The 141,775-nt window shown below is 52.7% G+C and overlaps 2 protein-coding genes and 1 long non-coding RNA gene across 8 annotated transcripts; 2 read left to right on the top strand and 1 right to left on the bottom strand.

Annotated features, from left to right (window-relative positions):
• Window positions 1-30,009: 30,009 nt before the first annotated feature.
• On the bottom strand, window positions 30,010-99,795 carry NCKAP1L (NCK associated protein 1 like). 5 transcript variants are annotated; one of them, XM_073318933.2, is made up of 31 exons: window positions 99,457-99,788; window positions 89,928-90,038; window positions 89,036-89,128; window positions 88,140-88,196; window positions 87,040-87,182; window positions 86,571-86,661; window positions 80,517-80,654; window positions 79,940-79,988; window positions 77,925-78,081; window positions 76,741-76,797; window positions 75,979-76,075; window positions 74,974-75,083; window positions 73,272-73,404; window positions 72,014-72,095; window positions 69,999-70,057; window positions 68,551-68,696; window positions 67,398-67,530; window positions 66,948-67,067; window positions 65,917-66,056; window positions 65,164-65,295; window positions 64,510-64,728; window positions 63,401-63,531; window positions 62,601-62,698; window positions 61,793-61,886; window positions 61,300-61,382; window positions 59,658-59,738; window positions 45,066-45,159; window positions 43,804-43,920; window positions 42,434-42,543; window positions 33,353-33,442; window positions 30,010-30,463 (listed from the first exon to the last, which is right to left on the bottom strand). In XM_073318933.2, the coding sequence occupies exons 1-31, from the start codon at window positions 99,556-99,558 to the stop codon at window positions 30,338-30,340; spliced, it is 3,393 nt and encodes a 1,130-aa protein (XP_073175034.2). In that variant the 5' UTR covers window positions 99,559-99,788; the 3' UTR covers window positions 30,010-30,337. The 5 variants fall into 5 exon arrangements, with proteins under 5 accessions (XP_073175034.2, XP_073175039.1, XP_073175035.2 ...); XM_073318934.2 differs by lacking the exon at window positions 30,010-30,463 and having other exon boundaries at window positions 33,358-33,442; window positions 43,804-43,916; window positions 99,457-99,790; XM_073318936.2 differs by lacking the exons at window positions 30,010-30,463; window positions 33,353-33,442; window positions 42,434-42,543 and adding an exon at window positions 43,196-43,387 and having other exon boundaries at window positions 43,804-43,916; window positions 99,457-99,795.
• LOC140900932 (uncharacterized) lies at window positions 81,598-99,391 on the top strand. The gene is made up of 3 exons (XR_012155749.1): window positions 81,598-81,804; window positions 96,860-96,992; window positions 99,319-99,391. It is a non-coding gene; the product is annotated as an uncharacterized LOC140900932 (long non-coding RNA).
• LOC140900931 (gametocyte-specific factor 1) lies at window positions 99,457-131,963 on the top strand. 2 transcript variants are annotated; one of them, XM_073318941.2, is made up of 7 exons: window positions 99,457-99,566; window positions 107,196-107,293; window positions 109,419-109,542; window positions 111,177-111,266; window positions 116,706-116,781; window positions 124,944-125,035; window positions 130,173-131,963. In XM_073318941.2, exons 1-7 carry the CDS (start codon window positions 99,542-99,544, stop codon window positions 130,175-130,177), a joined length of 510 nt encoding a protein of 169 aa, XP_073175042.1. In that variant the 5' UTR covers window positions 99,457-99,541; the 3' UTR covers window positions 130,178-131,963. The 2 variants fall into 2 exon arrangements, with proteins under 2 accessions (XP_073175042.1, XP_073175041.1); XM_073318940.2 differs by lacking the exon at window positions 130,173-131,963 and adding an exon at window positions 125,638-125,765.
• Window positions 131,964-141,775: the final 9,812 nt, after the last annotated feature.

Below are 141,775 nucleotides of genomic sequence, written 5' to 3'. Positions count from 1 at the left end.
AGATGTCACAAACAAAAACTGCTTTAAAAGACGAAACTCTGACTTCAAAGGGCTGTGTTCCTGCTGCTCCAATTAGAGGGGAACCAGCCAAAGCCATCCCCGGCTAAGGAGGCACGAGGGAGACTTCATGCTACCAGCTCCTTTGCAGCCCAGAGAGGGGCGCACTAGAGACACCTGTCCCTATTGAGCTCTTCGTAGGGCCGGTCCCCTAGAGATCCCAAAGCACCTGCAGTTTAAATGGCAGAGCTCCTTCAGCGCTGTGCTACGTGCTGGCGTACCACCGCTCAGTGACTCAGGAGGAAGTTTAGGGCACAAAGTGAAGCCAAATACTACCATTAGCTGAAAGGACTCTGAGGCTGGCAGAATATCATTAAAGATGTAGGAATCTGGCCAAAATGAATTCAGATTTTCTTTTTTTTTTTTTTTTTACTCAAGGAGAGGATGTTGACATTTTTCTGTTCATAGTCATTTTTGGACAATGTTTTATTGCTTTTCAAAAAAGGACATTGTGCCAAACAAAGTTGATTTTCTGAACATTTTGAAATTTTTCTTTTTAAACTTTTCCCCCTTTTCCCCTAATCTTTCGGCTTTTATTTAACATTTTTCACCCATTGCCAATTTTGTCCAAATGTTGATTTTTTTACAAAATCAAAAATGTTTTATTTCAGAATTTGGAGCTGTAATATTTGGAAAGTGACAGTGCTTGGAAACCTCCCTTAACATTTTTGGATTCAAACAATATTCTAAAGAAAATACAAAAACAAAAACCAAAAAACCTGGCCCATTTTGAGTCAATGAAATTGCTTGCAAAACACCCAGAGACACCTGATGTGATTTTTCAGCCAGCTCTAGTGCTGAGCTGATTCTTCTTGAGGTAGATTCCCCATGTTGTCTGCTGGAGTAGAAATGTGCGACTGATGGCTGGGCTGAGAAAGCTGGGGATGCCGTCTCAGAAATTGTCAGTGATTTTCTGTTAGAAAGAAGGGAAAATGGTCAGTCCATTCAGTTCTGAGCTGCTGCAAAGGGCATTTCATCAGATGAAGTGATCAGAGCGGCGCTCCCAAGCTAAACAGGCTGTTATGGAGATGGGAGACCTGTACGCAAGAGTGAGCGAGGCTGGCTGCGCTCAGTCAATGGCACTTCACAGCATGAATCAGTTCAGAGCCAGCACCCCCTTTGCTGGACTTACCATCTTTAAGGCAGGTTTCAGAGGAGCAGCTGTGTCAGTTGGTATCCACAAAAAGAACAGGAGAACTTGTGGCACCTTAGAGACGAACCAATTTATTTGAGCATAAGCTTTCGTGAGCTGCAGTCGATGAAGTGAGCTGTAGCTCACGAAAGCATATGCTCTAATACATTTGTTAGTCTCTAAGGTGCCACAAGTCCTCCTTTTCTTTTTGCATCTTTAAGATGAGACTTCAAACTAAGAGTGACAATCCAATGGGTCAAATCCCAGTCTGGGTGAGTGTGTTCTGCCTCCCTACATTCCTCTGTGGTTTAACCTGGATCATTCTGAAGATCCTGCCCCGATCTCACTGCCACACTCTCCTATCTCAGCATTTCCTAGAATCATAGAATATCAGGGTTGGAATGGACCTCAGGAGGTCATCTAGTCCAACCCCCTGCTCAAAGCAGGACCAACACCAACTAAATCATCCCAGCCAGGGCTTTGTCAAGCCTGACTTTAAAAACCTCTAAGGATGGAGATTCCACCACCTCCCTAGTTAACCCATTTCAGTGCTTCACCACCCCCCTAGTGAAAAAGTTTTTCCTAATATCCAACCTAAACCTCCCACACCGCAACTTGAGACCATTGCTTCTTGTTCTACCATCTGCCACCACTGAGAACAGTCTAGATCCACCCTCTTTGGAACCCCCTTCAGGTAGTTGAAGGCTGCTATCAAATCCCCCCTATTCTTCTCTTCTGCAGACTAAATAATCCCAGTTCCCTCAGCCTCTCCTCATAAGTCATGTGTTCCAGTCCTCTAATCATTTTTGTTGCCCTCCGCTGGACTCTTTCCAATTTTTCCACATCCTTCTTGTAGTGTGAGGCCCAAACCTGGACACAGTACTCCAGATGAGGCCTCACCAGTGTCGAATAGAGGGGAACGATCACATCCCTCGATCTCCTGGCAATGCCCCTACTTATACATCCCAAAATGCCATTGGCCTTCTTGGCAACAAGGGCACACTGATTTCTGCAGGGCTCATCGCTGCATTGTTTAACTTGTGTGTTAAACAGCTACAGCATTAGATGACCTCTCAAGGTCCCTTCCATTTCTATGATTCCACCCAAGAGGTGACTGCATTTCAGGGCCGGTTCTATGTGCGCAGCATACAACCTGACGGTGCAGCCTGGCTTTGCCACATCTGAGCCAGAAAGCGGCGTAGTCACTAATCAGGCATCTCTTTTAGGCACATAGACTTTAAGGTCAGAAGGGACCATAGTGATCATCTAGTCTGACCTCCTGCACATTGCAGGTCACAGAACCTCACCCACCCACTCCTGGAATAGACCCCAAACCTCTGGCTGAGTTACTGACGTCCTCAAATCAGGATGTAAAGCCATCAAATTACAGAGAATCCACCATGTATTCTAGTTCAAACCAACAAGGGATCCAGGCCCCATGCTGCAGAGAAAGGTGAACCCCCCACAGGGTCTCTGCCAATCAGACGTGGGGGGAAATTCCTTCCCAACCCCAAATCTGGTGATTGGTTAGACAATGGGCAAGACCCACCAGCCAAACACCGGAGAAAGAATTTGGTGTAGTAACTCAGAGCCCTCCCCATCTAGGGTCCCATCACTGGCCATTGGGGATATTTGCTGCTAGCAGTTGCAGATCAGCTACATGCCATCTGTGACAAAGTGGGGAGTTTTCTTGTTTTTTCCTTGTTTTTTCCAATGGTTTCCATGCAGAGGGGGTGGACTCAGTTTCCCTGGGTGTTACTGGTTTAACGAGATGATGGGAGAGGGAATTTGTTGTTACAGAGGACCAGCAAGGGACCATTGTAGACCATTGCAGTCCCATCATTCCATCCCCTCCAGAAACTTCTCAAGCTCATTCTTGAAGCCAGTTCAGTTTTTTGCCCCCACAGCAACCCTTAGGAGACTATTCCAGAACTTCCCTCCTCTGCTGGTTAGAAACCTTCATCTAATTTCAAGCCTAAACTTGCTGATGGGCAGTTTATAGCCACTGGCACTTTAATAACTCCTCTCCCTCCCTGGTATTTATGTCTCTGATGTATTTATAAAGAACAATATCTCCCCTCAGCCATCGTTTGATTAGACTGAACAAGCCAAGCTCTTTGAGTCCCCTCTCACAAGGTAGATTTTCCATTCCTCGAATCACACTAGTACCCCATCTCTGCACTGTTCCAGTTTGAATTCATCTTTCTTAAACAGGGGAGACCAGAACTACATACAGTATTCCAGGTGAGGTCTCACCAGTGCCTTGTATAATGGTACTAACACGTCCCTATCTCTACTGGAAATACCTCGGCTGATGCATCCTAGGACTGCATTAGCCTTTTTTATGGCCTCATCACGTTGGCAGCTCACAGTCATCCTCTGATCAACCAAAAGACCCTGGTCTTTCTCCTTGTCTGTCACGTCCAACTGATACATTCCCAGCTTACAGCAAAAATTCTTGTTCTTAGTCAATAAATGCATGAACTTGCACTTTGCACTATCAAATTTCATCAAAGTAATCATATCTATTACTTCAGTTTTCAAGGTCATCCAGATCTTCTTGTGTGATATTCCGGTCCTCCTCTGTATTGGCAATACCTCCCAGCTTTGTGTAACCCGCAAATTTTATTAGTGCACACCCACTTTTTGTGCCACAGTGATTAATAAAAATGTTAAATAAGATTGGTTCCAAGACCAATCCCTAAGGAACTCCACTAGTAACCTCCCTCCAGCCTGACAGTTCACCTTTCAGTATCACCCACTGTAGTCTCCCCTTTCACCAGTTCCTTATCCACCTTTCAATTCTCATATTAACCCCATCTTAGAATCATAGAAGATTAGGGTTGGAAGAGACCTCAGGAGGTCATCTAGTCCAACCCCCTGCTCAAAGCAGGACCAATCTCCAACTAAATCATCCCAGCCAGGGCTTTGTCAAGCTGAGCCTTAAAAACCTCTAAGGATGGAGATTCCACCACCTCCCTAGATAACTCATTCCAGTGCTTTACTACCCTCCTAGTGAAATAGTGTTTCCTAATATCCAACCTAGACCTCCCCCACTGCAACTTGAGACCATTGCTTCTTGTTCTACCATCTGCCACCACTGAGAACAACCAAACTCCATCCTCATTGGAACCCCCCTTCAGGTAGTTGAAGGCTACTATCAAATCCCCCCTCACTCTTCTCTTCTGCAGACTAAACAAGCCCAGTTCCCTCAGTCTCTCCTCGTAAGTCTTGTGCCCCAGCCCCCTAATCATTTTTGTTGTCCTCTGCTGGACTCTCTCCAATTTGTCCACATCCTTTGTGTAGTAGGGGGACCAAAACTGGACTCAAGACTCCAGGTGTGGCCTCACCAGTGCCGAATAGAGAGGAATAATCACTTCCCTCAATCTGCTAGCAATGCTCCTACTAATGCAGCCCAATATGCCGTTATCCTTCTTGGCAACAAGGGCACACTGCAGATTCATATCCAGCTTCTCGTCCCCTGTAGTCCCCAGGTCCTTTTCTGCAGAACTGCCACTTAGCCAGTAGGTCCCCAGCCTGTAGCAGTGCAGGGGATTCTTCTGTTCTAAGTGCAGGACTCTGCACTTGTCCTTGTTGAACCACATCAGATTTCTTTTGGCCCAATCCTCCAATTTGTCTTGGTCACTCTAGACCCTATCCCTACCTTCCAGAGTATCTACCTCTCTCCCTAGTTTAGTGTCATCTGCAAACTTGCTGAGGCTGCAATCCATCCCATCATCCAGATCATTAACGAAGATGTTGAACAAAACCGGTCCCAGGACCGACCCCTGGGGCACTCTACTTGATACCAGCTGCCAACTAGACATTGAACCATTGATCACTACCCCTTGAGCCTGACAATCTAGCCAGCTTTCTACCCACCTCATAGTCCATTCATCCAATCCACACTTTTTTAACTTGGTGGCAAAAATACTGTGGGAGACCATATCAAAAGCTTTGCTAAAGTCAAGATATATCACGTCCGCTGCTTTCCCCATACACAGATCCAGTTATCTCATCATAGAAGGCTGGTCGGTCAGGCATGACTTGCCCTTGGTGAATCCATGTTGACTGTTCCTGATCACCTTCCCCTCCTCTAAGTGCTTCAAAATGGTTTCCTGGAGGACCTGCTCCATGATTTTCAACAGAACCCCAGACTGGCAGTGGGTGAGCCACTGCCGGTCTGGGGTTCTGTCCGCCACCCAGCTCAGCCAGCTGACAGTCTGGGGTTCCAGCTGCCAGCCCCTTGCCAACCGGGGTCCCAGCTATCTGCCCCGCTCAGCCTGCTACCGGCCTGGGATACCAGCCGCCAGCCCTGCTCATCTTGCTGCTGGTCTGGGGTTCCAGCCACCTGGCCCCCTGCCAGCCGGGGTCCGGGCTTCCGGCCCTGCTCAGCCCTCCTGCCAGCTTGGGGTACCGGCAGCCAGCCCAGCGCTCTGCTCCTGGCCTGGGCCCAGCGCTCTGCAGCCCTTATCAAAAATTACACTACAATTAGCTTAAAAACTTTAAAACTTTGTATATTACAGTAATCGTTAAAAAGTGTATAATGTTAATAAATACATAGGTTTGATTAAACAAAGTAGTTGTACTTAAGTGCCTGGGCTTAATTTGTGTTTTCAATGATTTATCTTCTAAAAAAAATCTTGCATGTCTCACACCCCCAGAAAGGGCATCTCGCACCCCCAGGGGGTGCATGCAGCCCAGATTAAGAACCACTGCACTAAACTGATATCTGCATTTTAATTTCATTTTAAATGAAGCTTCTTAAACATTTTGAAAACCTTGTTTACTTTACATACAACAATAGTTTAGTTATATAATATAGACTTATAGAGAGAAACCTTCTAAAAACATTAAAATGTATTTATTACTGGCACGCAAAACCTTAAATTAGAGTGAATAAATGAGGACTTGGCACACCACTTCTGAAAGAAGAAAAGGAGGACTTGTGGCACCTTAGAGACAAACAAATTTGTTTGAGCATGAGCTTTCGTGAGCTACAGCTCACTTCATCAGATACATTCAGTGGAAAATACAGTGGGGAGATTTTTATGCACAGAGAACATGAAACACGAAACAATGGGTGTTACCATACACACTGTAACAAGAGTGATCAGATAAGGTGAGCTATTACCAGCAGGAGCACGGGGTTGGGGGCGGGGGGTTTCCAGGGGTGTGTCTGTATGGATTTGTTCTTGTGCTTTTTCAGGGAGTTTCCTGAGCAAATGGTGTAGTTTGCAAACTGGATACAATTAATTTAGGCTTGAATAAAGACTGGGAGTGGATGGGTCATTATACAAAGTAAAACTATTTCCCCATGTTTATTCCCCTCCCCCCGGCGCGCGCGCTGTTCCTCAGACGTTCTTGTCAACTGCTGGAAATGGCCCATCTTGATGATCACTACAAAAGGTTTTTTCCCCTCCCCCGCTCTCCTGATGGTAATAGCTCACCTTATCTGATCACTCTTGTTACAGTGTGTATGGTAACACCCATTGTTTCATTTTCTCTGTGTATATAAATCTTCCCACTGTATTTTCCACTGAATGCTTCCGATGAAGTGAGCTGTAGCTCACGAAAGCTCATGTTCAAATAAATTTGTTAGTCTCTAAGGTGCCGCAAGTCCTCCTTTTCTTTTTGCGGATACAGACTAACACAGGCTGCTACTCTGAAACACTTCTGAAAGGTTGCCGACCCCTGGTTTGGGCCTTGGGCGGTGCCTAGATTTTCTTTAATCTCCACCCCATCTGCAGTGCTTAGCGGTCTCACTTCTTCTTTCCATGTTTTCTTTTTATTTATTTGGCTAATTTCCTTTGCAAGGTCCAGCTCTGCTTGGCTTTTGGCAGGTCTCACTTCTCTCCTGCACTTTCTGCCCTCCAAGAGGTCGCTTTCCTTGCTGATCCTTCCCTTGTAGATTTTCTGCTTTCTCTTAATCACCTGTTTGAGATGCTTGTTCATCCTACTTGGTCTGCAGCCCTTCCCTCTTGTGTGACACACCGTGCACCAGCTCCATTCACCAGACTCTGCCCCACTCCTCCTCCAGAGTCTGAGCAGCGTCTCCTGTTGCTCTTTCCCTAGGCCTAGCACCCGCTGCATGGGCTGACAGAGGCTGAGCCTGCCCTGCCCGGACCCCTGCTGTTCCCTGTCTTGGCAGAGGCATGTCAAGTAAAACTGAACCTGTCAGAAAGTCCAGGTGATGCATGTTGTTTTATGCGAATCCATTAACCTTTGCTCCAGCTGGCAGGGGAGCAGCGTCTCCCAGAGCGGAGCTCACGGCGTTACTGATGCGTTGGCTGCAAGTCTCGGGTGCTTCTCTGGAGAGTCCAGTGGCTCGCACTTTGCCTGTGATGCTCCTATAAATCCCTGAGACCATAATGTGTGTGGGGGATGCTGTCAAATGGTGCAGGCTCCACACCTGAGCTCACTCCCCATGTCTGAGGCTGTGCCCTGCCCTGCCTTTGCACAGCTCTGACACCTTCACTCTGTTTAACCTCTGGCTCCCTTTAAAGGCCAAACTTTAACTCCGCTAACTTCAGTCCATCCCCCGGCTTTTCCCCACACAGCATAAGGGCCTGATTCACTATTGCCCTGGGCAGTCAACTGGCAGCCCCCAATATTCAAATATCACGATTGCCCCCCCCCCCCGCCACCCAAACAATCATGAGATTGGCATAAATGTCCTGAGATCATAGGACAACAGGAGCTGGGGCGTTAAGAAAAATATCCCGGGACTTGGCGTTTCAATCAGTGCATTGTGGGTGTGAAACGCTACTGTCACGGCTCCCCCTGCTGGCGGCTCATCAGATTGCTGTGAGGCGATCCAGGCACTAGATCCCCATGTGCTCTAAGCAGACTCCGGCCCTGACTCCTCCCTTGGCCCCTCTGGCACATTTCCTGGGCACTGACTTCAGTCTACCTGCTATAGGCCCCCAGGACGAGCGCTGGCCCCCAACTTGCCCTAGTAGCTTAAAGACCCCCTCTCCCAGAATCCCACCGACGGTGTGATCCTCAAGGGGCTGCAGGGCAGGTGTAGTGCAGAACACGCAGGCGTGTTGCACAGACACCTGACACATTATTGCGCTTTACTTAATCGCATGAAAAATACCCAGCTCTAGAAAAAATAATAAACCCTGCACACATTTCCCTGCCTGTGTTTCCTTCCCCTACAGGGCATTCTTTGGGCTGGGGCCAGTGTCCTTTGGGCCCATCCAGAGTTCTGCTCCAGTGCATGGCTTGTGTTCTGCAACATGGAGCCTTTTCCCTTGTGCAGGATGACCGTGGCCAGTCTGTGCCCTTCTTCCTCCTGTCCAGCCTCCCTGTGTGTCTCCCCTGTCACAGCTCCACAGGGTCTGTGCTATGGCCCAGCTTCAAAACAGTCCCTTGGAGGAGCCCCATTCTCTGTGCCAGTCCCCCAAGGGGCCCCACTCCTCCTTCAGGGTACGCCACACACCCTCAGCACCTCCAAGACTGAGCCTCTGGTCTTCAACCCTCCTGCTTCACCCCGTGAGTCGAACTGAGATGGACTCCTGGCAGAGGTGCCAACTTCTCTTGGTGCTGGTGAGTGCTCATGCCCCCCCTCAGCCCCCGCCCCCATTCCAACCCCTTCCCCAAAGTCCCCGCCCCAACTCCGCCCCCTCCCTGCCCCTACTGGATTCCTTCCCCAAATCCCTGCCCCGGCCCTGCCTCTTCCCCACCTCCTCCCCTGAGCACGCAGTGTTCCCGCTCATCCCCCCTCCCTCCCACAGCTTGTTACACCGTGAAACAGCTGTTTCGTGGCAGCAAGCCTGGGAGGAGAAGCAGGGGTGCGGTGGAGATGAGCTGCGGGGGGGGGAGCTTGGCTGACAGTGGGTGCAGAGCACCCACCAGTTTTTCCCCATGGGTGCTCCAGCCCTGGAGCACCCACGGAATCGGTGCCTATGACTCCTGGTTAGAGACTTAGACACCCCTCAGGGGTTTCAGAGTAGCAGCCGTGTTAGTCTGTATTCGCAAAAAGAACAGGAGGACTTGTGGCACCTTAGAGACTAACCAATTTATTTGAGCATAAGCTTTTGTGAGCTACAGCTCACTTCTTTGGATGTGTAAAGTGGAAAATACAGTGAGGAGATTTATATACACACAGAACATTAAAAAATGGGTGTTTATCATACACATTGTAAGGAGAGTGATCACCTAAGATGAGCTATTACCAGCAGGAGAGTGGGGTGGGGGGAGAGAAAACCTTTTGAAGTGATAATCAAGGTGGGCCATTTCCAGCACATTTCCAGGAGTTAACAAGAACATCTGGGTGGGGTGGGGGGGTGTAAACAAGGGGAAACCTGTGTCTTGGCCCTGTTTTTGTAACTTTCCATCCCCCCCCCCAGCCCCCAGTCCTTTCAGACAGAGGAGGAAGTATCTTTTCCCTGCATAAGCAAACCCCTTGAGCATACTGATTATCATTAAAGTTAAGTACTTCCCATTCTCCTCAGGCCCTGAGTTGGGGGGTGCAGGTCTGGTGGATAAACGTTGAGTCAGAGGCTTTTCATGATCCAGCAATGTCAAACCTTCCTAATAGCAACCAGATCTCTGTGGCACAGCTTTCTGAAATCTGAAATTGGGCATGTGAACAGACAAGTGGAAAAATATATTGGAAACAGGCCATTAAACTTAGAAGTGGTTGTTAGAGAGTCACGGTGGCTGAGGTAATAGCTTTATTGGACCAACTTCTGTTGGTGAGAGAGACCAGCTTTCGAGCTTACACAGAGCTCTTCTTCAGAAGAAGTGAATGGTCAGAGAAGGGTTGGAAAACCCAAAACTAGATGGATGGATGTTATGCAGCTGCAGAGTTTCCGAGGAATTGCTTCAAAACATACAGGAATGGAGAAGAAGGCCTCAAAGAGCCAACCCCATAGTGAGGGGAGCAAAGGTAAAAAAGGAGGAAGACAGCTTTCTGAACTCACCCAAACTCCCAAATCAGAAAACACTTTGCCCTGGGGTAAATGGGAGCAGAAGGTCCAGGGCAAGGGCAGGCCTGCCCCATAAATGCTGCTGTCTTATAATGGTCAGAGCTCGCTGAGTGAGGAATCTGGAGTTCGATGTGAAGCTGAAGAGAGAGGCCTGGTCAGTGTCTGGGCAAGGCTTATGGTGGGGAGCGAATTCCAGTATTTCAGTGCCTCAGGCCAGGTCTGTCAAAGTGATTTGGGGGAGGCGGGGGGGGCTCAGTCTGTGGGAGCCCAACCTGAGACACCTTCAAGGTGCTGAGCATCAGCCAGTGCTGAGCACCTGCGCTGGAAATCCTATCAGGTAGCCCCAAATCACTCATTACCTCGGAAATGTTAGCCTTAGGCATTTTGTTAGGAATCAGAAGGCAGCTGCCAGTGTGAATAACAGCCTGTGCGGCACACAGCCTTTGTAGCGGTACAGCGGTGTCAGCTCACAACAGCCCCTGCTCCTGCCAAGTGCTTGTCATCCGTAACTCGCACGCACGTTACACAGGAGGTGGGATCACCGGCCCTATTTCACAGGTGGGGAAACTGTTGGGAGAGGATTTTTAACCGATCTCATTACACTGGGACAAGCCCGGAGTTGATGAACTTATACTAGGCGAAGGGGGGTGGTGCTGGATAATCAGCTGAACATGAGCTCCCAGTGTGACACTCTGTGGCCAAAAGAACCAATATCATCCTGGGATGCAATAAACAGGGGAATCTCACATAGGAGTAGAGAGGTTATTTTACCTCTGTCTTTGGCATTGGTGCCACCACTGCTGGAATCCTGTGTCCAGTTCTGGTGCCCACAACTCATGGAGGCTGTTGATCATTTGGAAGGTTCAGAGAAGAGCCACGAGAATGATTAAAGGGTTAGAAAACCTGCCTTATAGTGAGAAACTCCAGGAGCTCGATTTATTTAGCTTAACAAAGCAGTGCCTATAGGTGCCTACGTGGGGAACAATATTTAATACTGGGCTCTGCAGTCTAGCCGAGAACAGTCTGAACACGATCCAGTGGCTGGAAGTTGAAGCTAGGCAAATTCAGACTGGAGATAAGGTAAATTTGTAATGATGAGAGTAATTAGCCATTGGAACGATTTATCAGGGTCGTGGTGCGTTCTCCATCACTGACCATTTTTCAATCAAAATTGGCTGTTTTTCTTAAAGCTCTGCTCTGAGGATTCTTTGGGGGCAGGTCCATGGGCTGTATTTTGCAGGAGGTCACAGTTGGCCCTTCTGGCTTTGGAATCTCTGACTCTAGGGCTCGGTGCGCCACAGCAGGTGGTCAAACAAACAGGTTTTACAGTGGGCTGGGATATAATACTGCAGATGTTACTGGACTAAGGTGTTCTGCCCACCCCATCTCCAAAATATAGAGCAGACAGAGAAGGGGTCCAGGGACGGGGATGGGAAATGATTAGAGGTCAGGAGAGCTTGACAAGGTTGGGAGTGTTTAGTTTAGAAAGGAGGCCAGGATGAATGGGGAGCAAGAGAATATGGGGTGCAGAGAAGGTAAGTCAGGTGCCCCCAATCCCTCTTTCTCATGAACACTGGACAAAACCAAAAGGCAACACATTTACAGCTGATCAGAGGGTCACATGATGCATAACTAACCTGCAGAACTCCCTGCCCCGAGACAGCCTGGAGGCCAGGCATTCATCTGGACTGTAAAAAAGGACTGGATGTTTATATGGAGAATGAGAACAGCCACATGACAAGATAGGAGGCTACAAACCCTCCCATTCCAGGGCATGAGACCGACATGAGTTGAGGGGAGTGGGCCACAGGAAGAAACTCTGCCCTCCACCTCAGTTCTCTGCTAGGGGGTTTCTTGCAACTTCTGTGAAGCAGCCAGTAACTGGCCACTGTCAGAGTGGAGACACTGGGCCTCCTGGACCCTGGATCTGCTCTGCTCTGGACTATGGTGCTCAAGGTTATGAATTGCCAAACCCACTCAGACCAGGGACCCATCTAGCCCGGTATCCCATCTCTGATGGGCCAGCTCCAGCTGCTTCAGAGGAAAGTGCAAAAACTCCTGATCTGCCAGCTCTGGGATAAACTGCCTCCAAGGAAAATGCTCTCCTGCTACCCCTCCCCACTGATATACGTTCTGACACAGGAGGATATCTAGCCCTTCCCAAACTCCTGCTACTTCTTAATCCTCGCTGTGATTATAGTCTGGATAATCTCATTATCTATATAAATGTCCAGGCCTTTTGGGAATCCTGATAGATTTTGGGCTCCAATGGAATCCCGTGGCAGGGAGTTCCACAGGCTAATATGGGTTATGTGAAAAAGATTTTTCCTTTTATCAGTTTTTTATGTGCTGCCTTTCGCTGCACCATGATCCCCTGCCATACATAACCTCTCTCATATAGAGCCCTCCCCCAAAGAGCTCACACTCTAAACAGGGAAAGCAAGAATTATCACCCCATTTTACCCCTGGGGAAACAGAGGCACCGAGCAATTAGGTGACTTGACTGAGGCCACACAGGGAGCCTGTAGCAGAGCCAGGAATGGAACCCAACTCTCGTGGGTCCCAGGCCACAGCCTGGATCACAGGACCATCCTCCACCTTTTGCCCTTGCTTCGGGGCTGGACTGGAAGCACCAAAACACCCCTAGAAACGCTGTCGCTGTGATGCCTCTGCATCCTGCTGGGCTGGCACAGGGAGCCCTGGAACCCTCTCAAGAGAGCCTGGAGACCGCCTGCTCCACAGAGCCTGCCTGCACGTTCATCCCCGGAGCAGTGCTGGGGAGAGGTCACAAGGTGGACGTTGCAGGAGGAGAACCTGGGAAAGCAGGGTCTTGTCGGTCAGCACCAGCAGCATGTCTCCTCCGTGCGGTCGTCGGTGGCAGTGGAGCAAGCAGGGAAGAGCTGTCCCGGTGACAAATTCCCTCCCCGGCGGCGCTCTCTGGTTTACATCCTGCTCGGAAACCGACAGAAGAGCTGAACAATTCTTGTGCTGGCTCCTTCCGCCCATTTTAATGACAGACTTGAGGGGGCACTGGAGTCATCTCTCAGCCCCCAGGCCCAGACAGGCTGGAGGTGCCTCTAAGGGAAGCTTGCTCAGTGGCTGCCTCTTTCCGGGCACTGGGTACAGGGTATTGGCCAGTCCAGCCCCTCTCCCCATCACGGAGCGTAGCCTACCTGCATCTCAGCCGATCTCTGGGTGGGAGGAGCGTTCTGCCGCCGCATCCCCACGTGGAGGCTGGAGTCGCTCCAGGCCTCACATCCAGTGACGTTTCCGGCTGCCGCTCGCTGCACGCCTTCATTCACACGCAGAGAAAAGGTACACCTGCAGCAGCATGTCCCCCGAGGGACGCGATTGCCATCCTCCCCTGAGTGCAATTTGTATGGCACATGGGCCAGGACAATGGGGGAGCCTGTCCCTGCAGCTGGTCACCAGCCGTGCTGTGTGGCCTCGGGCAGTTTCTTCAAGAGCTTCTGGCTAAACACGAACAGCAGTTCCAGCATGTGCAGCCGGCCAGGGTAAATCCCAATGGGATTGCAATTCCCAGTGGATGGCCATGCAAAGCTGCAGCATGGCATAGGGTGTGACTGTGTGGGGTGGGTTGGCAGAGAGGATGCTGCCAGCTGGGAGAGTAACACCTGCTGCTTTGTCTCCGTCCCAGAGACTTTGTATTTGTTCTTTATTTGTTGTTTTTTTTCTGAATCTGAACTAAAAGGGAAAGATGGTGCAGTGCTTCTGGCACTAGCCTGGGATTTAGGAGGGCTGGGTTCAGTTCTCTGCTCTGCTACTGACTTTCTGTATGACCTTGGGCAAGTCACCGAGGCCCAGATCATCACACGCTCTGGGCCTTGGTCTCTCTGGCCCCAATACACAAAGGTACATAGGTGTCACTGTGATCTTCCCCTAGCCTTGTAGGCACCTTAACTCACTCAGTGGCTCTATACTTACACTACCAGATCCTGGGTGCCAATGGTCTGACTCCCAACATGCACACTGCTGCCTTACTAGGCACACGGACCCTCTGATTGGCTGGCCATTTTTGCTCTACTGATGATTGGCTGGCTATTTTTTTCTCTGCTCTTATTATCCAGTCATTTTTACTCTGCTGGTGATTGGCTGGGGTTGTTTGTTTTTTCCTGGCTCTGCTGATTGGTTGGTGTGGGGCAGAGAGCGGTGCACTGAAAACTTTTTCTGCCCTGCTGGCCAGCAGGATGGCCAGGGTGTGCACCCCTCTGCCTAGTTGGCATGCAGGCCCTGATCCAGTAGGCACGCTGCGGGGCTGCCTTACTCCACACACTGCAGGGGACACAGAAGCACCCTCCCCTATACCTTCAGGCTGGGAGGCAGGGCTGAGGGATTCAGAATGTGGGAGAGGGCTGCGGGTTGAGGCAGGGGGCTGGGGTACAGGAGAGGGTGAGGCCTCTGGGCTGGGGGTGTGAGCTCTGGGGTGGGGCTGGGGATTGGGGCTCGGGTTAGGGGCACGGGCTTACCTCCTGCGGTTCCTGATTGGTGGTACAGCAGGGCTAAGGCAGGCTGCCTACCTGTCTTGGCACCGCAGCCAGCAGATCCGGCACCTAGGTGGGGGTCCAGGAGGCTCTGCACGCTGCTCTTGCCCACAGGCATCGCTCCCCCAGCTCCCATTGGCCAGTTTCCGTCCAATGGGAGTGCGGAGCCAGTGTTTGGGGCAGGGGCAGCCCGCAGAGCCCCATGGCCTCCCTGCCGAGGAGCCGGACCTGCTGGCCACTTCCGGGGCGCAGCGCGGAGCCAGGACAGGTAGGGACTAGCCTGTCTTAGCCCTGCAGCACCGCCGACCGGACTTTTAATGCCCCAGTTGGTGGCGCTGGGCGGACCCGCCAGGGTCCCTTTTTGACCAGGTGTTCCAGTCAAAAACCAGACACCTGGTCACGCGACCCGAGTGATAGTTGCTATGTCGACAGGACCCATCTCCAGCATGGCTGCGTCTCCACTGGGGCGTTTGTTGGCAGAGCGATGTCAGTCACAAGGGTGGTTCTTTCACACGCCGACCGATGTAACCCTGCCAATATAACTTTCAAGTGTAGACCAGGCCTCAGTTTCTGTGACATACCCAGGTGTAGTCCAGACCCGTGGTTGTGTCATGGGTCTGGACTACCCATGCAGCCATGTGTGCCTTACAACGCCTGGGCTACTCACAGACAGCCTTCCAGGATGCAGGTCACACCCAGAGTGTCTGTGTGATGTGACAAAGTTCCACCTCTGCCTTGGTGGGTCCTGCACTTATTGGCAGATTTGCTCGCCTCAGAAACTCACGCCTGCCCTCAGTTTGCCCACTTTTGCGAGTGTCTCAATCCTGCCATCCACTCAGCTAACCTCATGACTGGCCAGCATGTGGGGAAAAGGAAGGAGAACAATCCCCGCAGTCTCTGCTGGTCCACCTAGTGGGTCAGGGGACAGGCCAGGGACCTTCCCCACTGGTGGGACCCACAGTCCAGGTCAACACCTCCTGTATCCAATAGGGAGTTGGGGGGATGAGGTGAACCCGGGCCCACCCTCTACTCTGGGTTCCGGCCCAGGGCCCTGTGGATCACAGCTGTCTACAGTGTTTCGTGTAATACCTGTGTGACAGCTACAATTGCCTAGGCTACTTCCCCATGGCCTCCTCCCAACACCTTCTGTATCCTCACCAGAGGACCTTTCTCCTGACACCAGATAGCATTTGTACACCTCAGTCCTCCAGCAGCACGCCCTCTCACTCTCAGCTCCTTGCGCGCCCCTCACTGACTGAAGTGAAGTCTTTTTTAAACCAGGTGCCCTGATTAGCCTGCCTGTCTAAACTGATTCAAGCAGCTTCTTAATTGGCTCCAGGTGTCCTAATTAGCCTGTGTGCCTTAATTGGTTCCAGCAAGTTCCTGATTGTTCTGGAACTGCCCCTGTTACCTTACTCAGGGAAAAGGGACCTGCTTAACTTGGGGCTAATATATCTCTTTTCTATCACCCTCCTGTAGCCATCTGACCCGACCCTGTCACAGTGAACCGCAGCCTGCCAGCCACACTTGGGTGACCTGGCTCTCACCAGCCTTGGTTAGACTGCAGGGTGACCCCAACACATCCCCAGGCTCAGATTTTGCCCCAGCAATGTATGTGCGGTACTGCCCAGCCCTCTTCTGGACAATACACGTATTTAAATCTTTTATTCCCTTAAGGGAATAATAAGCCAGTTTATTAGTTCAAATAGTTATTCAGACACTTCAATTTAAACACTCTGGATTAGATAAAACAGTAAAAAAAAGCTGATTAATGACAAAGAGAGAGATTTTAAGTGAGTACAAGTAATGAGCCATAAAAGTCAGAAATGATTTCAAGAAAAGCAGGATAAAACATTTACTAACGCCTAACTTAATGAACTATATTAGATTCAAGCAAAGCTTCTCACCACATGCTCCAGCTGATTACTGACCAAACTCTACGTCCAGGACCCCTCCTCCAGAGTCCAGCGCCTGCTTCCTTTGTCTCGTCAGGTGCAGTGAATGTGATGGGGGGGGGGTGGTGCCTTGGAGTCTTTGTCCCTCATTTTTATAGTTTCAGTCCCCTTCTTGAAAAACATTTCCAGCTGGGCACTAGGAGATAGAGAGTCTATGTGGAAGGATGTTCCCTGCTGCTTTTTCTCACCTGTTTGAGCTTCCTTTGTTTCCCTTCCTGCTTGATGACTCTGATTACTGCTAAATGCAAATTAAGGTAAGCACACATTCCTTTGTGTAGGACAGACCTGTTTGCCAACTTCTGTTTGGACAGCATTGTGGGGTTTGGAGCATGCGTTACTAACACCAGACAGGGGACTCTTATAATTTCAAGTAGAATGTTGCCACACATATTTTACCAGGACAACACTGACCAGAAAATTATGAGTTTTCAAATGATACCTTACAAGGCATAGCATGTGTGACGCTGCATGGAATCTGGGGGACACTTTACGATATTATGAATACCAATATGGTAAAATGGCAATGAGTTGTGCCAGGTGCGCCGGGTGGGGTATCTGCAAAGATGTGTGATTTGCCAAGTAGGATAATCTTGTTTATATGTTTGTATCATCTTCCTATTATGAGTTATAGATATGTAGGGTATAGCTGTATTTCCAACTTGTGCTGTGCATCTGGGTGACACCCCCAGACAGCTTGGCATCAGCACTGCCTAGCTTGCTTGATGGGCCATCAAAGGACATTGACTGTACAATGAACCCATTGGGGTCAGGGATATGCCGTATGACTTAACAAGGCATGCAGGGGCCTGCCTATGGACAGAACTCTAAGGCTGCCAGGCCATGTGCTGAGCAGCTTGTGTTTGGAACAAAGGAAACCAAGCCGCCTGGCAAAAGACTATAAAAGGCAGCTGCATCTTCTCCATTTTGTCTTCAATCCTGCTTCTTGTCTTCATTCCTGCTTCTTACCTCTGGACTAACCTTTCTACAAACAAAGCTCTGAACAAAGGACTGAATGACCCATCCAAGCTGTGGATGTGTTCCAGAGGGACTTTCAAACCAGCAAACTCACTAATATTGCTAGGAACCTGATATATGGACTTTGAAATCTTTGTATGTATGTGTCTGCTTTACCATTTAACATCTTCCATCTTGTTCTTTCTATTTTCTTTATAATAAATCTTTAGTTTTAGACACTAAAGGATTAACTGGCAGTGTGATATTTTGGGTAAGATCCAAACCTATAGTGACCTGGTAACGTGGCTGACCACTTTGTATATGTGAGCAGAGTTTAAACTAACTTCTCACTATATTGGACCTGGGTGCTGATTGGGAGCCAGAGACTGGAATGCAATAAGGGGCTGCATGATTTCTCTTTTGCTTCTTGATCACCAGTGTGGGGGATCAGAAGCACAGTTTGTGGCTGGTTGGGGAGTTTAACTTCAGTGTTACCCACCAGTCTTGGGAGTATTTGCTCTCCCTTTTGCACGCTGCCCTGAGGTTGATGTTTCCAGTGAGGGCTTCCCTAGGCACACCAGGTCACACCTTGTACAAAGATTATTGCAGCAGTATGTAAGGTGTGACTACAGAGGTATATTATTATAGTAAAGTGTAGGGTGTGACTACAAGGGTGTATTATTACAGTAGAGTGTAAGATGTGAATACAGGGGTGTATTTTACAGTAGTGTGTGGGGTGTGAATACATGGGGTGTAATACAGTAGGGTGTGAACACAGGCTCTATTATTACAGTGACATGCAGGGTGTGAATACAGGGGTGTAGTATTACAATAATATGTAGGGTGTAAATAGAGAGGTATATTACAGTAGTGTGCAAGGTGTGAATACAAGGCTGTATTAAGAAAAGGAGGACTTGTGGAACCTTAGAGACTAACCAATTTATTTGAGCATGAGCTTTCGTGAGCTACAGCTCACTTCATCGGATGCATACCGTGGAAACTGCAGCAGACTTTATATACACACAGAGAATATGAAACAATACCTCCTCCCACCCCACTGTCCTGCTGGTAATAGCTTATCTAAAGTGATCATCAAGTTGGGCCATTTCCAGCTTTTTTTTTCCAGCAATCCAGGTTTTCTCACCCTCAACCCCTCCCACACAAATTCACTCTCCTGCTGGTGATAGCCCATCCAAAGTGACAACTCTCTACACAATGTGCATGATAATCAAGTTGGGCCATTTCCTGCACAAATCCAGGTTCTCTCACCCCCTCATCCCCCTCCCAAAAACCACACACACAAACTCACTCTCCTGCTGGTAACAGCTCATCCAAAGTGACCACTCTCCCTATAATGTGCATGATAATCAAGGTGGGCCATTTCCAGCACAAATCCAGGTTTTCTCACCCGCCCCCCCAACCCCCATACACACACAAACTCACTCTCCTGCTGGTAATAGCTCATCCAAACTGACCACTCTCCAAGTTTAAATCCAAGTTAAACCAGAACATCTGGGGGGGGGGTAGGAAAAAACAAGGGGAAATAGGCTACCTTGCATAATGACTTAGCCACTCCCAGTCTCTATTTAAGCCTAAATTAATAGTATCCAATTTGCAAATGAATTCCAATTCAGCAGTTTCTCGCTGGAGTCTGGATTTGAAGTTTTTTTGTTTTAAGATAGCGACCTTCATGTCTGTGATTGCGTGACCAGAGAGATTGAAGCCACACTATCAGAGGCTCGTTCACCTGCACATCCACCAATGTGATATATGCCATCATGTGCCAGCAATGCCCCTCTGCCATGTACATTGGTCAAACTGGACAGTCTCTACGTAAAAGAATAAATGGACACAAATCAGATGTCAAGAATTATAACATTCATAAACCAGTCGGAGAACACTTCAATCTCTCTGGTCTGGTGTGAATACAGTTTTCCCAGCTGTGAAAGGGGGATAGTAGCTTTGCCTCACACAGGTATTGGGAGGGATTGTGACGTGCTGAAGTACTACAGTAACGGGGGTCCGATACATCCCACCGCGATAAAGTGGGGGGTAAATATAGCCCAAACCAAGGGCAAATACCAAGCCCCCTTGAGAGAGAGCATGGTGTGTTGGTCCCTCCACAAGGCCCAGACATGGGGGGGCACCTCCCCAGGACTGGTGCCTGGAAGAAGGGTGGTTTCAGGCTCTGCATTGAAGTGAACAGGGTTCAGTTCCTGCGGCTGCTACCACAGAATCTGTAACTGACATTTTCCAAAGTGTTCAGCACCCCGGCTTTCAGTGGGGGGCAGGGGTGTCTCTATTGCTCCAAGCAGGAGGGGTGAGTTTAACGCGGCCTGAGATAGCTCAAGAGCGTGGTACAAACCTCGGCGCAGGCTGTTAGGAAGCAGGGCACAACCCCAAACTGGCTGTGAGAGCTGTACTGAGATTTCTCCAACCAGCCATTGCGTGTAAACTCCTCGGGCACTATGCCAGCCTTAACCTGGAGTCACACCCAGTCCCCCCGGGTACTCCCATCTATCTCGCCACCCAGGTGAGCATCCCCTTGTGACAGATGGTCCCTTTCACCAGGGATCACAGCAATAGTCAGGTTACTTCCAATCCCAAAGGACCGGTCACTTACCCCAGGTCAGTTGTACCTCAGATCTCACACCCACGACAACGCTTGTAGCCAGTCCTATAATAAACTACACACAGATTTAGTAACTAGGGAAAGGAAACCAGAGAGTTCTTTACAAGGGTGAAGCAGGTAAACACACACACACGGACACACACGCACCTTCCAATGTTAAGTTTCAGAAGGGATTAGAAGCGTCTCTAATCAGCAAGCTCCATGTGCCCGTCGGGCTGAGCCAGGCTAAGCAGCAAGGGAGCACTCACTGACGCTTAGAAACACCTGGCCCCCCCGAGGCCACGCACCATAGAGATGCCAAATTCCTTTTGTTTGGGGTTTTCATCTCCCTTCTGCCATGTGCTCTGAACTGCTGGGAGGACGCCACTTGCAGAATTCATCTTCCCAGGGAGGAGACAGGACACATCTTTTGTCCTCTTGTTGAGGCTCCGTAGGGAAATTCCAGTCCCACAATAGTCCATCTGATATCGATGGCCTTGTCTTTTGGAAAGGGCGTAACCAGAGGTGAAAGTAAGCTGGTATGCCCCGGTATGGCATACTGACAAGAGCCGGTGCACTGTACTGGGGTGGATCGGCTTCCCCAGGCGCGATTTAAAGGGCCTGCGGCTCCCAGCAGCAGCTGGAGCCCCCGGCCCTTTAAATTGCTGCCAGACCCTGCTGCCGGAGCCCTGGGGTAGCGATGGCGGAGCTGGGGTGGTGATTTAAAGGGCCCGAGGCAATAGTGGCGGTTGAGCCCTGGGCCCTTTAAATCATCCCCAGAGCCTCGCTGCTGCTGATTCCCCAGGGCTCCGGCAGGCTCCGGGGACGATTTAAAGGGCTCGGGGCAGTAGAGGCGGACGGAGCCCTGTCCCCGGAGCCCTGCTGCTGGAGCCCTGGGGAAGCGGTGGCGGGGCTCTGGGGATGATTTAAAGGTCCCAGGGCTCCGGCCGCCGCTACCGCCCCGGGCCCTCTAAATTGCTGCCAGAGTCCCTGGCTGCTGCTGTTAGCCCGGGGAGGGGGAAGGAGGCACTTGCCGGTACAGGGTGGGCAGGCGCTGGCTCTGACCTCCCCCAGCCCAGCCCCGTACCGGAAAGTCCTGAGACTTACTTTCAGCCCTGGGCGTAACACCTTCTGTTGAAGCTCAGCCCTTCACACTAGTGAATGTCTCTCTCCTGGCTGGTGATTTACACAGAGACTCACAATGCAAATGCACAAATATGACCTTACGAGATGGGATCCAGAGGCTCTAAGTGAGATTAATGCTGCAGCAGCTCACAAGCATTCAATAAAGTCTAAACACTAAACACATTCTTGTCACCCTAATATCTATTGTAACAACACGAGCACACAGCTAAGCCAGACGAGTTCCTGCTTGGGGTTGGTCAGTGTTCAACTCAGACACGGGGACCTTGGCACGAGCTGGCGCCTGGTCTGCCAGCGTCACGCTGAGCACTTTGGGAAATCTGGCCGCTATGCTCTGGGCCTCAGTTTGCCCATCTGTAAATGGGGCCGAGCATTATCCTGTCCCAGGGGGTGCCTATGTAGAAGACGCTATTGCTGTGTGAAAGGCTCAGGTACTTGGTGGCGCGGCTGGAGTTAATCTGGACGGGGCTGCAGATCAGGAATTGTTTTTACTGAGTGGAAAGAGAAAAGGAGTACTTGTGGCACCTTAGAGACTAACCAATTTATTTGAGCATGAGCTTTCGTGAGCTACCGCTCAAATAAATTGGTTAGTCTCTAAGGTGCCACAAGTCCTCCTTTTCTTTTTGCGAATACAGACTAACACGGCTGTTACTCTGAAACCTTTTACTGAGTGGGTTTGTAAAGCGGCGAATGCGCCAGAGCCGAGTGCTCAGCGGGGCCCAGCAACTGTGGGAGAAACAAACATGTTAATTAATTAAAGCCAATAAATCTTGGAAGCACTCGCCTGCCTCCCCATCACCACGCTTGGCACCACCTGCCAGACAACAAATTCAGCTTTAACGAGCAAAGCAGCACTCCACTCCACATGGGACATCAGCCGGGCACAGCTGTGTGTGGGGGGAACCCAGACCGGGCGGGTGGGGAAAGCGGGGAGAGTGGCTCTGTGGATAGCAGCACCGTGACCCCAGGGTTAAGTCTGATGGTGTCATTGCTTGGCACTGGGTGGTGTGTGTCATAGAGACTGGGGTTCCTTTGTGTCAGCTCTGGCTCCATGACTCAGCACCAGGGGATGGTAGTGGGGTGGGGGGAGGAAATGCCCCTGTTTAAGGGCCCCTTCTCGCACCTGTGCCGGTTCCCTGTGCTCAGTGGCCCAGGAGGAGCTGTGCTCATAAGCTGCACCCATCCTGTGGGGATGGTCATACCCAGGCTGGTCTATCAGCCGGGAAAGGACGCTGGTGTGAGCAGCGGACTGAGCGGTCTGGCCCGGCTTGAGGGGCTGGGGTGTTTATGTCGCTGAGGGCTCGGGCTGCAAGAGTCCAGTGGACGTGGGCCAGGCTGTCCCCCCTTCCCCAGTCACAGCCTTTGGGCAAAATACCGAATCACAGGTGCCCCAGCACTGCACCTGACCTCAGAGTCTGGGCCTTCTGTCCAGCGAGTGGGATGCTCTGAAATGCAAACTATTGACTGGAGAGGCCATGAGTCGAGTGGGGGGCTGGGAGCCAGGACTCCTGGGTTCTCTTCCCAGCTCTGGGTAGGGGAGTGGAGTTTAATGGATTAGAGCAGAGGGGGCCGGGGCACCAGGACTGGGTTCTGTTCCTAGCTTGGGGCAAGTTACTTCACCTCTCTGCCCACATGTAAAATGGGGTAATGATGCCAAATCCCTTCCTGGCTGAAACAGTGACACCAAGACCTGTATAAACCCTCATGGTGAGTGCACGACCCCTCCACACAACTGGCAGGAGTTCTGGCTCCCCCTCCCACCAGCGTCCTGGCCAGATTCCTTCCCTCAAGCCCCCTGCAGTTTCCCCTGGATGCGGGGCTCTTCTTCACTTCCTGCCTAACTGGCTAGCAGTGTTGCTGTGCTCATTTAAACAGCTGCTGCTTGTCAGTGGTGGGAAGGACTTTCCTGTGAATGGCACCGGGCAGTGTTTGGTCAAACAGTGCTGGAGAAATGCCAGCGCAGTGATATTAGTGCATGAATGATGAGCCAGATCCTTTGCCTTTGGGCCCTGATCTGAGCGTGGCTGCCCTGATTTACTCTGGCGCTGGCCCCATCTCTGTCGAACCCTAAAATCAGACACACCTACCTCACCCAGCCACTGCTGCAGGGGAGGCTGCCTGAGCCCAGGGTGCTGTGGGGACCAAGTGGCTCGGTGCAGCCGGCAGCAGGGGCTTTGGGGCAAGGATGAAATGAGCCAGCGCTAACAGTAAACCCCAGCCAGTAGCGGAGCTGAGCGTTTCCCTGAGCCTGCACCGAGGAGGAGGCTGTGGGTGGCTCTGGCTCAGTGGGGAGCCTGGGCCCGGCTGCCTGCAGAAGTGTGTTTGTCAATTCCAGAACCATTGGAGTGGGAAGGGATGATGGAGCCAGGGAGACCATGCAAAACTTCAACTTCTTGAGATATTTGTTGAAGTTTCACAGGTCCAGGTTGGGTCTTAGGGGGACTTCGTCCACAGCTCCCACCTGCAGAAGGCCCTGCATCTCCTGAACGAGCAGGATCTTGTGAGAGGGGACCCTGAAGAGGGATGGGGAGGTCGGGGGAACAGAAATAAATTGAAGGACATAACCCTGAGCCACAGTACTGAGGACCCATTGGTCCGATGTTATAGAGGCTCAGGCCTGAAGGAAAGGGGACAGGCGGTTGAAGAAAATCCGGGAAACAGGATCCAGGACACAGGCTGAAAGGTCGCCCTCGAGCGCACCCTCAAAATGCCTGCTCACCACCTTGCTGGTTGTAGGTGAAGCTCAAATGAGCGGAGACATTGGCCGGTGGCCTTACCAGCACTTATAGGTCTTGCCCTTCTTGCGGAAGGGCTCCAACCGAGGCTGACTTTGCAGCTTAAACCTCTTCCTTGCCAGCCCCAGGGTGTACAGGCCCAGGGTCCACAGGGTTGCCCTCAAGTCTTTTAGACCATGCAACTTGATATCTGTTTGTTCGGAGAACAATGCTAGAACGTCGAACGCGAGGTCCTGGATTGACTGCTGAACCTCTGTGGAAACGCCCGAGGATTGTAACCACTGGTCTCATGGAGATGGCTGCAGCCATGGTTCATGCCACAGTCTGCCATATCTGAGGCCAATTGGAGGGCTGCCCTTGCCACCGCCTTGCCCTCTTCGAGGATTGCCAGGAATTCCTTCCTGGGGTCCTCTGGCAGCAAGTCCGAGGACTTGGCTATGAACGGCCAGATGTTAAAATCATAGCCGCCCAGAAAGGCCTGGTGGTTAGCCACTCGCAGCTGGAGGCTGGAAGATGAATACATTTTTCTTCCAAAGAGATCGAGCCTCTTTGCCGCTTTATTTTTAGGTGTCGTGCCTGGTTGACTCTGCCTGTCTCGCTCATTGACTGCAGACACCACCAGTGAGCTTGGGGGAGGGTGAGTGTACAGGTATTCATAACCCGTAGCAAGCACAGAGTATTTACGTTCTGCCTGCTTGGAAATGGGGGGGCAGCGATGAAGGCATCTGCCACAGGGACTTAGTAATTTTTGCCATCCCCTTGTGCACCTGGCAGGGGCTGCCGAACTTAGCACGTCGAAGAGGGAGTGTGAGGGCTCGGCCAACTCCTTAGCTTCTAGCCCCAGGTTCGAGGCGACCCTCTTCAAAAACTCTTGATGAGCCTTGGCATCATTCTGGGGGACCAGGTGAAAGGGCCTCGTAACAGCTTCATCAGGTGAGGATGAAGAGGGGGCAGGTACCAGCGGGTCTGCCACCACCGATGCCTCCTCCACCCTAATCTCTCCTGTACACACTGCAGAGGCCATCTACTCCAGCTCATGCTAGTACGAGCTGCAGAATCTTCAAAAGACATTAAAAAGCCATAAATTTAATGGCTTTTTATACTCTTTTTTTCAGCAAGAGTCAAAAGGACTGAATCTCTTGGGAACAAATCGAAGATACACAGGAACTCAAGTTCAAATTAGTCCAACCTGGGAAAATCTGCTGGCTTTCTCATGAGCAATACTTGACTCTTGTCTTAAAATTACTGCAGCCGTTATTACTGGCTTTGGAAAGTATCCACCAAGATAGGACAGATCTAAGTAGTGAGGTTTGCGGACTACTTTTGTTATTAAGTTGAGAGAAGACTATCACCATTCATTCTCTTAGCACCAGCAGGAGAGTGAATTTGTGTGGGGGGGTGGAGGGTGAGAAAACCTGGATTTGTGCTGGAAATGGCCCACCTGTTGATCACTTTAGATAAGCTATTACCAGCAGGACAGTGGGGTGGGAGGAGGTATTGTTTCATGATTTCTGTGTGTATATAAAGTCTGCTGCAGTTTCCACGGTAAACATCTGATGAAGTGAGCTGTAGCTCACGAAAGCTCATGCTCAAATAAATTGGTTAGTCTCTAAGGTGCCACAAGTACTCCTTTTCTTTTTGCGAATACAGACTAACACGGCTGTTCCTCTGAAACCATTCTCTCTTTTGTAAGTCTACTGTTGAAACCACTTGGGTCATTAAACAATGTCATCCAGGCATCTGTTACAACAGTAGCAGCTCTTTGTCCAGCAATAGACGCTACCCTTGGATCAATCAGAGATATCCATTGAAAATTTACTGGAAGAAGCAAAGACTTCAGTCCAGAAGTTGACTAATGAAGATACTTATATTAACTCCTTAACTGAAGAGGACAAGAAGAGTTTGTTAAGCCAGCTGAAAAAGTACACAGACTTGATTCTTACAAATCTACAATAGTGATTTCTGGATTCTGCTCAACCTCTACGGAGCTTTTACAGATCCCTGTCTTATAAAACACCGACCGCTGAGTGGAGTGAGGCACTACCAGCAATGGGGCTGCCGTGCGCTCAGGACAGAATAGAGAATTTTGAACACTGAGTGGAATATCATACAATGAATGAATGAAGATTTAACTTAAACTTCTTTATCATCACTAGTGGCTAGACCCGATCTTTGTGCTGTTTCCTGGGATGAAAGAAGTAGGAATTCATCTCTTGCTACTCCCAGTCACAACAGCCACAGCTGAGCGTTCTTCTTCCCCATTGAATAGAATTTTGTGTTCTGAAAGAAGTCGCCTTCTGCCTGATCCTGAGCATATCATGAAGGACTGGAAGTAACAAACACACAAGAAGACACCAAAGAGTTGTGCAGAACTACAACAAGAAACCAAGATGGATGTAGATGGAGTGCTTCATAGGAGGCTTGAGTAGCCAACTTTAATTTTTGTGACGATTTTAAAACATGATTTAAATCTAATAAAATGGTCATGAAACATTTTTCAGTTTTTACTATGATGCCATACAGCCCACATTTGCCCTCACAGTCTCAACCCTCACCCCCCACCCCGAATTTTCCAACACCATCCCCTAATTTCATTTCCTGGGGAAAACACTGGGTCCATCCAACGTGGGGCACAATCAGATCAAAACCTCCAATGTTGTGGTGGGACGGAACTGTCATCCCACCCCAGCGTCATGTGCAAGCCTGTCCTGGGGCCAGGAAGCCAGCTCCTTACTTCCAGCTCTTGTTCAGGGACCTTCAGACTCCCTCTGCCCTGGCCACACTCCCAACCTCAGGGGTCCCAGATGTAGCTCATCCGTGGCCACTAGTTCCACCCCCAGGGGCCTTGGGGGCTTTGCCTTCCGATCCATCATGACTGAGGAGAGGACTGGAGAGGAGCGAACGAGGCGGGGGGGGGTCTTGGAAGGAAGAGGCAGCATGATGGCAGGGGCTGGTGGAGAAGGGGCAGAGTGAGCACGGGGTCTTGGGGAAAGAGGCGGAGCGAGGGTGGGGCCTTGGGAAAGAGGCGGAGCGAGGGCGGGGCCGTGGGAAAAGGGGTGGGGTGAGGGCAGGGCCTGGGAAGCGTCAGCGCAAGGGCAGTGGCTCAGAGAGAAGGAGCAGGGCCCCAGGGGTGCGGCACGGGGGGGCGGGGCCATAGTTCGGGTGCCTTTGCCCTCCCCCCCATCTTTAGGGCGCTTCCGCTGCTTCTGCAAAAGAGCCAGATGATGCTCAATGAAGGTGAAAGCTATGCATTAAACTCTTTGATACATAGGCCATAATTAACCTGTGGAACTCACCACCACAAGGATTTGTGCTTAGTATGGTTGGATCATGTGAATTCCTGTTTGAGCTGGAGATCCCTTTGTTTGGTGGAGGGATCATAAAGGACACCTAGCTGAAGTCAGGCATCAGGGCCAGACTCACAAACAAGTTCAGCTCCATTGAGACACCTAAAGGAAACAAGTGGCTTCTCTAACATGCTCCAGCCCTGGTAGTTCCTCCTCAGTGATGCCACGAGATCTCCCAAGGAGAGGGGCTCCGCTTAGGGTCTGGGGCAGCTGGGCAGGTTATTCAATAACTGCCCCCAGGGGGCTCTCACCCCTGGGTCTGAGACAGGAGACTGGGCTAGCTGGATGCTTGGTCTGATCTGGATCAGCAGGCCCCGTGCTTCTTCGGCAAGGCAGAGAGGTTTGCTTCGGAGGCTGTCATTGCGGGGCTGGGCCAGGGGCACTGGTGCTGATGGATCATGTGCGTGTGGGTCTAAGGATTGGGTCCCACGTCAGCAGGGCTCCCAGGGAGCACGTTAGGAGCTGAGCTCGGGCGACGCCATCCCGGGTGGAGATTCAATGTGCCAGGAACCAACTGTGGTTGGTTTCAGCACCCCCCTGGCGGCCTCAGCCCCGCAGGGCTGAGCACGGCCCGAGGGCAAACAAAGGGATCTCCAGCTCAAACAGGAATTCTAGTGGGGCAGGTCTCTGGCCTGTGCTGTACAGCAGCTGAGACCAGACAGTCACAGTGGTCCCTTCTGGCCTTGAGATCTATGAATGAATGACCCCTCGTGCCCCCCTCTGCTCTCACTGGGGATGGGGAGGAGTTCACCCTGTCTCCCCCAAGGGAGGAAGGGTAAGTCCGGGAGGAAAGGTGTGGTGTGGGACTGCCCTGGGGGAAATCCCGTTCCCCTTCCCCGAGTGCTGGGCTCCCCACTGACCCTCAGTCTGGCGGAGAATTCCAGGGTGGAGACTTTTTAATAAATCAAAATCCTTCCTTTTAAATAACGCCTAAAATGGCTGTGGCCTGGCAGCCCTGACTCTGGGGCCAGCTCCTGGCAAGGAGCAAAGCCATGAAGTGAAGGAGTCTGCGCCTGGGCCGGGGCTGCATGGGGCCAAGAACTGGCCAGCCGGAGCCAGTTCCCATGGGTCCAAGCCACAGCCCATCCCAGAGGAGGTCTAACCATCCCATCTCCCTGCACAGACCTTGGGGCTTCACTTTCATTTCTGGCAAGTTCGGCTGAGGAGCAATTTCCATCTCTCCAGCAAGGGAGATAGAACAGCTGGGAAGGGGCAGGTGGGTGGGTCAGTATCGTCATCTCCATTACAGAGATGGGCAAACAGGCTCAGAGAGGGGCTGGGACTCACTCAAGTCCACAGCAGGGCCACAAATAGAACACAGGAGTCCTGCTTCCAGCTCCTCTGTTCAAGCCCCCTAGACCACACTCCCCTGCCAGAGCTGGGGATAGAGCCCAGGAGTCCTGACTCCCAGCCTCTGGCTCTAACCACTCCACTATGCTACCTCCTTTTGGAAAGGGGATGCATGTTGTCACGCTGCCTGGAGCAGCTCACAACCGTGAGTGCCGAGTCAGGCAGACTCTCAGAAGCAGGGCAGATACCCCAAGTTGGTGGTATGTTCTGTAATTAGATTTCACCAAGCCAGTAACAAATGTGAACTCCTGAATTGCTGTACCAGCCTTACCATGGAATCACAGACCCTCCACTCAGACTCTCCAGCCTATCTTGCTGCCCAGACAAACTGGACTTTGTGATAAGACGGTTACTTACACTAAAAATCCCATCACATTTAGATTGCTCCCAAGAGACTGGCTGTCACTTACCCCAGATCAATTGGTACTTTAGATCTTACAAGAAAGACAACACTGGCAGCCAATTCCATAGTAAACTAAAGATTTATTAGCTAAGAAATGGAAATGAGAGTTCTAGAGATGTTAAAGCAGGTGAACTACACACACAGGTGATTCACAGTTAGTAATGCCAAATGGTGGGAGTGATGTAATAAACTGACAGTTTCCCAAAAGTCTTTTCAGGGTACCCAGGTTGTCTCTAGGGATCTCTGCTTTGCATCTGCTACACTTCCCTGTCAGAGTCCAAACAGTCTAGAGATGAGAGATCTTTCCTTGAATCCAGACTTCCAGCTTCTCACAGAAAACAAGCTGTCAGGGTCACTACCCACGAGGGCTTTTCCTTTGATGACAGTGAGTGCGGAAAGCATTTGCAGGCTTTGACCTCTGGTCATCACACACAATGACCATTTGCTTTGAAATTAGCACTTTTCTGTGAAAGTTTTTTATTAGCATTGCACAAGGCTTCTTTCTCCTTTGATGGTTCATTTGCTGGGTTATTTAGTTACAGAGGAATACACAATATAAATGACAGGTTTCAGAGGAACAGCCGTGTTAGTCTGTATTCGCAAAAAGAAAAGGAGGACTTGTGGCACCTTAGAGACTAACCAATTTATTTGAGCATGAGCTTTCGTGAGCTACAGCTCACTTCATCAGATGTTTACCGTGGAAACTGCAGCAGACTTTATATACACACAGAAATCATGATTTCTGTGTGTATATAAAGTCTGCTGCAGTTTCCACGGTAAACATCTGATGAAGTGAGCTGTAGCTCACGAAAGCTCATGCTCAAATAAATTGGTTAGTCTCTAAGGTGCCACAAGTCCTCCTTTTCTTTTTACAATATAAATGTTTGCTACTCCATTATAATGGGATACAGAGAAGTGAAAACAATACAAGAAACATCCCACTAGTTTTCATGAAGTTTCAACACCAGCTACACTCTTATACATTTAACAATCACTTTGATCTACACTGATACACAAGGGAATTGGCCTGGGGCTCTGGCATGAGCTGGCACCTGCTCTGCCAGCATCACAAATGGGCATGTAAATATGTACAGCCCTTAAGCCCTATGGCAATATGGGAGCCCGCTCTGCGACCTGGAAGGTGCGCTCATTTGCAATGCGTCAGGGAAGGGGTGGGCAAAGGGAGGTGGGGAGCCCAGGCTGCAGCTGTCAGTGGGCAGGGAGTTTGCTCAGCACGAAAGCCCTGTGCACCTCGCGGTAGGCATTGCGGAGCAGCACATAGGGGAAGCAGGTCTCCAGCATGTCGACCGTCAGGAAGGACGACTCCTCCACGATCTGAAAGAGACACACAGAAGAGCAGCATCAAGGCCTGTCTCCACCACGTGTCCCAGCGTATGGCCCCACGGAGAAGGGGAACCCCGGGCACGGCTGCCACATGGGCCTTCTGGAGACCTCTGGGTATTTCATGGGGTGGTCAGTAGCGGGGTTGGCAGCAATAACGGCAATTGCCCTAGAGAGAGCCAGGTGGCTGGGCACGTAGACCTCAGGGACTGGGCACCCTAGCGAGTCAGGAGTAAAGGACCAGCTGCAGGGAATGTCAGGGGGAAAGGCAGGGCTGGTGGCTAAGGGACTGCCTGGGGACTCAGCAGACCTGGGTTCTCCCCTGTCTCCCTGGGGAACTCGTCTCTGCTCTGTGCCTCAGTTTACCCATCTGTACTAGGGGGTGACCTACAGCAGTGAAGAAGGGATAATTCATTAATCTGTGATCCTGCAGGGCAACAGGCGAGAGAGCGGATCGGTGACTTTCCTGAAGTCAGGGAGCAAGGCAATGGCAGTGCAGGGGATAGAACCCAGAAGTCCTGGCACCCTTTGCATGGAACAACTAGGCAGGGGAGGCCAGTGTCCATAACTGAGTGTCTTGCCCTCCCCTTTGCTCTGCAGATGTTAAGGCTACAGCTGTGGCAGAAATTCACACTGACCCTTGAGTAAAAGTGCTTCAGAAAGAAAGAACAGTGCTACCCCTGGGAAATGAGGGGCCGGGAGGGGGCTGTGATGGCTGGACATCAGAGGAAAGCTGGGCCATGTCTCCAGGAGAGTCAAGCACAGCGTTCACTTCCAAAAGGGCTTAGCCCGCTCCTTGGATGGGGCCTTCGTTCCCTGAAAGCCCTGGCGGAGCAGGGTGGGCAGACTGGGAGATGGTTGTGGGATCATAACTGGCAGCCCCCCCTTCCCCCACAGCACACCTAGCCATCGCCCGTGGCTGGGGGATGGGGACGGGGCATCAAGCCGGGGGCAGAACATCTCCCCTGAAACTTCCCAGCAGGGAGAGGCTGGGTGAGAGGGGAGCCTCCGACGCCAGCGCTGGATGAATGGGGGGGGGGGGTCCAGTAGGTTTCCTTCTGTCTCTAGTGCATGTGGGTCAGGGCAGATGGACCCAGCACCCTCCATTCACAAGACCAAGGAGCCAGGGACAGGGGTGTAAGAACAATTTGTACTGGTTCCCCAGCACCTCTCGTTCCAGCACCCCTGGGCCCTGGCCAGGGATGAGCCCAGGGCCGGTGCCCACTCTGCTGTCCCTGCTCCCCAGGCAATGCTGCATGGGGCGGCCCATCCCCCCCAGGCACCCGAGGGGGTGGGGGTGGGGGCTCAGAGTGGACAGGGACTGCAACAGCCACGGAATCCAGCATCCCCGAACCCAGCGGTGGAATTTCCCCCTCACCCGGATGCAGCCCTGCTGCCAGGCTCTGTGCTTGCCCGCCTAGGTGTCACAGGACCATGGGTCTGGCTCAGCAGCCGAGCTAGGCACAGAGCCCATGTGCTGGGCTCAGCAGCGCTCTCCCCAGATGGGGACAATGAGCCCAGGCAGCCTCATTCATAAACTCTAGATTGAAACATTTGCATTTAAATTGCTTTGCTGCCAACACCCTGCTCCCCGAATACCAATCACGGGCAGCGGACGGGGGAGCCCTCGCCTTCCCCAGACACAGCCGTCTCCTCCCGTCAGGGCAGAAATCAATATCCTTCCAGTGCTAATGGAGACAGATAGCTGGCTGCCCAGCCTGCACGGGGGCTGAGACTGCCTGGCGCAAGGGGGTACAGAGTCTGGTGCCAATAGGGCAGCGCCAGGGGTAGCAGCTGCCTTCTTAGAGACCCCCCCTCTCACCTGCACCCCCTGCCCCACACATTAGAGGGGAATGACAGATGCATTAAACAGCCAAGGAGGGGTCTCTCCCCAGTGGAGAGCAGCTAGGAAGTGGGGGACAGGGGAGGCTGGGTGCATGCTGTGATCTCGGCCCACTGAAGAAGAGGCTGGACCTTCTGATCTAAACTTCCAGGGACTGAAGCCCGGACCCCTCTGACAGCAGCTCAGCAGCCCCACTGACGGTAAATCCAAGTAAGGGCCAACGGTACCCACAGTTCCAAAACCATCCACCAGGGACCAGTGAGGAGGGCACACACCGGGCCCTGGCAGTGCAGGGGCAAGAGGCATGAGCTCTGCCCTGGACGCAGCCTGCCTACCGCCTGCTCTCCGACTCCTCGGGGAAACCTGGGCCCGGCAGGGTGACTGTGGAATGCACTGACAGAGGGGCGTAGGCACAGTGCCCTCTAGCGCCGGCCCCAGGCACTACAGCTGCTTTCCTTGTGCAGTGGCAGGGGCTTGCGTGTGGTGCTGGGGGTTCGACCCCCGCTGAGTGCCAGAGCACTTGCCTATACAGGGGGCTGGCTGAGCAAGGAGACAGGGGCTCTGTCAATCTGTGGGGCCATGATCTCGCCCCAGAGACAGCGGCTCAGTCCCCAGGAGGGGACAGATCAGGCTGCCATGAGAGAGCAGTCACCCGGGAGGCAATGGCCCATCGCTGGGGCTGGATGTGAGAACCACTGGAAGCAGCTCGCCCTGCTCTGCCCCCAGCAGCACCAGGGCAGCTGGAAAGCCCAGGCTGTAGGGGGACAGCCTGAAACCTAACCCAAGGCCTGGGAAGGGAGCTTGTCTCTGCTCTGCTGACTGCTTTTATCCCCTGCCCTGGGAATAAGAGCAGGGGAGGAGGCAGGTGCGGGAGCTCGTGGCTGGAAGCTCTGTGGGAGCCCAGCATCACCTCCAGTCTGGGAGCAGCTCAGCACCGGGCCACCCAAATCCTACCCAGGCCCAGAGTGCGTGGGGGTGTCTCTTAGGCGAGTGTCTGCCAGGGGGATCTGTCCATTGTCCCCAGAGCGCAGAAGCCTCACCAGGTGCATCAGCAGGGAGATGGATTCACGGTTCTTGGATCGGAGCTTGTCGGTCTCTTGTCCCAGCTGCAGGAGGCTCACGGACGCCAGCTGTGAGGAGGGAGAGAGAGATGAGCTCTCGGGCTCTGCCCGCAGCGCCTCAGCAGAGTCTCCAGTTAATGAGGAAAGCGAACCCACAGAGCCCCCTGGCCGGGTCTGTTGCTTTGCAGAGCGTGGCTGGGCTAGGGCCTAGGGCAATGCCTCTGGGGCGTGGCGGGGAAGGGATGGAGTGTCCGCGGTGCATGGGGAAGGGCGCTGAGGGCACCTGAGGGGCTGAACTTTGCTAAACACATCTCAGTAATGAAAACTGGCTCCAAAGATTAAGACCTCTGGCTTCTCCAGTGCCTGGGGATGGGGCAGGGCAGAGGCCCACCCTGAGCAGGGGCCCTGACGGCTCCCATTCCAGCCCCAGCGCGGCACCGAGCCTGGAGAGGGGGAAAGGGTTCCTGAAGTAGAGACTCACCGGGCACAGGGAGACAGCTCTTCGCCCGCCCCTTTCCTGGCCCCTGGGTTGGGGACCAGCTGGGGAAGCTCCGAGCTGGCAGGGAGCTAGCGCCAGGACCTTTTGGAGCTTGGAACTGGAACATCAGGGAGCTTGTGACAGAGCAAATCAGTGACCTGCCTTCACCAGGATCAACGGGACCAAAGAGACGTCTGGGCTGGGAGACCGTCTCTGACACCAGCCTTAGCTGGGCCGGAGGAGCAAGGTGAAAATGTTCATGGGGCACCTGGGCAGCTGCCAACGGTGCATTGGCCAGAGCTGCAAAAGGGCTTAGCTCCCATTGTTCGGGATGAGAGGGGGTTCTCCATTGTTCCTACTGGGGGGATTCGTTCTCAGCAGAGGAGGGGGATTCTCCATTGTTTGCGGCGGCGGGGGGGGGGAGGAGGACTCATCATTGTTTGCAGTGAGGGGAGGGGGCTCTCCATTGTTCACAGCAGGGGGAGAGGGATTTTCCATTGTTCTCAGTGAGGGGGAAGGGCAATTCTCCATTATTCGCAGCAGGGGGAGGGGAATTCTCCATTGTTCTCAATGAGGGAGGAGATTTTCCATTGTTCTCTATGCAGGGAAGTGGATTTTCCATTGTTCTCAGTGCGGGGGAGGGGGATTCTCCACTGTTTGCCAGCAGGGGGAGGGGAATTCTCCATTGCTGTCAGGGGGAGCTACTGGGTGTTCAGCACTTTTGACAGTCCCTCCCCACCTGTCCAATCCCATTAGCTGAATCTCAGAACCGGGTCAGCTCCCCATGCAGGGCCCAAAGAGAGGGGCAGCCAGAGGCTCCCAAACTCGGGGGATGTTGACACACACCCAGGTGAAAGGCTGGCTTTGCTCTCCCTAGTGCTGGGCCTAGGGTGACCAGACAGCAAGTGTGAAAAATCGGGATGGGGTGAGGGGTTAATAGGAGCCTATATAAGAAAAAGCCCCAAATATCGGGACTGTCCCTATAAAATCGGGACATCTGGTCATCCTAGCTGGGCCCAGACTCACATCTCCACTTCCACCCGCCTCGCCAGTCCATGTGCAGGATACAACATCCCCCCGATCCCAGCCAGCTGTGGTTTGGGGGGCAAGCCACGGCCCGGCCTCCTTGGCCCCCCTCTGCCACTCACACAGTCAGAATTGCTTCTTCCAGAGGCATGGGCCCACTCCCAGCTCAACCCCTTCCAACAGCCTGGGAGCTGCGTGGTTAGTGCTGCCATGTGGTAGGCACTGATCAGAGCAGGGCCCCCCTCGTGAGCAATGGTGGAATAACCTTCCTGACCCCACTCAGCCAGTGCATGGGGTTTGCCCTGAAGCAGGAGGAGATTACAGTCTGAGCCCATGTCTACAGGACCGGGACTGCAACAGTGCTGTAGCCAAGCTGTTGTGGTGGCATATTGACAACACTTCCTACAGCCAGAGAAGGGGTTTTTCCATTGTGCTAGGAGCCCCTCACAGCCCCTCTAGGGATGGTAGCTGGCTTGATGGAAACATTCTTCCCTCGACCTGGCTGCATCTCCACAGGGGGGTTGGTCACACACCCCTGGGCGCTACAGATACATCGACCTAAACTTTTAAGTGTAGAACAGGCCTGAACAGACAGACTGACAGACCCATCTCCGCGAGCAAGCACCCCTTCGCTCCATGCCGGGATGCTGGGGTAGGCGAGAATGGCGCCCCCTAGTGAGTCGCCGGCACCACTGGCCCCAAGCCATGGGGTGTGATGGAATCCCCACCCCTGAAACATTCCCAGCTGTTGTGGGCTGTGAGCTGCCCAGGGGGACGGCACTGATGATCTAACAGGCTCTGTGATTCGTGAAGGGCAACCCGGGCTTGGCACCTGTCCTCAGCATTATTTATCTCTGCAGATGCCTGGACACCTCCCCATGCCCTGCATCTGTCTCCAGATCTCTGTGCTGGCCGATGAGTGTGCAGCAGCGGGCAGCGAACGGCATGCAGAGCCCAGATGGTTTGTTTTCGGCTGCCCCCCGCAGCTGAGAGCTCAGCGCTGCCTGCCCTTGGCATGCTCTCACTACCAGCCAGCTGTGAGGCTCTCCAAGGAGCAGCCTCAACTCCTCCATCAGTGTCTGGGCTTTGCAAAGTGCCTGGATTTCCTCCCTGTAGAATGTGCACATTGATGCTGGGGTCTGCCCTCCGCCGCATGAGAATACGTCAATGTATCTGATCTCACACACACCGAGGTCAGTTAGGAGCAGCTTCATTGCAGTAAATGGAGATACACCAGTGCAAGCGAGATCAGGAGCAGGCCTGAGTAACCAGCCCCCCTCAGCAGCTGAGCCATGCCAGTCACTCGGTGGCTTGGGCCTGCCAGACCCTTAGCCTAGTGCAGCGGGTCAGGACCTCAAAGTAGGTCAGGGCCCTGTTCTAATAGGGTCACCAGGGCTGCCTTGCTGGACTTGCTGGGGCCAAAGCCCAAGCCCAAGGGCATCATCCCTGTGTGGCGGGGCTCAGGTTACAGGCCCCCCACCTGGGGCAGAAGTCCTTGGGCTTCAGTTTTGGCCCTACCAGGCTTTGGAACCAAGCAGGGCTCGGGTGGGCTCAGGCTTCAGTCTCCCCTCCTGGGGTCGTGCAGTGATTTTTGTTGTCAGAAGGGTGTCACGGTGCAATGAAGTTTGGGAACCCCCGGCCTCGTGGATCCAGCACTGCACTAGCACCCAGGAGACTAGGCCTGTAGTCCTGGCTTCCTGCTGGGTGATAAGGCTACCAGACACCCTGTTTTTAAAGGGACAGTCCCATATTTAAATCCTCCTGACTTTTTCTTAAAAATGGGCAAATTATCCTGTATTTTCTGTCTCCCGCGTCACCAGTACTGGCGGGTCCTGCTGTTGGCCGGATCCCTGCTTGCCAGCCACCTTTCCGCCAGCGGTGAGTGGCGGGTCCAGTGGCCAACGATGGGGGTGGGTGTGGAAGGCTGGTGGCCGGACAAAGCTGCAGCATGCAGGGCTGGCCGCTCTCCCTGCTGGTCTGTCAGTGCAGCCCCCGCTGTGTGCTGGCTCTCAGCCAGCAGTGACCTGCTCCCCGTCCCTTTTCCGGCTGGGATTGGCTGCGCACTGCGAGCTGCGATGGCTGGTGAGTGCGGGCAGGCACCAGCTGGTTACGTGCCACCTCTACTGCCCACCCATCGGCCCTTTACATGTTCCCCCTCTCGCTGTCCTCTCCCTGCTTTGCCCCTTTGCCCCCCTGCTCCCGGGCGGGGCCCGTCCCACTTCCAGCACTGTGCAAAGAACCAGCCCCTGGTCGGAGTGCTCAGCTCATCAGCAGCCTGGCCGGCAGGCTCCTTCCTTCCCCCACTGCCTCTGGCTGGGCTGGCGCCCCAGGGAAGCCCAAGACCCTCCTGCCCAGGGCGCTGACCAGGAGAAGCCAAGCCCTGCATGTGCCAAAGCTCTGCACAGCACAGGGGCTTAGAACCCTCTTCACCCGCCCCCCAGGGAGCATGGGGCTGCTCTGTCCCCTAAGCAGCCTTCTCTGCTGAGCCACCTCTCTGGCCTGGTTTGCTAAAGCCCCTGCAGTCAGGTTCTGTGGGCCCTGGGGCACAAAGCATCCTTAGGGCTTAACCCCTTCCTGCCCAAGCTGTAGCCAGGGGACAGGAGGCATCTGGATTATGTTGGTGGCCAGCAGCAGCCTGGAGGTGTTAGCTGCCTTTCAACACTGTGTGGACAGGAAGGGACAAGCTGCTTCCATCCACTGGGCGGGGTGGTTTGGAGATGAGCTCTGCGAAGACACAGGTCATATCACGCAGACAAACACACCCACACGCCCACACCCCGCACCTGGAAGCAGCTCCCATCCCTTCCCTCCCGCCCAAAAGGCTGCTGCTGGCGACATTCTGCTGTGAACCCTGGCAGAAATCTGGGGGGGGGGTGGCGCATGTGACCCTGCATCTCCCCATCCCACGTGTTGCCTTGGGAAGATACTTCCCCTACGTGAGAGAGGTGTATGGGAGGGGGTGTCACCTCTCCCCGCGTGAACCCTAAAGCCTGACAGATAAGAAGCTAAATAAAAAGAATCCAAGTTCGCAGCATTGCTTTTTAACAGGGGCTCAGTCAATTCGATGTTAATGTGAAGGTTTGTACAGCATAGTTCTGATTGATTACCATTGAACTCGCTTGAATACGAGCAATTTTACCAGGCGCCCCGTGTTCAGCATAGGGAAATATGGCCACCCTACTGGGTGACCTTGGGCAAAACTCTCTGCCTTGGATTCCCACTGGTAAAACAGGGACCGTGATACTGCCCTCCTTTGTAAGGCACGTCAAGAGCTAGAATGATTGAGACTGAGGTATTATTAGCTGGCAACGGTAGTAGTCTGTTATCCTCTAGGTGGACCAGGGAAACACTAGGGGAAATGCAGTTTCAGTTCCCTGTTCTGATACAGACTTCCTGCATGACTGTTACTCGAGGCATGTCCACACTTGCAGTTAAACACCCGCAGCTGGCCTGTGTCAGCTGACGTGGGCTATGAGGCTGTTTAACTGTGGTGTCAAGCAGGGTGGGTCCCAGAGCCTGTGCTCAAGCATGAACCTTAATATCTACACCACAATTCAACAGCCCCGGAGCCCAAACCCGAGTCAGCTGACACAGGCCAGGCACGCACGCATTTAATAACAGTGTCGACATATCCTGAGTCTCTCTGTGCCTCAATTCCCCAGCCATATGATGGGGATGCTAGCCCTGCCCTGCCCCCATGGTGCGTGTGGGGATAGATACATTAAAGATTGGGAGATGCACATATGTTACAGCAATGACTAAGCTAGACCGATGCACAATTTACAAGTCTGTTACACTGTGATGCTTCTTCAGTAGGAAGTGAACTGAGAACTAACAATTGTTATACATTGTGGGCCATCAGGAGATGCCAGCTTTTTGTTACTATCATCCCAGGCCAGACCCAAACCAGCAGCTGATCCCTGAGCTCTCGGCAGGGTTTGTGCCTGCAGTTGAAACTCGTCCACAGAAAGGATGGCACTGGCTCGTTTTGCAATCTCTGATGTTTCTAATCAACAATGAATCAGGTTCACTCCCTAGCTGGCTGTTTTCCTACAGGCCAAAAATAATAGTCTGATGCACAAGTCTTTTCCAATCCCCCAACTCCTCCGTCCATCACTCACTGCGAGCCAGGGAGAATGGCACAGGATTGATTTTCTCTGGTGTCTGGCCTTGGGACTCCAGAAATGCATGGAGCAAGGGCTCAAAAGCATGGAAAGTCTGAAACACTCAGAGAGAAAAGAACCAGGAGGCACTGGGAACCAGGCAGTGGCTTGTCCCTCGCTAAATTCCCCCAGTTTAACAGATGGGCCCGCAAAGCCCTGCCAAGACTGAGCTGTGCAGATAGGAGTAAATTGCAATCTTATCCAATATGTCATCTTATTGCTCTCCAAAGGCTCTTGCTTGTTTCTCTTTCCTAGGAAGGAATTTAAATGCCTCTGAAGAGCCCAAACAAGAACTCCCCGGGGAAGGAATCACTGTTTATTGACAGCAGCAGCTGCTCCCTGCTATCCTCCCCTGGGGCATGGTTAATTAGCTTCTGTTATAGTACAGCAGGCCTAGACACCCAAAGGACAGGGCTGGTCACATAAACACTGGGAGACAGCCCCTGCCCTAAAGACCTTACAGTGGAGAAAACAGATAAAGGGGAGGGGGCACAGAGGCAGGTGAAGTGACTTGTCCAAGGTCACACGTCAGGTCAGTAGCAGAGCCAGGATTAGAACACAGCTCTTCCCAAATCCTAGCCCGGGCCTTACCCACCAGCCTATGCCAGAGCCTCCAGCCAGCTTTTACCCCATGTTCAGTCTGCAGCCTGTTTGTTTCCCCCCTGAGCCAGCCCAGCTGGACTCATTTGAGAACCATCCACCTGAATTTTAAATGAAGCCACCACCCACTTTGGACCGCCTAGAAGAGTCCCTTCCCCCGCCAGAGTGACTGGACTGCTCCATGCACTAGGCCATAAACCTCGTCCTTGTTATGCTCCGGCTCAAACAGGAATTAGCTCCGGGCAGTGCCATGGCCTGGGCTAGGCAGGAGCTCAGACTACATAGAATCAAAATCAGGATGTAAAGCCTTCAAGTTACAGAGAATCCGCCATTTACCTGCAAGTGACCTGTGCCCCATGCTGCAGAGGAAGACGAAACCCCCCACGGACTCTGCCAATCTGACCTGAGGGAAAATTCCTTCCCAACCCCAGATAGGGTGATCTTAGACCCTGAGCATGTGGGCAAGACCCAGAGCTCTCCCTATCTAGTGTCCCATCACTGGTCAGTGGAGATATTTGCTGCTAGCTGTCACAGACTGGCTACATGCCATTGTGGGCAGTCCCGTCATCCCATCCCCACCAGAAATGTATCAAGCTCAGTCAGCTGTGGTTTTTTGCTCCCACTGAAGGGCTGTGAATAAGAGAAAACCTGAAGAGAAAGAGAACAGCACCAAGCTCTGGGCTGGCATCAAACACCATTACATACCTGCCAGAACCCGGCCATCCCACTCAGCTGTACCCTTCTCTGCTCAGCCCCCACCAGGCTCCTCTGAAGCCAATCAAGGGTTAGGGATGCCAGAACCCAGCCGTGTGCCTGCAGGGCATTTTGCAGGTGTGAGAGCGAGGGTACAAACCTCCTCTGTGCTGAAGTTACCCCCGCAGCAGATATCCCCCCACAGCTCTGATTTTGAGGGGTGCTGAGAAGATAAAACACCAGCTAAAACCAATATGAGCAGTGGATGCTCAGCACCTTCTGAAAATCAGCCCCAGGCGCCTTGAGATGGAACCCACAAACAGTGGCCCCCCCAAGTCATTCTTATAGATGTGGCTGTCACCTCCTGCTATAACCGGGGGCCAACCGAGCAGCCCGGCAGCTCTACCCCTCCGGCTGCAGGCCACTGAGAAGGGACTCACCCTTGACTGGCCATAAGAGCTCGATTTGATGTCCTCAGTTCTCGCTGATCTTCAGCCCCTGGCTGCCTCTAGCATCCCAAAGCACTTGATTGTGGGTCAATGTACACCCACAGGTGGGTCAGTATCACCCCCCTTTTACAGAAGGGAACAACTGAGGCCAAAAGAAGGGACTTGCCCAAGCTCCCACAGTAGGATCAGAATAGAACCCAGGAGTCCTGACTGCCAGGCCCCCAGCTCTAACCAATAGTCCTCAAAATAGAAGCCCAGAGTCCTGTCTCCCAGACTGCTACTCTACCCTGGGCCCACACTCCCTTCAACGCTCAGAGTAGATCCCAGGAGTCCTGACCCCAAGTCACCTTTGGCTAATGACGAGACCCCATGGAGCCCTCAGACACACGCACACCCCATGTGGACGGGTTGGAACTGTTCTCAGTTAAAATCTCAGCTAGAAGAACTCACTGATAAGATTCACATTCTTGCCAGCAATGGCCAGATTTTCAGAGCAGCTCAGCCCCACAGCTCCCACTGGCTGCCTGAGATGGAGATGCGGGGGAGGGGGCTCTAGTGTGCTCAGTGACTCTCCTAATGTGCAGGTACGGTGGGGATGGGTTCCCCAACACTTGCATGGGGAGCTGCTGGGTGCCAGGCGGGAGAAGGGAACCAGCTAGTATGTCAGCTACTTGCTCGGTTGCTGCCAGTGGGAGTCCCTGGCAGGGAGGTGGCTTGGCTGGAACGCAGGTGGTTGTGTCCATCCCTATTGCATTGGACACTCCCTGCCAGCTTACTGTCTGGCAGGGCAGCAGGGACAGCCACTTACTGGGGCTGTCGCCTTTCCCCCAATGCCAGCCGCCTCCAATGCCAGACACCTGGGAGCGGGAGGCCCCTCGGAACCCCAAATCCAAACTCAGTGGGAGATGAATCAGGCAGGTCCAGCCGGCCTTCCCCTCCCACATCCCTGTGCTGTGATTGTTGTGGGGTGATGCCATCCCCCACAGACCCCTGGCTGCCTTCACGCTTGCTAAACACCTGGCGGTGCCTAGGAGGCGGTGCCTAGGCGGTGCCTAGGATGACCCACCTCGTGGGACCCAGGCAGTATTTGCTGTGGTCACTGTGGATGAGGCTCTCTAGCCGGTGCTAGGCAGGAGCTCAGACTGGGTGATCACCCTTCCGGCCTTAACAGCTGGGGAGCTACCAGCTGTCAGGCAGGACACTGAAGTAGCTGAATCCCTGGCCATTCCCATGTGCCTGGGTTGGACCATTTGGAGGATAAACAGACTGTCTCGGGCACGGCCCACCTAGAAGCAAGAGGTAGCTATGAATTCACTGAGCACCTCATAACCCACATCCTGCAAGCACCAGTTCAGCTGGGGAGAAACGTTCAGTTCACCTTAGGGCGCAGTACTCCCAGTACAGCCTTGGGAGCAGTAGTCACAGCATGCCCTTGGAGGCAGTACTCCCAGCATGCCATCCAGGCAGTACTGCCCGTGCGCTCTGGAGTGCAATACTCCCAATATGCTCTTGGGGGCAGTATTCCAGCATGCCCTTGGGAGCCGTACTCCCAGTACGCTCTAGGGTGCAGTACTCCCAGCATGCCCTCAGGGGCAGTACACCTGGCGCATAAGCCCGCTGCGTGGAATGAGACCCGCCCGCAGCCGCTCACCAGCAGAAACTCCTTGAGGTGCGTCTCAATGTTCTTGCTGTGGACGGTGAAGAGTGCGGCAGACACCTGGATGATGGCTTTGGCCAGGCAGTGGATATTGTTGTTGTACCCTGCAGGGAGAAGGAGACAGGGGGGCTTGGCACTCACAGCTCACTGAACTGCGACTGGACAGGGAGGCTCGGCTTGTTTCCCAACAGCACCCCCAGTGCACCCCCAGCACCGTTACAAAGACACCACCCCTGCATCTAAGGGCCCGATCCTGGGAGCACTTACACATGTGCATCTCAACCCCACTGAAGTCACTGGGGTGAGTCCAGCGCTTATGGCCTGAGGAGGTATTGGCAGCAGAGCTAGGGAAGTATTAATGCCATTGGCACGGCACTGGGGAGACCGCCTCCAGAATACCGGGTGCAGCTGTGGCCAGCCTTGTTGATGAATGAATACCGACTGGCAGAGGCGCAGAGAAGGGCTGCTAAGATGGCCAGGGGATGGCGAACTGATCTTACAGAGGAGACTGGGTCAGCCTAGCAAGTGAGACTGAGAGGGAGGGGGCTGCTCTCTGCAAACCCTTCGGGGGGAAATGCCAGGGATGGAGCAGAGCTATTGAAGCTAAAGGACAAGGCTGACACAGGGGCCAGGGATAAACGGAGGCTGGAAATGAGAAGCAGGTTTCTAACCATCAGAGGAGGGAGGTTTGGGAACAGCCCCCCCATAGGCAAGAAGCCTCTTGAGTTGGAAGATGGAGCTTGAGATGTTTAGGAAGGGGATGATCTGACGGGGCTGCCGGCAATAGCAGGGGTTGGGATGTGAGCGTCCTTCCAGTCCTGTATTCCTGGGGCAGGATCAGGGCCTAATGCTGAGAAGTCCTCTGCTTGTCACTGATGTGACGTGCACGAGCAGCCCTATCCCAGCAGGGAGACGTGGGCATTTTTCTTTTTTCGTTTCTGTATTTTTCTTGACAAATGAATTATGGAAATAATTAAACACGTCAGTTGGGGCAGGTTCCCTTGAAATGTGAGTCAGGCCTATGTTAAACAGCTCCGGGACCTCACTCAGCCTTTCCACTAATGTAAGTTGGGGTTGGAGTGCGGAACAGCGCTCGAAACAAGGTCCCGTTTTCTGGGAGTGTGTGTTTTGTAACAAGAACTTCCACAAACTGCCCTGCAGCCTGAGCATTTGCCCCCACCCCGGGGCCATTCACCCAGGAAAGTAGGGTGGTGTCCTGGGACGCCCCCTGCAGGGCAGGATGGGAATCTAGTCATGGAGCACTGACGGCAAAGACACAGATGGCGCCACTGGGCCATTTATCGGCATGTGAGGCGGGTGAATAGATTTCGGCGTTTAGAAAGCAGCCCGTCCCGGCCTCTTACCGTCCATCTCGATGCTGTAAATGGAGAAGGGGTCGGAGGCGAGGAGCGGTAGAGATACAGCCACGAAGACCAGCAGCAGACAGGCTGACTTGTACTCCTCCTCAGGGGACAAGCTGTCTATCAGGCAGAGAGGGAGAAGATGTCCAACCAGAGATTTCAGTAATATGCTCGGTTTACACTGTCCGTTCTTCTCCCCGGCTTGGCGACTTGACTTACAAATATATATATACATATATATATATAAAATCACCCAGCAGCTGTGACAGGCCAGTAAATTATCTAATAGATGGAGTCAGGTCCCTGCTGCTCCGGAGCTTTGAGTTTTACTGAACATAACTGACACTGCTCAGATTCGCTTGAAGCTGCATGTGTACCATGGAAAAAACTGCCAAAGTGGTGGGGTAAGGGAGAGCTCTCATGCAAGTCCCAGGCTGGTAGGCGGCATGCAGACAGCTGGGGGAGCAGAGCCGCGGGGATCCCGGCTGTGTTCCCGGAACGTCCCTGGATCAGCTGCGGCACCTGTGACAATGCTGCGTGTATTCTGAAGGTGTATTTGTCATCCCTGCCCAAATCTTTATTGGCTTCACTCATTGCACGGAGGCAGCTACTGATGGCTTCTGCCTCCAGCGACAGATGCTTGAGGGTAAGGCAATTCCCCCTTCTAATGGGCTTCCGCTAATAACAAGCTCTTAATGAAGAGAACCCAAAGGTCACTATCATCATTCCCATTTTACAGAGGGGAAACTGAGGTACAGAGCAAGGCAGTGACTTGCTCAAGGTCACCTTAGCTCTTGTATCTTCAAAGCACTTGGTGAACTAAGACCTGGTCCTCACTGGAAAAGTGTCCTGTTTTGGGCATGTCAGGTGTGGGGGGTGATATTGTACTGATATAGTCACCCTGGCACCAGCCCTAGGGGGGATGGCATCCCATTCAGGAATAGCTGGACTGGCATAAAGCCCCTTTAAACTGGAATAACTGCATTCATGCTGGGTGGGGATGTACTGCTTGGACTAGACTGGGATAGTTAAAATGCTACCACTTTCTAGTGTAGACAGGGCCTAACCCATCCAGAGCCCCTCCTTTGTGGGAGCTGAGTATTGTTACAGACACAAACATCTCTAGCATACGTGTCTGGAAACTGGGACAGAAGCATGTGTCACAATTCACAATCACATGTTGAATGAGCGAGTGCAGCCAGAACCCAGGGCGGTGTCAGCGCTGGGAGACTGGGCTAGAGGGCAGCTCCCAGCCTGGCTCTTACCTGTCTTCAGGTTGGAAAGTGCAGTCACCAGGGCTGGATCAATGTCGCATGGGATCCCGGCAGCCGTGGCCAGCTCGAAGATGCTCAAGGTGACCTGGGGGAAAGACCAGGAGAAGGGAAGGTGTCAGCAAGGCTGGAGAGCTCCCAGGCTCCCTTGCTTCTGTTCCATGTAATGAAACAGCTGCATGTTTATGGGGAAAACAGGGCAGCTACTGTGAGTGCCTGGTCAGCAGGCCATAGGCTGCGTGAGCTGGGGAGAAACAAGCCACTTGTGCCACATATTGGCACAGCCTCCAGCAGGGACCACAGACAGACCTGTCATTCCCCTGGGAGCATCTCCCTTCCATGCAGAGGAGCTGGGTGCACAGAGCCCACTGGGATGTGGACACTGGAATGTGTGAAGCACCAGAGGCTGAAGAAAATGGAGCCTGGCAGGGATCAGAAACCCTGTGGGACAGCAGTCGGGACTGTCTCCCTCGAAACACGCAGAGCACAGTGGAAAGAAGCAACACGCTGGGACCAGCTGCTGAGAGCTCTTCTCTCTGGGGTGTCCAGTAGCACAGCGGGCAATTACTGGACCCAAACTGTGGCAGAAGTGCTTGATATTAGCTCCTACTACAAGCCCCTGGTGTAGACATGATTTACGCCAGTGCAGCTGGCTGGAGGCCAAGCCATAAAGGGCTAGCCCCCCAATTATGGACCTAGGGTTTCAAACAGGAGCGTAGCTCCCCCATCCCACTGCCTGTATCACTACACTGCTATTTTTAGTGCCCGAGCTCATAGAAAGCTAGCGCATGTAGATGTACGGAGCTGGGAATTACGCTTCGCAGCGGCCGTGCACAGACCCCGAGGTGTGGGTGAAAGCTAAGGCACTTGAGACAAGAGCCTGCCCCAGGTCTGACTTTGCCATGCCCTGTGTCCAGCCACGAGCCTGTGCCCAGCCTGACCGCCCCATGCCCTGTGCCCAGCTGGGAACCTGTGCCTGGTCTGACCGCCCCATGCCCTTTGCCCAGCCGGGAGCCCGTGCCCAGTCTGACCGCGCCGTGCCCTGTGCCCAGCTGGGAGCCCGTGCCCCAATCAAACCCAACCAACCCAGGAGAATGCTCTGGGCAGAGACAATTGGAAGAGCCCGTAACTGTACGAGAGCAGACAAAATGGCGCGAGGTGTTATCCACTGCAGAGAGGAAACTCTGCCAGCGGGCGTGCAAGGTAGAGCCCAGTTCTCTGGACTCGATGAGCGCCACAAGGGGGAGAGAGACCGTATTAGGACATCGCTCGTTAACACACACTGGCTGTGGATTGCATTCCATGTTTTCTTTTAGCTGTAATCTTGTGTCCAAATCCTTAAACGTGCTTTTAGCTGAATCTGTCTCAAGCTCTGTTAAATAAACTTCTATTTGCTTTTACTAGACCCCTGTCTAAGTGCCTTGTGCTACAGAGAGTATTGAACTGAGGTGAGACCCGTGCCCTGGGCCCTGTTTCCACAGAGGTAGTAGATCAGTGTATGCTACGGGTGTCTGGAGGACAAGGGACAGGGCACTCATTTCTGCTTGTGGTAGCAGACAGGCTGAGAGCAAGTTAGTGATGCCCCTTGGACACGTCAGGTAACCCCCAAGTGTCACAATTAGCTGGCCCTCAAGCCCCAGAGAGAACCCTTTACTCCTCAGAAGGGTAAGGGCTGCGGCTGGGAGATAAGAGCCTTAGCACAGAGCATCTTAAGCCCAAGTTGTGTGTGCTGCTGGATGGCGCTGTCCCCCACCCCCGGCACTCTGACCCAACAGGGCCCTGAACGCCCTCTACGGGCAGCTCTAAGCTCTTGGGATTGTGGCTGGGGAGCAGAGTGATCGAATCCACAGCCCCAAGCGGGGATCCAGGCTGGGCACTGGCTGCTCCAACAGCCACCAAGCTCTGTAACTCTAGAGAGGGGATTTGGGGCTGGAAAGACGGTGACATTAGGAGCTCAGGATTAGCCCCCGACCCTGCTCCCTGGCTGGAGTGCCGGACCAGGGCAAGCCCCAGACCCCACTCCCGGGTGGGAGCTCGAGGGCCGTAGTTTACCCACCTCTGTCACGGGGCAATGCCTTCAAGACCCTGTTAGTGGTTGTTTTATGCAGGGAGGCTTATAGCCCTTGCACACCTACATGGCCTGTTCTCACTATCAGTACAAATATGTGCTCCTTGCTGGAACCCTGCTGAGTTCTTGGGCTCATTGACATCCTGTGGCAGGGAGTTCCACAGGCTAAATGTGCAATACATATAAGACTATTGTCTGGCTCAGTTTAAACGTGTGTCAGTTTTGTCCAGTGCCACCTCATTCTGGTGTTGATGAGAAGGGTGAATAGAAGCATCTGGTCTCCCTTCCCCAGCGCATGCATGATTTTCTACTCCAGAACCATGCCTCTTGTATTCCTCTTTCCAAGCAGTCCCCCTCTCTTCTAATGTCTTCTACAGCATCCTTTGCACTGAGGGGGTCTCCTGCCCAGGCCATTGGCACGCAGGACTCTGCCCTGGCTGCAGCTGTGCTCTGGGCAGCTCCTGGCTGATCAGCACTCCAAGCTCTCTGTGGGTAGGCAGGGCTGACCAAGGCAGCGGGGCACAACCCAGGGATCTGCTCAGCACTGGCTCTCTCTCAGCACTAGGCACTACTGCTTGCCCTGTGGCTGCCACACTCCCCCCAGCACGGTCTTGGAGCACTGCCTTGGCACTTTGCCAGATCCTGCCACTAGCAGTGTTCCCATTCCTTCCCTCCCGTCTGGAGGGTCAGATGTGGGTTGGCTGCTGGGCAGCTCCAGCTGATGGCTTTGTAATGGACCAGCTCTGCTGGGGCTGTTTGACTGCTTGACTCTCTGCGGGGCGCTGCGATGACTGGATCTGCAAAGTTACCCGAAGCTCAATTAGTTCATAAGATGTTACAGTAACCACGGCAAATAGGTCCAGGTGTTTATAACGATGAATGTTGCAATAGGTGCAGAACACAAACAAACCACCGCTCGGTGTAAATCAAGGACGGTGGGGAGATCAGACTTGGTGAACAAGCAAATGTGGGAACAAAGTTAGCCATGCCAAGCATGGCCTTACAGAAATGGATTTCACTAGTGGACAAAATAATGAGGCTAAAACATGTCACCCACTTGTACTCCTTTTTGGGGCTCTTAAAAGACAACTTTGAAAAAAAAAGAATAATCTTCCCCCAGCGCCTCCCCTGCCTGCAGCTCTGCAACTCAGCTAAGACTCTTCCTGGGGGGAAGGCCGGCTGGCCTTGCTCCTGTTTGGGGAACTTTGTCTCTACCTGTGAGTGCTGAAAGTCATCCCTTTATCCTGGCATCCAGCCCTCAGCCCACCAGTGGGGATAGCTAATTACTAGTACCCCAAAGGCACGTAAGATCCTATATTGTATTCCCTTCCCGGGTTATTTTCTGCTTTTCATCCAAACTTGCCTTGCCTAAGCAAGGATCCAACCCAATGACAGCCCTGACCAGACTGTAACTAACCAGGCTCCAAGCAGTAGGTGTCATGGTTGACTTGCCAGCCAAGCTACCTACTCGTAACTAACCAGCAGTCCAGTGTTCCAAAAACATCAGCAAAAGCTGTATTTCATTCATCTTTTCTATCCCGTCTCTCCTCCACCTTGGCTCTGTCTGTTAGAACAGGCCACAAGAATTCCCCTCACATCAGGCCTGAGAGTAAAATTAACCTTTTCCTTTTCATTGAGGAAAGATTGTTCTGAAAATAAGAGACTGGTATTTTGACTCCAGAAGGAGAGAGACTGTGGAAACGCTGGCTTTGATTTCTTGTTCTTTCGTGTGTTTAATCAATAAGCTTCCAATGTGAACGCATGCTCCTGGGTATGCCCAACGCCCGCTGAAGCTATCTCGTGCTGTTTAACACTGGACAGTGATGGGGTTTAAAACCCCTTTCGCTCTTCAGGCCTTTGAGATCAATATCCGTACAACGGTCAGGGATTAGTGAGGGACAAGGAGCCCTGTCATAAATATAAAGGGAAGAGTAACCACCTTTCTGTATACAGTGCTATAAAATCCCTCCTGGCCAGACGCAAAATCCTTTCACCTGTAAAGGGTTAAGAAGCTAAGGTAACCTCGCTGGCACCTGACCCAAAATGACCAATGAGGGGACAAGATACTTTCAAATCTGAAGGTGGGGAAAAAGGTTTTTGTCTGTCTGTGTGATGCCTTTGCCGGGGACAGATCAAGGATGCAAGCCCCTCAACTCCTGTAAAGTTAGTAAGTAATCTGGCTAGAAAATGCTTTAAGTTTTCTTTATTTTGGCTTGTAAATTAGCTGTGCTGGAGGAAATGTGTATTCCTGGTTTTGTGTCTTTTTGTAACTTAAGGTTTTTCCTAGAGGAATTCTCTATGTTTTGAATCTGACTGCCTGTAAGATTATCTTCCATTCTGATTTTACAGAGTTGTTCTCTTATCTTTTTTTTTTTTTTGTTCCTCTAATAAAGTTCTGATTTTTAAGAATCTGATTGGGTTTTTTGGGTCTTAAAAATCCAAGGGGTTTGTGCTCATCTTGTTTATTCTCAAGCCTCCCCAGGAAAGGGGGTGTAAGGGCTTGGGGGGATATTTTGAGGAAATAGGAACTCCAAGTGGTCCTTTCCCTGTTCTTTGTCTAAAACACTTGGTGGTGGCAGCGTTTTACCTAATCCAAGGGCAAAGACTTTGTGCCTTAGGGAAGTTTTAACCTAAGCTGGTAGAAATAAGCTTAGGGGGTCTTTCATGTGGGTCCCCACATCTGTACCCTAGAGTTCAGAGTGGGGAAGGAACCTTGAAAAGCCCTAAGAGCAAGGTGCACCCTCACAACATCCCCTAGAGACAGGCGGCGAGGGTCAAAGCCCTAGGCCCTGTTATAGGCTGACAGGCTCTTTAAGAGCAGACAGGGCCCAGCCACTACCTAGACTGATTAGCTGCCTCCTAGCAGAGACCTGGTCCATATAAAGGGTTCGGCTCAGGGAGAGACTCAAAGGAGCAGGCAGGTTGTGCTGTACAGAGAGACTTGCCTTAGTCCTAGCTGGAGGGCCTGGGGAGTGCGGGGTTGCAGAGAGCAGCCCGTGGGAGCTGGTCAGGGCTCCGGGAAGAGTAGCTCTGGGAGCCTGTGCCCTGTACAGGTGTGTCTGTGCTGTGTCTGGGAGTGAGCGACTTCTCGCTGCTTCCTGGTATATCCAGCATGACCTTGCCTTTCCTGCTGCTCCAGTCCCTTACTGAGAACAACAAACCACAACCTTTTCTTTACCTGTGAATCTCCGAGTATCTACGTTAACTGTATATAAGTGCCCGGAGCGTGACCCTTCGCTAACCAGGAAACTGAGTATAGATCCAGCCAACTATGTCACTGTGACGCTCCCCAGCAGTACCCAGGCCCTTCGCTACCACTTGCTCTTAGCGTGAGAGCCTTGTCTGTGCCTGCTGTGGATCAGCTCCGTGACTCCACCAGCCTCTGACAGCACAAGCCTGGCCTCCCAGCCCTGCCTCGCTCTGTCTGTACAGGTCAGCGATAGGCACACACCAGCCCTGAGTGCTCTGAGCGTCCCTCTGGAGGGCTCAGCCCTGATCCAGAACAATCACAGAACCCTCCAAGTCTCTGCTCCCCAAGGAACAGTGCACACCAGCTCAGTGGTTTGAACTCAGGATCACCACTCCGCTTAACACACCGCACTTAGCTACAGCCACAGTGAAAACGAGAATGAGTTTATTATCAGAAACGCCAATGATAGTAGGTACGAGGACTGGAAACACAGGGTTACACATGAAACAAAATCATAACTCGCTTTCTAGAGCCTCAACTTAACCCACAAGACAGGCTGTCTCTTGCAGCCTAGTTTACCCCCAGGCCTTTTCAACCAGCATGGCTGGGATCCCCCTTCATCAGATCGACCCTGCTGGCAGCTTCTTGTCACCAGAGTGTTTCTTTGCGTGCCCAGAAATACCAGAGCAGAACTCTGATCTTCTCCTGAAAACAGGCCCCCATCCCCCACTGTCTACCTCTTTTTGTTCCTTTGCTTCTGAAATCTCTGCGAGCTCTTCATTAGCATTTGACTCACTTCACCAAGAGACTTCTGGTGTGACACATGCAATGCACCAAGGCGATAGGGTCTCCCACCTCCCGTCTGGAGGAGTTTGTCTCCAAGCATGACTGAGCGGCTTTTAACGATAATGCTTAGAGAACATCATTTTCAGCATATATCCAGAACTCCTCACATATTTTCTGCACGTATGTCTCACAATGATTGATGTGTGTGACACAGGCTGTAAGCAGACGCCTTACAGGGCTTTGTTTTGGTGAACTCAGGGCAACCCTGTCCCTCTATGACCCCCACTGCCAGCTGGCATCAAGTGGTCCTTGAGTCACAGGGGTGGGGGGCAGGTTGGTATCTTCTCCAGGAAGGGGAGTGTTGTGGACACACTGAGAGAATGGTTATTTATCACTTATGTTACAACAATACCTAGATGGTCAGTCAAGACCAGGGCGCCAGGTGCTGCACAGACAGAACAAATGCGAGTCACGGCCCCGAGGACTTTGTGGGTTAAGGAGGGACCTAGCCGTGGCAACAGCACAGACCAGCTCTGCACTCCATCTGGGGCCAGGCAGCGACATGAGGGCAGCTCTCCAGCAGTCTAACGAGCACCAGCTTTCAGTTCCCTATCTGCATCATCCCAGAGTGGGGCGCTGGGGAGGGATTTGAAGCAGGATGAGCTGCTGGCTTTATGGATCCACTCATGGAGCTTCTCCAGCGTGAGGAGGGAGGATGGAGGGGACTGTGGGGAATCAGGCTAAGGAGGGTGGGGTCTCTCTGACCTTGTGACATGATAGTAGGTGGTGAGACGTCGGGGGCTAAGCTGTGCAAGGTGGAGGGGGGAAGGGTTTGCCCAGGAGAGGAGAGACATCTGTGTTGGAAGAGGGGTGGCCAAGGGAGGGGTGCTGGGGCCGGGGCGATGACCCAAGCAGATGACCTTAGCAGCAGCATTCCAAATGGACAGGGGAGCGCAGGGGAACTGCAGGCATCCAGGCCAGAAGGGTCATGTGGTAGCTGCGGCATTAGGCGAGAGTTCGGGCCAGGTGGGCAGAGAAGGAAGGTCACAGCTTGGCAATGCTGCAGCAAGACGTGAGATGAGACAGGAAACACTGGTCATACATGGGGAGAGGGTGAATGGCATAATCCGAACCTCGCCTCTGGCAGCTCTGTCTGACAGCATGAGCCTTCTCACCTTGTGTGAGGCGACAGCTGGCAGGGAGATGCCTGAAGCTACTTCTGTCTATGCAACACGCGAGTTACCTGCAGCACCAGAACATCCCAACGTCAGCTCTACCTAGGCAATTATCCAGCTCATCATCCTCATACCGAGCACCTGCTTCACAACCTCTCCTCACCTCCCCTCTCCCCCATGACGAGGGAACTCCTAGCCCTGTTCTATACAGAGGCACAGGCTGAATTAAGTGCCTTGCATAAAGTCATCTACCGACTATGTGGCTAAACTGGGAATTGGACCCAGCTCTCCCAAATCTTAGTCCAAACCCTTAACCACACAGCCACCCTCCTCCATCCCCTAGGAAATGGTCATTTCACTGCAACACAATCCCCAGACAAATCCCTTGACAGGTTAAAAACAGAAACTAACAAAGAGGAAAGCGCAGTTAAGCATCCAGGAAAGAGAGCGTGCCTGGAATCTGAACAGCTAATTGCTGGCTGTGAGCTCCTACCGAAGAGACCCAGAGAACGTGGTCGGGTTCTATGGGCTGTGAGATCCTATGGAAGAGCCCTGGAGAACGTGGTTGGTTTCTATGAGCTGTGAGTGCCTATGGAACGGCTCCAGAGAACCTGATCGGGTTCTATGAGCTGTGAGATCCTATGGAAGAGCCCCGGAAAACGTGTTCGGGTTCTATGAGCTGTGAGCGCCCATGGAGGAGTCCTGGAGAGGGTAATATGGTCTATGAGCTCCTAACGAAAAGCCCCAGAGAACATGGTCAGGTCTATTGGGATTTCATTGTGTGCTCACTGAAAGGACTCTTCAGAGCCTGTAGGATTTCCTAGATAACGAGGGTCTGTCTTGAGGATTTCAGCTCCATTTTAGAGTAGGGACCCTGTTCTCTCAAATCCTACATGGTGGATCATTGTCTATTACACCTTAAAGGAAAAGCAGCACGTGGGGAGCGAGCACCCATGCCGACATTAACAATGAATAGGACTAGTGACCATCTACATCTCAAGGTCACAAAGGTCACGTGGATGGGAACTAAATGGGCAGAACTAATGTTAGGGCTCTGTGTTCATTACCCCAGATCCCAGCTCTGTGCCCCATTGTAGGACCAATCTTTTGGAACACTCTGCATCTGGACAAACACTTCTTAGCAGCGTTAATTAGACCAGGGTAATGGGACATTACACACCAAATAAGAGACATCCCTCAAAAAACAGGACAGGTGGCCTCCCTAATTAGAACTAATGTTGGGCATTAAAGGTGACCCCAGCGCAGGCAGAGTGCAGCCCTCTGGCCACATGTGGCTGGGAGGGAGAGGATTCTAGTCCTTAAAGGATCCCACTGATACCCCATGTACTCTGTCCTCGCTGTGGGAAGGAACCAGGGTCCAGCCCATCCCAGAGGCCTCACCAAGAACTCAGGGATCTAGGGCCACGGAGGGCTGGTGAGTCTCGCCCGCTGAGGACTCTGGAAATCAATAGCTGGAGGATGGCTGCCCTCTATTTGCAATGAGCGTGATAAACGGTGGAGAGGAGCAATTGACATGCCCCCCAGGGGGAGGGGATGCTGATCCAGCCCTGATTTAGGAGGGGTGACCCCCCCTGCCCCGCCCCGCCAAGGTACTTAGCCCAGCCAGGCTAACCCCACAAGGGTGCGGCCCCTGATCCACTATGACAGCTCAGTCAGAGGGGCAGCTGTCCTCAGACTGAGATGCACAGGGGGACTCGGGTCTGCTCTGCAAGGCGTGACACCACTCAGCTCTGGCTCCCATCACTAGGCCATTCAGGACCCATCACAGCTACCACAGTTGCCGGCTGACGGAACCTCTCCAAGCTCCCGTGACGTATGGGAGTGTGCCAGAGCGGGAGCCGTCAGTTGTCTCCAGTCCACCAGGTCCTCGAGCCTCTGAATCCCAGCTGTCTGGGGAAGCAGCGCGAATGGCAGGGCAATAAGTGGAAGTGGGAACCCACCTGCCTCGCGAGGAGTCTGGGCCGGGATCCAAAAAGAGGGGGCAGAGAGGAAATGCCCCCCAGAAGTGACAGCCAAGGCAGTGCCGGTGCTGGCTGCCCCACTCTTCCTTGCAGGCCCCCCTCCGGTAAACGGCTCGGCTCTAAGGCATCCAGCAACCTGCTGTGTCACCCTCATGGCAGTTGCTGACAGGCTGTCACTGGGTAGGACACGCCAGAGACACTGGAGAGGGCTGTGAATGGCACCGAGAGAGTGAAGGCTCACCCCAATCAGTGCAGCCCACAAACCAGTGGCTGTCCCAGACAGAGGGGCCCGGCTACACTAGGGAAATGGCATTTTGCTGACACTGGCCGGGAGAGCTGCATTCCGTCCCTCCGTGCAGCAATGCAACTGGGCACTAGGCTGCCCCAGATTTGTCCATGGACCAGTGTGACCCGAAGAGCCCCTTCCCAGTAATAAGGGGAGAGCCTAGCATGATCTGGCCCTAGGTCCAGCCCCACCTCCCTCTCTGTCAGAGGTAGCCACACAGGCTGCTCCTGGGAGCTGGCTGTTTCTCCATCTGCACATGGATCCGAGAGACCTGCCAGGAGTCTGGTACCAGAGTGTGGCAGGTAAATCCAGGGCAGTGTGGGGAGCAGGGCTGGCAGTGGGATGGGATGGAGCGGTGCAGCCATGGTAGGATCCAGAGCTGGTGGGACACGAGTGACTCCCAGTGACCCCACAGCTGTTACTGCCAGGGGGACTGGGCCCTGAGGTCTCAGTCCAGCTTCTAGTGTCCATGGTGGTGGCCTGTGCCCACTACCTTGCCTCCTGGCTGGGATCTCAGGCTCCCGGCTGGCTATGAGCAAGCCCTAATCCTCAGGGGGACTGGATGGGCTGCACTCACTGTGCAGCTCCCTGGGTAGAAGCAGGGGGAGGGCTCCAGGCTGCCCAGGACAGGGCCCTGAACTCACATCGCTCAGATGGGCTTCTTTAGATAGGTAAGGGGAGAGATGCAGGCAGCCCAGAGAGAGACAGACTGACCTGACACTGAGAGAGACAGATGGACAGCCATGACACACACACACACACAGATGGACGGACAGCTCCCTTCATGTCTCAGGAGCCAAGCTCATTGTATGGAGCAAGATAATGAGCTTGCACCCATTGCTCCTCCCTTTCAGCTGCACCTACAGGAATCTGGGGCCTAGCGCTTGTGCCAGGAGGAGGGAGGCAGGACTCCTGGGTTCCATTCCTGGCTCTGCCACGGACCGACTGGTGACCTTGGGCAAGTCACTTCCCCTCCCTCTGCACTGCAACTTCCCCCACTGTGACATGGGGATAACAGGGGAGTCCCTCCCTGTGGGCTCATTCGTGTCCCCAAGCACCTGGGTCCCGAAGCCCAGGCTTCTCTGTACTCTGCCACTGAGAGCAGGTCATCCTCAGCTGGCAGCTCCGCAGGTCCCAGCGCGTACACCAGAGAGCTGATCCCCCCTGTGTGCTCCAACACAGCCCCTGCCTGACAGCTGAGCCAGCTGCAAATTCCAGTATGACACAGACCCCTCAGCAGCTGGGCTTCCTTTGCCCCTGTGTCAAGCCCCAAGTCATGCCTGGGAGGGGTGGGTTTTCCTGACCTCAGCATCTGGCTCTCAGCCTCAGCCCCAGCCGTGTTATCGCCCCACAATCTGATAAGGCCCATTGGGCAGCGCTGGGTGTTTGATTACTGTCCTTCCACGCCTGCTGAAGGTGAGTAACCCCATTACCATTCTCCTCACCCCTCCATTCTGCCAGGAACCAACCTCCGGTCCTGCTTCCCTGTAATTGCTTTGTGGCTCTGGAGGCATTCGCTCCCTCACTACCGGTGCAAAACGAGTTGCACTCACTCCTTATCCATGCTGCACTGCTGATAATAAAGCCATTAACTCGGCAATGAAAAATCACCCTGCTTACATCCCTCTCACCCTTCCCCACTCACTGGCTTCACTGGGTGGGCAAATACAAGATCGCTTTCTCCACCACTCTAAAGCAGCCACCTCTGGGGTTGAACACAGAAGCAACACAACAGGAGAGGACCCATGGGTGCACAAGGGAATATTGGTGATGTTGCTGAAATCAACACCCATCCCAGGGCCAAAACCCAGACTAAATATCGACCTAGTTACACATCCATGGCTCCGAAATGGAGAATCAGAACATCCCTGGCCCAGCATCTCCCTGGAGATCATGGAACAGAATAACCCAGTTCCCTCCCGTTTCCAGCTTGACATTGTTTGAAGATCTGGCCCCACAGCGCCACTGCACAGTTCCGACCTGCCCGAATACCCCAGGTGAGCCCAAAGGGGCCAGCATGGCAACTTGCCGGACCCATCCCACCGTCTCTGAACACGCTCCCGCCTGTAACACGGTGCCCATCCCAGCTGTACAGAGAGGGGCTCCCCCCCAGCAAATGCAGCCCCAGATGTCCCTGTCTTTAAACCTGCCATAGAACAAGGCAGCACCTAGCCAGAGGTCTAATGTGCTGTTTGCTACTGCCCCCTGGGGCTCATGCAGGGTATGACCACCCTGACCCAATTACCCAGGTACTGATATTCTCCCAGCTCTGCTTGGGGCTCTTCTCTGCAGATAACACCACACTGCCCAGAGACCCAGCCCTCCCTGGGTGTTTCTCAGGCTTGTCCCCCGGCTAGTCCCCATCAATGGCCCTGGGAAGCAGAAGCAGTAAAACGGGACAGCACCTAGATGCACCCATCCCTCCTGCCTGTGTTGGCCAAACTCCTGGGGATCTGCGCCGGTGGCGTCCATCCTCTTGCACGTGGATCAGGACACATGGCTGTGTCTCCCAGCCCTGCACACCTGTGTCTTGCTTCCAGCAATGCTCCCTGTATGCTCCTCACCACTGCTTGGACCCCAGCCGAGCGGGCGTTTGCATGTAGTGTGCATTTCCCTCTCCAGGCCCCTCAGTCTGGGCTGGGCCCTCTGGCTGCTAGAGGCACCATCTGGGCCTCCCTGCTCTTTCTAGCCAGGTGGCTGCTAACACCACACTAGTTCTACTGCAGCTGCCAGTTCCTTCCTCGCAGATTCTCCATGCATTGAGGGTGCAGCCCATCCCCCTAGGGAACAGCAGAGGGCCTGGCTCTGGCTGAGGGGAGGAGGGATGGATACAGCAGCCCCGGGCATGCTGGGGACAGAGCTGCCAATCCCACCTGCACCTTCCCCACTGCTCCTGCATGCTCATCCCCCATGACAGTGCCACAACCCCAGCTCTCGAAGCATTGGGCCAGCCCAGTCCTGCCTGACAAGGACACTGGGGTCAATGGGGGCATGGAGGACAGGACCCAACCAGCAGCTCCAGGCAGCTCTTCCCTATGCTCTCTATGGTTCTTGGCTCCCCTCCATCTCTCACTGATCATCACTGGCTCCAGCTGCATGAGTCTAGCCCCATGGTCCATCTGCCAGGTGCAAATGGCATCCAGGCCTGGAATGACTCATTCCCAGCCCTGCTGAGCACCTCCACATCTGACAGGCCTCAGCATGACAGATTAGCTCAGCCTGCAGATGGCAGATGTGTGCTGCCATCACAAGATCCGGTGGCTGAAGCCCCTGTGTGATCTGCCTGAATCCAGCCAGGGTGACAGTCACCCCCGCAGGGGGTGTGGCACGGGCCAGTGTGCCACATGGCCAGATCCAATGTCCTCCTCTCGGTGCTGTGAAACCCATCTTGCTAAATGGAGCTGGAGTGGGGTTCCCAGCCCTCTGTCCATGGTTCTGAAATATGGGCAAGTACTGGAGTGTACTTCTCTGGCAGCGTGGGCATGTTCATACGCAGCCAGCCCAATGCCTGGCCACCACACACCACACACCACTACTTGACTGTCTATGGACTACTGTACAGTAAATACCCCACTGCACCTCTGCATTCACACCCTGCATCATTAACACACCAACCCTGCCCAGCTCTGCATTCACACCCTGCGTCGTTCACACCCTGCCGAGTTCTGCATTCACACCCTGCATCAACACACACACCCTGCCCAGCTCGGATTTCACACTGTGTCATTAACACACACATCCTGCCCAGCTCTGCATTTACACCCTGCATCATTAACAAACACCCTGCTCTGCTCTGCATTCACACCCTGCATCATTAATACACACCTGCTCTGCATTCCCACCCTGCATCATTAACACAAACCCTGCCTGCATTCACACGCTGCATCAACACACACCTGCTCTGCTCTGCATTCACACCCTGTGTCATTAACACAAACCCTGCCTGCATTCACACCCTGCATCAACACACACCTGCTCTGCTCTGCATTCACACCCTGCATCATTACACACCTGCTCTGCTCTGCATTCACACCCTGCATCAACACACACCTGCTCTGCTCTGCATTAACACTCTGCATCATTAACGAACACTCTGCTCTGCATTCACACTTTGTGTCAGTAACACACGTGCTGCTCTGCTCTGCATTCCCACCCTGCGTCATTAACACACACCTGCTCTGCTCTGCCACTACCCTCAGGCCGACCTTTCAAATATCAGTTCAAAGGATGGGTCCCATCTAATAGGCATGTCCCCTTGGTGTCCCTGAGGACCCCACAACAGCAGCTCCTTTAGGCTGAAAAGGGGGCCCAGCCAGGAAAGCACAATTTGAACTGGCAGCCACTAAACACAACCCTGTGAGCCACCGCCTTGGGAGGGATCCGCCATGCCAGAACGTTCCCGTCCCCCAAAGCCAGCAGGAGCCCACATGCTCGTACATCATGTCACGCCCCCAGGGACCAGCGCAAGAGCGGTATGGACCTGTCAGGGCCAACTGTATCTGCACCTCCCAGCTCTGCCCAACTAGGAGCTGCCCGTGCTGAGCCCAGGGCAAACTCTGGCTTACAGGGTTAAGTTCATCAAGTCCCACAATGTGCTCCAACCCCAAGGACACAGCGTGTGTTTCGACCTCTCCACATGACAGAGCATCCCCAGACCCTGCCACCCTGGCAGTGCAGCGTCCCTGTCCAGAGCAACGGTGCTGGCCGGGCTGGGGGCACGGCGCAGGGCTGAGCACAATACGCCTCACGCCTCGGCAGCGCTCGGTGCAGGTCTGCCTAGCCCGAGAGAGGCCCCCAGCTGACCTGGGCACCTGCCTGGGCACCTGCTCTCCAGAGGAGACTCCACTCCCACCCAGGGCTGGAGGTCAACGATCCCGCCAGGGCCCCGGACACAAGATTATCATTTCTTATCCTGGGTTTCTGCACCATATGAGGCCTGGGTTCCCTCAGGGCAGGAGGAGGGCCGCCCTGGCCAGTTGCCCCAGGGCCCTGGTGTGGAGACCGGCGGGAGGCTGCCCGCCCAGCAGCCCACCCTGTTCTCTGACCTGCCAGCCGCAGAGCCCACCCACAGCAGAGAGAAGCACGAGGGTCGCCCCCACCTTTATGTCTGTGTCTGGGGTGACAAAGTCCTTCAGGCACTCGATGGGGCCCATCAGAAACGGGCAGCGGTTGGAGAAGACCTGCAGCGAGGAGAGAGCCAGCTCTTGAGATGGCAATGGACACAGGTCGCCCCCTTCTCATGTAGCAGCCCCTGGCACCTGCCCCATTGCTCTGCCCTCCCTCTCTGCATCACAGGACGTATGAAGATGCCCATACAGGTGCCAAGCTCCCTTCCCTCTGCCCTTCCACCCCACAGGCTCCAATGGTATTGCACAAACTGTGCCAGGAGCACTTCACCCACCACTGATATGCAGCCACCGCTGGGGTGGGACGTGGCAGCTGTTTAACAACTGCCCAGCAGCCAAGTGCAGGAAATGAGCAATGCAATGCTTGAGGCTCTCCAAGCACCACACAGGTGTTAGCCAATGAACCCTCCCCGCAGCCCCCGGAGAGGGGCTGGGGCCAGTTACTGTCCCTGCTTTCGAGAAGCCACCTGGGCAGAGCTGGGATCAGCTGCAGGAGCGTCTGGCCCCAGAGGCCTGTCCTAGGGAGGGATGCAGGACACTCACCACTCCTGCCCTGCTACGTCCCCAGCAACAATGGGGCTGGGGGGGTCAGTGACTCCCCTCCACCGCAGCCCCATAATGCTCCATGAAGAGTGTGAAAGGCCAGCTCCCCAGCCCTGCCCCATGCAGCTCCGATGCTGCCTTCCAGGCTGGTGCACAGTGGGAGCAGCCAACTCCTCCGCCCCCGGCCTGGGGGGAGTGGCTGGACCATGTGGCTCTCATAGTTGTCAGAGGCAGGGGTGACACAAAGCAGTCCCTCCCCCATTTCGTGTGCTCTCTGATCACACACTAACACTTGCCCTCCGACACTCCCATGGTTGTGTACTAGGGGTGGAGCCAGGGGCAGGAGGGGGCGGGGCTAGAGTGTCACGCCCACACATATTTTGGGCTGTGCTGCAGCTCAGCTTGGCCGGCTACAAATTAGAGCAACCCCCAGGGCTGCTGCTCTAAGGGTCTGCGTACACTGCCATGAGACACCAGCGGCTGGCCCGGGCTTGCGGGGCTGTGTAACTGCGGTGTAGACATTTGGGACCCTCTCACTTCGCTGGGTAATTCACCCTCTGGAGCATCCTAGAGCCACCAGGGCTCAACACAGCTCACCCCCCACTCGCCCCACAGAGACTCTCACTCCAGAGACATGAGACGATTAACAGATGAGCAGGCCACAGTGGTTCCATCTCTCGATGGGCCATATCTGCGTGCCTCACAGTCTCCCCACGCATCTCTGTGGGGTGGGGAAGGGCTAGGATCCCCATGGGACAGATGGAAACAGAGGCCCAGAGACCCACACTTGCAGGGTCACCCAGGGGCTGGGTGATAAAGCAAGGAATTAAACCTGGATCTCCCAAGTACCATGCTAGTGCCCTGACCACTGGACCTGTCTTCCTCTCTTCCTGGCCTCATGTTGCCAGCCACAGACGGGACAGGCCCAGCCTTGTGTGGGTGCTCCCTGCAGATGGATCAGCATCTCCCTCGCTCAGTCCCCCCGAGACGGGCCAGCCTCGGCCTTGCACCCCCCTGAGATGAGCTGGCCCTGGCCTTGCACGGCACCTGCCCTAGATGGGCCAGCACCCACCTCACACAGCCCGGTCTGTGCCATAGAGCGGAAGCTCAGGATCTCCCCAATGATGGTCATTCTTTTCAGCACATTGTCCGCAGCTGCGGGAGAGCAGGGAGCGGGAGTGAATTGCAAGGACACACAGGAGATGGGGCTGCAAATCACATGGAGTACAACATACCCCTTGGCCTATGCCTGGGAACTGCTTACATCTCACTAGCACCCCACACCCCAACCCTCAGCCCCCCTCCTGAGCCCTCCCCCCAAGTTCTGCCAGTGCCCCTCACCCCAACCCCCAGCCCCCTCCTGAACCCCCAGCTCTGCCAGTGCCTCTCACCCCAACCATCAGTCCTGTTCCCCTCCCCCCGCTATTCCCCACCTGAATCTCCTCTCCATTCAGCGCTCATTGCAGCTCAGCCCTGAACTCCATCCTCGGCCGGCTGTGGATCGGGCAGGGGGTTCCATGCAGATGCCAGGGAGGGGGCTATGGGGGCAGGGGAACGACACTTACACGTCAGCCTGGGCAGCAGTGATAACATCTGCTCAGGTTTGTAGAAGTTGGAGCGGATCTGCACCAGCACGTCCATGTTCTCGGTCACCAGTTTCTGCAACAGAAACAATCACCATGGTAAATGGGGGCCAGCCAGAGCCAGAGCCAGCCAGGCCCGACTGACCCAGAACCAGAACCAGCCAGGCCCAACTCATCCAGTGCAAGAACCAGCCACGCCCAATTCAGCCAGAGCCAGGGGCTGCTGCCACGGGACTCTTCCCTGGTATCAGTATTTTGCCCAGTGCCAGCACCTCCAGCTCTGAAGGGAACTCCCGACACGGATGTACTGAGTCCCGTATAACAATCACATGAACCTAGGAGCGGTGGCCCTGTGCTCCCCGCAGTTAGCTGGGAGCTGAGGGGATATCTCCACTGGGGACACAGCAAGTCAGTGACAGGTCTGGCAATAAAGCCCAGGAGTCCTGGCTCCCAGCCCCCACCCTGCTCTATCTTGCTAACCCTGCACCGCTTCCAGGAGTCCTGGCTCCCAGACCCCCTTGCTCTACCCCGCTAACTCCACACCGCTCCTAAAGAACCCAGGAGTCCTGGTTCCCAGCCCTCCTCTACCGCGCTAACCCCATACTACTCCCAGAGAACCCAGGAGTTCTGGCTCCCAGCCCCCCAGCTCTAACCCACTAACCCCACACCACTCCCAGAGAACCCAGGAGTCCTGGCCCCTCTGCTCTAAGCACTGACTCCCACTGCCTGCCCAGCCCCCCTGGGGAGTTGAGTGCAGCCAGCAGTGGCCCCTCCTGCCCCAGCCTCCTACCTTCAGTTCCACCACCTGCGAGGTGACGTGCCACATGAGGTTGTCGCTCAGGAACTTCATGCCATAGGGACCCAGCAGCTCGGCCAGCGCCCGCATCTCTGGAGGGAGGGGAGCGGATCATTCACGGGGCGTTAGCTCCTTCTGGCCTGCTTGGGTCACGCCCAGGCCCTCGCACACCCCAGAAAGACTTGTCGTCCCCAGAGCCGTCCCGCCGCTGTGCGTCCCCAGCCCCATCTCCGGAGCCGTCCCGTTGCTGTGCGTCCCCACCCTCAGCCCCAGAGCCGGCCTCCGCCGTGCAGCCCCAACCCTGTTCCCAGAGTCGGGCACCGTGTATCCCCATCCCCGTCCCCAGAGCCAGCCGTCCTGTCACCGCGTGTCTCCACCCCCCGTCCCCAGAGCCGGCTGTCCTGTCACCGCGTGTCTTCACCCCCCGTCCCCAGAGCCGGCTGTCCTGTCACCGCGTGTCTTCACCCCCCGTCCCCAGAGCCGGCTGTCCTGTCACCGCGTGTCTTCACCCCCCGTCCCCAGAGCCGGCTGTCCTGTCACCGCGTGTCTTCACCCCCCGTCCCCAGAGCCGGCTGTCCTGTCACCGCGTGTCTTCACCCCCTGTCCCCAGAGCTGGCTGTCCTGTCACCGCGTGTCTTCACCCCCTTTCCCCAGAGCTGGCTGTCCTGCTGCCGCACATCCTCACTACCGTCCCCAGAACGGGCCAGAGCCAGCTGTCTCACTGCCGTGCAGCTCCCTCTGCATCCCACCGTCATGCGGCCCCATCGTCAGGACATGGAGCTGCCACAGCTCACCTGAGATATCTGAGAACTCCTCTGCACTGAAGCTCTGCTCCCCCTCCTTGGGGACACTGATGAAGGCCTGCATGGCAGGAGAAAGCACAATAGCCCCAGTGCTGGCCTGGCGCAACAGCGCCTCCAGGTACCTACATGGAGCCAAAGAGCATCCACTTACACCGGACAGCCAGGCCCCAGCACTGTTCTCCCAGCCTGCTCCTAGTCTGCCCTGCCAGAGCCCAAACTCCCTTGTACCGGTGTGTGAGCATGGGATGGGATTGAGGGGCACTGGAAGAGCTGTGTGGGGAGCCCAGAGCTGGGATATCAGGGGACTGCGGGTCAGGACTGAGGGGCACTGGCAGAGCTGGCGGGGAGCCCAGAGGTGGGATAGCAGGGGGCTGCAGGTCAGGATTGAGGGGCACTGACTAAGGGAATCTCTCACATGGGCAGCCTGCCCCCTCGTTGGCTCTAGAAGTAGGTTTTTGTTCCTTCTCCTCCCCTGCCCTATTTGCCCAGAAAGTGCAAGGTCGAGGGGCTTGTGTCTCCCATTGCTGCCCCATACAGGGAAGGGCCACCCGTCGCTCTCCAAGCACCGGCCCCATGGAATCCCCAGGTGCACAGAACCACAGAAATGTGGGGCTGGAAGGGACCACAAGAGGCCACATAGGCCAGGCCCCTGAACAGAGGTAGGGCACCGGGACCGTCCCTGACAGGGGTTTGTCCAACCAGTTCCTACAAACCTCCAGTGATGGGGATTCCACAACCCCCTCAGAGCCTGCTCCAGAGCCCAGCGACCCCAAAAGTCAGGAAGCTTTTCCCACTATCTAACCAAGATCTCCCTGGCTTCCTTCATGTCCCATCAATGCACATGGAGAACAACTGGGCATCGGCCTTATTCAGAACAGCCCTGACCGTAGCTGAAGACTGTTGTCAAGTCCCCACTTGGCCTTCTCTGCTCTACACTTGACATGCCCAAGATTTTCAACCTCTCCTCATAGGTCAGCTTTTCCCACTTCCCCCATCCCTCCAGGCATCTCGCAGGCTCTCCCGCCCCATGGCCCAGGGGTACTCAGGGCTCTCTCCTGCCCTGTGGCCCAGGCCAGGCTGCCCCCAGCCCAGGCACCCACCAGTTGGTGTAGATGGTGGTGAGGGTCTGCTCCCCGCTGGAGTCCAGGGGCTGTGTCTGCTGAAGCAGGACGCTGCGGATGATGCGGCTGGCGTCCACACACGTGAACTGCCCCAGCGACTGGATGAAGGCGATGTAGGAGCGCAGGCCAACCAGCACCTCCGAGGGCCGCGCAATCTCCTGCGTAGCCTGGTTGTAGTTGGCCATCCACACGAAGGATCTGTAAGGGGATGTGGGGCTCAGAGGGGGCCCAGCACAGACCCCCACAACCTCCCCCCTGAAAGCACCCAGCCCTCCTACCGTGTTCCCTCCAAATGGGCATCTCCCAGCATAATTCAGCTCAGAAGCTGGCTGGGGCTTGTGGATGTAACAGCACCCATGGCCGAGTCAGTCTCCCCTGCCGGAGGGCCATGGGCAGGGACACGCCGCATCCCCTCCCGACCTGTCTGCCTGAGGGCCATGGGCAGGATCACGCCACGTCCCCCTCCCCACCTGCCTGCCTGAGAACCATGGGCAGGATCACGCCATGTCACCATCTCCACCCACTCGAGGGCCATGGGCAGGGACACACCGCACTCCCATCCCCACCCGCCTGAGGACCATGGGCAGGGACACGCCGCACCCAGCCAGCCAGCCAGCCACGGGGCCCACTTACCTGTTGAGCCGCGTCTCCAGGTGGCTGCTGAGGTACTCGGCAGGCGTGACCACGTGCTCAAACACGGTGAAGCTGGGGACATGGTTGACGCTCAGGGAGAGCTCGCTCAGCATCTGGTGCAGCTTGTCCATGCTGGGGGCAAAGACACCGGTGCGGTCACCGCTCACCGCAAATGGCTCTGGGGCCCAGGCCCCTCTCCCACACCTGTCAGCCCAACGCACCCTAGTGCTCAGACCCCAAATGTGGTGGGATCATTCAAATGAATTGGAAAGTGGACAGCCCGGACGCCTGGGTTCACCATCCCCTATGCTCTGTGAGGGACGATGGGCATTCTGGACACTTGGGTTCACCCCATCTTCGCTCTGAGGAGCAACAGGCAGCCTGGATGCCTGGGTTCACCCCACCTCTGCTCCGAGCAGCGATGGGCAGCCCGGACGCCTGGGTTCTCTACCCCCTCTGCTCTGAGGGGCAATGGGCAGCCCAGACACCTGGGTTCGCCGCCACCTGCGCTCTGAGGGGCGATGGGCAGTCCAATGAACCAAGTGTATCTCGGGCAGCGGGCAGGCTGGGAGTGCTTTTGAAGGGCCAGGTACCAGTGTCGCTTCCCAGATCTGAGCCATCAGAACCTGTTCCCCCACTGCCCCTGTACCATCCGAGGCACAGGGGGAGGAGTCCTCTGAATGGGAATGGCCCCCCCAGGGATGGCAGAGCAGCTCTAATGCCCCTTGGGAGCCCCCCATGGTTTCGGCTTACTTGGTCACCACAATCCGGTCCTTCCTCTGGCTCTCAGCCCCCGGCTTGTCCCGCTCCGCCTCCCCCTTCTTGGCGGGCTGCTTGTGGGCCTTCTTGTTCCGCGCCTTGCTGATGGTGGAGGCGCAGTGTTTGGGCAGCAGCTTCCCAGGAGATTGAGACAGGGGCACTGAGTGAGGGAGGGGCTGGGAGCTTGGCGGGCCAGGATTTGGCAGCCCCCCGGATGCACATAGTGTCCCCTCCCCGCATGCCCCAGTCCTGGTGCAGGACACACCTGTGACTGGGACAGCACGGCTGTGCCCAGGGTGAATCCCACCTGCCTGGCATCTGGCTCTCCTTGCCACAGAGCCGCTGGCCACGCTGTTGCCCACCCCCCACCGCCACCAGGGATCAGCAAGCTGCGTCACTGGCCATCTGGTTCGCTGACAAGGCTACATGACTCCAACCACGGCCATCTCCAGAGCCCCCAGCACCAAGCAGCCCTGCAGGGGTTTGCTAGCCTGGAGAGCAGCCTGTGGAGGGCCGGCCACAGCCCTCAGCCAGCGTGCCCGGATGGTGAGCAAACCTGGTACACGCGACTGCTGCTGTGTGTTCAGGTGCCCCAGGCTGGCGCCTCAACCAGGTACCCCACCCAGGACCATGCCACACCCTGTGCCCCTCACCTGCCTGCTGAACCCCAGGCTGGAAGCTCACCCAGGCAGCCCACCCAGTGACATGCCATGCCCCAGAACCCCGCATTGCTCACTGATGTGCCCCCAGTCTGGCAGCTCCCCCAGCACCATGCCACACCCCTCACCAGCTTGCAGAGGGGCCTCCATGCTGGTGGCTTCCCCGGGGCCCCCAGCACTGTGCCATGCCCCCCACCTGCTCGCAGAGGAGCCCCCAGGCTGGCAGCTGCTCCTGGCACCGCCCCCAGGGTGGAAGCTCCCCCGGGCACCCCCCAGCACCATACCATGCCACTCACCTGCTCACAGAGGGGCCCCCAGTCTGGCAGATCCCCTGGGCACCCCCCAGCACTGTGCTGCACCCCTCACCTGCTCACTGAGCTTGCGCTGCTCAGCACACGCGTCCATGATGCAGTTGGCAGCCTGCTTGGCGATCTCCTCTAGGAAGTTGTTGCACAGACCCAGGCTGCAGCTCTTCAGGTGGGGATACTGCGGAGAGAGGCCAGGGACAGCTCACGGCTCTGCCCCCCACACCTGGCACCTTCCAGCCATAGATCTCAAATGCCAGCCACTGAGCTTCTTACCCCATGGGGGAGGCAGTCGGCACCCCTGCCCCTCCTCCCATGCATTGTCTTGTGTGTCCCCCGCCTGCTCCTCACCCATGCATCTCCCCTCCTCCCCTCAAGTTCTCCCCACATGCATCGTCATGCATGCCCATCCGCCCTCCCACAGGGGGTTCTCTTCCCCTCTATATTGCCCCCCGTGTGCCCCACCTCCCCCATGCATACCGCGCATGCCCCCAGCGACAGTGGCACGCACCTCCTCTGGGCACATGGGGTGGGTGCAGTGGGCAAAGTGGCTGCAGACGAGCGGGAAGGCGATGGTGAAGCGCAGCATGGCCGGCTCCTCCATGGTCAGAGCAAACAGCTTCTCAAAGGGGCGGATGTAGAAACTGTCGGGTAGAAGGACACATCAGCGCAGGTGGGGCAGGGAGAGTCTGCCTGAAAATCTGTGTGTGCACACACACGTGTCTTTCCATGTAGGCTTGTGCGTGTGATTCTGTGTTTGTGTGTATGTGTGTGATTCCATGTGCGTGTGATCCTTGTGTTTGTTTGTGTGTGATTCCATGTGAATGCGATTCCATGTTTGTGTGTATGCATGTGATTCCATGTGCATATGATTCCGTGTTTGTGTGTGTATGTGTGTGATTCCATGTTTGTGTGATTCCTTGTACATGTGATTCTGTGTTTGTATTTATGCGTGAGTCCATGTGTGTGTGATTCCGTGTTTGTGTGCATATGCCTTTTCACGTAGGTGTGTGCATGTGATTCTGTGTGTGTGTGATTCTGTATTTGTGTGTATGCATGTGATTCGATGTGTGTGCGATTCTGTGTTTGTGTGCGCACGCATCTGCCTTTCTATGTAGGTGTGTTTGTGTGTGTGTGTGTATGATTCCGTGTTTGTGTACATGTGTGTGATTCCAGGTGCATGTGGTTCCGTGTTTGTGTGTGCGCGTCTGATTCTGCGTGAGCAGCACCACCCCAGCCCCTTCACATCCCGCTCAGAGGCCTGGATCCCACTGGCTGCTGTGCCCTCTGCAGCTGCCATCTCTGTCCCTCAGACCCTGGATCAGTGGCTGTGCACACGTGTGTGTGGGGTTCCCTATGGGAGGGGTGTGGGTCTGAATGGGCCGAGCCCAGGGCCTGAAGCCAGGCCTTAGCAATGCTGTTGGGCTAGCTGCACCAACTCTCCCCACCCACCATCTGACTGTCCAGGGTTCCCAGAGCGACCCCTGCTCAGAAACGTCAGCGAACAGGCCTCACACCACGGCTCCGAGGGCAGCAGATCCTCTCCCGCATCACATGGTGTGATGGGGAAACTGAGGCACCGATGGGGTTGAGGCAGGCCCAGCACCGGCCCCAGGGCTCTGGGCGGTGCTGGCCTGCCCGCGCCAGGTGCTGGGCATACACACCAGAAGGCCGACAGATCCGACGTCTCCATTACCAGCTCCTCCAGTGAGTCCAGCATCTTGGAGTGGAACATGATGAGGTTCATCACACGGCCCACGTCCGGGCTCTCACGCAGCTGCATGGGGGCCTTGGCCACACTGGTGTAAGCCTGGGGGACGATGGGGGGGGCAGAGAAGTGGGTGAGAAAGAGCCCAGCCCCAGGGTTCAGGGCAGCCACATCACCTCTCCCCCACCATCAGACCTGCGGCTCCCCAAGTCAAGCAGAGCGTCTCTGCTAGCTGCCAGGGCAGGGCGCTGTGTGCTTAGTGCTGCCAGCTCCGAGGTCAAGCCCCGCCAGGAGCCATTCCACCTGCTCCCGCTCCCAGCTGCCTTTCCCATGGGCCTGTGGCTGGGCAGGGGGAGCTCCCAGGGCAGGGGAGCCCAGAGTCAGGCCCTGGCCCTAGTTAGTGAACAGAAATGGAGCAGAGCCGATGTGGGTGTGGCAGGGGGTAGGGCTGCCAACTGTCAACTCGCACAAACCCAAATGCCCTTGCCCCGCTCCCTGCCGCGCCCCTTCTCTAAGGCCCCGCCCTCACTCACTCCAGCCCCCCCTTCCCACCATTGCTCACTCTCCCTCATCCTCACTCACTTTCACCAGGCTGGAGAAGGTGGTTGGGGTGTGGGACTGGGTGTGGGCTCTGGGCTGGAGGGTGGGATTGAGGGGTTCAGAGTGTGGGAGGGGGCTCCGGGCTGAGCCTGGAGCAGGGGTTTGGGGTGCAGGGGCGGGTGCAGGCTCTCGGAGGGAGTTTGGGTGTGGGAGGGGGCTGGGGTAGGGGGTTGGGGAGCAGGAGGGGGTTCGGGGTGCAGGCTCCAGCCAGGCAGCACTTACCTCGGGTGGCTCCCAGAAGCAGCGGCACGTCCAGCAGCAGCTCCTAGACTCAGGGGCAGCCAGGTGACTCTGCGTGATGCACCTGCCTGCAGGCACTGCTCCCATAGCTCCCATTGGCCACGATTCCCCGTTCCCAGTCAATGGGAGCTGTAGAGTTGCTGCTCAGGGCAGGGGCAATGTGAAGAGACCCCCTGACCTAGCCTCCTCCTAGGGGACGCAGGGACATGCCGGCCGCTTCCAGGAGTGGCATGGAGTCAGGGTAGGTAGGGAGCCTGCCTTAGCCCCACTGCATCGCTGACCAGACTTTTAGCAGCCTAAAATCTCCTGGATTGGTTCAGTTGCCTCCAGGAGATCGAGCCCAATTCCGGGGGACTCCCAGCCAAACCAGGAGGGTTGGCAACCCTAGTGGGGGGCTGGGCTGGGTGCAGGAGGTCAGGGGTTGCCAGTTGCTGCCTGTCAGGGGGCTGAGCAGGGGAGGGGAGGTGTTGCTGGTGCGCGCCTGGCAGGGGGCTGGGTGAGGTGTGTGCGCCCTGGGAGATGCCCAGCCCCTAAGGGGATGCAAATTTATGGGGAGGGAGTTACCTGCAGCCGGAACCAGTCCAGGCGAAGCCCTGAAAAGTCAAACTTCTCCTTTTTGTCAACTGCAGGAAAGAGAAGCAGCTTTAGAGAGCTGGCAGCGGCCGCATGGGCTGGGGGCTCTCCCCTCTGTGCTAGGGTTGCCAACCCTCCAGGATTGGTCTGTAGTCTCCAGGAATTAAAGATTAACCTTTAATTAAAGATTATGTCATGTGATGACATCCCCAGGAATGCATCCAACCAAAATTGGCAACCCTACTTTCTGTGTTCCTGCCCCGCAGCAGCAGGGGCAGAGACAGGGCCTTGGGGCTGCAAAGCTACCTGGCTCAGTACACCTGTGCATGGGGCTGCTTGCATGGTGCAGGAGAGCCCAGCTGGCAGGGCTGCTCCCTTCTCTAGGGTGGCTGTGTGATGAAGTGAAACTATTCTTAATGTTCTCTCTGCATACTGAAGGGGTGCCTCAGTTTCCCCTATGCATTTCTTAAGTCTCTAGGTGGTGGGATAAGGGGGTGTAATTGTTGCAGAGCAAAGGGCCAGTGTACCTAAATGGCTGACACTCTGTCTCCTGGCAACTGATGGCCTGGGCTCTTCCCCCCTGCAAGGCGATAGCTAAAGGGTTGGAGAACAAAGGAATCAGGTGACCTTCTGGCCTGGGAAAGGGACAAAGCCCAGAGGAGGAGGGATTGGAGAATGTGTCAGTTTGGGGCTGGCTGGGGACATGGAGTGAAGTGCAAACGTGATTGTCTGGCTCACTGCCCCCCAAAATGCACCCGGCTGAGGGGTCCTGTTCTCTGTACCTACAAGCTCTGTTTTAGGCTGTGTTCCTGTCATCTAATAAACCTCTGTTTTACTGGCTGGCTGAGAGTCACATCTGACTGCGGAATTGGGGTGCAGGACTCTCTGGCTTCCCCAGGAGCCTGCCTGGGCGGATTTGCTGTGGGAAGCGCACGGAGGGGCAGAGGATGCTGAATACTCCGAGGTCAGACCCAGGACGGTGGAAGCCGGGTGAGCTGTTTGCCCTGCAGACAGGCTGCTCCCAGAGAGGAGGCTCCCCAGAGTCCTGCCTGGCTGCGTAGGGAGCAGGTCCAGAGCATGGCCCGGGGACGCCGTGACAGGCTGGTCCTGGCCGCTGGTCCTGGCTGGCTGCAGTGTACTGCCCTGTCACATCCACTCAGTGCACCACGCCAGCGGCAGCCAAAAGAGCCAACGGAATGTTGGGAATCGTTAGGAAAGGGACAGATAATAAAACTGAAAATAGCATGTTGCCTCTATATAAATCCATGGTACGCCCACACCCTGAATACCACCTGCAGATGTGGTCGTCCCATCTCAAAAAAGATATATTGGAATTGGAAAGAGTACAGAAAAGGGCAACAAAAATTATTAGGGGTATGGAACAGCTTCCATATGAGGAGCGATTAATAAGACTTGGACTTTTCAGCTTGGAAAAGAGATGACTAAGGGGGGATATGATAGAGGTCTATAAAATCATGACTGGTGTGGAGAAAATAAATAAGGAAATGTTATTTACTCCTTCTCATGACACAAGAACTAGGGGTCACCAAATGAAATTAATAGGCAGCAGGTTTAAAACAAACAAAAGGAAGTATTTCTTCAGACAACGCACAGTCAACCTGTGGAACTCTTTGCCAGAGGAAGTTGTGAAGGCCAAGACTATAACAGGATTCAAAAAAGAACTAGATAAGTTCATGGAAGACAGGTCCACCAATGGCTATTAGCCAGGATGGGCAGAGATGGTGTCCCTAGCCTCTGTATGTCAGAAGCTGGGAATGGGCGACAGGGGATGGATCGCTTGGTGATTACCTGTTCTGTACATTCCCTCTGGGGCACCTGGCATTAGACATTGTCGGAAGACAGGATACTGGGCTACATGGACCTTTGGTCTGACCCAGGATGGCTGTTCTTATGTTCTGGGCTGGAGCGTGGCCTGGGGCCTGCACACCCCACAGGGGGACCTGCTGCTCCGGGCACAGCAGGGAGCCGTGGGGGCACCTGCATACCTTGCTTCAGAGTGAGAGACGACAGGGTGCTGACGAAGGATGACATGATGATGGACTCCTCCTCGGGGCAGACGGTCAGATTCTGAAAGAGACGGGCACAGCTTAGGGGGGCTTCTTGCAGGCAGCTGGGCAGTTGCATTCTGGGGTGTGGAGAGCCCATGGCGATGGCAGAGTTCCTGCCCAGAGATGGGGTTGGCTACTGCAGGGCTCATAGAATCATAGAATATCAGGGTTGGAAGGGACCCCAGAAGGTCATCTAGTCCAACCCCCTGCTCGAAGCAGGACCAATTCCCAGTTAAATCATCCCAGCCAGGGCTTTGTCAAGCCTGACCTTAAAAACCTCTAAGGAAGGAGATTCTACCACCTCCCTAGGTAACGCATTCCAGTGTTTCACCACCCTCACAGTGAAAAAGTTTTTCCTAATATCCAATCTAAACCTCCCCCACTGCAACTTGAGACCATTACTCCTCGTTCTGTCATCTGCTACCATTGAGAACAGTCTAGAGCCATCCTCTTTGGAACCCCCTTTCAGGTAGTTGAAAGCAGCTATCAAATCCCCCCTCATTCTTCTCTTCTGCAGGCTAAACAATCCCAGCTCCCTCAGCCTCTCCTCATAAGTCATGTGTTCCAGTCCCCTAATCATTTTTGTTGCCCTTTGCTGGACTCTCTCCAATTTATCCACATCCTTCTTGTAGTGTGGGGCCCAAAACTGGACACAGTACTCCAGATGAGGCCTCACCAATGTCGAATAGAGGGGAACGATCACGTCCCTCGATCTGCTCGCTATGCCCCTACTTATACATCCCAAAATGCCATTGACCTTCTTGGCAACAAGGGCACACTGCTGACTCATATCCAGCTTCTCGTCCACTGTCACCCCTAGGTCCTTTTCCGCAGAACTGCTGCCTAGCCATTCGGTCCCTAGTCTGTAGCTGTGCATTGGGTTCTTCCGTCCTTAGTGCAGGACCCTGCACTTATCCTTATTGAACCTCATCAGATTTCTTTTGGCCCAATCCTCCAATTTGTCTAGGTCCTTCTATATCCTATCCCTCCCCTCCAGCGTATCTACCACTCCTCCCAGTTTAGTATCATCCGCAAATTTGCTGAGAGTGCAATCCACACCATCCTCCAGATCATTTATGAAGATATTGAACAAAACCGGCTCCCACGCCCCAGGGAATTTTCCCCTCCCAGGGTTGTGTGTCTCGCTGTCGGAGTCCTGGCTGCACGGATCTCAGAGCCCTTCCCCTCGGTGTACCTGGATGATATCGCTGAGCAGCAGGGCGTCGAAGCGAGCCAGGTACTGGACATGGTAGCGCTGGATCACTGTGCTGTGCTTGTGCACCAGGGTACGCAGCTGCTCCATGAGGAAGAGCAGCTCGGCGATGTGACTGCAGGGGTGACACGGGGCTGGGTCAGGCTCCTCTGAGGGAGACAGAGCGGCCTGGGCTCCTGCAGGCAAGAGTCACTGGGGAGCAAAACCCTCCCCACATATCGCCTCACCTGGGGACGGGCAGGGCTGGATCCGAATCTGACAGCTTCAGGGTATCCTGGAAACGGTACCCCAGGGCAGCCCTGTGCCCATTACGGTGCCATGGGACTCCTGCCACGCCCCCACACAGGTGTCCAGACAAGTGCCATTCCCCGAAGGGACCCCTCTGACCACTGAGTCCGAGCTCCTGCGTAGTGCAGGCCACAGGACTTCCCCGAACTCATTCCTGTTCGAACTCGAGCAGATCTTTTTGAAACTGCCAGTGGTGGAGAACCCCCCGCACCCCTGGGTAATCTGTTCCAATGATTTCATTATTTCCAGCCTGAATGTATCTAGCTTCAGCTACCAGCCGCTGGAGCACGTCAAACATTTGTCTGCTAAACTGAAGAGTCTCCATGCATTGTTTTCAGTTTCCCCGGCCACAGGTACTATGGACTGTGGCCTGCTCTTTCTGAAGATGATCCACGGAGCTCCTGCAGTGTTTCGCTAGAGTATTTTCCAATGCTATGGGGCGCTGCTTTAGCTCTCCTGGCAGGAGTCTGGCCTGCGGTGCTGGGGCTGCCGACTCCCCAGCCCCCAGGGCAGGATCCACGGCATCTCCCCTTCCCTGCAGGGGTCATTTCCCATCTCCCCTCACTCGCTCTCAGCCCGTTCAGCGAGTGCATCCACGCCCCCTTTGCACACCTGCGCTGGGGGATGACACATACGCGCTGCTGGCTGAATTGGGCCCAGGATGGTCACCGGAGCAACAAATTCCTGCCATGTCTCTTGGTTCCATTTCCTACCCCCAAAGCAACGCCCCCACGCTGTGGGGCCCTGAACGGAGACCCCGACCTTCTCCTCTGCCCAGGGGGCCCATGGGTCCAGTGCACCCCACTCAGCATGGGGCCCATACAGCCTCCCATGTCTCACAGCAAACAGTGTCTGTCCCCCACCCCCGAGAGCCAGACCCCTTCCAGTGCCTGTCCCCTCCAAGAGCCAGCTCCCCCGCCCATGCCTACCCCTCACAGAGCCAGACCCACCATGGGCCTGTCCCCTCAAGAGCCAAACCCCCCACACACTGCCTCCCCTCCCCAGAGCCAGACCTGTCCAGTGCCTCCCCTTCTCCACGCCAGACCCGCAATGGGTCTACCCCCCCACACAGAGCCAGCCCTCACCAATTCCCCCCGACACAGAGCCAGACCCCTCAATGCCTGTCCCCCTGCAACAGAGCCAGACTCCCTCAGAGTCCCCCAGCCCCGATAGCCAGACCCACCCAGGGACTGGCCTGCCCCTGACAGTCAGACTCCCTAGGGCCTGTCACCCCCAGAACCAGACCCACGCCCAAGATCCAGACCACCCCAAAGCCTGTACCCCCGCCCCCAACAACCCGACCTCACCTTGGGACATCCACCCTTGCCCAGGACACTCTAGGCCCCATCCCTGCAGTGCCCACCCCACGCCCCCACAAGACTGGCCTTGCCCTGACCTGTCAGCATAGTCCTCAGGGGTCTTGGTCTTGGTGACATGCTCAGCATGACGCACCAGCCAGTTCATCTCGTCGCGGCACAAGGAGAGTGCCATGAAGACGCAGAGAGCCTGGCAGGGCAGAGATCGGTGGGGTCAGCTCCAGGCAGGGACAGCTCTGGCCTGGCTGCATGCCGGGCACCTCACAGGCACCACCGCAAACCAGACAGCAAATAGGGGAGGGGCCGTCAGAGCCAAATACCCCCACCCCCCCACGGGCAGCCAGGGGGAGAGGGGTCGTTCAGGGCTACCTGGGATGCGGGGAATCACTTCACAGGGGCAACGGAAAGGAAACAAACCGCACGGCATGGCCCCGGGATGCAGGCAGGCCCACACGTGCCCTGGCGGTTAGATTACGTCTGTGTCTGATCATTTCCTCCCTATGACACTGAAGAGGGGCGAGGGGGGCTCTGCCGAGAGCTAAGAACTAGTTGATTGTCCTGGGATTGCCAGACCTTGGTACGGGAAACAATGTCCGAGCTATGGGACATGTGAGCTGTTAGGCTCCAAACCCGAGGAGGGGAAACCTGTCCCAGGGCCAGGGACAAGGGACAGCCTTTCTGTCCAGGGAGGATGCACCCTTGAGCCTACCCAAGACAAAGGAACCCCAGGGGAGGTCTCGGTCAAGGGCCCGGGGCTCAGACACTGACTGGCAGTGAACAAGAGATGAGAGGGAGCACACGGTGTGCTCCGTCCCGTCACAGGGGGAGACTCGCCAGCGGTCTGGAACTGCTGGAACTGGAGGAGGCTGCAAGGTCTGATCATTGGGCGAGACCCCTAGTCCCCCCGGACCTGGGACTGCAGGGCAGACATGGGAGCACTCCCTGTCAGTGGGACAGGCAGGATGTGGGGTGGACGGACACTGGAATAAAAACACATGGCACCACAGTGACCATACATGTTCACGCACATGCACACACCCACACTCACTCCCCTTCCCAGTTCCAGCCCTGCCCCGCCCCCTCACCTTGGGGCCCAGCAGCCCAGGCTGGTCACTCAGCAGCGCCTCCAGCTCCCGCACCGCGTTGCGTAGGAAAGCCCGCCGGTTCCGGTGCAACTGGCCACTGTGCAAGAGGGGGGCAGGTGACTGAGCCGGACACTGCGCTGCCCGCTCCGACCCCGGTCCCATGCCCACCCCACAGCTCGGCCCAGGACCAGGGAGTCCAAGGCTGCTCACTCCACTATGGATGCAGCTACAACAGGGCAAGTCCAGTGTCAAGCCAGAGCCATGCAGGGAGGTCGTGTGGGGCAGCCGCATCAGGGGAGTTACGGGGGGCAAATATCTCTCATCCCTGAAACCAGTGTGCCACAGCAAGGACCCCAAACAGCAGGGACTGTGCAGGGGAGACCAGGGCTGGGATAGCAGGGGCTGTGGGGTGGGACTGGGGGCACTGTCAGAGCTGGGGGGAGCCCAGAGCTGGGATAGCAGGGGCCATGGGGCAGGACTGGGGGCACTGGTAAGGTGGTGGTGGGGGCCCAGGGCTGGGATAGTAGGGGCCACGGGGCAGGACTGGGGGCACTGATAGGGCAGTGGGGCAGGACTGGAGCAGCACGAGGTGCTGCGTGTTAGCAGAGGCGTGTTGGATGCCTGTCCTGCCCACACTGCAATGGGCACTGGCCAGTGGCAAGGGGACCTCCCCGCCACGGGTACTAAACCCCGTCCCCGTGGATGAGCCAGGACCCATGTGTGTATGGGGATGGGAGGGCTCGAGGCTGAGGCAGCCTGTACCTGTGCGCCACAGCGTGCTCCTTGCACTCCTTGACATCAGCCACCCGCTTCCCATACCTGTGGAGGGGGCGAGAGTGAGTGCTGATCGCCAGGGCAGCCCCCAGCCAGCCCTGAGCCCTGGCACAGCCCCCAGTGCAGCCCCCTGAAGCAGAGCCCTGGCACAGCCCCCAGCACAGCTCAGCCCCCTCCCCTCCCTGACCCACTGGACTCCCACACAGGCTTTGCTGCATGTGACAAAGTAGGAATTTTCTGTAATATTTTTATGACACCTGCGCATGCCTCAGTTTCCTCCAGAGTGCGCATTGCTACCCAGTGAGGGGGACAAGGGTTAAGTTTGCACTCAGGGCTGGTTAAGAGATGGGGCAAGGGGTGGGGAAGGCTCGGCTGGCTAACTGACCCTGAATGGGTCACTAAAAGTCTGGCTGAGGCTGACCCATCTCAGTGGGAAACCCAGTCACCAGGACGGTCACACCTTGTGCCCAACACCCAGTGGGAGGAGCATGCCCCACCTGGGGAGCAGGCCTGGGAGCGGGGAGGTGGGTGCCTGAGTGTTGGCTGCTGGAAGGAACCCCCAACCCCGGGAGCGGAGGAAGTCAGAGAGGGAGACACGAGGCCTGAAAAAGGAGCTCCCTGGGGCCCTGTGCTGGCCAGGTCAGCCTGTGCTTTCCTCTTTGGGGTGCTCTGCTGAGGACTCTACCGCTGGGCTTCAGGGGACGCAGCTGGGCTCAGGGAGGAGTGTCCAGCCCTGAGGAGGGGACCCAGCTGCACCAGGAGCCTGGCTCAGGTGGAGTGGCTGAGCAGAGCTCATGGGTTGGGTCAGGAGGCTGAGGGGCCCCATGGCTGCCCTGGAGGAAGTGAGACCTCCTGGGGGTCTGGCACATCAAAGGGGTCCCTCCAAGGGCCTGTCCCAAAGCTGGGGTGTGGCACCGATCCTGGGATCTGGGACTCTGTACTAGTCACTTTGGGCCCTCCCTGCTCTTCCCCTGAGTCTGGTGGGGATCCCCCTCCAACCTCCACCCGCCACCCGCCCCCACCAGCTGCCCCTGCACTCCGCCTCCCTGCCAGCCGCTTCCCTGCCCCTGCCACCTGCCTTCCACCCCCCGCCTGCTTTTCCCCCAGCAGCCCCCCTCCATGCCCATGCCAGCCCCCCACCCATCAGCATCCCCCCCCCAGCACCCCGTTACCCTTTCAGACTGCTGAAGAACTCCTCGGTGACCTTGTGGATCTGCAGGGCATCGTCGCGAATGAGGCTGATGTAGAGCGAGCCCTGCAGGCCCAGCTTCCACAGCTCCAGGCACTGCGGGTTTGAGCTCAGGCAGCCATGGCACAGGAGGAAGCCGACTGCAGGGAGGGGCAGAGGAGAGGGGTCAGGGGCACAGCAGGGAGGTGAGGAACACAGGGGGTGGGGCGGCAGGGGGTACAGGGGCATGGCAGGGATGCAGAATGTGGCAGGTCAGGGGAGAAGATGGCAGGAGAAAGGGGCACTGGGGCTGGGGCAGCAGCATGGCAGGGATATAGTAGGTGGCAGGGCATGGGGAAGAGGGGGCAGGGGCACAGCAGGGAGGTGAGGAACACAGGGGGTGGGGCGGCAGGGGGCACAAGTGCTGGGGTGGCAGAGGGCGAGGGGCCCTAGGGTGGGGCATGGCAGGGATACAGCAGGTGGAAGGGCATGGGGAGGAGGTGGCAGGGGAGAGGGGCACAGGGGCTGGGGTGGCAGGGGGCGAGGGGCCCCGGGGTGGGGCTTGGCAGGGTTACAGTAGGTGGAAGGGCATGGGGAGGAGGGGGCAGGGGGCACAGGGGCTGGGGTGGCAGGGGTTGAGGGGCCCTGGGGTGGGGCATGGCAGGGATACAGTAGGTGGAAGGGCATGGGGAGGAGGGGGCAGGGAGGAGGGGCACGGGGCTGGAGTGGCAGGGGGCGAGGGGCCCTGGGGTGGGGCATGGCAGGGATACAGTAGGTGACAGGGCATGGGGAGGAGTTGGCAAGGGTGAAGGGCACAAGGGTACAGAAGAAGGGGAAGGGACGCAGCGGGGAGGGATGTCAGGGGCGCAAGAGGCACAGAGGAGCCACCAACCCCAACTCTCCATCCTGCCCCCTCCCATCACCAGGGGGCGAGCAGGCACTGCCAGGCATCCAGAGGTCAGCAGACGCAGGAGCTGCTGGGCCAAACGGGGTAGTGATCCCCAGCACTGAGGCCCCAGGTTGGGGCTCCTAGTGTGAGGTAATGGGCAGGGCTGGGCAGGGCTCTGGGACCGGGCACCTGGCTGGGCTGAGATCCCAGACTGGGCTCCTGGCTGTGCTGTGCTCTCTCTGGTCTCTGGTGCTTGTGACTTTCAGAGAGGTGGGACCTGCCTGATCCCTCAGGACCAGGTTGGTGATGTGGTGAGCGTTAACCCTTCCCTGCCAACTGCCTGCCCACCACACTGGAGGCCTTGTACTGTGAAGGGGGCAGAAAGCACCAGCCTGTGAGCCACTGGGCAGGGCATGAGCACCGGGAGAGAGAGAGACCCCTAGACAGATGTGGGGGGGCCATTAATATCAGTGGAGACTTTCCCTTGGATTCTACTGATTGGTGGGTGGGTGGGTGGGTAGGTGGGTGGATAGATAGAAATGGATGGGTGTGCCCCAGGAAGGGGGATGGGTGTGTATGGGCAGGGCAGGGGTGGAGTGGAATGATGAGTGTGTATGGGGATAGGTGTGTATGCGGATGGGTGAGTGGAGGGGTAGGTTCTCATGGGGAATGGGAAAGACGGGTACGTCTGGGGAGCGATGGGTGCGTATGCGGATGGTTGCGGATGGGGATGGGGAGGGATGGGTCCGTATGCAGATGGGTGCATATGGGAATGGGGAGGAGTTGCTGTGTATGGGGATGGGTGCATATGGGGATAGGGAGGGATGGCTGTGTATAGGGAGGAGTGGCTGTGTATGGGGATGGGTGCATATGCGGATGGGTGCATATGCGGATGGGTGCATGTGTGGATTGGGAGGGGTGGTTGTATGTGGGGATGGGTGCGTATGGAGACAGGTGGGTGGAGGGGTGGGTGAGCCTGGGGAGGGATGGGTGTGTATGGGAATGGGTGCGTATGCAGATGGGTGCGGATGGGATGGGGAGGGGTGGGGTGGGTGCGTATGCGGATGGGTGGGTGGAGGGGTAGGTGCAGATGGGGATGGACCCTTCCCGCCAGGTGCGGCATGACTCACTCAGTATCCAGCGCTCCACCACCTCCAGTGACAGGTACTCGCAGGCCATCTGGGGAGAGAGGGGCCGTTCCTCAGCGTTGCTCTCTGCAGCCCTTCCCAGCCACCTGCCACCAGGAACAGGCACTGGGGCAGAGCCACTGTCCTGGCTCTCGACCCTCACTCTCCTCGGCCCTGTGAGCTGGCCCAGCTTCTGCCCTCCCAGCCCCCACCCCCATGGCCAAGCACTTGGGATCACCAGGTCCTACCTGAACAGCTACCTGGGCCGGATCTTGGCATGGGCCTGGCTGTGACAAGCACAACCTGGTGGCTCCCAGCCCTGTCGTCACGGGCACCAAGAGGCACCCTGGCATGGCAGCCTGCCCTCGGCTCCCCACGGTCAGGGATCGGAGCAGCCCCACTGCCATGCATGCTGGGAGTCCCTACACTGGCCCCTACACTGCTGGTTTGCCCCCGCCCCCTGGGATCCCCTCAGCTGGGCGAGCCGACTGCGGGCAGAGCCATCGTACAGTGTCCTGTGTGCAACACCCCGCTCAGGGCCCCCCACAACGGCCCCCAGGCCCTGGAAGGCCAGACTCACGACGTCCGAGCTGGCCGGGCTCAGCATGGTGGCAGAGTTGTTGATCAGGCTCAGGAGCTGGTCGCTGCGCCACTGCTCGACAGACTGGTTCCTCCGGGCAAAGAGGAAACTGAGAGACAGGAGGGCGCTGGTCATGACCTGGAGGGGGCAGGAGGCAGTTAGCAGGGGCAGCAGCAACTACAGCTACACAGCCTCCTAGCAGGAAGACCGGGAGCCAGAAATGGGCCTGTAACCATGTGCTGCCCTCAGGAGAGGATTGCACCCCAGGGGCCATGGGGTAGGTCATGGGGCCAGGCATAAGGCAGGATGTGGAGCTAGGTTTGGGGTTGGATGCGGGGCCAGGCCTGCTGGGGCAGATTCAGATCTCAGCTGCTCCTGGTTGCGAAACTGGAGTAAGCCAGGTGCTGTCCATCCCACACCTCCGGCCTCGCACACATTGCCCCACAAGCAGCGTCCAGCCCCCTCACATGCACCGTCAGCATAAGCACACATGCAAACCAGGCCAGGCTGGAACAATTGCACGTCAGCTGTGCCTTACTGAATTCCAGGTGGCAGGGAGGCACAAGCCCGTCCGGATCGAAAGGCCCCGCCCCAAACCTTACAGGAGGAGCCACTGAACCCAGGGTTCAACTGAGGACAACTAAGGAAGAACAGGGTCGGGAGTGGGCATCTGTGACATTCTATACTATGGGGGAGTGTCCTGTAACCCCCATATTTCTCATTTTCATATAATCGTGATCTTACATATAAAGCAGGCCTTGTAAGGTATCAGGGAAAAGGTTATAATCTGCTGAAAGTCATTTCTCTATCCATATATGTCTATCATTAATGCATATGAAGTTATGAGAATTGTGTTGTATGGTTGTCACTAAAACATGCTGTAAGTTGGGGAATCAGCCAGATATTAGCTCCCCAGAAGCAACAGCAAGGAAAGTAATCAACACCTGGGTGGGGTTTCAAACAACCCATCAACAGCCATTGTCTAGCAAGGGAGCTACCATGCAATGATTGACCTGCAGGAGGCCGCACCAGGGAAATTGCTCAACCTTGCCTGGAGACTCAGCAATACCCCCAGACATGCCTGGACTTGTGTTTTCTAAGCACATGGACTGAGGGTATAAAACAGACAGAATGAACAGACAGAGGGAATAAAACAGACACACTGAGCCTTTCTCCTTCACCCACCTATACTGCAAGCATTAAGGACACTCTGAAGACTCCAACTGAGGGGACTGGCCCAGATTTCAAGAAGGAAATCTGTGTACTATGGACTGCAATATCCAGTGGGGTGAGAAAAACTGCTTAAGCTAGATGTTGCCTAGTCTAATAGGGTCGAGAGTTTAGACTGCATGCTTATATTTTCTTTTCTTTTGGTAATTAACTCTGACTTTTTGCCTATCACTTAATATCACTTAAAAGCTACCTTTTACAGTCAATAAATATGTTTAATTGTTTATCTTTACCAGTGAGTTTGTATGAAGCGTGGGGCAAATCTGCTCAGGTTTGCAAAGGCTGGTGTATATCCTCTTTCCATTGTTAAAGTGATGAACCAATTAAGAAATCTGCACTGCCCATCTTGAGCAGTGCAAGACAGTATATTCCTGGGGTACAGTGCTGGGAGCTGGGGGGATCTGGCTCTGGTGCCTCTTTCTCTGTGTGATTCACGAGTGGCTCTGGGAGCATCCATGCAATCTAGCTGCGTGTGGAGCACCACATGCTGTTTTGCTGAGTGATAACAGCACCTGGAGGGGTTTGCTGCTGGTCACTAACAAGGCATTGTGAGAGACACCCCAGGCTGGAGAGAGTTAAGGGGGCACAACAGTCCCAGGCTGCACCCCAGGGATCCCATCACAGTGGCGCAGCGAGCAGGATATGTGACAGGGTAAAATGCACACCTTGTACTGAGCAAAATTTGCACTTCATACACTGGTGTAAGGATTTTAAGTGTGGTGGCTAAGGACAGTCAGGAGGCGGCTACCGGTTTGTTATTTTCTGCTTGCTTATTTTGGGAAAGGGAAGTAGAGACAGAAAATCAGGAAAATGAGTGAAATCAGTGAAGCGATCATGAAGTTGGAGCTTTTTAAGCTGCAGGTTGCAGGAAAGGAGAGGGAGCACCAGAGACTATCGGAACTGAAAGAACTGGAGATAAAGGAGAAGTGGGGGAAAAAAGAGAGGGAGCAGGAAGAAAGAGAGAGCAAACACACCAACTGGACCTGCTAGAGAAGCAGAACCGGAAACCACCAGTCCCAGCAATTCCCATTACCCAAAAATCCACAATTGGGACCATTTATGTCCTGCAGACAATATTGCTGAATATCTGAGCACCGTTGAAAGGCTGTGTGCAGTGCATGAGATCCCTGATGCCAAGAGAGTTCCTACCCTGATTGCAAAATTAACTGGTAAAGGTCTAAATGTGTTAAATGAAATGCCTATTGAGGATGCTTTAGACTAGTGTAACTTTAAAAACACTGTTTTGCAAAGGTTTCAGATTACCCCTGAAACATATAGAGTTAAATTTAGGACTCTTAAGAGGGATATGGGTATGAGTAATGGGGATGATGTGAACAAAATAAAGATTTGATGGGAAAGTGGGTGAGGGGCAAAGGTGTTATAAGCTTTAAGGGAATGTTGGATCTTGTTGCTCAAGAGCGTTTCCTAGGCACGTGCAAGGCTGATGTGAAGCAGTGTCTGTGGGACAAAGATGTCAAGTCTGTGGATGAGATGGCGTCTCTCGCTGATCCCTTTGAACAGACTCAGGCGCCTATTGAGGACAGGCCACAGAAAGAGGGGTTTAAAGCTGGTGGGAAGGGAAAATCCCATTTTATCCCTAGCAAGAGGGAGGGTGGCTGGAGGCCGAGTCCTCACCACACCAGAACCATTCCTCTAACCCTTGTCCCAACCATCCTGTAAAAGCAGAAGAGCCCAAAAGATGCTATCAGTGTAATTCCAATGAGTATCTGAGGAATAAATGTCCTGTGCTAGGAGGTAGCAGGCACCCAATAGCTCATGTTAGTTCTGCTGTCCTCAACACAGCAACTGGAACCGATCATATTGGCTCTGTGAGGTTAGCCTCTGCAGCACCAGATATGGTTGTCGAAATTGATGGCAGGGAATACTTGGGGCAGAAGGATACAGGGGCCCACATCTCTCTAGTTAAGCAGAGTGTGGTCCCAAAGGCCAGTATGTTGCCTGGCCAAATGGCAGAGATGGGGGTGGGGGGAGATGAAAGCAGATTCCTCATACCACTAGCTAAAATCCATGTGGTTTGGAAAGTGTTTTCACTGCGGGGGGTATGGAACACCTCCTAGTTGACCTGCTCCTTGGTAATGATTTTTTCCATGTAGCTCAGGTTAAGGTATTTGCTCACAGCAAGAAGGAGTTTTATGCTGGGATCCCGAGGGAAAGGGTAAGGTCTCAGGAACGGTTGAGAGAATGAGAGAGAGTCTCCTTGATTCCTCTGCAGCAGGAGGAAGCCACATGCTTCCAGGTGGGAGGGTGGTTGAGACCAACTCCTGCACTGCAGCTGGAGGCAACACCACATCAGGAAGGGATGGGGGTGTAACACCTGCCAGGGAGAGAATTGTCCAGGTTGTTAGCTGCCAGCAAGTTGCAGCTTGAACCAGAGACAAACCCGGCTCTAGGGAGCATAAAGCAGTGTGTCCCAGAGGAGAGCCCAGAGAAGAGACAGGGACTCTCAGAAACCACTGAGGTGGGTGAGGATTCCTGTGACTCTGTAACACAGGGAAGCAGGGTGCTTCCAAGTATGGGAGGGGCTGAGACTAGCTCCTTTCCAGCAGAAGGCAACATACCCTCAGGGGCAGGAGAAGTGTTGTCAGTGATTAAGGAAACTGTCCCAGTTGTTAGCTGGCAGAGTTTTGCAGATGAACAAGGGAGGAGACCCCTTCCTACGGAGCACAGACAAATGTGTCTTAGGAGGGGGCCCAGAGGAGGAGACTGGTGAAGGAATAGTGCGAGTACAGGAATGTCTCCTCACTGGTCACTTGGGGCAGGATGCCCAGGGCACTAGGAGGATGGCTGAGTCAGCATCAGTGCACCCAGGCACTCAGCCTGTGATCCAGGTTTTGAGAAGGACCTCCTGAAGGGGAGCAGTCACACAGCTGACTTCTCAGGGACAGAGAAAGGGGTGGTGGAGGGTACCCCAATCCAGGTCCCAGTTTTTCAGGGTGCTATTTTTGATCAGTGTTTGGAATGTAACTGTCTCTTTAAACCAAGATGCAGCTCCAATGCCTGTAACACCAGAGGAGTTGAGACCAGAAAATTGCCAGGGGGTGGTTTGTGAGAGTTCGAATGACCCAACGGACAGAGAAGGGGGTGTTTTCCCCCAGGCTGGTGAGACACAGAGAGCAGTTATGGGAAAGCTGCTTGAAAAAGGTGCATCTGAGCAAAGGGTAAACAAACCTAGCCCAAAGAGCACAGATAACAGCCCTCTCCGGGGCAGGGAAGAGCTCAGTGCTGGGAGGGGGAAACATAGGGTAACCTCAAAAAGGGAACTGGATTTTTTTGCATATGTATAATCCTGGGGTTGGGAGGTAGCCCCCCAAAGGGCCAGCCAGTGTGCAGGATCCACCTGGGCCCTTATCTGGCCAGACCCTGACATATTAAAACCCCAGAAACGTGGTTAAATTAAGAGCCCACAAAGAAGGTAACACTGGAGGGAAAGAAAAGCCAGTGACTGATTACATGGGAGAGAGTCAAAGGACACCCTGGGTAATGAACAAACTAACCTCAAACTACACTATCTGAACAGAGGGCGTGGTATCATAAAGATACTTGTAAACACCCATCTGTGATTTTAAAAAAATGTTAAGATTTGGGATAAGAATTTTGTTATTGACGTTAAACCTTATGGTAATGCTAGTTCTCGGTTAATACCTGTAAACAAATTTAAAGCTTATCACAGCAGAGAAACCATAACAAACCTGGTTTGCTGTGTGTGAATGGGGAAACTGAGGCACACCACCTCATAGCCTTGATGGCCGGATGTCAAGAGAACTATAACACAAACTACCTTTGGGTTAGTCACTGACTAACCCTCCTGCAGTAACCTAAGGGGGGAGGTGTGACATTCTATACCTCCCAGGCTGCAGAGAGTAAAGGGGGCACAGCGGTCCCACAGTCCAAGGCTGCACCCCAGGGAGCCTGTCACAGGGTCATAGGTATAAAAGCAGGGATAAAGAGGGAGACACAGAGCAGAGTACCCCGGACAGCGCCCACTGCTCCTCAAAGGTGTTTAGGGAGCCAGCGGATGTGACCCATAGGAACTCTGCCCGGATGCGTGAGACAAGGGAGGAACGGAAATAGGCCCCGCAGTTGCAGAGCACCCCCTCGTCTCGCATCCTCCTCCTGGTGCTCTAGACGGGCACTTTGGCCAGCACCAGGAGGAGGTTACTGAGGAGGTCTCGTGACCTGGTGGGTCTGTGGACAGGGTGTGTGTATATGAAGAGGTGTGGCAAAAAGTGCAGCCAGAACCACAGCAGGGGGTTCTGGAGGAGCCAGAAAAGGGGCTGCGACCTCATGCATTCCAGATGGGCGTCAGGATCTCCCACGCTGCAAAATGGGCAGGCGTCAGGATGGGGGTGAACTGCGGCAGGGGCACGCCCGTGCTCACGGCTCCATGAAGGTGTGGCCAACCGATGTCCCCAGTGGGCCGTGGGACCAAGGTGGAGGACAGGCTGGTCCACCAGGGTTCCTCACCCTCCGCAGGTGATGAAAGGTCCCGCCACTTGGTATTGGGGCAGGACACAAGGGTGAGGAAGTGAAACACGTGCAGCACGAGCGTGTAGAGGTGTTCCCTAGGCGCGGTTCAGAACGAACCAGCTACAGGGCTTGCAGCCGAATGGGGTTGCGGAAAGGAGTGGGCCAGGGGGCTCGTGGGGCAGGAGCCCAATGAAAAGGTCTGGAGGGCCAGCAGTTATCACTAGTGCCAGCCACCCCCCTCCCCCCGGTCCACAGCCCCTCACTGTGTCCAGTGGTGATCACTAGTGCCAGACCCCCCTCCCCACACGAGCACAGCCCCGCTCCAGCATCGCTCACCTTGGTGTGAGGCCCAAACTCCTCTGTGAGTTTCTTGAGTGGGGTGTCGTACTCCAGCACCATCTGGGCCAGCCGGGCGTAGCTGGGGTCGCTGCAGGGGGACGGCAAGGGCAGAGGTTTGGCTCAGGCCCCCATGGCAAATTGACCCCCAGTGCCTGGGTCACGCACCCCCCCAGCAAACTGCCCTCCGCTGCCTGGGTTGTGCACCCCTCACTAAACTGCAATGCAATGCCCAGGTCATGAACCCCACAGCAAATGACCTTGCAGGCTCTGCCAATGCCCCTCACTCCTCCACATGGGTGCTACTTCTGGGATTTATACACTGCCCCCTGGAGACCTCTGATCCACACATACCCTGCAGCAGGAAGTCCCACTGGTTAACTCATCCTGTGGCCCAGCCCAGCACTGTGTGAGCCACCCTCTCCTGCACAACCCCCCTTAGTCCCCTTCCCCCCCAGTTCCCTCTCACCCGCTGCCCTGGATCATCTCATGGGCGCAGTTGTACATCCCAATCAGGGCTTTGCGGTCCTCGATGCGTGACAGCAACAGGATGACAGATGTGTAAGTCACCACCAGGTCCAGGTAGTTCTTGGTGAGGTCATAGTTCACATGCTGTGGGGGGGCAGTGTAGTGGGGGGTGTCGGTGACCGGGAGCAACAGTGTGTGTGCGTGCGCGCACGTACGTGCAAGCGCTGCCCCCTGCTGGAGGGGATGAGCCCTGCTCTGTGTGTGTCTTCTTGTGCATGGGGGCGGCATGTGTATGCTACCCCCCACTGGAGAGGATGAGCCCTGCAGTGCAATTGCACTGTTGTCTGCAGTGCATGGAGATGGAGGGTCCTGCAGAGAGGAGAGCAGCAAAGCCAGGGGTGCGGTACGGACTCTCGCCCCGGCACAGCACCCCCCAGGCTGCTCCTTGCACACAGCCCTGCTGGCTGTCAGTGTTGGGAGACATTCCTGGGGGAACAGCAGCCCCACAGGGAGGGACGTTGCCCGATGCATTATGGGCCCACTGGAGATCGGGGCCCCAGGTGCTGCATGGAGACAGAGCAAGAGGCCGGTCCTGCCTCTGGTAATACCCTCAGGATTATCCCTAATCTGCCCATGGGCAGCTGGGGCCCAGAGAGGCAGAGAGAAGATGGCAGGTGCTGGGGGCACTGTTGGGGACAGTGCCCAGCCAAGCACTTGAGGATCCAGCCTGAGGTCACACTAGGGATCTGTGGCTGAGTTGGGACTCAACACCAGATCCCCTGACTCCCAGCCCAATGCATCATCCCCACAATCTTCCTGCCTCCCCAGGGAAGCAGAGACACCAGCCGTCTGTCCCCTGCTGTGCCCCTGCCCACACACCACCCCTTGCAGCCCCCTGTCCATGCACCATGCCCGCAGCCTGCTCTGCCCCTGCCCACGCACCACCCCTTGCGGCCCCCTGTCCATGGCCCCCCCGCCCCCGCAGGCTGCTGTGCCCCGGCCCACACACCGCCCCTTGCGGCCCCCTGTCCATGCACCACCCCTGCAGCCCGCTGTGCCTCTGCCCACGTGCTGCAGCCAGGGGACCTGCCCGGGACTCACAATGTCGAAGTAGCACTGGCTGGCATCGATGGTGTTCAGCAGCTCGTACACATGGTCCTGCCAAGGGAAGCTGTGTCAGTCGCACCTAAGAGTCAGGACCCCACAGTGCCCAGCTGTGATTCGCCCCTCCCCCAGTCCTCAGCCCCGGCAGCCCCATGTCCCGGCATTACAGGACAGCTGGCTGTGTCAATAGGGGCGGAGGGCTCCGTTACACACGTACAAGTCCTGGGTACGCTAAGGAGGGCAGGCGGCTTCCTCACCCAAGATTTGGCACCTACAGTAGGGTAAAGAGTCTCCCCACCACACCCCTTCTGCTCCAGGAGCAACGGGCCCTGGTGTAACTGGTGCCCATGGTGCAGGGATGCAGACGCCAGGGCTGGAATGAGCCATGGGGAAGCGCTCACGTGGAAGGCAGGGCCATGGGGATGGCCACAGCCCCATGCAGCCTCTGTGACACGGGCAGCAGGTTGAAGCAGTACCTGCTCCATCCATCATGAACTGACTCAGATTGGTGCAAATCAGGTGAGAGCTGGGTCCAGCATCCCGCACTTGTCCCATGACCACAGCATCTGGGCACCCAACAATCTTCAATGGAGTTACCCTCCTCCCCACATCCCCTGTGGTGCGGTGCTGAGCTATCAGCTCCATGGCGCAGAGGGATTAAGGCCCAGACCTGAAAGGTATTCAGGCATTTGACTCCCACAGGGTGGCTGGTCCAGGGGAACCCAGGGAGTCTGTGGCAGAACCGGGTCTTGTGAATCCCAGGCCACTACCTTACCCACTGGGCCACCCTTTCCCCAGCCCGCTGCCACTCCCACAGCCTGCCTCCATGCCCCCAGCCACTGGCCCGCACCCACCGTCTCCCCAGGGCCGTGGCGCTCCCTGCAGGAACTCACCCGGAACTCCATCACGTCCACGAAGGACTGGTAGTAGCTATTGAGCACTTTGATGATCTCTGCCTTCTCCTTGTGCACCGGACCCAGGTGTTGCTAAAGCAAAGGGGAGACAAGGGGAGCAGCTTTCACCCTGACTGGCCATGGGGGGAGCCAGCCATGTGATAACACACGGTCCTGCCATGGAACCAGCTACCCAAACCCTCACCGCTGGGGACAGAGATCACGGACACACACAGGGCTGGATGCAGCTGCCCTGGCGCATTCACCCCTGGCCATCTGCAGCCTTCAAGCTGGAGCTGGGTTGAGAGCCCCCATGCCGGGGTGGTGCTGTGCGGATCCAAACACTGCACTGGCGGGGGGTGAGGCTGTATGGATCTGAGCACCGTGTCGGCAGGGGAGAGGGGGGACCTGTACAGATCTGAGCGCCATGCTGGCAAGGGAGAGGGGGGACCTGTACTGATCCAAGCACCATGCCAGTGGGGGTGGGGGCTGTACAGATCCGTGCGCCATGCCGCTGGGGATGGGGGCTGTACAGATCTGAGCACCACGCCAGCAGGGGGGAAGGGGGCACCTGTACAGATCTGAGCATCATGCTGGCAGGGGTGGGGCTGTATGGATCTGATCGCTGTGTTGGCAGGAGGGAAGGGGATGCTGTACAGATCTGAGCACTGCGCCGGCAGGGGGGAACCTGTACAGATCCGAGCGCTGTGCCAGCATAAGGGGGTGCCTGTAGAGAACCGAGCGCCACGCTGGCGGCAGGGAGGCTGTATATATTCAAGTGCCGCATTGGCAGCAGGACCTCTCCAGATCTCAGCAGGAGGACTGTACAGATCTAAGTGGGATCTGTACCATGGGGCAGGGGCTGAGCCTCTGGCTGAGGGAGGCTGCTCACCGTGCTGCTCCGCGCGTCCACATTTGGGAACTTCTTGTTGATGTATTTGATGGAGGGCTCCATGGTCTTCTCGGTGAAGAAGGGGGGTTTGGACCTGGGGTCTGAGCATGTCTGTAACAGAGAAAGCCCCAGGGCATCAGCAGGAATGAGCCTCCAGGCAGGGCAGGGACAGCTCCAGGGGTTCCTGCTGTCCACAGAACTGTCCCTGCACTCACCCAAACAGGTGCCACCTTACTGCCAGAGAAATCTATCCCCTGCCCAATAGTGAGGCTCCTCAATAAGCGCCCACAGTCCCTGCTATCCCAGCCCTGGGCTTCTCCCCACCCCAGCTCTGTCAATGCCCCTCCACCCTGGGCTGCAGCAGGGGTGCCAGTTAGGAGGGACAGTTTCGTACAGGAGGTGGGCTCTTAACTGCACAGCCTGAGTGTGGAATGTGCATTGGCAGAGGAGACCTGCTGCTCCCAGCTTGTGCCCCTGGGCAGGGAGTCAGGATTCTGTTCACAAAGAGAGGCAGAGTGATTAAGATAAGAAAAGAAAAGGAGTACTTGTGGCACCTTAGAGACTAACCAAATATTAGTCTCTAAAGTGCCACAAGTACTCCTTTTCTTTTTGCGAACACAGACTAACACGGCTGTTATTCTGAAACCTAAGATAAGAAAGGGCTGGTAATTAAATTAAGGATCTGGAAGTCCTTAGATGAGCCTCTGGGGGAGGAGGGTTTGAAGAGAGAACAGGGGACGCAGAAGACATACAGCCAAGCCCTCTAAGCCAAGGTTACATTCAGAAAAGAGGTAGATTTGAGGGCGTAGGTGAAAATAAGTGGTCAATAGCCAGGGAAGGGCTAGCAGTGTATAGAGAAGTTCCCACTCTACCTGTGGTATCTGTTAGTCTTTAAGGTGCCACCGGACTCCTTGTTGTTTTTGTGGATACAACCTAACATGGCTACCCCATGATATGTGGTACTTATGTGGCCCCATCACCATAGTATCTGAGCTCCTCATAATGACCAATCTATGTCTCCTCTCAGCCCCTCAGTGAGGTTGAGCAGTGCTGTTATCCCCATTGTACAGATGGGGCACTGAGGCACACACAGACTAAAGGGCAGATTTTCAAAGGTATTTAGGCACCTCGTGGGATTCTCAAAATCACCTGGGTCAGGTGCTTTATAAACCCCACTAGATGCCTAACTGCATCTTTGGATGCCTAAAAACCTTTGAAATTTTGTCCCTAAGGCACTGGCCTGAGGTCATACAGGAAGTCCACGGGGGGAGTAGAACCCAGGTCTCCCAGGGCTAACTCCCTAGCCACTGGACGAGCCTAGCTCTCTGCTACATAATGCAAGAGAGGAATGTGGTAGATGGGAGCAAAACCAAGAAGGTCAGTCCTCCAAGACTCCAGCAAACAGTCCCAGGTGATTAGGAAGGATTCATGGTTGACAGCATGAAAAGCAGTACAGAGGTCAGGAAGAACAGAGCCCCAAGGCAGGGGTGGCCAACCTGTGGCTCCGGAGCCACATGGGGCTCTTCAGAAGTTAACATGCGGCTCCTTGTATAGGCACCGACTCCGGGGCTGGAGCTACAGCCGCCAACTTTCCAATGTACCGGGGCGGGGGTGCTCACTACTTAACTCCTGGCTCTGCCACAGGCCCTGCCCCAACTCCACTGCTTCCCACCCCCTCCCCTGATGCCCTTACTCCCCCACTCCCCGCATGCCTACTGCACACCATGAAACAGCTGATCGGGAGGGAGGGGAAGGCGCTGATCAGTGGAGCTGCCGGTGAGCAGGAAGTGCTGGGAGCAGGGGGGGGGGGGCGACTGATGTGTTACTGTGGTTCTTTGGCAATGTGCATTGGTAAATTGTGGCTCCTTCTCAGGCTCAGGTTGGCCACCCCTGCCCCAAGGGGTGGCAGGTTCAGCCCCAGGCTGGGTTGTAGAGCAATGGCTGCTGTGCAGTTTTATATTTTAACTGAAAACCATTTTGTTTTGTCATTTTTTGTTCTGAGTTTGAGGAAAGGAAGGAATGAGAAAGTGTTGTATGAGTAACAGATTATGTCTCAAATTCTTGGGGTTTCAGCTGAATCCAGGACAATTCCAGAACAAAGAACAGAAATTGCATCCACAGAGTCCATAAAGTTGACAATTATTGTCATGATTTGTATTATTCATTGGGCACCATCTGGGTGCTCAGAAATTTTCACAATATGCCAGAAAAATGTAGTCCCTGAGCCAAAGTGTAGAAAATGTGTAGCTCTGGCTAAGATGTCCCAGATATTTAAGTATGACGTATGTAGTAGAAAGAGAGCCTGAAACATGAGACCTTGGATCAGAGGCCTGGCCTGAGGCCTGAACTAAAGTGGTAGTCAGGCCCTGCTAATATAAAGCAAAGTTAGCAAAGGCCAGGCTGTGAGCAGAAGTCAGGCTCTGCCTGCCATACAGGCTCACAGAATCTGGCAAGAACAGGGCTGGGATTACAAAAAACCATACACATTCCTGAGAGGCGCTAGGCACAGGACACTCTCACACAAACACATTCCAGAAAGCCGGTGCCAGAACACCCCTGATACCAAGTACAAAGAGGTCTCTCAGAGTGAGTGTCGGTGGTCGGCCTAGGGGGCAGTGGAAAGTCCACCACTGACTGAGTTGGGTCCATTGTCACGGGGATATGTGTTTTAGTATCCCCGCACAATCTGCCGGATGACAGGTTTCAGAGTAACAGCCGTGTTAGTCTGTATTCGCAAAAAGAAAAGGAGTACTTGTGGCACCTTAGAGACTAACCAATTTATTTGAGCATCAGCTTTCCTGAGCTACAGCTCACTTTGTCGGATGCTTATGCTCAAATAAATTGGTTAGTCTCTAAGGTGCCACAAGTCCTCCTTTTCAATCTGCCGGATGTTATTACTGTGCTTCGTTGACAATAAACCTGACCAAGTGCCTACGCGACTAATGGGTCTGCGGTTATTGGGCAGTTCAATCGGTGTCTGCAGTACGGACTATCTGGCCAGAGCCTGTGCAGCACGGAGAGAGAACACACATGCAGCCAACATGTGACAACAAAATGTCTAGTTATTCAGCACATGTTAATATCTGAGTCCCCTGTGAGTGCAGGGACAAAATAGGCCCACTGCTCCACCTGCATGTCGTAAGAGGCAACTAAAAAGGGGCTGTCTGGAGAGGGATGGGCTCCACCAGGTTAGAAATTTGCCCAAGACACGCCATATGATGAGCAAGTCAACAATGTCCATACCGGATTGATCACAGCTGGGGTTAATAATGACCGCGCCATCTGTCTCCCACCAGGGCAGACACGACAAATATACTGCTGGTGTAACCCCAACAAAGAGGATCCATGGAAGAGATAACATCACCATAGCCACATGGAATGTAAGAAGAAAAGGAGGACTACTGGCACCTTGGAGACTAACCAGTTTATTTGAGCATAAGCTTTCGTAAGCTACAGCTCACTTCATAAATTGGTTAGTCTCTAAGGTGCCACAAGTACTTCTTTTCTTTATTTGAGCATAGGCTTTCAGGAGCTACAGCTCACTTTATCGGATGCATTCAGTGGAAAATACAGTGAGGAGGTTTATATACACACAGAACATGAAAAAATGGGTGTTATCATACACACGGTAAGGACAGTGATCACTTAAGATGAGCTATTACCAGCAGGAGAGCTGGGGGGAGGGGAGGGAGAAAATCTTTTGTAGTGAAATCAAGGTGGGCCATTTCTAGCAGTTAACAGGAACGTTTGAGGAACAGTGGGGGGGGGGTGGAATAAACATGGGGAAATAGTTTTACTTTGTGTAATGACTCATCCACTCCCAGTCTCTATTCAAGCCTAAATTAATTGTATCCAGTTTGCAAATTAATTCCAATTCAGCAGTCTCTCGCTGGAGTCTGTTTTTGAAGTCTTTTTGTTGTAATATCGCAACTTGCATGTCTGTAATAGCGTGACCAGAGAGACTGAAGTGTTCTCCGACTGGTTTATGAATGTTCTAATTCTTGATGTCTGATTTGTGTCCCTTTATTCTTTTACGTAGAGACTGTCCAGTTTGACCAATGTACATGGCAGAGGGGAATATGCCATCATGGGCCAGCAATGCCCCTCTGCCATGTACATTGGTCAAACTGGACAGTCTCTACATAAAAGAATAAAGGGACACACGTGATGATAAATATCTGTGAGTGGAGGCACTGATGGCAATAGAAGTTTTAGTTCATTAAAGACTAAAAGATTTGACCCTTAAACTTTCTTTCAAGAGGAAGAGCTGCCCACAGCTCCTGTGCCTGTTTATTTTCCTTTCCTGCCTGTGGTGGCCCTGATATGCCTCAGAAGTCTCAATTTTTTTCTCAACTTTAAAATGTGGAATTTTCTTGGTGTTTGATTTTAAATAGGGCTGTCAATTAATCACACTTAACTCATGCGATTAACTCAAAAAAATTAGTTGCAATGAATCACAGTTTTAATCACACTGTTAAACAATAACAGAATACCAATTGAAATGTATTAAATATTTTTGGATGTTTTTCTATATTTTCAAATATATTGATTTCAATTACAACACAGAATACAAAATGCACAGTGCTCACTTTATATTATTATTTTTATTACAAATATTTGCACTGTAAAAATGACAAACAGAAAGAAATAGTATTTTTCAATTCACCTCATACAAGTACTGTAGTACTGTGTGTGACACCCACTCAGCACCCTCCCCTAACAATCCAGTGTGTGGCACCCCCTGAGGAGTTTACCAAAACAATCTAGTGTGTGACACCCCGTGAGCACCCTACCAAGACAATCCAGGGTGCTCAGTCAGAGTCACACTCTGGATTGTTAGGGTAGGGTGCTGAGTGGGTGTCACACACTGGATTTTTCTGGTAAGCCCCTCAGGGGATGTCACACCCTGGATTGTTAGGGTAGAGTGCTGAGTGGGTGTCACACCATGGATTGTTTTGGTAGGGTCCTCAGTGGGTGTCACACACTAGATTGTTTTGGTCTCTTTACCATGAAAGTGCAACTTACAAATGTAGATTTTTTTTTTTTGTGACATAACTGCACTCAAAAGCAAAACAATGTAAAACTTTAGAGCCTATAAGTCTGCTCAGTTCTTCTTGTTCAGCTAATCGCTAAGACAAACAAATTTGTTTACATTTACGGGAGATACTGCTGCCCGCTTCTTATTTACAATGTCACCTGAAAATAAGAATAGGCATTCACATGGCACTTTTGTAGCTGGTCTTGCAAGGTATTTATGTGCCAGATATGCAGGGCCATCCCTACCCATATGCAAAGTACGCAGTTGCATAGGGCACCAGGAAATTTGCCCAAATTTCTGGTACCCTACGCAGCTGCGTGCTGCTCCAGCCCCAGCTTTGCCTCTTCCCCATGGCCTCCGCCCCAGCTCCGCCTCTTCCCACCCCTGCTCCGCCCCGCCCCCAATCCAGCCCTTCCCCAAAGCCCCACCCTGCTCCGCCCTGCCCTTACCAGCGGCGGTAAGTAGAGCAACCCAGCCCCAGCCCACTCCACTCCCCAGCTCCCAGCCGTGCCGCCGGTGAGTGCTGGGGGCTGGTTCTCCCCTGTCCCCCAAGCCTGGGAGCCAGGAGAGCAGAGCGGAGCAGGCTGGGGCCTGGTCACTTCACTTCCCGCCGCTCCATGAGTGCGGGGTCGGGCCTGCAGATATGCTAAACATTCATATGCCCCTTCATGCTTCAGCCACCATTCCAGAGGACATGCTTTCATGCTGATGATGCTCACTAAAAAAAGAATGCATTAATTCAATTTGTGACTCAATTCTCTGGGGGAGAATTGTATGTCTCCTACTCTGTTTACCCGTATTCTGCCATATATTTTGTATTATAGCAGTCTCGGATGATGACCCAGCACATATTGTTCGTTTTAAAAACACTTTCGCTGCAGATTTGACCAAAAAAAAGTGTGATTTTTAAAGATAGCTACAGCACTCGACCCAAAGTTTAAGAATCTAAAGTGCCTTCCAAAATATGAGAGGGACGGGGTGTGGAGCATGCTTTCAGGAGTCTTAAAAGAGCAACACTCAGATGTGGAAACTACAGAACCCAAACCACCAAAAAAGAAAATCAACGTTCTGCTGGTGGCATCTGACTCAGATGATGAAAATGAACATGCATCAGGATCATTACTGAGCAGAACCCGTCATCAGTGTGGACACGTCCTCTGGAATGGTGGATGAAGAATGAAGGGACATATGAATCTACAGCACATCTGGCAGGTAAATATCTTGTGACACCAGCTACAACTGTGCCATGCGAATGCCTGTTCTCACTTTCAGGTGACTTTATAAATAAGAAGCAGGCAGCATTATCTCCCGTAAATGTAAACAAACTTGTTTGTCTGAGCGATTGGATGACCAAGGAGTAGGACTGAGTGGGCTTGTAGACTCTAAAGTTTTAGATTGTTTTGTTTTTGAGTGCTGGGTTGTTGTTTTGTTTTTTACATAATTCTACATTAGAACTTATTTGTAAGTTCAACTTTCACAATAAAGAGATGGCACTCCAGTACTTGTATTAGGTGACTTGAAATACTATTTCTTTTGCTTCTTTTTTACAGTGCAAATATTTGTAATAAAAAGTAAATATAAAGTAAGCACTGTATGCTTTGCATTCTGTGTTGTAACTGAAATCAATATATTTGAAAATGTAGAAAACATTCAAAAATATTTAAATAAATGGTATTCCATTATTAACAGTGCGATTAATTGTGATTAATTTTTTTTAATTGCTTGACAGCCCTAGTTTTCTATATTCTCCTGTGAGAACTGCAACTCAATCACTGGAGTGTTGTGTTTCAGAGCCTTCTGGAAAGTCACTCGCCTTTAAACAGAAGTGAAAGCCGTGTTGCCAACTCTCATGATTTTGTCATGAGTCTCATGATAATTACTGTTTTCCTTAAAGCTCCAGTTCTTCGAGTCAAGTGGATATGTGATGATTTCAGCCTTCATTGTTAAAGAAAAATGAAGTTCCCTTGGCTGCGGAGACAGCTTCAAAATGTGACCCTAGTGCGCCCTAAAGGCTCAAAAAGCAGAAGGTAAATAAAAAGAACACCAATGCTATAATGTTTACATAATCTCATGATTTTGGTGAGCCTGGTTCATGGGTTTTGAACATCTTGGGGTTGGCAATATTGTGAAAGTGACTTGAAAGTGTTACTCCGAGACCCCTGGGTAGATGCAGTATAAACTCACGGAGCCTTGCTCTAGTAGAATGTTTCCAAAGGTTAAAAGGTTAACCAAGCTTGATATGATAGAAAATCATCTAGATTTTTCTACATTTGGTTAAATTGTTGTATTCAAGAGTAAGAATATACATTAAAATTGTAAAGCTAACCAGTATCCCTTGAGTGACTTGACACAAGATGTTGAAACATGTTCGTATTAGAGCTGAGTGGATCTAATAGTTATTTAGTTTTCTTTCTTTATATGGGAATTAGATACAGTGTTGCTGTCAGCGAATTTTAAATTATTCTGCAAAAAAAACTAGAGTTTTCAGGTGCCTAAATAGCCCCTGGCATCACAGTTAAAGTTTGCCCCCCCCCGAAAATTAAATGGCACCCCTGGCCTGCAGGCCCTCCCAGCCCTGTGGAGCAGTGGGTGGATGCAGGAACTGGGTGCAGTGAACTCATGATGCCATTTAACCTTCCATAGGATGGCTAATGGAAGGAGCTGGCTGGGGTGTCTGTTCATCACTGCCCTTTACTGGGTTGAAACAGAGCTGCTCAACTGTGGAATAGACCATGTACTGGTCTATTTTTTGTCAAGATCCAAAATTCTTGGTCAAGGTCCAGATTCCAGAGAAACTAATAAAAACTAATAACAGTGATAACAATAAGTAAATAAAAAGATTTTGGGCTCCGTTCAAAAGCATCTGGTGATCCAGATGTGGCTTGCGGTCTGCCGATTGGCTACCCCTGCTGTACGGCAAGCAGCGATGGAAGAGCCCCCTGTGGCAAACGAAGAGATTTCAGGCATGGTAGGGCTCTCCTGCCGCTGTGGCACACCCAGAGTTCAGGATCAGTGGGTTAAATCAATCTGTGTAAACAAAGGCCAGGAACTCCTCCCCCAGCTCTGGGAGGCCCAGCAGGGAGCCCTGGGGAAGAACAGTCCCGAATGGGAGCAGGGCAGGCCGCTATCACCAGGCCCAGATGGGAAAGAGGAAGCTGCCAGCCGGTCCCATCAGGAAGGGGGCAGGTGGCAGCTGTTTCCGGTTATGGCTGGAACACCTCCAGGCCCTACCCAGCAGCCTCTTGCCCCAGCTGGGTGCTGACCCCCAGGGCACTGGTACATTAGCCAGCCTAACTGCAGCAACCTGGCAACAGCCAGATCAGGTGACCCTCAAGCGTAGAGAAAAGGCCCCCTCCCCCATGCTAACCCCCACCCTGATCACTGTCCCAGTAATGCCTAACATTCATCATCCAACAAGGATCCTCAGTCACTTCAGATAGCTGGGTCCATCTCCTCCTCCCCATGTCGTAGATGGGGAAACTGAGGCACCGTGGGGGTAGGGACACAATCAGTCAAGGGCAGAGCCTGGGAGGGAACCAGGAGTCCTGTCTCCTACCGCTGCAGTCTGCTAGACCCATGCTCCCAGCCCCAGCAGCACACACAAGCTAGGATTTTGCCTCCAGCCATTGCTGGTTGGAAAGGGGAAATGGGGTGTCTGATAAGCATGTTACTGTCTTGAGGAACCCAATAAATGCAAGAGCTGCTGGAGCCACCAGCCCAGCATAGGATGGGGCAGCCCACAATGAAAGGGGCCAGGGTACAGCCAAGCTGGGGTTCAGGGTGAGTTCACTGATTACCTATCCGTGCTCTGGGCAGGTCACACACTGAGCTGGGACCCCTGGGGATTGGGAGTCACAGCCCCTGCCTCTGCCCCTGCCCCTGCAGCAGGATCTATAGCCAGAGGAGCCTGCCTCCGGGCTGTGCACTGGGTTTGGCTCGCAGGAGATTTGAGGCCTTGGGGTGGGCCCTCCTGGGAGCAGCCGGTCTCCTGAGGTTTCCACCAGCTGGGTCCAAAATCTCAGGGAGCAGCTCAGTGGGTTTGAGCCTGAACCTTCGCCCTGCATTGTCCTCAGCTGAACCTTAGGCTGGATTCCAATCCGAACCCCCCTCCCTTCCCTCAGGAATGAGCCCTCACAGCTGCCACGAAGGAGCTGTTAGCCCATGGGACAGTGAAAGAAACCAACTTCCCGTAAGTCCTAGATCAAGTCCAGCAGCACTGGGACTCCTGACCACCTCTTCCTGCTCTAACCGCTAGACCCCACTCTGGTCGCTGGGCCAGAAGTAGAGTCCTGGCATCCTGGCTCCCACGTACCCTGCTCTAACCACTAAACCCCACTCTCCTCCCTGGACCAGGAATGAAGGCATGCCGGCACCCATCCCCCTGCTCTGATCACGGAAGAACCATCCTTTCCCAATCAAGCCAAAGGTAAGGCTGGTGCAAACTCAGCCCCCCTCCCCCACCATGCAACCCCGCAGGTCGGCCACACCCACCTTCTTGATGTTGTATATGCGGATGAGGACGCCCTTCCCCCTGTCATTGAGGATCGTCAGCTTCTCCGCGAACTTGTGCTGGTAGATGGAGGGCAGAGACATCTCCCCAGGTGAGCTCTCACCCCTGCTCCACACCCAATAACCCACTGGAAGGAGGCGGCCAGGCCTCCCAACGGCTACACACCCGACAGGCACCAAGCCACCAAAATGGCAGGTCTGCGCTGCGGGGGAGGGGGCGGCATTGCTGCTGCTCCTCCGATTGGCGCTTCCTTTTCGGCGGGGGGGGGGAGACAGCAGGGATCCCACTGATTGGTCCAGGCACTCGAAGCCATCGCAGAGCCGAGCTTCACCCCGCAGCGACACTTCCCCAAGCGCCGACAGCAGCTTCCCCTTTTGGGCCGTGGCTTCCTGGGCTGGGCTCAAGGGCGGGGACTCAGCAGGGCCTCAATGCTCTGTGGCAACCCCCATCACCCAGAGCAGCCGTCTGCTCTGTTCTTGCCAAACCCCGGCTGTTTGACAGCCCCTGAACATTCGCCATCAGCCCGCGGCCGAGCGGGGCCTGAGCTGGACCCAGGGGTGCAGGGCTCACTGCTCAGTGCCCCCTGCCATTCACACCAGTGCAAAACAAGTGAAAACACCAACACCCTAATCCAGGGGCGACAGATTCTGCCTAGAAGTGGCGGGGAGGGGGGGGCATGAGGCCCTGCCCCCTTTGTGGCCACACCATTCTCTTCCCCAAAGCCCTTCCCCCCCCAGCCAAGTCACAGCCAGGCTGGGCCAGGGAGCCCCCATCCTGTGTCCCCACCCCGTGGGCCCCCTACCCAGGGCAAGTAAAAAATCCGTGCCTCCCCACATTGCCCAGGCTCCCTGGGCTGGGCTCCACTTCCTGCCTGGCTGGGAGGTGGGGCCTTGCAGGGAAGAGGAGGGGCAGAGGGCAGGCCCCTGGTGAAAAGTGGACAGGCCAGGCCTCTTGCCCCCCCCCGCCGCCCACCTCCGTTCTGGTGCCCTGCACTGATCTGGCAATGCATGTCACCCATGTGGCATGGGCCTGGCCCTGAATGATGGCTTGAAGTACAAGGCCACAGACAACCAGGGCCATGAGCAGCTGATACAGGACTCGATTAATAACAAATTAAAGGACCATTATGTAGTTAATGCAAATCAGCAAGGGTTTATGGAAAACAGATCCTGTCAAACTACTTGATAGCTTTTTGATGAGATTACAAGGTTGGTTGATTAAGGTAATAGTGTTAATGTAACAGATTTACACTTCTGTAAGACATCTGACTTGGTGTCCATGACATTTTGATGGAAATTCTAGGGAACAATTGTGACAACTCCTGGCGCTCTCCAACTCCTGCTTTGCCCCCTAGCAAGGGACACTCCCGCACTTTGAGAAACCTGGAAACCTTCCAAATGAAGGGTGCTAGACAAGGGTCCATCCACCACACTACAGTCACAATGGAGCCAGGGAACCTGGGGACAAGATGTTTCCAGTCTGTGGGATGGATGGGAGAGCTGCCCGGGGGGCAGTCTAAAGAAGGAAAGGTTTCAGAGTAACAGCCGTGTTAGTCTGTATTCGCAAAAAGAAAAGGAGGACTTGTGGCACCTTAGAGACTAACCAATTTATTTGAGCATGAGCTTGCGTGAGCTACAGCTCACTACATCGGATACATCCGGTGCATCTGTAGCTCACGAAAGCTTATGCTCAAATAAATTGGTTAGTCTCTAAGGTGCCACAAGTACTCCTTTTCTTTTTGCGAATACAGACTAACACGGCTGTTACTCTGAAAACTATGGTCTCAATTGTTCAGCCCTTGGGGCTTCCATTGTCTTTTCAGATTCTCTGTTATATGGGTGGGTTCCCACCAGTTCCTTAAGGACCCATCCTTCCATTCCAGACAGTGACTTAACTCTTTTGCACCCACTGAATAGCAACGCAAAGTACAGAGGGAAACCGCAGTATAGGTAGGAGTCATAAAAATATTACAGACTGTCCCCACTTCGCCATGGGCCCTAACTGGCCTCCTGGCTGGCAGTGCCAGGAAAGAGATGAAGACTGAGCTGAGCTGTTTGCGGGGCAGTGCGAGAATCTTCCATTGCCATTTGCATTTTGGGGGATAAGGAGATGAATGAGCCTCTAGCAAGGACTCTCTGGCACCTCCCACCATCAATATCACCACACACAGTGGCTCACTGGCCAGTTGATCATGGCATACGTCACAAGAACACCTAGGGGCCCAACCAAAATTACGGCCCTGTCATGCCAGGCGCTACACAAACACAGAGCAAGAGACATCCTTGCCACAGGAGGTTCATAGTGGACAGGACAGGCACAGAGTGGGTGGGGAAACAGAGGACAAGCAACTTACCTAAGTCACACAGCAGGCCAGGGAATAGAAGCCAGGTCTGAGAACTCCCAAATCCCAGGCCAGTGCTCTCCCCACTGGGCATTGCAGCCTGCCTGACTCGCTTGCTGAGCCCCAGAGGCACTTACCAGCAGGACGGTGGGGTGGGAGGGGGTATTGTTTTATGATCTCTGTGTGTATATAAAGTCTGCTGCAGTTTCCACGGTATGCATCCGATGAAGTGAGCTGTAGCTCACGAAAGCTCATGCTCAAATAAATTGGTTAGTCTCTAAGGTGCCACAAGTACTCCTTTTCTTTTTGCAAAGACAGACTAACACGGCTGTTACTCTGAAACTAGGGAGACAGATTTTCAATAGCTTAGGATCCCAGGATCGACTTGCATTCCCTTGGAATCTATCACAATTGCAAGTGTCAGGTTCCCAGCATGGCACCCACCAGGGCTCTCTAGGGAAACCACCAGCTCCGGAGTCCTCAGCATCCTCAGGGGTCTCCCATCCAGGCACTGACCCAGCACAGCCCTACTGAACAAGGGGAGCACCCAGGCCCCAGCCCAAGCTGGCATTAAGGCTCCCCCGTGTTGTCCGCGTACACCACGCAGCTTGTATAGGATGATGTCACTGAGCATTCTGAAAGCTCCTTTGCCATTGGCCAGGCCCTCAGTGGCCCCTGCACCCAGTTCCAGAACTTAAACCATGCAACTGTTTAGCCTTGATTCCATGGGAACAGCAGGGCCCCATCTCTGCACGGGGACCCCCAGGCTGAGCCAAGTAAGGAGCCATATAAGCCAGCCATAGCCACCACCAGGGGGAGCTTGTTTTCATACTTGGGAATAGATTGAAGGGAGGCTTTTATCTGAGAGATAAGGTAGGAATTTGCCCTCACCTGTGCTAAATAAGTGGCCTATAAAAGGGGCTGAACACTGCTTACTGAGAAGAACAGGGCTGGCTGGTCAGGACATAACTGCCAGAGAAGGACTTTCTGTGCAGGGGTGAGTACAGACAAGACTCTGTGGGAAGAGTTATGGTAGAGTAAGATCAGGGTTTGGTGCCTAAAATTAGCCTGAAAGACACTTAAAGAGACTGTCTGTCTGGGATTTTTTAGTTGGTGTCTGGCTTCTAGCTCCAATGTTGGCCTCTCTTTACTCAGAGGGTTAGGGGCTGGGAGGGAAAGTAGCTGCTGTGGAAACCTGAGGAAAATGGGAGATGGGAATTGAAAAAACTAAAAGCAACCTAGCTTCTGAGCTGAGTGGTGTTGCAGCTTGAGTTTGTATCCTGGGAAGGGGGTAGAGAGCTAGCAAAGGCACTTACAAAATACTCAGTGGGAGGCTTTCTAGCTACCTTAGCCTGTTGAAGCTGTGATAACCGCAATACCTAGGGTTTCTACTGAGCCAAAACACTATGTATCTCAAAGTGCTTGGAGCTGGGCAATGGAGCAATGCAATGTTGTCTCCATTTTGTGGCTGTAATGCTGCAGTGTGTGTGCTGGGCTGCTTAGCTCTATGAGCCAGGTCCTTGTGCTGACTCTAAGGCAGGGGTTCATAGAAGGTTAGGATTGGAAGGGACCTCAGCAGGTCATCTAGTCTAACCCCCTACTACAAGCAGGACCAACACCAACTAAATAATCCCAGCCAGGGCTTTGTTAAGCCAGGCCTTAAAAACCTCTAAGGATGGCGATTTCACCACCTCCCTAGGTTTCAGAGTAGCAGCTGTGTTAGTCTGTATTTGCAAAAAGAAAAGGAGTACTTGTGGCACCTTAGAGACTAACCAATTTATTTGAGTATAAGCTTTTTGTGAGCTACAGCTCCCTTCATCGGATGCATTCAGTGGAAAATACAGTGAGGAGATTTATATATACTTACAGAATTTAGGCTTGAATAGAGACTGGGAGTGGTTGAGTCATTACTCAAAGTAAAACTATTTCCCCATGTTTATTCTCTCTTCTCCCCTCCCCCACCCACCCTGTTCCTCAGAGGTTTGTGTTAACTGCTGGAAATGGCCCACCTTGATTATCACTACACAGGGTTTTCTCCCCCGCCGCCCCCCACTCTCCTGCTGGTAATAGCTCATCTTAAGTGATTACTCTCCTTACAGGTTTCAGAGTAACAGCCGTGTTAGTCTGTATTCGCAAAAAGAAAAGGAGGACTTGTGGCACCTTAGAGACTAACCAATTTATTTGAGCATGAACTTTCGTGAGCTACAGCTCACTTCATCGGATGCATGCCGTGCTGTAGCTCACGAAAGCTCATGCTCAAATAAATTGGTTAGTCTCTAAGGTGCCACAAGTTCTCCTTATAGTGTGCATGATAAACACACATTGTTTCATGTTCTCTGTGTATATAAATCGCCTCACTGTATTTTCCGATGAATTGAGCTGTAGCTCAGGAAAGCTCATGCTCAAATAAATTGGTTAGTCTCTTTTCTTTTTACCACCTCCCTAGGTAACCCATTCCAGTGCTTCTCCACCTTCCTAGTGAAATAGTTTTTCCTAATATCCAACCGAGACCTCCCCCACTGCAACTTGAGACCATTGCTTCTTGTTCTGTCATCTGCCACCACTGAGAACAGCCTAGCTCAGGGGTGGGCAAACTATGGCCCACAGGCTGGCCCATGATCTGTTTTAAGCGGGCGCGCGAGCTCCTGCTGGGGAGCGGGGTCTGAGGCTTGCCCTGCTCCGGCTAGGGTGCTAGACCAAGGGCTGTGCCACGGGGCTCCTGGAAGCCATGGCATGACCCCGCTCCAGCTCCTACACGTTCCTGTGGCCCCCTCCAGCACTCCAATGTGAGCTGCAGGGGCAGTGCCTGCCAATGGGGCAGTGTGCAGCCAGGGCCGGCTGTACATTTTTTGCTGCCTCAAGCAGCAAAGGAAAATGCCGCCGAAGAGGGAAGCGGAGGAGCTGTCGCTGGCGTGCCTCCGAAAGCTGCTGCAGTGCCGCCCTTTCCTGTTTGCCACCCAGGCACCTGCTTGCTAGGCTGGTGCCTAGAGCTGGCCCTCTGGGCAGCAGAGCTGCCCGGCCGCACCTCTCTGTAGGAGCTGGAGAGGGGACATGCTACTGCTTCTGGGAGCTGCTTGAGGTAAATGCTGCCTGGAGCCTGTACCCCTGAGCCTCTCCCCATGCCCCAGCCCTGATCCTCCTCCTGCTCTCCAAACCCTTCGATCCCACCCCAGAACCTGCACCTCAACCAGAGCCCTCACCCCCTCCTGCACCCCCAATTTTGTGAGCATTCATGGCACACCATACAACTTCTCTTCCCCGATCTGGCCCTGAGGCCAGAAAGTTTGTCCACCCCTGGCCTAGCTCCAGCCTCTTTGGAACCCCACTTCAGGTAGTTGAAGGCTCCTATCAAATTCCCCCTCACTCTTCTCTTCAGACTAAATAAGCCCAGTTCCCTCAGCATCTCCTCATACGTCATGTGCCCCAGCCCTCTAATTTTCGTTGCCCTCCGCTGGACTCTCACCAATTTGTCCATATCCCTTCTGCCGTGGGGGGGGCCCAAAACTGGATGCAGTACTCCAGCTGTGACCTCACCAGTTCTGAATGTTTTCTTTCCGAGGCCCTGACAACATCCTATTAAACTCCACAGCCCTCTTGTACCACAACTGTTTTTCAGCATATAAAAGCCAAGACCAGCATTAGGGGGTAGCGAGCAGGGCAGCTGCCCAGGGCCCGGTGTCCTGTGAAGCCAAGTTGCTCAGGCTTCAGCTTTAGCCCTAGTTGGCAGGGCTTGGAGCCCCTGACTTCATCCCCCTGCAGAGGAGCTTAGACTTGCTGGCACTCAGAAAGCCAAATACCAGCCCTGCTTGTCGCCCCCCCTCCCCCCAGGGGGCCCCAGACCCCTGGTTGAGAACCACTGCTGTAAGGCACTGGGGACCTGATCTGCCTTGCCTGGCCCCAGGCATTGATGTGACTAGCCCAGGATGGCAATGTGTGCTGGCTTTACACTGCTATGAGATGACAGCATGATTCACAAGACAGGTCTGGCCCTCTGTAAGCAGCATGGGTCTTGTTGGTGCTACTTTCATGGCTGTGTCCAGAGGCAAATCTACTGCTCGAGCTTGTCTGTGGAAGGAAATTTCCCCCCCCCCCCCCCCCCGAAAAAAAAACTAAGTTTTTGCCAGAGCCTTTGCTTTATCCTCAGAGATAATTGTGGGAGGGGGGGATAGAGCACTGAACTGGGACTCCACAGACCTGGACTCCTTTCCCAGTTCTGTCACTGGCCTGTTGGGTGACCTTGAGCAAGTCACTTCCCTTTTGTGTGCCTCCATTCCCTATCTGTAAAATGCTGCAGAGCACTCTGAAAGAATGAGGTATTTATTATGTTGGGGAGAGAGGGTCATTGACTGGCATAGCTATAATGGTATACCATTAGACTAGTCCTGCCAGTCAGCTTCCCAGTGTAGCCAAGCAACATTGCTCAAATGGAGCAGAATTCTCTTGATGCTTTGCACACACATTAGGGCTGAGCCCCACCGGGTGTCTCTGAAGAACACTCGGGCATCCTTCCCATGAAGAAAGCAGCACTTAACGCTCTGTAAACATTCGTCACTTGGCGACACACTGAAGACTGAGGTCTGGCCTACACTTAACTGAGGTGGCTGCAGCTAAGGTGCTGGAGGAGGTGGCTTTCCTGCAGTGACAGGAGGAGCCCATCTCTCAGTGTAGGCTGTGTCTGAGCTATGACGTTATGCCAGCATAATTACAGCATTGTGGCTACACTGCTGTAGACCAGTGGTTCTCAACCTATTTACCATCATGGGCCACATGTGTGGCTCACAATGTGTTTATGTGGGCCGCATCCAGTACTACCTGTATGGCCCTGAGGATGTCATATAGGCTGCAGCTCTGGGCTTATTGGGCCCTGCAGGTTCAAAGCCACTGCTATAGACCCTGTAGTGTAGACAAGCCCTTGCGCTTCAACAGCTGTCTGCATCCCCAGCTGGGTGCCAGCTGAAGTGTCAATATCTCTTGGTGAAAATCATTCTCCCAACCTTGCCTGCCTGCCAGCGTGTCTGGGATCACTTTGCCAGCTCCTGTGCCATCCCCATGGCAGGTGGGCAATACTACCAAGGCTTGTGGCCCTTGCCTTGAATCTATGGAGCCTGGTGTCTAACACCCCAGCTCCTGCAAATGTGACGCTAGGAGGATGCTGCTGGCCTTCAGTTACCTAAGGTCTAGCCTCAATGTAAGGGGGTGGCTGGCTCCTCACTGGGGTTCCTGGGTTGACCCTCTCCCAGTGCCCAAAGGAAAGGGGACAGTGAGTCTCAGGATCTTGATTTCTCACTGGCCCTTCCCCAAGGCCAATGAAGGTATCACCCCAGGCAGCCTACCCCTCTTTCTAGCCTCACTGTGTATTGTGTGTCTTCTGTTATGCAGGTGTGATGGATCCTGAGCGGCTCATCCCATGCCCCTATGACAAAAACCACCAGATCCGAGCCTCCAGGTTCCCCTACCACTTGGTCAAATGTAAAGAGGTAAGAGCAAGCTACCCAGTGGGACAGAGTCTGAGGTGCCCAGAGGGGAGATGGCCACCTGTCTCTGTTCCCTGCAAACTATTTTCCTCTGCCTCCAGTGCAAACACAAAATGGGAAATGACTGCCTAGGAAGGAGCACTGCAGAAAAGGATCTGGGGTTTATAGTGGATCACAGACTAAATGAGTCACAATGTACTACTATTGCAAAAAAGCAAACATTATTCTGGGATGTAATGGCAGGAGTGTTGTAAGACAAAAGAAGTAATTCTTCACCTGTATTCAACATTAATAATGCCTGAGCTGGAGTATTGTGTCCCGTTCTAGGCCTCTCACTCCAGGGAGATGTAGACAAATTGGAGACAGTCCAGAGGAGAACAACAAAAGTGACTAAAGGTCTAAACATGACCTATAAGGAACAATTGAAAAAATTGAGTTTGTTTAGTCGGGGTGGCTAATAGGTCTTGAAGTAGGTAAAATTTGTTATAAAGAGCAGAGTGATCTACTCTCCTTATCCACTGAGGACTGAACAAGAAATAATGGGCTTATATTGCAGCAAGGGAGATTTAGGGATCATCTAGGGAGACTTTTAAGAACAGGTTAGATAAACACCTGGGATGGGCTAGATAACAGTTGGCCCTGACTCCATGCAGGGGACAGACTAGATGACCTACCTAGGTCCCTTCCAGACCTACGTTTATGTGAAACTCGCATTTGGGGCTTCTCTTAACTGCCCGGTTAACTCAGGTATTGCCCCTACCCTGGCTTCTGTCCATCCCCACAAACCCTCTGGCCCATGTGTGGAGGTGCTTCACACCTGGGTTAGCTGACCCCTGCTGGAGTAGGAGGGAGTCTGATTGCCTCTCTTGGTAATCTGCCCACTCTGCACTGAAGACCCAGACTGAACCTGATAGTCCTTTCATGCCTTCCTACAATTCACTGGGGGAAAACATCAGAGCAGCTCAGCTGAGAGCCTGCAGCTACACCTCCTCTCCCTCCTCTGTGGGCTGCCCCCACCCCCGAAAAAGTCTGAGCCTTGCATGAGTGAGTGTGGCCCCAGCAGCTTGGGCAGGGCTCTATGGTCTGGCTGTTTACCTGGGCTAGGCCAGCTCAACTGCTGATCACTTGAGTTATGTCTTCACTGCAGAGTTAACCCTTGGAGACACCCAGGCTCCAAAAGCTCCTGAACTTCAAGGCAACTTAGATCCAGGCCTGCCCTGTGTCACTAAGGGGCTCCAGTGCCTTAGTGAGGTTACACTAATGTCCCTTTAGGTTACTCTGGCTGCACAAAGGGGCCTGAAGTATGTGGAAATGGTCTCCTGGGAAAACGTCCTGTAAAGGGGCCTCCCTGGGTTGGGTGCTGGCTCCAAGCTAGCCCTGCTCCATGCCCAACATAGGGGACAGGTTGTGGCTGCATTGGGTGTAGCTAGAGTAGCTGTGCTATAGCTAGGCTCTGCTGCCCAGGGCCATGAGAAGTAGAGCAGCCCAAAGGTTGCTCTAATTTGCAGCAGCAAGGGCAGGAGCTGCTCAGTCCAAGTCTAGGGAGAGCTAAGGTAGCCTGAAGACCATTCCCCACCACTCCCCACCTCTTCCTGGACAGGGCTGGAGCAACCAAGAATCAAGTCCAAGAAATTCAGCACTGCTGCAGATGCCCCAGATTCCCTGCATGTACAGGTATGTCTATGCAGCAGCTAGGGGAGAGTCTCCTGGCCCAGGTAGATGAGCTTAGAGTAGTGGGGCTTGAGCTAGTGTGGCTAAAAATAGCAATGTGGATGTTGTGGCTTGGGCTCTTAAGCCCACTTCTCTCTGTAGGTTTGAGTCCAAGCTCCAGTCCCCACTATAGCATCCACACTGCTATTTTTAGCACACTACTTTGAGCACCGCTAGCTCAAGCCCATCTGTCCAGGCGGGAGGCTTGCTCCCAGCTGCAGTGTGTAGACATACTGAGTGGTGCTCTCTCACTAAGCACTCGGCAAGTCAACGCTTTGTTTCCAGCTCGCCAGTCTTCTGGCTCTGATGCATCCCTAGAGATACTGTCAGCTGCCTCCCCTTATAAGCACTGAGCAGAGGCCACGGCAGTACCTCCCTGCTGTCTCTGCATAGTGGCATCTTGTGCCTTCTCTTCCAGAATAACAAGAAAAGAGCCAAAGAGCTGGCCACGTGCCCCTACAATGCTCGCCACAGAGTCCCAAAGCAAGAGCTCCAGCTACACATCTCCACCTGCACGGACAGGGCGCCAGAGCTGTTCAGTGGTAAGCTTGGGGGAGGGAGCCAGTAGTCAGCAGGAGCATACATGTATTAAAGCAGGTGTGCTACCGACGTGACCTGCCCCAGCCTAGGGAGACTGCAAGGGAGTCTGGACAAGGGCGTCTTGCTCTGGACACCAACGCAAGCCCTGAGCAATCTGTAGCTCATGTGATGAGTGCAGAGTATGCTCACAACTACTGTAGGTGCACTTGCTCTGAGCAAGGCTGAGCGCTGTTACCCAGCACATCCCTCTGTACCATCGCAGGGCTGGGTATTGGCTGCAGGTGCTGGCTTAGCTGCACTGGTATAAATTGTGAACATGCAGGGTTTGCTCTAGTGGCTGAAGTCCCAGTGTAGAGTAGCACAAGCCCAGCCTGTCTTCATTAGCAGATTCTACAGGAGTTGGCTAGAAATCCCTTCCCCTCCCCAATGCCCATAGCCAGCTGTTCATAGCAGGCTAAGGAAGTATCCTCCTGACTAGCTGGGGGAAGTGCTCACTGCCTGGCACAGCAGGGGCAGGTCACCTGGCATCACTGAAGAGTTGTGGTGTCTACCGTCTGCTCACTGGGGTGGGAGCTGCTGACCACAGGGAGTGGGGGATAGCCTGCAAACCTGCATCCAGAGAGCAGAGCACTAGGAGCCAGCATTTCTGAAGTGCCCAATGCCAGGCTCAGGGTGTTGGGGGCCCTACTGAATGGCTAACTAGGTGCTTAGGAGAGCCAGTGGGGAATGTCAAGGAAGCATTTTTGTCAGAAAACCCTGATCTCCATGAACGCCTCATGGGAAAGGGTTTTTTGGGCTTTGACACGGCAACTTGGAAAATCTGAGTCTGTTGGCTCTTGAAACAAGAAAATCCAGTTTCCGGTTCAAAATAACAGTTTGAAACTAATTGTAGTTAACATAGTCCAAGACCAAAACATTTTCACTTGAACCCAATTGGGGGAGGGGGGCTAGCTTTTGGGGGGGGAGGGTTGGATTTTTTGTTGTTGTTTTTACTTTTTGTCCTGCTTTGGGACAGGAAACTCACATTTCCTTGGGCAGGAATTGGCTTTCCTGTCCCAGCTGTGATGAGAACCTGGCCCCACAGCTATAATGAGAACTCTGGAGATCAGTGCATGTACTGAGCCCCATAGGGTCAATGGTATCAGCTCTGCGTGAGCCCTGTTTATTGCAGTGGAACCATATTGGCCCCATTGTGTAATGTCAGGGTGCTTGTGGGGAGTTCTCTGGCCTTTCCAGCTAGGCTTGTCGGAGCCAACACTTCTCAGCTTGTCAAGCTGTTTGGCTTTTAAAGGCTTCCCCATTCTGTGTGTGGCAGGAACCTGGGGGTGGATGAACTTGTGCCCTGGGGAACAAAGGCTGTCCAGCTGGCTGGAGTGAGCTGGGGCCACCACAGGAGAGCAGAGACCCTGGACGCACTTCAGTCTGACCTGAGCCTGGCTCTGAGGAGAGTTCAGAAAATCTCCCTCACTAAGGAGCATCTCCAGTTAAACATGGCCTCTGACCCCTTGTAATGCTGGGCCTCTGGCTAACAGAACTGAGCCCTGATCCACGTAGACAACCATGTTTCACTCTTAGATCAGCTACCCGGCTTCTTCTCTTCCTTCCAAGTCCTGTAACATGTCTCCTCTGCTTGCAGAGACCTCAACGAATTTCTGTCCCAAGAAGGAACAGAAAGAGGTGCCAAGATCCTGGCAGTGTCCCCCCTGCCTAGAGGACTGGGAGGCAGGTGAGTGTCAGTGAAGAAGCTGCCAATGATATCGGAGACATGCGGTACCTATGCCTTACAGGACTTGACTGAGGCTATGGTTACACTGCAAGTGGTATAGTGTAGGTACTTACTGCAATAGTGGAAGGGGTTTTTCAGTCACTGTAACTAATCAACCCCCTCAAGGAGGCGGCTAGGTTCTTCCATTGACCTACCAGTGTCTATACCAGGGCTTAGGTTGGCTTAACTACATCTCTTGAGGGATGAACGTTTCACACTCCGAAGGGACGTAGCGAGGTTGGTGTATGTTTTAGGTGTAGACCAGGCCTTAGAGCATGAAACCACACACCATGCTGCCTTTAGCTTTACCAGTCACTACTATACCTTGTCTACACATGGAAGCTGACTGGCATAGCTATTGTGTGATGCAATGAATCCGTGATACTTCCCTGAGTATTTAAGAATCAGTGACTTCAATTCCAGAATAATTAGTGTACTTGATAAGCAAAGTAATCCTGGAATAAAATCATGCTTGTTAAGAAACTTGCTTGTTAAAATCATGCTTGTTAAGCCCCCATCTCATTTGGGCACTATCCCAGAATAGCTACTCTGGTCAACTCCCCTCTAAATAACCCAGTTTAGACCGCTGTAGGCTCTTCCTTTAAATAGGATTAAAGGTTTGGTGCTTGTGGTAGATAGTGTTTCACTCAACCAGTTTAACACATGCTAAAGTACAACTGCTTTGTCTTGACTAGTTAAACTAAGCTGTATAATGCAATACTTACCACATTTAAATGCTAAACAAGGTGTACAATGGGCAGGGGTGTGAGGGTGTGTGTGGTTAACATGTCAAAATCCTACTATGGCCAAAGCATGCTGTAGCTGACAAGGCTGTGTCTGTCTCCACTTGGGGAATTTGGGGGGCACTGGCAGGGCCCCCCACCTTGCCCCTGCTGAGCTCCCACAGCTTCAGTATTGTTGGAATTTGCATCAAGGCTCTGGGGCTGCAGGTTTAATATGGTGGTACTTTGTTTCCAGCTGCTGAGGTTTCTCCTGTGCCCAGGTCCTGCTGTTTTATCCAAAGCAGTGGAGTTGCAGGGAGGAGATTCCCATAGCATGGACAAGGCCAGATCCCTGCTGCTAAAATCAGTGAGAGCAACCATTGGCTCCTCCGGGGCAGGACTGAGCCCTCCTGCTGGCTCTTGCATAAGTAGTTAACCCATTTCAAGGGACCATTCATGGTGAAGTGGCCTGTTAACACCTCTCCAGTCATGGGAGGTGGGGAGAGTTGTGAGCGGATTATAGATTACTGTACAAAACCATAAATCCAGTGTCTAAAAATCATGGATTGAAGAATGTCTAGCAAAGTTAGGAATTTCAGCTTTCAGGCTTGTCTTTTCCAGGGGTTGTGCAGGCTTCACCTGAGGACAGGGACGGAGAGGCCAGCTATAGAGGGCTTGCCTACACTGGCAACGTTACAGTGCTGCAGCAGTTCTCTAACATGGCTTGTGTAGTCGCAGCTCAGCTCAGCACAGCACTCAGGGAGCACTCTCCCCGGGCTCTAAACCACCTCCACAAGGGGCACGGCTCCAGGCACGGGTGCGCTGTCCGTACTGACACATTACAGTGCTGACACTTGCAGCGCTGTAGGGGGGGTGTTTTTTCTCACCCCTGAGTGAGACCGTGGCAGGGCTGTAAAATGCCAGTGTAGACCAGCCCAGAGTGATTGTTTTGTGAAAAGTGTTTGCCCGCAGGTAAAAGGGTGTTCTTGTCTTATTTTCCTGTCAGAGGTCATTCGATAGCGTAGCAATTGGCTGGCTGGCTTCACCCACGTTGTTGTTGGCATTTAGTGCCCTGGATGAGGTACACCACACGTTGATAGGTATGTATACAACCATGGATCTTGAAAGTGGAGCCATGTATGTTGGTTTTGCAACTGTTAAAGCAGCAGCAGACCCTGCTCTGAGTTGGTGTCCTGGTCTGTGGGGAGCTTGCTTCTGATGATCTTGGAGAGGCTGGGGAGTTGTCTGAAGACCAGAAAATGGGGTTCAGGAAAGATTTATTTCAGAGAGGTCCCCACTGAGTATGGGTTATAGTTAGAATTTTAGGACTGGAAGAGACCTCAAGAGGTCTTTGAGTGCAGTCCCCTGCACTCAAGGCAAGACTAAGTATTACCTAGACCATCCCTGACAGGTGTTTTGACATCTTTAAGAGCAGGTTAGACAATGACCGGGATTCCACAACCTCCCTAGACAATCTATTCCAGTGCTTAACTTCCTGTCAGGGCAGTCTTTTCCCCTATGGCTAACCTAAATCTCTCTTACTGCTATTTAAGCCCATTGCTTCTTGGCCTATCTTCAGAAGTTAGAGGACAACTTTTTTCCCTTCCTTGTAACAACCTTTTATGTACTTGAAAACTTATGTCCCGCCTCAGTCTTTTCTCTCTGGACTAAACAAACCCAATTTTTCTTTTTCAATCTTCCCTTATAGGTAAGGCTATGGTTTAGTCACTGGTATTTTTTAGTAAGTCATTGACAGGTCATGGGCCATGAACAAAGTCACATCCCTTGACCTGTCCATGACTTGTCCTGTACCCCTGACTAAATCTTGGGAGTGCCAGGTGTGCTGGGGCAGGGAACCATGGCCAATGGGAGCTGCAAGGGCAGTGCCTGCAGGTGGAGGCAGTGCACAGAGGTAGAAGCTGAGGGACATGTTGCTGCTTCCAGGGAGCCCCCCTCCCCACAGGTAAGCATCACCCAGAGCCCTCACCTCCTCTCACCCAAACGGCTCCTCCTGCTGTTGGGTGGGGTGTGGCCCAAGACTGACCCAGCAGCAACTAGTGCAACTGTCCCGGACTGAGTTGCTCAGTCAGCCCCAGAGCCAGACACACTGGCTGCTGCAGAAGTCACGGAGGTCATGGAATCCATGACTCTGACAAACTCACAGCTTTACTCATAGGCAGGGTTATTTATTTTTTTTCCATCCATGTGTAGAATACATTTTTGTTATATGCACCGAGGTATGTGTGGATGTGCGCCACCAGTAGAAACAAACCTAGTTTGTTCTTTTTTAATATAATTTGCCATAGGGGTAATTACTCCAGCAAGGACAGGTTAAGCATTTTAGAACTCGCTACTCAAACTACCATTTACTTCAAACCATTTCTCCAGTTTGTCCAGATCATTTTGAATTTTAATCATATCCTCCAAAGCACTTGCAACCCCTCCTAGCTTGGTATTGTCAGCAAACTTTATACATGTGCTCTGTGTGCCAGTTTGATACCCAATATGGATTCCAGTGTGAGGCAGCAGGGGTGTGCAGTTGAGCTGGGGGGAGGGGATATTTCTGTATTGAAGCAGGTTCTCTTGGAGTATTTGGGTGTCCCATTCCATGATGGGGGAGCTACTTCTCTAGAGTGTCCTTCTTTGGTAAAGGCAGTTTTCAGTATGTTAAGGTGTATATATCCAGGACTTGCTCCTTGGAACATATTCTGTGGTATCTTAACATCTACCCGTAGATAATGGTTTTTGTTTTTGGTTTTTTTTGGCACCCAAATAGCCTGAGAACCTGCTTCAATAGGGAAATAAAACACCCCGTCTGACCATACACCCCTAGTTGTCACCTGCCACCCCATACTGCAATCCAAACCAGTACAACACCTACCAGGTAGGGACCCCTCCTGAAAGATCTCTCCTGAACCCCTTCTTCTGCAGCTCCAAGCTAATCTGAAGCAAGGTCCCCACAGACAGAACACACCAACCCAAAGCAGCACCAGTCCCATCTAGAACAACAGATGCAAAACTTGTAGATATATTTCCACTGCTACAGTAATCAAACCCCCTCCCCCCCAACACCTCTTTCAAAATCCAGGGTGGGCCTTCACATGCCTGTCAGATAATGCGGTGTACTAAATGCCCCAATAACTATGGGGGTGAAACTGGTCAGACCATCACTGTGCTCTCAAATGAACTCTCTCTGAAAATTGTTCACCTACAGGTGAGAGGATGTTTTTGTCTTAACATTTTTCTAAGTACTCACTCTATCTGACCTCAGTCCTTATCCTCAAAGGAAACCTGCACACACCCTTCAAAAGACAGGCTGGAGAGCTTAAATTCCTAACTTTGCTAGACATTAAAAATCATGAACTGAAGAGAGACTGGATTTATGTATCAGAGGGGTAGCCATGTTAGTCTGTATCCACAAAAACAATGAGTCTGGTGGCACCCTAAGGACTAACAGATTTATTTGGGCATAAGCTTTCATGGGTTTTAATAATTAAAAAAAAAATCCCACTTCGGATGCATGGAGGTAAAAATTAGAGGCAGGCATAAATGTACTGAGATATGAGGAGAAGGGAGTTATTTTACAAGTGGAGAACCAACTCCCTCCTCTTCATATCTCAGTATATCTATGCCTGCATCTGTAATTTTCACTCCATGCATCTGAAATAGGACTGTTTGGGTTTTTTAACCCATGAAAGCTTGGTCTTTAAGATGCCCCTAGACTCCTCACTGGATTTATGGCTTATTACAACAATCTGTAACCAACTAACAATCCCGCCCGCCCCAATGATTGGAGGGGTTTTAACAATTCACTTCACATTGAATGGTCCCTTTGTTTAGAATATGCCATCTGTTCCATTTGTGTTTAGCTGTGATGTTCTGAGTACCGTTCCCAGCCCTGAAGATGAGCTCTTTGTGGTTCCAAAGTTTCTCTCACCAACTGATATTGATCCAATAAGAGATCGCCTCCCCTACCCCATCTCTCTCATCCTGGGACAGACACTGCTACACCAACACTGCAAACATCTCTGGAGTTGTCAGCCTTGTGGTCAGGAAAAGTCTCTTGCAAACAAGCCTATATCCTGCTCCAACCCTCTGGCAGGCCCCAGCCCTATCAACTGCAAACTTAACTGTTGTGCAGGTATAAAACCTCTCTGGGCTGTTACTGAGGGCCTGAGCATGTTAGGGTGTTGGCAATGCTCCCAAATCCCAAGAGAACCCCTTTCACCAGACCGGCTAGCACCTTGGCATTGTGGTTCCTCTGCTTGTCCATGCCCCTTATAACTCAGGAGGGCAGCAGGATCAGGGCTAGCACAGTGGGCATTCATAATAACGGCCATACTGGGTCAAACCAATGTTCCATCTAGCCCAGTATCTGGTCTTCTGACAGTGGCCAGCACCAGCTGCTTCAGAGGTGGTGAACAGAACAGGTCAACTTCCAAGTGGGCCACTTCCAGCAGTTAGAGGCTTAGGACACCCAGAGCATGGAGTTACATTTTCCTTCTGAAGCACAACTAAGGAGAACTCTGGAACAGGATCTGTTCCAAGTAAGTGGGCTGGGGAGAGAGCAGGGCCAATGGCCTCCTGTTCATGTGATCTGTGGGTGTAGAGTCTTGGTGTGTTTAAACCTATCCAGTAGCCTTTCATTGTGCACTCACACTAAGCTTTTCCTCCTCAGAGGCAGATGAGTCTGCTGCCACTTCTCCTTTTGTTATTGGCTTCAAGGCAAACTGCACCTTAAGCGCAAGTCAAAGGTAAGAGCTAACTCTCCTTTCATGTGTTCTAGCAGCCACTTTGCACCCCTTTGGGAAAAGAGGGTCACCGATCATGCCGGGTCCCCCACTGGCGTGACTGTCCCAGCTCTACTGGCATCAACAGCTATGGCACTGGCGGTGCTGCTAACTTGGGTAACTATATTGAAGGCTCATGAACCTTGGTGGCTTTTTTTGTAAAGCCCCACAGCTGGGAAGCCGAGAATGATTTCAAACAGGTGTCTAGCCCTCCTGGTTGAGAGAAAAGGTTGAAAAAGTCTGTGTAAGCCTAAATGCTACATAACCAGCAGACAAAGAAACCAACTCCCAAGATTTCATGGGGTTTTGGGGCCTGACTTTTAGGTTGGTTTGTGTTTTAACACTTGTGGCTGGCCACACTGTCTGGCCAACTGGGTTCTTGCCCTTCTAATAACTCCGTGCACTCCTGCAATAGTCACTCTTGGATTCTGCCGTTCTAGTTGGGTGACCAGAAATCTAACAGAACTTCACTAGAAATACCCCTGCAATACCCAAGGCTGTTGTCAGGGTTCCCTTCCCACTCTGAACTCTGGGGTACAGTTGCAGGGACCCGCGTGAATGACCCCCAAGCTTATTTCTACGAGCTTGGATTTGTGCCTTGAGGAATTTTTAACCTCTTTCGTCCTTGGACAGTATGCTGCCACCACCAAGTGATTTAAGCAAACATTCAGGGAGGGCCACTTGAAGCCCTTACACCCCCTTTCCTGGGGAGGTTTGAGAATAATATCCTAACCAATTGGTTACAAAGTGAGCACAGATCAACCACCCCTCCCCGCAGGTCTTAGGACACTGAAAATAAATCAGGTTCTTAAAAGAAGAACTTTATTTAGAGAAAAGGTAAAAGAATCACCTCTGTAAAATCAGGATGGAAGAACTTTACAGGGTAACAAAAGATTCACAAACACAGAGGAACTCCGTCTAGGCTTAGTTCAAAGTTACAAAAAACAGAAATAAACCTCCCTCTAGCAAAGGGAAAATTCACAAGCTAAAACAAAAGATAATCTAACATTCCTTGCCTGGGTTTACTTACTATTTTTATAATATTAGACTGGTTCAGGATTGCTTGGAGAAAATAGATTTTTTTTTTTTTTTTGGCCTGGCCCTCTCAGTACCAGGAATCATAGAATATCAGGGTTGGAAGGGACCCCAGAAGGTCATCTAGTCCAACCCCCTGCTCAAAGCAGGACCAATTCCCAGTTAAATCATCCCAGCCAGGGCTTTGTCAAGCCTGACCTTAAAAACCTCTAAGGAAGGAGATTCTACCACCTCCCTAGGTAACGCATTCCAGTGTTTCACCACCCTCTTAGTGAAAAAGTTTTTCCTAATATCCAATCTAAACCTCCCCCACTGCAACTTGAGACCATTACTCCTCGTTCTGTCATCTGCTACCATTGAGAACAGTCTAGAGCCATCCTCTTTGGAACCCCCTTTCAGGTAGTTGAAAGCAGCTATCAAATCCCCCCTCATTCTTCTCTTCTGCAGGCTAAACAATCCCAGCTCCCTCAGCCTCTCCTCATAACTCATGTGTTCCAGTCCCCTAATCATTTTTGTTGCCCTTCGCTGGACTCTCTCCAATTTATCCACATCCTTCTTGAAGTGTGGGGCCCAAAACTGGACACAGTACTCCAGATGAGGCCTCACCAATGTCGAATAGAGGGGAACGATCACGTCCCTCGATCTGCTCGCTATGCCCCTACTTATACATCCCAAAATGCCATTGGCCTTCTTGGCAACAAGGGCACACTGCTGACTCATATCCAGCTTCTCGTCCACTGTCACCCCTAGGTCCTTTTCTGCAGAACTGCTGCCTAGCCATTCGGTCCCTAGTCTGTAGCTGTGCATTGGATTCTTCCGTCCTAAGTGCAGGACCCTGCACTTATCCTTATTGAACCTCATCAGATTCCTTTTGGCCCAATCTTCCAATTGGTCTAGGTCCTTCTGTATCCTATCCCTCCCCTCCAGCGTATCTACCACTCCTCCCAGTTTAGTATCATCCGCAAATTTGCTGAGAGTGCAATCCACACCATCCTCCAGATCATTTATGAAGATATTGAATAAAACCGGCCCCAGGACCGACCCTTGGGGCACTCCCCTTGATACCGGCTGCCAACTAGACATGGAGCCATTGATCACTACCCGTTGAGCCCGACAATTTAGCCAGCTTTCTACCCACCTTATAGTGCATTCATCCAGCCCATACTTCCTTAACTTGCTGACAAGAATACTATGGGAGACAGTGTCAAAAGCTTTGCTAAAGTCAAGAAACAATACATCCACTGCTTTCCCTTCATCCACAGAACCAGTAATCTCATCATAAAAGGCGATTAGATTAGTCAGGCATGACCTTCCCTTGGTGAATCCATGCTGGCTGTTCCTGATCACTTTCCTCTCATGCAAGTGCTTCAGGATTGATTCTTTGAGGACCTGCTCCATGATTTTTCCAGGGACTGAGGTGAGGCTGACTGGCCTGTAGTTCCCAGGATCTTCCTTCTTCCCTTTTTTAAAGATTGGCACTACATTAGCCTTTTTCCAGTCATCCGGGACTTCCCCGGTTCGCCACGAGTTTTCAAAGATAATGGCCAGTGGCTCTGCAATCACAGCCGCCAATTCCTTCAGCACTCTCGGATGCAACTCGTCCGGCCCCATGGACTTGTGCACGTCCAGCTTTTCTAAATAGTCCCTAACCGCCTCTATCTCCACAGAGGGCTGGCCATCTCTTCCGCATTTTGTGATGCCCAGCGCAGCAGTCTGGGAGCTGACCTTGTTAGTGAAAACAGAGGCAAAAAAAGCATTGAGTACATTAGCTTTTTCCACATCCTCTGTCACTAGGTTGCCTCCCTCATTCAGTAAGGGGCCCACACATTCCTTGGCTTTCTTCTTGTTGCCAACATACCTGAAGAAACCCTTCTTGTTACTCTTGACATCTCTGGCTAGCTGCAGCTCCAGGTGCGATTTGGCCCTCCTGATAACATTCCTACATGCCCGAGCAATATTTTTATACTCTTCCCTGGTCATATGTCCAACCTTCCACTTCTTGTAAGCTTCTTTTTTATGTTTAAGATCCGCTAGGATTTCACCATTAAGCCAAGTTGGTCGCCTGCCATATTTACTATTCTTTCGACTCATCGGGATGGTTTGTCCCTGTAACCTCAACAGGGATTCCTTGAAATACAGCCAGCTCTCCTGGACTCCTTTCCCCTTCAAGTTAGTCCCCCAGGGGATCCTGGCCATCCGTTCCCTGAGGGAGTCGAAGTCTGCTTTCCTGAAGTCCAGGGTCCGTATCCTGCTGCTTACCTTTCTTCCCTGCGTCAGGATCCTGAACTCAACCAACTCATGGTCACTGCCTCCCAGATTCCCATCCACTTTTGCTTCCCCCACTAATTCTACCCGGTTTGTGAGCAGCAGGTCAAGAAAAGCACCCCCCCTAGTTGGCTCCTCTAGCACTTGCGCCAGGAAATTGTCCCCTACGCTTTCCAAAAACTTCCTGGATTGTCTATGCACCGCTGTATTGCTCTCCCAGCAGATATCAGGAAAATTAAAGTCACCCATGAGAATCAGGGCATGCGATCTAGTAGCTTCCGTGAGCTGCCGGAAGAAAGCCTCATCCACCTCATCCCCCTGGTCCGGTGGTCTATAGCAGACTCCCACCACTACATCACTCTTGTTGCACACACTTCTAAACTTAATCCAGAGACACTCAGGTTTTTCTGCAGTTTCGTACCGGAGCTCTGAGCAGTCATACTGCTCCCTTACATACAGTGCTACTCCCCCACCTTTTCTGCCCTGCCTGTCCTTCCTGAACAGTTTATAACCATCCATGACAGTACTCCAGTCATATGAGTTATCCCACCAAGTCTCTGTTATTCCGATCACGTCATAGTTCCTTGACATCACCAGGACCTCCAGTTCTCCCTGCTTGTTTCCAAGGCTTTGTGCATTTGTATATAAGCACTTGAGATAACCTGTTGATCGCCCCTCATTGCCAGTATGAGGCAGGAGCCCTCCCCTCACAGACATTCCTGCCTGTGCTTCCTCCCGGTATCCCGCTTTCCCACTTACCTCAGGGCTTTGGTCTCCTTCCCCCGGTGAACCTAGTTTAAAGCCCTCCTCACTAGGTTAGCCAGCCTGCTGGCAAAGATGCTCTTCCCTCTCTTCGTAAGATGGAGCCCGTCTCTACCCAGCACTCCTCCTTCATGGAACACCATCCCATGGTCAAAGAAACCAAAGCCTTCTCTCCGACACCATCTGCGTAGCCATTCGTTGACTTCCACGATTCGACGCTCCCTACCTAGGCCTTTTCCTTCCACGGGGAGGATGGACGAGAACACCACTTGCGCCTCCAACTCCTTTATTCTTCTTCCTAGAGCCACATAGTCCGCAGTGATCCGCTCAAGGTCATTCTTGGCAGTATCATTGGTGCCCACGTGGAGAAGCAGGAAGGGGTAGCGATCCGAGGGCTTGATGAGTCTCGGCAGTCTCTCCGTCACATCACGAATCTTAGCCCCTGGCAAGCAGCAGACTTCTCGGTTTTCCCGGTCAGGGCGGCAGATAGATGACTCAGTCCCCCGGAGGAGAGAGTCCCCGACCACCACCACCCGCCTTCTCCTCTTGGGGGTGGTGGTCGTGGAACCCCCAACCTCAGGACAGCGCATCTCATGCCTTCCAACCAGCGGAGTCTCCTTCTGCTTTCTCGCCCCAGACATATCATCTGGTCCACTCTCCGCAACAATACCTGTGGAGAGAACATGAAAGCGGTTAGTTACCTGTGTCTGTGTTACTGGAACCCGGACATTCCGCTTACCTCTTCTGGAGGTCACATGTTGCCAAGCTTCTTCACTGGTCTCTTGGCTCCTCTGTGCAACCTGCTCTATATCTGTAGAGCTTTGTGCCCCTAGAAGCCTATCCTGAGTTTCGTCCAGGAAATCCTCAGTTTCCCGTATGCAACGCAGGGTTGTTATCTGTTGCTCCAGACCTTCAATCTTCTCTTCCAATATGGAGACCAGCTTGCACTTTGTACAGACAAAGTCGCTTCTGTCCTGTGGAAGAAAGACAAACATGGCACATCCAGTGCAGGTCACAACAGCTGAACCCCCCCCTTCCATATCACCTTCCTACTATGAGCTTCCTCAGAGCAGTTTGCAAGACGTAAGCCTCACTGGGCTCCCTCCAGGCGAACTCCCAGGCAAACTCCTGCTGTGTGCTGCTCTGCTGTCCCCGCCGCTCAGCTGGTTCGCGAAGCTCTGGCTATTTTTAAACAGCCAGGCTTCCCTGTCGCAAACAAACAGACACCCTACTGCCCGCCCCCTGCAGGCTAGCAGCCAATCAGACACTCACTCAGGCTCTCACACTGCCCCCCCAGCAAACACACGCTCGGATACTTCCTCAGCAAGCAAACAAACACAGACTCGGATACTTACCAGTCCCAGGCAAACTCCTGCTGTGTGCTGCTCTGCTGTCCCCGCTGCTCAGCTGGTTCTCCGCCGCTGAGAGACAGAACACCCAACAAATCCTCCCCCTCCCCAGATTGGTCCTTTTGGTCAGGTGCCAACCAGGTTATTTGAGCTTCTTAGCCCCTTACAGGTAAGGAGGAATTCTAGGCTACCCTTAGCTGTATGGTTATGGCAGCTGTAATTGGCCTGCTTCTGCTCATGTTACACCTGAACAGCGTGACTAACGGCTGTAGATTGCAGGAGTGTAACTGAGGTCAGAACTGGGCCCAGGGGTGAAAGCAAGTCTAGGGACTTACCAGTACAGGGCTGGGCTGGGGCTGGCTCTGGCCCCCGGAAGGGGTGGGGCCTCAGGTGGAAGGGGTGGGGCTGCGGGAGGTCAGAGCCACAGCCAGCCCACCCTGTACCGGCAAGTGCCTTCTTCCCCCTCCCCAGGGTAACAGCAGCAGCCGGGGCCTCTGGCAGCTGTTTAAAGGGCCCGGGGCGGTAGCGGCAGCCTGGGCCCTTTAAATTGTCCCCAGAGCCCTGCCGCCAGGTCTCCAGGGACAGCGCTCCAGCTGCCGCTACCACCCCGGGCCCTTTAAATCGCTGCCCCAGCCCCACCGCCGCTACCCCAGGGCTCCGGCAGCAGAGCTCTGGCAGAAATTTAAAGGACCGGGGGCTCCACCCACTGCTGGGAGCCGCAAGCCCTTTAAATCGCGCCTGGGGAAGCTGATCCACCCTGGTACAGCCCACCGGCTCTTGGCGGTGCACTGTACCAGGGCGTACCGGCTTACTTTCACCTCTGACTGGCCCATTACATGGTTCTGCTGAGCATAAATGGAGCCACCAAGAGAACTGCTTGGAGACTCCTGCCTGAGTCAGAGAGCCACTAGCCCCATAAGTCTTGGCCCCATCTGTGACATTTTTTCCCCAAGTGGGAAAATGGAGGTCATGTGACTGGGTCATGTGACCCACCAGTGCAGTCTCTGTGATAGGTAAGGAAAAGTTCTGGGGAAGCTGCAGAGAAGAAGGTGGCTCCAGCTGGGTAGGACTGGGAGCGGCCTGCCAAGGCCAGAAAGGCCTGTGAGTGGTGTGATCCAAACCTTTAAAATATATGCACTCTTGCCTGGGGCTTGGAGGACTCTGTTTTTGGAGCTGTTTGTGCTAAGTCAGCCTCAGTAAGGGCGTAACCGGCTAGGAGAGCCTCTGTGAAACCACTGAGGAGCCCTGAGGAAAGGGACACTGAAGGTGGCCATGCCGGAGGCAGCAACCCTATTAGAAATACCTGCTGTGTTCCCTTCGCTACATGTGCACGAGGGGGGAAGCCCAGCCCAGTTTCTGTTCCTTTGGATCTGTCTGGGCCAGAGTCTGTAAAATTCCATTAGCAATTTCAGACATCCTGGAGCATCTCCTAGCTTGTGCCCATGTAACTGAGAGCACTGGGGCTCCTTGGTCCTTAACCCTTCTCGTGGCTCAGGGCTTGTCTTCATGTACAGCACTACAGCTGTAGCGCTTTAGTGAAGACACTCCTGTGCCAATGGGAGGGCGTAGCTAATCCACCTCCCCAGGAGGCAGTTGCTATGTCGATGGGAGGAGCCCTCTTGTCAACCCAGCATGGCCTACCTGAGGGGCTAGGGCGGTATAGCTACATGGCTCAGGGGGAGGGGCGTACACCTGGCCTTGGACAATGCAGTGTGGCGAGTTACCAAGCTCTTGAACCCTGGCAGTTACAGGGGCACGAGGGGCAGGGGATCCAGAGTTCAGTGGAATGGAAGCCACGCTGTAGCTTTGGGGGACAAATGACTGAACACCAGAGATGTGGGGGGATCTTGCTGTAAGTGAAATGTTACCTAAGGGAAGGCAGGTTGAGTTCCAAGGCAAGACTGGATATGCAGGAGCAGTCAGCTGTTGGCTACTTCACCCTGAAATCCTTGCTTTGTGAGTGGAACCTGTCCTGCTCCTTCTCCCGTTTAACACATGGCTGGTACCCCATGGCAGCAGGAAATGCTGACTTATGCCAGCTAATGTAAATGCATTTTCTAAGTGGGATCAGAGTGGTGGTAGCACCTGGGGACGTCAGATGGGGAGCAGGACCCCGCTGTGCCAGGCAAACAAGCCAAGACTGTTTATGCCCCAGAGATCTCATGATCCAGACACTATGGGCACGTTCTCCACAAACCCTTCTGGCCTGGAGTAAAATCCAGGCAGGTGCCTCAACAGCTGCTGTTTGCCAAGGTGGGAGGGAGCCATCCTTCATGTGGGCTGCACTGGGAAGGCACATGGCAGCTTACAACCAATGCATTGCCCCTGCCCTGGGGACGAGACTTGCCTGTTACCAGGGGTATTATGGGGAAACAATCCAGTGCACGCTGGCATGGAATGTCATAGACACACACTACCGGGAAAGCCCAGCTGGCAGAAGGGGGACCCTCAAGCACACACAGGTAGCAGATCCCAGGGAATGCTATGGGGTTCTATTTAGAACTGGCCTTCAGAGCTGGGTAACCAGGACTAAAGTGGGGACATGCTGACAAGTCTCTTCAGCTAGCTGCATGTGGCACTGGGAGTGGGGCTTATGGAGGCAGTCCCATGATGCAGGCATGTCCTGTGGACTATCTGGCAGTCTGAGATGGGCCATGCTAACTCCTCATCCTGGTGTATATACTAACTCCTCTCCGTTTCCATCTCATTGTCCAGTCTTGGTGAGACAGGCTGGGATGGAAACCAGCAGATGCAGGCCGGGAGCACCTCAGCAGCATGGACTCCAAAAGGTCACTCCTGGAGAAAAGGTACAAGGCAGGGGCACCATGGGAGTGGGACTAAACTATTCTAACTGTCTGGGAGGTGGGGAAGGGTCATAACTTGATGTTTCAGAAGCTGGTCATAAGACCCTGCATGTCCCAGCTGCACTGGGTCAGCCCTGGGTCTTACTGTACTTATGTCTTGGGCATGTCTTGTACTCATCTAGGACATTTGCTGACCGATCTCTGAAGGGAAGAAACCTCTTTATTTCTACTTCCACTAGTTACTAAGGTACTTGCTCAAGGCACATGCTTTCATGAGCAGAACGTGTCCTGTAGCTGGGAGCCAACAATCCCATGGAAAGAGGGAGAAGTGAAACAAAGATACCAAATGAGGGTAGAGGCTAGCAAAGCTGCTTCCTGCCCAAAGTGAATATTACTGAACCAGTGTCACTTCCTGAAAGCTTGGTGTCCTAGAGGACTTTCCTCCACTGCTAGAAATGGGCTGATGTTTTTGAGTCAGAAGCTCTTTGGGGGGGGCTAAAAAGTGCTTCCTTGTATAAGTAACATTTGACCCTAAGGCCTGCTTATAAACATAGTACCTTTCCCCCACCTGTATTTTGTCTCAATTCCTGGCTCTTTCTCTGCAGGCTCTCTGTGAGGCTCTTGCTATGGGAAGGTGCAGCCTGGAGAGGAGTTGAAGAAGCTTTTAAACTTAAATATTTTTAAACTTGTTCTTAGTGTCCAGACTGAAAAATAAAACTTCCCTTTGTATAAACAGTGTGGTGTTGTGTTCTGCACTCTGAGAAGAGACCATATTGATGGTCTGACAAGTGCCACATTAACCCTTCTGGAAAGTGGATTTCCCATCTACTCTTCCTTCCCAACAGAGGTGGTTTGGATGGCATGAACCCTTCATCGCCTATGAGGAGCAATTAATAAGTCTAGGACTTTTCAGCTTGGAAAAAAGACAACGAAGGGTGGATACGATAGAGGTCTATAAAATCATGATTGGTGAGGAGAGAGTGAATAAGGAACTGTTTCAGAGTAGCAGCGGTGTTAGTCTGTATTCACAAAAAGAAAAGGAGGACTTGTGGCACCTTAGAGACTAACCAATTTATTTGAGCATAAGCTTTTAGGAGCTACAGCTCACTTCATCGGATGCATAAAGTGGAAAGTACAGTGAGGAGACTTTATACATACACACAGACCATGGAAAAAAATATACATTTTATGTATAAAATCTCCTCACTGTACTTTATGCATCCGATGAAGTGAACTGTAGCTCTCGAAAGCTTATGCTCAAATAAATTGGTTAGCCTCTAAGGTGCCACAAGTCCTCCTTTTTGTGAATAAGGAACTGTTATTTACTCCTCATGACACAAGAACACTAAGGGTCACCAAGTGAAATTACTAGGCGGCAGCAGGTTTAAAACAAATAAAAGGAAGTATTTCTTCACACAACGCACAGTCAACCTGTAGAACTCCTTGCCAGAGAATGTTGTGAAGGCCAAGACTATAACGGGGTTCAAAAGAACTAGATAAGTTCATGGAAAATAGTTCCAACAACTATTAGCCAGGATGGTCAGGGATGGCATCCCTAGCCTTTCTTTGCCAAAAGCTGGGAATGAGCAACAGGGGATAGATCACTTGATGATTGCTGGTTCTGTTCATTCCCTCTGGGGCACCTGGCATTGGCCAGTCAGAAGACAGGATACTGGGCTAGATGGACCCTTGGTCTGACCTAGTCTGGCCCTTCTTATGCCTCTTAAGATCTAGTGGCCCGTTATAGCCTGATCTAGTTATCACAGGGCAGGAACTTCTCTGTTTTACCTCCCATATCAAACCTACTAACTGTTTGCCTAAAGCATCTTCCAAATGGCCTCCAGCCTGAATTTGAAGACCTGGCTCACAAGAGGGAGAGTAACTCCGATACCTCTCAATTGCGTTGATACGATGAACAGCCTGAGCTTCCTGGGTTCACTGCAAGGCATCTTCTCCAGTCCTTGAACCATTTCTGTAGCTCTTTCCTGCACCCTCCTTAGTTTTTCAACACTTGTTTAAATTAGGGCACTCAATTAATTGTAGTGAACTCTCATAATTAACTCAAAAAAATTAGTCATAATTGCACTATTAAACAATAGGCTACCCCCCTGAAACTTGTTAAATATTTTGGATGTTTTTCTACACTTTCAAATATATCAATTTCAGTTACAACACGCTACAAAGTATACAGCCCTCAATGTTTTTATTACAAATATTTGCACTGTAAAAATGATGGAAAAATATTTTTTTTTCAATTCACCTCATACAGGTACTGTACTGCAATCTCTTTATCATGAAAGTGCAACTTACAAATGAAGTGTGTTTTTTTTGTTGCATAACTGCACTCAGAAACAAAACAATAGAAAAATTTTAGACCCTACAAGTCCGCTCAGTCCTACTTCTTGTTCAGCAAGCCCATGTAAAAACATGAACAGAGAGGCAGTTCACACCTTGTCAGGACAGGGATGGGACAAGCCCAGCTGTGCTCAGCCTCACCGGAACAGTGGACACTGGCTCAAGCAGCAACAAAAGAATCTGTTACTCCCTGGAGGGAGTCACCCCTTGTGACATAATCTGGGAGCATACAGATCATTGTTGAAACCAAGGCCCTGTAGTGGCACCAAATCTTGTATAAAGGGGGTCAAATAAGGTGTCTAAGACAAGGTTAGGATTTGCTGGTTATGATTGTGTTGTTTATATGTGGGTGTCCTTTTTGTAGTTAAAGTTATGAATGTTGGCTCTATACTGTCTCTTTCAAACTTGTGCTACGCTTCTGGGTGACACCCCAACAAGTTGGTGCCTGCTCTGCCTAGCTGCTTGATGGCCCATTAAGGACCATCAGCTATACAATTGACCAATTGAGAGAAGGCAGATATGCCTAGTGACTCAGCAAAGTATGCAGGGACTTGCCCATGTGACTCCAAACTCCATTTTGCTGTAGTTTTTCCACAGTAAGAACAAAGCGGTGTTCTTACATGTGGAAAAGACTCTCAAAGGCTAATGCCTCTATCTTGTCTTCAATCCTGCTTCATACCTTAGAGGAACTTTGCTACATGGAAGCTTTGAACAAAGGACTGATGACCCATCCCAGCTGTGGATGCTCTCCAGAGACTTGATTTGAACCTGCAGTTTATTCCATCACTGCTACAAGCCTGAACCAAGAACTTTGCCATGACTGGATGTAATGGATTCCATTTAACCAACTCTTGCTCTCATCTATATCTTTTTCCTTTTATGAATAAACCTTTAGATTTTTGATTTGAAAGGATTGGCAACAAGCGTGATTTGTGGGTAAGATCGGATTTGTATATTGACCTGGGTCTGGGGCTTGGTCCTTTGGGATCGAGAGAACCTTTTTTCTTTTACTGGGGTATTGGTTTTCATAACCATTTGTCCCCATAACGAGTGACACTGGTGGTGATATTAGGAAACGAGTGTCTAAGGGAATTGCTTGTGTGACTTGTGGTTAGCCAGTGGGGTGAGACCAAAGTCTACTCTGTTTGGCTGGTTTGGTTTGCCTTGGTGTGCATAGAAACCCCAGCCTAGGGCTGTAACTGCCCTGCTTGAAGCAACTTGTCCTGAATTGGCACTCTCAGTTGGGTCCTGCCAAAACCAGCATCCTTACACCCCCTTCCTTTAGGACTGCGATGAGATAATGCTCCCCTGACTCTGAAGGGGGAGTGGGGGGCAAAGCCGAGAGGAAAGAAAGGACCTGATAAAAGGGAGAGACATTTTGCCATGCTCTTTCTCTCTTCCATCCACATCTACAGACACCACCACCACCAAGCGACTGTAGAGCTGAAAAGTAACCAGCCAGCCTGTGGTGAGAAGCGTCTAAGTTTGTAATGACATTGAAAGTGTTAAGATCAGCTTAGAATGTTTTACTTTTATTTCATTTGATCAAATCTGACTTGTTATGCTTTGACTTATAATCACTTAAATCTAGCTTTAGAGTTAATAAATCTGTTTTGTTTTGTTCTACCTGAAGCAGGGTATTTGGTTTGCAGTGTGTCAGGAACTCCCCTTGGGGGAACAAGCCTGGTACATATCAATTTCTTTGTTAAATTGACAAACGTATATACTGCTAGGACTACTTTGTGATAAACTAAGGGCAGGGTAGAAAACAGTCCCAGAAGGGTAAAAGGCCCTCCTCCCTAGCAACTGAGGAGGGGTGACTACAGGTCCATCAGGTTCAGCTGAGATGGGGTTACCAGAGATCAATTAGGATCAGATGAGAGGGAGTTACCTGAGGGCAATTAGGATCAGCTGATTCCAACTAAGGGCTGCATGAGACCTTTTTAAACCCTCCACTGTTGGGGAGAGAGGGAGTGGGGAAGTCAAGCTGCTAGTAGGCGAGGAACAGCAACACAGCTGGCCTCTCCAGGAGGGGAGGCTGCATTCCCTCCCCTAGGAGAGAAAAACAAGCCTAAAAGATTGGCTGAGAGAAGGAGCGGACTGCCCCTGTGCAGCCACGAGGGACTATTTTACCCCCAAGCCCGTCTTGCCAAGGCTAACAATAGCTGAGACTGGTGAGAGCGAGAGGGCCCTGTGACGGCTTGGATCACAGAAACCCCCTTGGGCTTGCCAACTGATGTGCCAAGACTACTACTTCCCCCTGCTTTCCTTCCCTGGCAGCTTAGGACTTTGCTGCCCTGCCTGCTTTGAGCCAGACCCACTAGCGTGCTCCAAACCAAGACCCAGGTCTGAATCACGTCCGCTAACAGCTATAGTCTCAATTGAAAGCAGCTTACAGAAGTGTTCCTATCTTTAAAACTTAGATGCCCAACTCCCAATGAGGTCCAAACCCCAAATAAATCCATTTTACCCTGTATAAAGCTTTCACCCACTACTGCTTCTCAGATGCTCTTGTCAACTTCTGGAAATGGCCCACCTTGATTATCACTACAAAAGGTTGGTTTTTTTTTTTCTCTCCTACTGGTAATAGCTCACCTTACCTGATCACTCTCGTTACAGTGTGTATGGGAACACTCATTGTTTCATGTTCTCTGTGTATATAAAAATCTCCCTACTGTATTTTCCACTGCATGCAACCAATGAAGTGAGCTCATGAAAGCTTATGTTCAAATAAATGTGTTAGTCTAAAGTGCCACAAGTCCTCCTTTTCTTTTTGCGGATACAGGCTAACACAGCTGCTACTCTGAAACCTGTCATTATGCAAGACCCTGAATTTAGCCGTATGGAGTGGAAATCCATCAACCTCATGAAAAAACTTGTACAGATACAGACAGACATCTTCCTTTCCAAATGCAAACAGATGGACATCGTACCAAAAGGACTGAAGGTAAAAAATCCACTATAATCTACATACCATACAGACTATGCTGACAGATTGTGCAACACGCTCTCAAAGAAACTGTGGAAATACCTGATCAACATGCTATACAGCAAAACAGGGAAAGATTAAGAATGAGCTCCCAAAACTGGATACTCTCATTAAAAAAACAAACAAACAAACAAAAAAAAACCTTCCACACAAACTTTCTCATGGCTGGACTTTACAAAAACTAGACACGCCATTTACAACACACACTTTGCTTCTCTACAAACAAAAAAGGACACTAAACTATCTAAACTACTACATGCTACAACAGTGGTTCCCTTAACCCACCCAGCAACACTGTTAATCTATCCAGCTATACTCTTAGCCCAGCAGAAGAATCTGTCCTATCTCGGGGCCTCTCCTTCTGCCCCTCCACCCTCACGAACATGATATGGTTCTGTGGTGACCGAGAATCCTATTTTCAACATCTCCGACTGTTAGCCGACGGCCAAGGATGTTTGGTGAGGTGCCAGCTATGCCCGTTTATACCATCCGTGACTTTAACCGTTAGGATGCACTGTCCCTTCGCGGCAGGCAGCCCGGGCTAGGCTGACGGATGCCCCAAGGTCCTAACCACCTGTGACTTTAACTGCTAGAGCTCAGAGCTCCTTTGCAGCGGGCAGCCAGGATTGACTGACAGGTGCCCCAAGAGTTTGCCCCGTGGAGGCGGCACAACTCAACGCTAGGCTCTTAGTACTCTCACCTAATGGCCAGGCTTTAGAGCCAAAACGGCTGAGGTTCTTTAATTGTGTTGGCTGCTTTACAGTAAACCAGAGAAAACAAGTCAGGCTTATGCATAAATGGTTACCAAAATTTATTAAGCTAGATTCTAATCATGTGGTTACAAAATTGCTAGTGCCTACTTATTTAAATGTAGAGATGTTACACACACAAACAAGTTACAAAACTGAAGCCACAATCCCAAGAAAGAAAACAAAGTATAGAGCTCTATTTCAAAATATGTGTACACTAAAGATAGGAGATCAGGTGTGGGTGCTTCTTGCCCTCCTTGCATCTCTCGATTCCAGCGGTGCCAAGCCAGGATCGGTCACTCAATTCCGCGGAAAGACGAATAAGGGACAAGGCTTAGGGACCCTCTTAGCTGCAGAAGCCTTGGGAGGCTGTCACTTATCTGACCAGCAGATAGATAGTGAAAAGCACTCAAAAATCATGGTGCTGTAGGTCCCCTGCTTATACCTCTGTACTCCTTTATTCTCTTTCTCCTTTCTTATGCCAAATTGAGGCTGGTCTGTCTGGGTGACGCCAGCTTTCGCAAGAGTAGTTTACACTTGCAAGGGAGAGAAACAATAAGTGTCGACTACTGGACATTTCTTTTATCAGGGTAAATATTTTCCCACCTAGGATGTTGGTGTGTGTGCATCACGCTATTTAGTAGGGGCTAAGAGCCATGTCTGTCACAGGGCCTCTGCCTGCTGTGAGCTTAATCCTTGTATCTGCTCCCAGAGGCACATTGTAGCAGCACACCTGTGCTTTCACAGCTTCAAAGGCTGTGCTGGAATATATGTTAAGTGCCCTGTTCCGGCTTCCTCCTGTGTTTCCAGCAATGCTGGTCTGAGGGCGGGGGGGAGGGGGGGGCTGGCTGTCTGGCTACACGACTCAAGGAATGTTTCCAACACACCTCTGAATAACATACTAACCCACAGAATCCTTCCTACCAAGACTACTAAAAGAAGGATTCTGGGTGGATTCCTCCTGAAGGTCGAAACAACAGATTGGACTTCTACATAGAGTGCTTCTGCCGATGTGCATGGGCTGAAATTGTGGAACAGAAGAATCACTTGCCCCATAACCTCAGCCGTGCAGAACACAATGCCATCCACAGCCTCAGGAACAACTCTGACATCATAATCAAAAAGGCTGACAAAGGAGGTGCTGTCATCATCATGAATAGGTCAGAATATGAACAAGAGGCTGCTCGGCAGCTCTCCAACACCACTTTCTACAAGCCATTACCCTCTGATCCCACTGAGGGTTACCAAAAGAAACTGCACCATCTGCTCAAGAAACTCCCTGAAAAAGCACAAGAGTAAATCCGCACAGATACACCACTAGAACCCTGACCAGGAGTATTCTATCTGTTCCCAAGATCCATAAACCTGGAAATCTGGACACCCCATCATCTCAAGCTTTGGCACCCTGACAGCAGGATTGTCTGGCTATGTAGCCTTCCTCATCAGGCCCTATACTACCAGCACTCCTATCTTCGAGACACCACGACTTCCTGAAGAAACTACAATCATCGGCGATCTTCCTGAAAACACCATCCTAGCCACTATGAATGTAGAAGCCCTCTACACCAACATTCCACACAAAGATGGACTACAAGCCATCAGGAACAGTATCCCCAATAAAGTCACGGCAAACCCGGTGGCTGCTCCAACCCCTCAGACAGAGACAAACACCTACAAGATCTCTATCAAGCGTTCTTACTACTACAATACGCATCTGCTGAAGTGAAGAAACAGACTGACAGAGCCAGAAGAGTACCCAGAAGTTACCTACTACAGGACGGTCCCAACAAAGAAAATAACAGAACGCCACTAGCCATCACCTTCAGCCCCCAACTAAAACCTCTCCAACGCTTCATCAAGGATCTACAACCTATCCTGAAGGCCCATCACTCTCACAGATCTTGGGAGACAGGCTAGTCCTTGCTTACAGACAGCCCCCCAACCTGAAGCAAATACTCACCAGCAACCACACGACAAAACCACTTACCCAGGAACCTATCCTTGCAACAAAGCCTGTTGCCAACCGTGTCCACATATCTATTCAGGGGACACCATCATAGGCCTAATCACATCAGCCACACTATCAGAGGCTCGTTCACCTGCACATCTACTACTGTGATATATGCCATTATGTGCCAGCAATGCCCCCCAGCCATGTACATTGGCCAAACCGGACAGCCTCTACGCAAAAGAATAAATGGGGACAGATCAGACATCAAGAAATATAACATTCAAAAACCAGTCAGAACAGTTCAATCTCTCTGGTCACTCAATTATAGACCTAAACGTCGCAACATTACAACAAAAAAAACTTCAAACAGGCTCGAACGAGAGACTGCTGAATTGGAATTAATTTGCAAACTGGACACAATTAAATTAGGCCTGAATAAAGACTGGGAGTGGATGGGTCATTACACAAAGTAAAGCTATTGCCCCATGTTTATTTTCCCCCCTACTGTTCCTCACACGTTCTTGTCAACTGCTGGAAATGGCCCACCTTGATTATCACTACAAAAGGGTCCCCCCTCCCCCGCCCATCCCTGCTGGTAATAGCTCACCTTACCTGATCACTCTTATTACAGTGTGTATGGTAACACCCATTGTTTTATGTTCTCTGTGTATATAAAATCTCCCCACTGTATCTTCCACTGCATGCATCCGATGAACAGGTCTGACTACCAAAAGGAGGCTGCCAGACAACTCTCCAATACCAAATTCTACAGGCCACTTTCCTACAATCCCACTGAGGAATACACTAAGAAACTGCACCATATACTCAGGACACTCCCTACACTAACACAGGAACAAATCAACATAGAATAACCCCGGTCGGGGCTCTAAGGGTTTCTACTACTCAAGATCCACAAACCCGGAAATCCTGGATGCTCCATCATCTCAGGCATTGGCATTCTCACTGAAGCATTGTCTGGATATGTGGACTCTCTCCTCAGACCCTATGCCACCAGCACTCCCAGCTATCTCCGTGACATCACTGATTTCCTGAGAAAACTACAATGCATTGGTGATCTTCCAGAAAACACCATCCTAGCCACCATGCTGTCAAGAACAGCTGTCAAGAACAGTATCCTTGATGATGCCGCTGAGCTCTGTGACTTTATCCTCACCCACAACTATTTCAAATTTGAGGACAACGTATACCTTCAAATCAGCGGCACTGTCATTGGTACCCGCATGGCCCCCACAATATGCCAACATTTTTATGGCTGACCTGGAACAATGCTTCCTCAGCTCTCGTCCACTCACACCCCTTCTCTACCTATGCTACGTTGATGACATCTTCATCATCTGGACCCATGGGAAGGAAACCCTGGAAGAATTCCACCACGATTTCAACAGCTTCCACTCCACCATCAGCCTCAGCCTGGATCAATCTACACGGGAGGTCCACTTCCTAGACACCATGGTGCAAATAAGTGACGGTCATGTTAACACCACCCTATACCGAAAACCCACTGACTGCTATGCCTACCTTCATGCCTCCAGCTTCCACCCCCGACACACCACACGATCCATTGTCTACAGCCAAGCACTGAGGTACAACCGCATTTGCTCCAACCCCTCAGACAGAGGCCAACACCTACAAGATCTTCACCAAGCATTCTTAAAACTATGATACCCACACAAGGAAATAAGGAAACAGATCTTCAGAGCCAGACGTGTACAGAAGCCTTCTGCTGTGAGACAGGCCCAAGAAAGAAACCAACAGAACTCCACTGGCCATCACATACAGTCCTCAGCTAAAACCTCTCCAAGGCATCATCAGTCACCTACAACCCATTCCTGGACAACGATCCCTCTTTCACAGGCCTTGGGAGGCAGGCCACTCCTTGCCCACAGACAACCTGCCAACCTGAAGCATATTCTAACCAGCAACTACACACTGCACCATAGTAACTCTAACTCAGGAACCAATCCATGCAACAAACCTTGATGCCAACTCTGCCCACATATCTACACCAGTGACCCCATCGCAGGACCTAACCAGATCAGCCACACCATCACCGGTTCATTCACCTGCACGTCCAACAATGTAGTATACGCCATCATGTGCCAGCAATGCCCCTCTGCTATGTACATGGGCCAAACTGGACAGTCCCTACATAAAAGGATAAATGGACACAAATCAGATATTAGGAATGGCAATATACAAAAATCTGAAGGAGAACACTTCAGTCTTCCTGGACACACAATAGCAGATTTAAAGGTAGCCATCCTGCAGCAAAAAAACTTCAGGACCAGACTTCAAAGAGAAACTGCTGAGCTTCAGTTCATTTGCAAATTTGACCCCATCAGCTCAGGATTAAACACAGACTGTGACTGGCCGGCCAACGACAAAAGCAGTTTCTCCTCCCTTGGTGTTCACACCTCACCCGCTAGAAGAGGGCCTCATCCTCCCTGATTGAACTAACCTCGTTATCCCGAGCCTGATTCTTGCTTGCATATTTATACCTGCCTCTGGAAATTTCCATTACATTCATCTGACGAAGTGGGTATTCACCCACGAAAGCTTATGCTCCAATACATCCGTTAGTCTATAAGGTGCCATATGACTCTTTTGCCACTTTTACAGATCCAGACTAACACGGCTACACCTCTGATACTTGAAGCTTTGTAATGATACCTTACAAGAGACCTTTTGCATGAAGCATATTCCAGTTACATTATATTCCTACTCATTATATGATTTTATGAAAATATGCTAGAGTGCAACGCCACGGGCCCCTTGGCACAGCTTGCAGCGTCCAGCGGGCATAACTGGGCACTGCAAGATGGAGGTTCCCAGGGTTGTGTCTGGGACTGGAGATAGTGGCTAGTGTCATTCATTTACAAGTAGCTGGGAGCAGCTTCCATGACAGAGGCTGTGTGTGAACAGCCCCGGAGTGGGGGTTCTCACAGCAGAGCAGGGTAAGGCTGGCTCCCAGAGTCGAGGATTGGAGTGGCCTAGCAGATCACCGGTCCAGACAACACCAGAGAGGAACGTGTCAGTGATGCAGCAAGCAGGGTGTATGTACGGCTTGTTACTCCAAGTGAAGTTCACACTTTAAGCACTGATATTTGTGACCTTAAGTCTTAAGTGCAGTGGCTAAGAACAGTCAGGAGGAAGTCACAGTTTTATTTTCTGTTTGCTTATTTCGGGAAAGGGAAGTAAGAACAGAAAAGCAGAAAAATGACTACCAGTGAGGCAGCTACAAAACTAGAGCTGGCCAGACTGGAAGCGGAAGAGAAGGCAAAGGACCGCGAGTTCCAAATGTGGCAGGCAGAAATGAGGTTCAAAGAAGAGGAAGCTGCAAACAGAAGGGACATGGAAAAGAAAGAAAGAGAGTGAAAACACGAACTGGATCTGCTCGAGAAGCAGAACCAGAACCCCCTTACTCCAATGAGTCCCATCACTCCAAAAATCCACAAATAGAACATTTATGTCCTGCATACAGTGAGGAGGATATTGCTGAATATCGGACTACCTTTGAAAGACTGTGTGTAATACATGAAATCCCTGATAAGAGAGTTCCTACCCTGATTGCAATATTACCCAGCAAAGCTCGAAGTGTATTCAATGGAATGCCTACTGAAGATGCTTTAGACTATTGTAAAGGTAAAGATACTATTTTGCAAAGTTTTCAGTTTACCCTGAAACACACAGAGTTAAATTTAGGAATCTTAAGAGGGATATGGGTATGAGTAATGGGGAATATGTAAACAAAATGAAAGATTTGTTCGGAAAATGGGTGAGGGGCAAAGAAGTGGCAAGTTTTGAGGGAATGTTGGATCTTGTTGCTCAAGAGCGTTTCCAAGGGATATGTACGTAAAGCAGTGTGTATGGGACAAAGATGTCAAGTCTGTGGATGAGATGGCTTTTTTAGCTGATGCCTTCGAACAGACTCAGGCGTCTATTGAGAAAGAGGGGTTTAAAACTGATGGGAAGGGAGGATCCCATTTTGTCCCAGGAAGAGAGAAGGGGGCTGGGAGCCTAAACAGTCTCTTACACAAAAACAACCCTCTACTGGTAATGCCTATCCCAAATCTCCTGTAAAAGCAGAAGAGCCCAAAAGGAGCTATCAGTGTAATTCCATTGATCATCTGAGGAATAAATGTCCTGTGCTAGGAGGAAGCAGGCAACCAATAGCTCATGTTAGTTCTGCTGTCCTCAACACAGAAACCCCCCAAGCAATTGAAACCTATCATATTGGTTCTGTGAGGTTAGCCTCTGCAGAACCAGATATGGAGTATGTTAAGGCTGTCCAAATTGATGGCAGGGAATACTTGGGGCAGAGGGATACAGGGGTCCAGATCTCTCTGGTTAAGCAGAGTGTGGTCCCAAAGGCCAGTATGTTGCCTGGCCAAATGGCAGAGATTGTGGGGGTGGGCAAAAGCACATTCCTCATACCACAAGATAAAATCCATGTGCTTTGGAAAGTGTTTTGGCCGTGGGGGTAATCGAACACCTCCTATTCATCCTGCTCCTGGGTAATTATTTTTTCCGTGTAGTTCAGGTTAAAGTAATTGCCTGCAGCAGGAGGGAGTGTTATGCTGGGACCCCCGAGGGAAAGGGTAAGGTCTCAGGAACGGCTGAGAGAGTGGGAGAGAGTCTCCTTGTTCCTCTGCAGCTGGGGGAAGCCACATGCCTTACCATGAGGTTGTTGCCGGCACCCAGTGCCGAGAGGCTGAACAACAGCTTGAGTGGTTCATTACCCGGTGTGCTACACCCAATAATCACAACGGGGTGGAGAAGCAGAAAAGTTTATTTGCAGCTGCAAAAAGGTACAGGGAGAATAAAATCTCAAATCCTGCACAACAGAGCAGGAAGTTACACAGGCTTTTATACATCCTTTTTCCCAGCATACTTATCCAATAGCAAGCTGCTCCAAGTATCCATATAGCCAGCCAATCCAGTTCCCAGCTAGTTCCCTGATTCTCTGTATCATTTGTTAAACTATACATAAAGCTGCTTTATTCAGCATTGTTCTTCCATATCTCCCCTGTTTGGCCTTGCTTAGTTTCAGGCAGTCTGACTCTGCAACATACTGTTGCAGATTTTCAGCATAACTGCTGTGTGTGCCTCCAGGCTGGGGGGGGCCAAGGACACTTGGGCCTAGCACGCAGAGCTGCTGCGAGTGCCTCCAGGCAGGACGGGGGGGGGGGGGCAAGGACACCGGGGCCTAGTGCGAGGGGGCTTCATCGACACTTGTGGTCTTCCATCCCCTCGAGTTACCTAGTGGCCATGCCCCAGTGTTCCCAACAAGGTGAACTGAGCGGCCACCTCAGGTGCCAGATTGGGGGCGGCGCTAGAATCCAGAGTGTAGAAGATTGTGTCTGCTGCTGGGGCATCTGTATTCTCCCTGCTCTAGATGCACAGAGATGGTGGAGTGCGGTGCTGGAGGAAGGACATAACTGGCAGGCAGGAGAAAAGGGGAGAGGGAATAACAGAAAGCAGCAGGAGCTGCAGGGAGAGAGCAGAGAAGGAGCCTCTTATGGACCTCTCTAGCACCCCCAGGAACCTGGACTGATTAACCCCAGCTTCTCAGGGAGTTTCCTGTTTCCCGCTGCTTCCCTGAACCCAATGAGGAGAACAGGCAGAGTCAACTGAAGTAGTAGGAGCCAGTTAGGCCCTTAAGATGCTCATATCTTCCCTCACTCAGGCCCTGCTACCAGCCTGCTTATTTGTCCCCTTCAATTGAGTGTTGAGAGCCACTCTAGCTGGCACAGAACAGCAATCATGAGTGAAAGAAGAAAATGTCCCTCTGGGGCAGCATTCAGAAAAAGCAAGAAAGCAAAGGAGGCTTTTCTATCTGAGCAGGAAGGCGCTCCCCTGAGATACATAGACACAAATGTTCACGTTGAGCCTTCCCGCCCCAGTGAGGATGTGAGTGGTGAGGAGATGCCTGATCTTCCGGTTAGTCAGAGTGCAGGTGACCTGGCAGCTACTGCAGCATCCATATCTCCATCTCAAATGGATGTAACCATGTACGTTCCTGAAGAAAAGTGTAGATCAGAGAAGTGTGTGGTGGAGGAGCAAGAAACAGCTGCTGCTGAGTTTAGTTCCTTTAGTCTAGATGATCCAGGACTGTGGACCCACTTGAGCAGTAGCCTGAGGGACTTCCTTGTACTGCATGGGCCACAGCAAGTGAAAAACTTCATGTTCCCCAAAGACAGTGAAAATAGAAGTTTCCATCCAACACATTACTGGCATGAAATCCCCAATGGTGAAAAAGTGGAGAGACCATGACTTATGTACTCAAAAACCCAGAATGCTGCATACTGTTTTTGTTGCAAACTCTTCCAGTCTAATGTTCCAGCCACATTGGGTTCTACATGAACAAAGGACAGGAAAAATCTGGCTAGTAATCTAGCATGCCATGAGAAGGCAGCAAATCACCAGAGAACATTCCATAGGGGGAAAGAGCTTGAGATGAGACTAAGGTTAAAGGCCACCACAGATGATCAGCATCAAGAGAAGATTGCATCAGAGTCTCTTTACTGGCAATGACAGGTTTCAGAGTAACAGCCGTGTTAGTCTGTATTCGCAAAAAGAAAAGGAGGACTTGTGGCACCTTAGAGACTAACCATTTATTTGAGCATGAGCTTTCGTGAGCTACACCTCACTTCATCGGATATGTGAAGTGAGGTGTAGCTCACGAAAGCTCATGCTCAAATAAATTGGTTAGTCTCTAAGGTGCCATAAGTACTCCTTTTCTTTTTACTAGCAATATGTTCTGAAAAGGCTCATTGCCATTGTGAGAATGCTGCTACCCAAAACTTAGCACGGCGCGGCACTTCAGATCCGCTGTATGTGCCAAACAATAGAAACTTCCTTAAAATTGTGGAGCTGATGGCTGACTTTGATGCTGTACTCCAGGAGCATCTAAGAAGAGTCACCACCCAAGCAATGTACACACACCACTATCTTGGAAAAACAATTCAAAATGAGACCGTTACTGGCAACAAAAGTCAAACAGAAGATTGTGGCAGCTCTGAAGTCAGCAAGATGTTACTCTGCTATTCCGGACTGCACACCTGACATCAGCCATACGGAACAAATGCCTTTAATGGTGCGTTTTGTAACAACAACAGAACCTAGTGAAAATGTCCCGGCAGTGGTGACGGTCCGAGAGCATTTTCCAGAATGTATTGACATGATGATACTACAGGAGCTGGTATGACAAATGTGCTTCTTAAAAAGCTGGAAGATACGGGAATTGCGATAGCTGACACGAGAGGTCAGGGCTACGATAATCGTACCAACATGAGAGGAAAGGACAGAGGAGAGCAGACACGGATCCGAGAGTTAAACCCTCGAGCTTTTTTTGTCCCATGCAGTTCTCGTTCATTGAACGTGGTGGTCAGTGATGCAGCATCAGCTTCTAGTGAGGCTGCTGAATTTTTTAATGTAATTCAAAGCATTTATGTATTTTTCTCTGCATCAACTCATCGATGGCAAATTTTGAAGCAACATCTGGGAACATTCTCTCTGACACTGAAACCACTGAATGCCACACAATGGGAAAGTCGAGTGGATGTGATAAAGCCCATCAAACACCAAATTGGGAAGATAGATGATGCCATAGTTGCCATTATGGAGGATAAGGCTATGACAGGAACTGTTCGTGGGAGAACAGTGGCAGAGGGAAATGGAATCACCAGAAACATACATCACTTCAAATTTCTGTGTGGCTTAGTGTTGTGGCATGACAGACTGTTTGAAATAAATGTTGTAAGCAAGAGACTCCAAGGTGTTGACCTTGATATATCTGGAGCAATGGAACAACTGGACAAAGCAAAGCCAGACCTACAGTCTTACCGGTCAGATGAGGGATTTCAAAACATTCTGACGAGTGCACAGAAGTTGGCAAAGGAACTTCACACTGAAGCTATTTTCCCACCCATTCAAGAATACAAGAGTCACTGAAGAAGAAGACATTTTGATTACAAGGCACGGGATAATCCCATGAGACCCCAAACAACAATTCAAAATTGAATTATTTAACCAGGTGCTAGACTGTGCAATACAGTCAGTTGAAGAACGTTTCCTGCAGCTCAAGGAACACAGTAGTATATTTAGGATGTTGTATGATATTCCAAAACTCCTCACTATACCTGGAGAAGACCTACACCAGCAACGCAGGGCACTAGAGACAGTGTTGACACATACATGATACTGATGCTAGTGATTTAGGTGATGAACTGAAAGCCCTTTCAAGATACATTTCAGCAGGATCAACTCCAAAGGCTGTTCTGGACTCTATGAGCACAAATAAGATGACCACCCTCTTTCCAAATGCTTTAGTTGCTCTGCGCATACTTCTAACACTTCCTGTAGCAGTTGCCAGTGGAGAATGCAGCTTCTCCAAGCTGAAGTTAATAAAAACACATCTACGCCCACAAGGACACAGGAGAGGCTGGTTGGCCTTACAACCATCTCAATAGAGCATGAGCTGGCTCAGACTGTGGACCTTCAGCAGGAAGCAGTTCAAATCTTTGCAACCAAGAAGGCACGGAAAGCACCACTTTGATTATTCAAACAGATAAAAATGGCAGTGTTTACTATGCAGACAAGAAAAGTCACATTTGCTGTTCAGGCATGTGAAAGTTAAGTGTTACTTAAAATTTTTGAACAAGGCATTTTAAGTTGTT

This window comes from Lepidochelys kempii, chromosome 20, assembly GCF_965140285.1.
Source record: "Lepidochelys kempii isolate rLepKem1 chromosome 20, rLepKem1.hap1, whole genome shotgun sequence".
NCBI lineage: Eukaryota > Metazoa > Chordata > Testudines > Cheloniidae > Lepidochelys > Lepidochelys kempii.
The sequence above is the reverse complement of the archived record's forward strand: the minus strand, read 5'-3'. Positions and strand labels throughout refer to the sequence as shown.

Excerpts from the sequence above, each read along its gene's own strand:
- NCKAP1L (XM_073318933.2), bottom strand. The coding sequence starts at position 99,558 with ATGTCTCTGCCCTCCATCTACCAGCACAAGTTCGCGGAGAAGCTGACG. Across the intron at positions 67,068-67,397 it reads ACCCCATGTGCCCAGAGGAG|TATCCCCACCTGAAGAGCTG; the intron begins GTGCGTGCCACT and ends CTCTCTCCGCAG. Across the intron at positions 64,729-65,163 it reads CTGGAGACGCGGCTCAACAG|ATCCTTCGTGTGGATGGCCA; the intron begins GTAAGTGGGCCC and ends ATCCCCTTACAG.
- LOC140900931 (XM_073318940.2), top strand. The coding sequence starts at position 99,542 with ATGGAGGGCAGAGACATCTCCCCAG. Across the intron at positions 107,294-109,418 it reads ACTTGGTCAAATGTAAAGAG|AATAACAAGAAAAGAGCCAA; the intron begins GTAAGAGCAAGC and ends CTTCTCTTCCAG. Across the intron at positions 116,782-124,943 it reads ACCTTAAGCGCAAGTCAAAG|TCTTGGTGAGACAGGCTGGG; the intron begins GTAAGAGCTAAC and ends CTCATTGTCCAG.